At 45.6% G+C, this 144,179-nt stretch overlaps 3 protein-coding genes and 2 pseudogenes across 5 annotated transcripts in view; 4 read left to right on the forward strand and 1 right to left on the reverse strand.

The window, feature by feature from the left end:
* The first annotated feature begins 21,060 nt into the window (after window positions 1-21,060).
* Window positions 21,061-46,683, forward strand: LOC310816119 (equilibrative nucleobase transporter 1-like; annotated as a pseudogene). The gene is made up of 12 exons: window positions 21,061-21,247; window positions 21,349-21,478; window positions 23,498-23,544; window positions 23,674-23,750; window positions 24,218-24,309; window positions 24,433-24,572; window positions 26,132-26,250; window positions 27,019-27,162; window positions 27,294-27,401; window positions 27,596-27,782; window positions 27,897-28,032; window positions 46,675-46,683. The product of its transcript is annotated as an equilibrative nucleobase transporter 1-like (transcript).
* A 509-nt stretch (window positions 46,684-47,192) lies between these two features.
* Window positions 47,193-61,004, forward strand: LOC310816441 (equilibrative nucleobase transporter 1-like; the record flags this gene model as incomplete). The annotated part of the gene is made up of 12 exons (XM_083686644.1): window positions 47,193-47,379; window positions 47,461-47,590; window positions 49,054-49,100; window positions 49,232-49,308; window positions 49,745-49,837; window positions 49,983-50,122; window positions 51,495-51,613; window positions 52,687-52,830; window positions 53,040-53,147; window positions 53,446-53,632; window positions 59,165-59,288; window positions 59,488-61,004. The coding sequence occupies 12 exons, from the start codon at window positions 47,193-47,195 to the stop codon at window positions 59,608-59,610; spliced, it is 1,479 nt and encodes a 492-aa protein (XP_083542770.1). The 3' UTR covers window positions 59,611-61,004.
* An 11,127-nt stretch (window positions 61,005-72,131) lies between these two features.
* LOC310816120 (equilibrative nucleobase transporter 1-like) overlaps window positions 72,132-144,179 on the reverse strand; it is a gene marked incomplete at its 5' end in the record, with an annotated part of 214,539 nt that continues 142,491 nt past the window's right edge. The window contains one exon of the mRNA XM_083686125.1: window positions 72,132-73,717. Within this exon, the coding sequence (XP_083542251.1) occupies window positions 73,445-73,717 (273 nt within the window). The 3' untranslated portion in view covers window positions 72,132-73,444. The remainder of the gene's footprint in view (window positions 73,718-144,179) is intronic.
* On the forward strand, window positions 82,483-83,851 carry LOC310816581 (equilibrative nucleobase transporter 1-like; annotated as a pseudogene). Its single transcript has 4 exons — window positions 82,483-82,739; window positions 82,899-83,007; window positions 83,243-83,536; window positions 83,729-83,851. The product of its transcript is annotated as an equilibrative nucleobase transporter 1-like (transcript).
* On the forward strand, window positions 86,504-95,182 carry LOC310816583 (equilibrative nucleobase transporter 1-like). The gene is made up of 12 exons (XM_083686835.1): window positions 86,504-86,717; window positions 86,803-86,932; window positions 87,807-87,853; window positions 87,985-88,061; window positions 88,469-88,561; window positions 88,707-88,846; window positions 90,196-90,314; window positions 91,471-91,614; window positions 91,824-91,931; window positions 92,237-92,423; window positions 92,988-93,111; window positions 93,311-95,182. Exons 1-12 carry the CDS (start codon window positions 86,531-86,533, stop codon window positions 93,431-93,433), a joined length of 1,479 nt encoding a protein of 492 aa, XP_083542961.1. The 5' UTR covers window positions 86,504-86,530; the 3' UTR covers window positions 93,434-95,182.

Here is a 144,179-nt window from a genome sequence, read left to right on the forward strand (position 1 = left end):
GAGGTGGAAGAGCGGAGCGATCGTGCAGGGGTTTGGGGGCTAACCATTGCTTGCAAGTAGGGAGGGGATGTTCCCTTTGCCACTCGGTAGGCGAGCACCAGGGTTTTGAATCTGATGCGAGCTGCAACCGGGAGCCAGTGGAGGGTGCGGATGAGGGGCGTGACATGGGAGAATTTGGGGAGATTGAACACCAGTTGAGCGGCAGCGTTCTGGATGATCTGCAGAGGCCTGATGGCGGAGTCGGGGAGTCCGGCCAAGAGTGTGTTGCAGTAGTCAAGGCGAGAGATTACAAGTGCTTGGACAACAGTTGTGCTGCTTCTCTGGTGAGGAATGGACGTATCCTTCTGATGTTGTAGAGGAAGAATCTACAGGAGCGTGCTGTCGCTGTGATGTTTGCCACACAGGATAAGTGGTTGTCAAGGATCATCCCAAGGTTCTTGGCTGTATGGGAGGAGGTCACAGTAGAGTTCTCTTCTGTGATGGAGAAGTCTTGGAGAAGGCAGGCTTTCCCAGGGAGGAAGAACAGCTCAGTCTTCTCAAGGTTGAGCTTGAGGTGGTGGGCTGATATCCACGGAGAAATGTCTGCAAGACATGCCGAGACACGTGTTGCCACCTGTGAGTCAGAAGGGGGGAAAGAGCGACTGACTGACGACGGACCATTAATGCCCTGTCGCGACCACCAGGGTCTTGAATCTGATTTGAGCTGGTACTGGGAGCCAGTGAAGGATCCAGTGTTTTGATCACGAGTTGTGCTGCTTCTCTCATGAGGAATGGCCGTATCCTCTGACAGTTGAAGAGGAAGTATATATAGGAGCAGGCCATTGCTGTGATGTTGGCTGCACAGAACAGTTAGCTCCAGGATCACCCCAAGATTCTTGGCTGTCTGGGGGGGGGGCACAGTGGAGGTCTCAACAGTGATGGAAAGGTTTTGGAGTGGGCAGGCTTTCTCATGGAGGAAGAGTAGCTCCATCTAGGAAGAGCAGCTCTGTCTTTTGATCTGGGAATATTACTTGTGTAATACAACTATTAATGTTGTATGTTTTATCAAAGTTGATTTGACCAGTCTCTGTCTCTCTCTCTTTCTCTCAGAGCGTAGTTTCCGGAACAGTTTTCTGTCCAAGTTCTACATGTTTCACATGGTGTGGCTGTCTGTCATGCAGCTGCGACACTATCGGCACACTCAACCACATGCTACAGCGACTGACCGAGGGCGGACCATCCCTGGGTAACCATACATACACACACACACACACACACACACACACACACACACACACACACACACAACGCAAAATGAGTGTTGGCTCTGTTTGTCCCTCCAGTGAGCCTGTACATCAATGCGTTTGCAGTGACCCAGCTGTGTGGGGTGCTGTTCGCTGTTTGAATGGCCTGATCATGGACCGACATAAGGGCATGGCCAGGGCCCCAGGTACCAACCATACACCTACAGTACAACCACTAAAACCCTACACAACACACACACACGCACGCGCACACGCACACACAAGCACAGGCTTCAGAAAGTATTCTGACCCCTTCACTTTTTCCACATTTTGTTGTGTTATAGACTCAATTTAAAATGGATTAAAACATGTTTTGCCATCAATCCACACACAATACCCCATAATGACAAAGTGAAAACATAGTCCCTGTGTGTAAATATTACACAGTTGTAGTACACTGCTTATGAAAAATAATCCCTTTACAATTGATACAGTTCCAATACAAATAGTAAAGTTTCAATAAATGTCATTTTACATGTTACGGTGTAAGGCATGAATGCTGCAACCTGCAATACCTGAAGCAAGTTGTCTTCTACGGTACGGCCACTAGGGAACAGACATGCATTGTCATTTTGGATGACATTTCAGAATCAGGGTGGAAGGCATGTACAGTTCTTTGTACACTGTTATTTTTCAACACACAACCTGAAAAGCTGTACAGTTGTGCTAAACAAGATGTGTGTGATGATTTATTATCTGACTGTTGGTTTGGCCATGGCTCGATTTAACACAGGTGCAGTGCAGATCCTCACTGTAGGATCATTCCTATAATCAAGCAGGAAGGAAGTGTCCATCTGACATCTTTCCTACCTAGAAAGTGATGGATTGTATATGTGATGAAATATACAATATAGGCAGTTGTCTCGCCTGTACTGCTTGGTGGGTGGAGTAGTGGTAAGTGGCAGGACAATGAGCAGGTCAAGTGCCATCAGGTGCACTGAAACATTCTGACCTTGAAAACAGCGATAATATTTCAGATACACCCCCTAGTGTCAGTGCCGACATTTGCAGTAAGACTGTATTACACCGCAAACAGCAGCCAACAGCATGAGGAAGCTTTAGCACTCATGGGTCTGTAAACGGGGTTGTTCCCACTCGGATTAAAATCTGCTATTATTATGACCAGAGCTGGCCTTGCAGGCAGTGATGGTGTCCTAGGTTTTAGTCCTCTGGGCTGCCAGGCCACGACAGTGCAGGTAGACGTTGACAGGATGGATGAAGGCCAGCAGACTGAGAAGGACCAGGGCTATGTTCAACTTCAGGGTGAGAGTATTCCTTTGATCAGGATGAAGCAGGGGTACTGCAGCAGGGACACGACTGCAGACAGGGCCATCATCAAGCCGTAGAGCTTACCAAAGTGACAGCCAGGGAAACTAAACAGAGAGAGAGAGAGAAAGATGGGACACAGGTTAGAGGGAGGTCATTGATCTACAGTGCAAAGGTATGAACCAGGTGTGACGGTCTATCCTGTTGAACCATGTATGTGTTTGCAAACAGCTGGTGTGTATAATATGAGTGTTAACTGAGTGTACATAGTGTGTATTGTAGATGTGTGTGAATAATATGATTTTTCCATTTTCATTTTCATTTCCTTCTTGAATATAAAGTGTATGTTTTTATTGTGATGTCTGCACATATCTCCGTACTTACATGATCATAATACATATTCAACTTTTCATCATTCAACGTAAACTGTGTGTGTGTATGTGTGTGTGTGGGTAAGGTGTGTGGGGTAGAACCCAAGTGCAGAGAGGAAACCAAACGAGGGGATGCAGTTAAAAGGCAAAACCACTTTACTTTCATAATCCACAGAGTAGACTGGAACAGGCTCAGGAAAATAACAAACAAAAGGGCTTAAGTAAAACAACTAGAGCATTAGCGAACTTGTTCCGATGACATGACATCGAGGACCATGAGAGATAAACCATAAACTAGAATCAAGCTATCACACTGGGAGTTACAAAACACACAACTTAAATAGGAAGGTCATGTGGCCTGGGGTAGTCCAGTGGTCTAGCACCATGGCCTACTGCGCACACATATGCCCATGTTAGCATGGGTTAGAATCCAGCCCATGCCCTGCTAACATACCCTCTCCTTACTTTCCTGTCTATCTCCACTATCTCTATCCAATGAAAAATATGAGTGGGACTGCCCCACAAAATAAAATAAAATAGGACGGTCATAATGAAAATAATAGTAAGAGAGTTGGTCACTGCTACCCCCTAGTGTCCATATGGAACTGTGTGTGACTTATGCGATGCTGATGAAAGCGTTGTTGCCTCCGTAGAGGAAGGAGTGGTCGATGACCTGCAATGTGAAGGTGAGATACTGCATGGGGAGGATGGGCGTGGCGGCACAGATGGAGAACAGGATACACTGCAGCGCTGTCAGAGACAGAGAGAGCACCAACGACTGCAGGTCTGCCTCCCACTCGGTCTCTCCTGCACACACAGATAGGATTAGCATTAGAGAACACAACGATGGACATTTCCTTCCTGTCCCCAGCACATGGTTTGGTGTGCGTATGTGAAGTGGTTTGGGGTGTGGTGTGTTGGGTTTTAGTGGTTGTACTGTAAGTGGATTGCTGGTACCTGAGGCCCTGGGCTTGCCCTTGTGTCGGTCCATGATTGGGCTGTTCCAGGAGGCACACAGCTGGGTCACTGCAAACGCATTGGTGTACATGCTCACTGGAGGGACAAACAGAGCCAATGAGGATAGACTCCAGCTGAGCAAAACTACGATGTAGGGAACCGGGAGCTGCTGGCAGTGTACGCGGCCTTGGTGGAATGGAGACACTGGCTCGAGGGGGCCCAGCAGCTGTTTGTGGTTTGGCCGACCACAAGAATCTCATGTACATCCGGTCGACCAAGAGACGTCAGGCACGCTGGACCCTCTTCTTCACCCGCTTCAATTTCACTATCTCCTACAGACGTGGCTCCAGCAACACCAAGGCTGAGGCACTCTCCCAACTGGCACCGGAGGAGATGGCCCCGTCAATGCCAGGCACCATCCTTCCTCCCACCCGGGTGGTTGGCATCATCACCTGGGCCATTGACTCCGTGGTCAGAGCGGCCCAGTGCACCCACCCCGGACCAGGACGTGGACCCCCCGGTCGTCTCTTCATTCCCACATCAGCCCGATCCTGAATCCTGGAGTTGGGTCACGTCAGGCCACCCGGGAATCGGCCGGACCCTCTCTTTCATCCACCGGCGATTCTGGTGGCCCGCCATGGAGGCAGACACCAGGGAGTATGTCACCGCCTGCACCATCTGTGCCTGGAGTAAGGCCTCTCACCAGCCCCCTGCCGGACTACTGCAGCCCCTTTCCATCCCTAGCCGTCCTTGGACTCACATCGCCTTGGATTTTGTCACCGGTCTACCCACCTCCCAGGGTAACACAGTTGTGCTCACCATCGTAGACTGGTTCACTTCATTGCCCTCCCTAAGCTCCCCTCCTCCGCTGAAACTGCCGACCTGGTACTCCACGTTGTCCGTCTCCATGGCATTCCCCAGGACATCATTTCTGACCGTGGTCCCCAATTCACTTCCCGGGTGTGGCAGGCCTTCTGTAAGGGCATTGGGGCCACAGTCAGCCTCTCCTCCGGGTACCCCCCCCCAGACCAACGGCCAGGTGGAGCCAACCAGTGCCTGGAATCGGTCCTCCATTGTGTCTCCTCCAGCCATCCCTCCACCTGGAGCCGACACCTACCCTGGGTGGAGTACGCCCACAACACCATGGCCAGCAACGCCACGGGCATGTCTCCGTTCCAGGGTTCCCTGGGATACCAAACCCCCCATGTTCCCCAGCCAGGAGGCAGAGGTGGCAGTTCCGTCCACCAAGATGCACCTCCGTTGGTGCCGGCGGGTCTGGAGGGCCCCTCGAAAACCACATAGCGGCCAACCCGCAAGCGCAGACCCGCCCCGACCTACCACCCTGGGCAGCGAGTTCGGCTGCAGGCTAAGGACTTCCATCTCCCCACAACCTCCCAGAAGCTCGCCCCCCGCTACTCCCCATCGACCAGATTATCAAACCCTCCGCAGTACGTCTTACCCTCCACGCATACAGGACTATTAATCCTGTCTTCCATGTGTCCCAGCTCAAGCCTGTGTCTCCAGCCCCCTGTCTCCCCCTGTCTCTCCCTCCTCTGCCCCAAGTGCTAGACAACGGCGAACCCATGTGGACTGTGAGGGAGGTCCTGGTGGTCCGCCGTAGGGGTCACGGTTTCCAGTACCTCGTCGACTTGGAGGGCTACGGGCCTGAGGATCGAGACTGGGTCCGGCCTCCTACTTCACGGACCCCTCCTTGTTGGCCGACTTCTATCGGGCCCACCCAGACGCTCCAGGACAGTTGCCCGGTGTCTCCTGTAGGGAGGATGTTATGGTTCCCCCTCCTAACCAACCCTCTGGCACTACCTCGAGGCCGTGGCAGTCATCACTGGAACGTCTTCCTCCCAGTCGACAGCGCAGCTGGACCCGATTCCCAATCAACACACCTGCAACCCATCCCCAATCAATGCCCTACTTAAACCCTACCTGAGCTTCAGTCCAGTGTCAGAATGTACTGTGACCATACGGTAACTTTTGTGTATCTTCGCAACTACGCTTCAGCCCTCCAGTGATTCCTAGTGCTCCTTGTGTCTGTCTCCTTGTCGTTGTCTTACCCCCTTGTCTCCTGTGTTTCTCCTGCAGTCCTGACCCCTTGGATCCCGCCCTCCCATGGACCTAGCCCCTTCGTCTCCTCGACCCTCTACCCCTGTCCCACGGATCTAGCCCCCTCCCAGTTCCCTCGGCTCCTTCCCCTCCCCTCACCTGATACTGGACATCCCCCTCCCGACCCTGGACCAGCCCTCTACTACTCTCTGGATTACCCTTACTCTCCCCCTTCCCTTATCCCTTATTATTATTACTATTATTAAATACGCCTTTGGGCTAACCATTATTCTCCGCTCTCTGTGCCGTCATTGGTTCCACCCAAACGTCTCTGTGTAACAATTTGAGCCCAATTTGAGCTCTTGGCCAATTTTCAAAATTGACAATATCGTGCGCTTTGATGCGTTTGTATATCATCAGTCTGAGGAATAGATAACCATGATGGCACGAGAAACACACACGCAATTGCAAACACACACACACACACACACACACACAGACACACAGACACACACAGACACACACTTCTCTGCTTGTCTCTCAGACTGCAGTGGGCAGGATCAACAGTTCTCCCTCATATTCACCATCGCCAACAATTTCCTGCTGCTGCCCAACGGCTTCAGGCTGATGAGAATGTGTGTCTGACACAACCTTTTTTATACAGTGTTGTTTCGAAAGATACCCTTGTGTGGCAGTTATTGCATGCAAAGGATTGTCCACCAAAAATGCACAGTTGACAGACGCTGTACAGAGCAACACCAGAGGATAGGAGCGGAGAAAGAGTGAGCATACCAAGAAGTGACTAGAGAGAGAAAACCAGTGCCTCCCACGCACCTCCCCCTCCGCCAAATTAAATAGGCTAATCTATATTTCGGGACACTTGCTTCACCCTGCCTTGCTTCAGCCGACGCAAAGTTAAATGGTTAATAATCAGTCTTTGTCAGTGGGAGTTCATGCTTGATTCTTACTAGTTATAACTGTAGTAGTTGTCCATAGTGACCAGAGATAAAGAGCGAGAAGGCAGGGAGAAGAAAAAAGGGGGACAGCAACACCAGAGGATAGGAATGGAGAGAGAGAGTGAACATGCCAAAGAGAGACTAGATTTAGGAACAGAGAGAGAAAACCCACAGAACCTCGACACACCTCCCCCAAATGAAATAATCAGGTCTTGCTTCAGCCTGTGTGAGTCGTGGCATGAGTGGAGAATTAGGATTGATGAGCAGCATAGCAACAAAAAGTAGACAGAGAGAGAATTCAAAGTTTGGAATCTCAGAGGGTAGTACAGGAATGACTTTGAAAGGAGGTTGGGACATGCAGCAGTGAGAACATGCTTCAATGTTCGCGACCACAATAACCAAACAGCTCTACACATAGGCGTCGAGTTCCATTCATCATTGGGGGTAGAAATGGGCAATTTTTCAATAGGTTTAAATTTCATAAGACAGAGCAGCCTATCAATACTGTATACCTCGGCTACAGTGAGAATAAACTGAGGCAGCTAGATGGTTTGCCCAACGCGCCTGCATGCGCAGTCAGACCTTCCCTTTTCTGCACAATATGATAAAAGTGCAGTTGAAAAGAAGCTTGGCCTGCTAAAAGCTTAACTCACCATGATGATTAGTTAGGCAATTCTCTTTAGATATAGCCTACTCAAGAAGCGCCAATCCATGCACATGACAATTACTATTTTTGTGTCAGTGTGCTTCACCATTGCACTCATGCTGTGGGAACTCCAAGGTAATCAATGCATTAATGTTCCAGCACATGGAAACAGGCCAACTATATCTCGCCAGTGTTAGTGGGCTAATCAAAGCACAGTTATATCACAGGCTTTCCTTTGACAGACCAGATCTTTTTTCTCAACAGTTCAATTGCGTTGATTGTTGATTTGTCACAGCCTAATATTGTATTGTTGTTGTCTGGTTGTTTTAACTTCCTCTACAGATCACTGTACACCACTGGTACCTTGTTAGTAGTCTTCTCCAGTGCAAGTAAAAACCTTCCCTTATCTTCAATACTGTTATAATGTTAACCATGATGGCACGAGAAACACACACGCAAATGCAAACACACACATACTCACTTACACACACACACACACACACACACACACACACACGCACACACACACACACAAGGTAAACTGCTCCCTCTCTTCCTGTAGGTTGGAAACCTGTTTTGCTCCCATCGCTCCACCATCATCACTCTGTACAATGGAGCCTTCGACTCCTCTTCTGCCCTCTTCTTCATCATCAAGGTAAGAGTAAGACACGCACACGCACACGCACACACACAATCACACTATTTCACTCACATATTGTATTGATCTCTCAGACATTTCTATTATTTTTCATGACCTCAGATGATGATGATGATAATTCCACTCCTGTCTCTTCCTTCCTTTAGTTGCTGTTTGAGGCTGGGGTTTCTCTACGAGCATCCTTTCTCTTCTTGTCCGCATATGCCGTCATACACTTGGTCAGGACCTTCCTACTGTTTCCCAAGAAGCACATCCCTTACCCCCTCCCTGAGGGCTACACATATGGGTAAGCAGATCGCACAATGCCCTGAGGGCTGTCTCCCGGGTAGCTCAGTACAGAACTCCCGACCAACCATCTGATAACAGTTGTGGATCCTCAGCCTGAGGGGTCTTACCCTGTCAGATGCTGACTGGTCCTATGTAGGTTGGTGTCGATTAGATTCACTCCGCTGTTAACGGTCTACATCCCATAGTTCCCCCCATATCTTCCCCTACCCACCTCAGCTGAACTGAAAAATCACCCCAAACCTAAAAACTGTACACCGAAGTGGGTAGTCTCTATGGTTAACGACCGCTCTAAACTTATATGAGTGCCAGTTGGTGTGGTTGCGGATAAAGGGTTTATCGGTAAGGATAATTTACCCAAAGGAGGTAATAAGAGGTCAGATATAACCCTTCAGATCCTAAGATGTATTATGCACAGTAGTCTATAATATTTTATGTTACCAGGAGGAGGTAAAAGGCTTATGAGGGATGGAATGACTAAAAATATAAAAATAAGAAATAATACAAAAAAATAAAATAATTATAAAAAATAAAAATTAAGAATTAAAATTGTGAACTGTTCCTTTAAATGCAGGTTAAATTATTTAATGATGGCTTAAAACATTACAGCATTACAGGCAGAGTGATTATATGGTAAAATGCTAGTATTCAAAAATGATAAAAATTTGAAAAGAATAAAACCTATCAGTCTGTCCCTTCTCTGCCTGTGAAATTTAGAGAAGTCCCAGTTTCACTTGTACAGGGCGAAGCCGGTTCCTCAATCCGCCAGAGCTGTTGTTATACAAACAAAAAGGTCCGCCAAGGTCCTCCGTTGCATAGAATTCGATCTAGTTCTCAGTGAAGCATATGTAACCAGCAGAACCGCTGCCATATGAGGTTTGTCCTCTTGTGAGTGCCGTAGCCCAAGTTCCCTCTGACACGCCCCTCAGCTAGCCAGTCAGCGGCTAATCATCTATTAGCGGCAAAGCCACTCTATAAAACAAGCTCACAAGTAGGCTATTGGACATTCCTGGGTTCTGTATACGTTGCAGCTCTTATCTGTTTTCACAGCGCTCGTCAGTCAAAAGGTATGTGCCATTGCCTCCTCTGTTACGCTGTACCACTGCATATGTTTAACGTTCTGTCTAAATGCTAAATTGTGGGCTACAGGCGTTCTACTGTCACCAGACGCTTCCGAGTAGTCGGCTACGTTAGCACTACTGAAGGTATTTACATCTACATTTGTATTACTGGTTGGTTAACATCAGGCTGCCTTGTTCAGAGGTTTCTGCGTACATTTAATAGCATGTCTTAACGTAGGTCTCGGGTGAAAAGACGCTCAGCGACCGTACTGTAGTGTTGCCTTGGAGACAGTCAACAAAGGTAACCTTATCCATACAAATGTTGTCTGTTAACTATGGAATTGGTATTCTGTCTTAAGCTGAAGCACGGCCTTTTGGTTATTGAACAGCTCTTGTGAGCTTACCATGTCATTAGCCTGTTATTTAAGTGTATAGTAGGATAATGCCTAGTGCACCTTGTAATTAATATTGTTAATTATGTTCATGCTGTGTATTCATGTATGGCTCACTCTGTCTGTTTGTGTCCTCAGGTAGCAGTTGCCACTGCTGTTTTGCCTACCCTAAGTTTACGATGTAATAGTAGCTTTTGCCCCTTTTGGTTTTGTTTCTTTCTCTGGTTGTTTAGTTTTGTATTATCTGAATCGGCCGTCTACCTAGTTGCCTCTTTTTGGCTCCCTCCCCCACGGCATTGAGATACATGGGGTATTGGCTGTCCCGGTAGTCTGCTGCATTTAAGACAACTAACGTCCAGCTTTCCTTGTCCCTTCTCCCTTCCAGAGCTAGTGAAGCTGTTCATGGGACAGGTCGCCGGAGTCAAGTCTTCCCCCTGCACTGCGCACCGTGTTTTTTGTAGTGGTAATCTGCACTTATTCACCATATCTGTGATCACCTACATTTTGCAGTGTCTTGTGCCTGTGTGTGTGTGTTTGTGTGGATAGGCACTGGAAACGAGAGCACGAGTGGTGTCATCTACTTCTCATGGACAGGTAACCGCCCCTTCCCCAACAGCTCTACTATATCTTTGCTGTGTTGTAACAGTTACCTACCTGGTGGCAGCCATTACCCCCCCCTCTCTTAGCTAAGGCATAACTAAACAAATGACAGAGTGGCCTTTTACTGTTATTTATAAATAAATCTTGTTTATTTTTATAATTGAGATCACGTCTCTGTCCTTACTTTGTTTCGTATCTGTGTGGGAACCCGCTTGTCTCAAGCAAGGTGTGTAACAGCTTACCTCTGTAATATCCTGGTGGGAAAGGCCCCAGGTGGCGTTGTCGTGCACTCTAGAGCCAAGACCTTATAAACTACCAGTTGGTCACATTTTGGCGTTGTCGGCAGGATAGTAAACAGAGACGTGAATTTCATTTATTTATTTCCTTGTTTTTTTGTTATCTTTATTTTGACGGGCAATAAGCTTCATAGGTATTCAAGGCAAAACAGCAGTTGGCATGTCGTGGGACCAAGAGGAGTCACCTGAAAGGCTGTTGTGCTTCCGGGACATGTTCGGAAGTAACTGACATTGTTCTGTTTCAGCTATGTCTGAAGAGCTGGAGCAACTGAGAGAGCAGGTCCGTCAGCTCCAAGCAGACAAGGAGCGCCTACTGCAACGGGCCAACCCGGATGATGCCCCTAACCCTGTACCTTTACCGGTAGAACGATTGGTGTATCTGCCTAGGGAACGGAAATGTCCTGTTTTTAGGGGGAGGGCAGGTATTGCTATTGATGAATGGGTAAATGAGGTAGATGCTTGTGTGCGTGCTAGACACTTGGGTTCGCTTGACAAAGCCTATTTTATGTTTGATCACTTGGATGGGGAGGCTAGGGATGAGATACGATATAGGCCAAGGGCTGACAGGGAAGACCCAGAGAAAATTATAACTATTCTCATGGAGATCTATGGATGCTCAAAATCTTATGTGGCCTTGCAGGAGACTTTTTTTTTCTAGAAAACAGCTAGATGGGGAGTCCCTACAGGAGTTTTCCCATGCCCTTTTCTCCTTAATGGACAAAATTAAGCAAGTTTCTCCTGAGTCAGTACCCCATTCTGATAAGCTCATGCGTGACCAGTTCTCAGAACATGTTATTGATTCTGATCTCCGCAGAGAGTTGAAGAGGCTTGCTCGTCAGACTCCAGGTCTGTCCATGTTGGAGGTGCGTGCCGCAGCCATCCGGTGGGAGCGCGAAAGTAGGCCCAGTGACTTCACCCGAGGTAGGAGCTATTCAGTCCCCTCCCTCTGTGCCATGCAAGGTTCAAGGACCCAGCCCAATATTCCCTCCTCCCCAGCTAGCTCAGAAATGGCAGAGTTGCGTACCATGTTGTTAAAGCAGCAAGAACAGATTAATCAGTTAACTGGCGCCTTATCCACTCTACAGGGGCCAGCGCACCAAGTGAGGCCCCGACACCCCTCCCCTGTTATTTGCAGGCGATGCCAGAAACCAGGTCACTATGCCAGGGAATGTAACAATGAGCGATTTGTTCCGGCACCGAACACTGCGCCCCCGTCCCAAGCTCAGGCTAGCTCATTTGCCATTTCCCAGGTGGCGGAAACTCCCTCCAGCGTGCAGAGCCACACGTTGGGAGGGGACCTGAATGGCTCTCAGGATGAGAACCCAGCCAGTCATACTGTAACCTCCCTTGTTGCACAGTGCCCTAAGGTAGCTGTCAGAGTAGGAGGAGTTGTTGTTAATTGTCTGCTGGACACAGGGTCCATGGTATCCACGATTGTGGAAAGTTTCTTTTTCCAGAATTTTAAAGATAAACTCCAACATTGTCATTGGTTGCAGCTTCGCGCTGCAAATGGGTTAGACATACCCTACACAGGTTATGCTGAGTTTACAGTTGAAGTATTGGGTAAGATAATCCCTCAGCGTGGTTGGCTCGTGGTCAAAGATCCCCCAGGTCAGGCTTCACCCCCCGTAGTGCCTGGTGTGCTAGGGATGAATATAATTCGCGAGTGTTATGAGGAACTATTTGGACAGCATGGTCCATCACTGTTCGACCTCCCACCGGTGGTTCATGCATCTCCCCCCTGGCGGCACGCTTTACAGCACTGCCACCAAGTCCAGCTCAGGTCGCCTCGAGCTAAAACAGGGGTCGCCAAAGTTAGAGGCCGCAGGCCTATCCACATACCTGGAGGTACTGTGAAGTTGGTAGCTGCTACCTGCTCCTCCCACTTTTGTAATGCCCCTGCTGTTCTGCTCGAGCCAGCTAGCAATTCATTACCTGAGGGTCTTCTTGTCTCACCTGCCCTAATTCATGTGGAGCGAGGTACAGCCTTTATCCCTGTTGTCAATGTGGGGTTCACCCGTGCCACACTCTACCCCCGCAGTACAATAGGTTTGTTGGTCCATGCTGCGGTTGAGGGTCTTCCAGCAGGGATTTCTGAGCTCCCCCGGGAGTCTGACACTGTTACAGCCACCGTTCAGGCCCATACTGGGCAGGTTAGCTCTGTAAAACAGCACATTCAGGCCCTTGATCTATCAGTGTTGGCAGAGTCCGAGCAAGAACGAGTAAGGGAATTTTTGCTTAAACACGAGTCTGTTTTCTCTGCGTTTGAGGGTGACCTTGGTCGCACTAACCTTATATCACATGACATCCCGTTGCTTGATGAGAAGCCTGTTAGGCAGAGATACAGGCGCCTACCCCCCTCTGATTATGAGGCAGTGAAGGCCCACTTGCGACAGCTATTAGACGGCCAAATCATCCGGGAGAGTAGTAGCCCCTATGCCTCTCCCATTGTCCTAGTAAGAAAGAAGGATGGCAGCCTTCGCATGTGTGTCGATTACAGACAGCTCAATAGCAAGACTCGGAAGGATGCCTTCCCCCTTCCCCGCATCGAGGAGTCCTTGGATGCACTGTCTGGAGCTCAGTGGTTCTCCACGCTAGATCTAGCTAGCGGTTACAACCAGGTACCTGTAAGCGACCAAGACCGCCCAAAGACTGCCTTCTGCACGCCCTTTGGGCTGTTTGAGTTCAACCGTATGCCCTTTGGGCTGTGTAACGCTCCAGGTACCTTCCAAAGGTTGATGGAAAGAATGTTTGGGGCGCAACACTGTCAGTCCCTTCTACTGTACTTAGATGACATTATTGTGTTTTCTTCCAATGTGGATGATCAGATAAAGCGTCTGGACCTGGTGTTGACCCGCCTCCAGAAAGAAGGGCTGAAGGCCAAGCTGGAGAAATGCTGCTTCTTCAGGAAGGAAGTTCAGTACCTTGGTCACCTTGTCTCCCGTGAAGGGGTGTCCACAGATCCAGCCAAAGTGTCTGCCGTGGCCAACTGGCCCCATCCCGCCAACGTCTCAGAACTGCGGTCCTTCCTGGGGTTTGCTGGTTACTATAGACGATTTGTGGAGGGGTTCTCTAAACTAGCTGCCCCGTTGCACCGCCTGGTTGCTGAACAAGTCGGAACTAGGACACGGAAGGGCCAAGGCACACGACTGGAGGGGGCTTGGTCGGATGGTTGTGAGACCAGTTTTCAGGAGCTGAAGAGGAGATTGGTGAGTGCACCCACCCTTGCATTTGCTAACTTTAATCTCCCTTTTCTGCTTGAGGTGGACGCCAGTCATACTGGTCTTGGAGCGGTGTTGTCCCAGGAACAGGAGGGCAAGGTCCGACCAATTGCCTACGCCAGTCGAAGTCTCAACCCGGCGGAAAGGAACTACAGCTCCATGAAGTTGGAATTTCTCGGGATGAAATGGGCAATGACTGAGAAGTTCCGGGAATACCTGTGGGGCCAGCACTGCACTGTCTGGACCGATAATAATCCCCTGAGTCACTTGCAGACAGCCAAGCTGGGCGCTACTGAGCAACGATGGGTAGCCGAACTGTCGGCGTTCAACTACATTATCAGGTATCGGCCCGGCCGCTCCAACAAAAACGCGGATTCCCTGTCCAGGCAGCCTCCGATAGAGGTTCAAGGACCTAGCATAGGTCCAGCTGTGGTAGGAACCGCCATACCTGTGCCAGTGCAGCAAGCTGCCAGGATGCAAGAACAGCTCCAGGTAACCCAAACAGCCATTGTTGTCTTTCCCTCCCGTGACCCTGATGACCTGAGGATGCTTCAAGAGGCAGACCCTACCATTGGTGCCTTCCTTCCTTTCTGGCGGGCCCAGAAGCCACCGAGCTCAACCATTCGGGAAGGATTGTCGGGACCAACCCGGGTGCTGTTACGACAGTGGGACCGGATAGTGGGAACCACCGGTCTAATCTACCGCCGGATGCACAGGCCTGATGGGGGTGAAGAAATTCTTCAACTCCTATTGCCAGCATGTCTTCGGGATGAAGTCCTGCAGCAGCTCCATAATGATCACGGCCATCAGGGCATTGAACGTACCACAGAGCTAGTACGGCAGAGGTGTTATTGGCCCGGGATGGGAGCAGACATTAAGCAATGGTGTCAGAACTGTGCACGGTGTACCCTTGCAAAATCCTCCCAGCCCAAGCGCCATGCACCTATGGGACATCTTCTGGCCTCCCGTCCAAATCAGATACTGGCTGTGGATTTTACCTTCTTAGAGCCTGCGACGGATGGTAGGGAGCAGGTCCTGGTTATGACTGACGTGTTTTCTAAATTCACACAGGCAGTGCCCACTCGAGACCAGAAGGCAACGACTGTGGCTAGCGTGCTTGTCCGGGAGTGGTTCTTTCGGTTTGGCGTCCCCGCTCGCCTCCACTCTGACCAGGGCCGCAGCTTTGAAAATGCTATTGTCCACCAGCTGTGCAATCTGTATGGAATTCAGAAGACCCGAACGACGCCCTACCACCCACAGGGCAATGGCCAGTGCGAGCGGTTTAACCGCACAATGCATGACCTGTTACGCTCTTTGCCGAGGGAGCAGAAGAGCCGCTGGCCTGAGTACTTACCCCAGTTGGTGTTTAGTTACAACACAACTATGCATCAGTCAACAGGTGAGTCACCGTACTACTTGATGTTTGGTCAAGAACCACAGTTACCTGTTGATTTTCTTCTAGGCAGGGTACGAGAGCCAGAAGATGGACGGGTGAACGAATGGGTGCAAGAACACCAGCGGCGCCTCGACGTGGCCTTTCACAATGCCAGGGAACGCTTGCAAGCAGCTGCCTTAAAGAGGAAAGAACGGCATGACCAGGGGGCCCAGAGTGACATATGGCCAGAAGGACAGCTCGTCTATTTGAGAGATTGCACCGTGAGGGGGCGCACGAAGATCCAGGATGCCTGGAGTCCCATTGTACATCAAGTGGTCCGTGCACCCGCCCCTGGTGGGGTTGTCTACTCTGTTGCGCCGGTGCATGATCTCAACAAGATTTGACAAGTACATCAGACCATGTTGAAGCCTGCTCGCCCTGACCTAGGCCCAGAGCCCCCCTCCATTCCATCGGAACCGCAGGCTGCCGTGAGTGAATCTACGGAAGATGACGATCATGGCCAGTGGGTCCTTGTTCACCCCCCCCGAGGTCAGGCACGGCCGGTCCAGGTGCCGGTTGCCCCTCGTCCTGGACGTCCGGATACATCCAGACCCCAAGTGGAGGTGGCTCTTCCTGGCCCACCTGCCCCCCCTGCTCCGCCGGGCCCGCCTCTAGTTTCCCCCAATGGGGTCGACCAGGTTACCAGTCCAGTAGCTCCACGAAGGACTGCCCGGGCCACAGCGGGGACACACATGAACCCTCATCATCTCCCAGCATCAGTGGTGAGTAGGGCAGATGGGGCTATTAACTCCCGGGTGGTTGGCTCTAATAATAGGGTGACCGTAGTTTTCCGACCCTGGTGTTAAAAGTTGACCCTGTGTTTTGTTTTTCGTTTTTGGGGGCATTTTCTTTTACTTTATCTGCGGGACGCCGATAACAAATGGGGGGGAAGAATGTAACCAGCAGAACCGCTGCCATATGAGGTTTGTCCTCTTGTGAGTGCCGTAGCCCAAGTTCCCTCTGACACGCCCCTCAGCTAGCCAGTCAGCGGCTAATCATCTATTAGCGGCAAAGCCACTCTATAAAACAAGCTCACAAGTAGGCTATTGGACATTCCTGGGTTCTGTATACGTTGCAGCTCTTATCTGTTTTCACAGCGCTCGTCAGTCAAAAGGTATGTGCCATTGCCTCCTCTGTTACGCTGTACCACTGCATATGTTTAACGTTCTGTCTAAATGCTAAATTGTGGGCTACAGGCGTTCTACTGTCACCAGACGCTTCCGAGTAGTCGGCTACGTTAGCACTACTGAAGGTATTTACATCTACATTTGTATTACTGGTTGGTTAACATCAGGCTGCCTTGTTCAGAGGTTTCTGCGTACATTTAATAGCATGTCTTAACGTAGGTCTCGGGTGAAAAGACGCTCAGCGACCGTACTGTAGTGTTGCCTTGGAGACAGTCAACAAAGGTAACCTTATCCATACAAATGTTGTCTGTTAACTATGGAATTGGTATTCTGTCTTAAGCTGAAGCACGGCCTTTTGGTTATTGAACAGCTCTTGTGAGCTTACCATGTCATTAGCCTGTTATTTAAGTGTATAGTAGGATAATGCCTAGTGCACCTTGTAATTAATATTGTTAATTATGTTCATGCTGTGTATTCATGTATGGCTCACTCTGTCTGTTTGTGTCCTCAGGTAGCAGTTGCCACTGCTGTTTTGCCTACCCTAAGTTTACGATGTAATAGTAGCTTTTGCCCCTTTTGGTTTTGTTTCTTTCTCTGGTTGTTTAGTTTTGTATTATCTGAATCGGCCGTCTACCTAGTTGCCTCTTTTTGGCTCCCTCCCCCACGGCATTGAGATACATGGGGTATTGGCTGTCCCGGTAGTCTGCTGCATTTAAGACAACATCTAACGTCCAGCTTTCCTTGTCCCTTCTCCCTTCCAGAGCTAGTGAAGCTGTTCATGGGACAGGTCGCCGGAGTCAAGTCTTCCCCCTGCACTGCGCACCGTGTTTTTTGTAGTGGTAATCTGCACTTATTCACCATATCTGTGATCACCTACATTTTGCAGTGTCTTGTGCCTGTGTGTGTGTGTTTGTGTGGATAGGCACTGGAAACGAGAGCACGAGTGGTGTCATCTACTTCTCATGGACAGGTAACCGCCCCTTCCCCAACAGCTCTACTATATCTTTGCTGTGTTGTAACAGTTACCTACCTGGTGGCAGCCATTACCCCCCCCTCTCTTAGCTAAGGCATAACTAAACAAATGACAGAGTGGCCTTTTACTGTTATTTATAAATAAATCTTGTTTATTTTTATAATTGAGATCACGTCTCTGTCCTTACTTTGTTTCGTATCTGTGTGGGAACCCGCTTGTCTCAAGCAAGGTGTGTAACAGCTTACCTCTGTAATATCCTGGTGGGAAAGGCCCCAGGTGGCGTTGTCGTGCACTCTAGAGCCAAGACCTTATAAACTACCAGTTGGTCACACATAGAATTCGATCTAGTTCATTACATCACCCTGAGTTCGCATTCATGCTTGGGCATGTCCTAAGGGCACCTGTTGTTATGTCTACTAGACATACTTATCACTCTCCTGCTCATACTGGACTCAAGGCCACTTCTTATTGTGGACTTGCAATTCTTTTCTATTTTCGTAACATAAAAATCTAGGCCTTTCTCAAAGTTAACATCTAGTACATATGGTATACAATTATCATTAGCCCACATGAATTATACAGTAAAACATTAATATGGTGGCCTACTTCAGCAATCATTTCTGAGTAAGAATTATACAGTCAAACATTAATATGGTTTGGTTGCCTACTTCAGTATCAGTTTAACCGTTATCACTACGAGGTCCAACTAGATATGTTGACCTGGAGTCATACACTACCCTTATAATTTCTCTTATTCAGTTTTGCCTTGTGCACATATTTGAACTCCTTTATCAGTTACACACATTTGAATCAACTTATCATTAATCAGTTACACACATTTGAATCAACTTATCATTCATAAGCAGTTATGCAGTTGCACCTATTTGAAGGATAGTTCAAAGATAAAATGTGTTTTAGGAACATCTGCAGCCGTGGTGTCACTCGTCAGGTTGGGCCCCCAGCTGCTAAGCTTTTTCTCTTTCTAGCAGTGTCATGGTGATTCACCAAGGTTGCTCTCAAATCTCGGGCCAATCCTGCTGTGCTTAACTGGGTAACGTTGGGAATGGTGTTTAGGCCGGGAAAAGGCCATACTAATCTCGCCCTCGGCGACAGGGCCCATCTGATCTCCCTCTCTGACCTGAATGAGTTCAAGTTTTCACCTCAACCCTAGCAGGTTTACTGGTTCCCTGGGGGCAGAACATTACATGTATGGTAGAAGTGCTTACTGCCCCAGTCCATTGTTCCCTAGGGGCAGAGAGTAAAATCACAAAAGGTGGAAAAAAGTCCTTACTGCCCCAAAGGCAGAACTCAGAAGGGTAGATAGCCCATGGTTCCCCGGGAACAGAAAACTACAATCACCATGTTTCCCTGAGGGAAGACAACATCAAAAGTAGCTAGCTAGATTACGCACCAGATAACTAACTATACACCTTAGTGTTAACTTTTTTGTCTGGATAGTTAGCTAACAACTCATCAAATAATTTGCCAGGAAGGTAGGTCAATCGAGGTGAGATTCTGGGATCCAAGATAAGACCAAAACACACAAATCAGATACAGGAGGAATTATGGTACCATCTGTACAGATGGTTTGCTTGATTGACATTGCCTTTGTCATGGTCTGCCACAAGCATGACAGTAGCACCTTCCTCCTCTCCCTCCTCCCCTCCAGCATTTGTGGGAATCTCCACTTGAACAACCTGTTTGTAGTACAACTCCCGACTTGGTGGACATTGTTGTAGTGAAGAATACACACTAGTGTATATACTAGCCTGCTTCTCTGAGCATATTGAATGTTGATGAGAGTCCAGTCTATTTCCATCTACAGACCTTACTGACGGTGGAGAGGAAGAACCCCAGTCATACCTGACATTTATACATAGATCCTAATCTAACATCATAAAGATGAATTCTGATATCTCTCTGTGTTCTTGTTAGTATGGTTGATGTCTCTCTCATCATGATCTCTTCATAAAGATCAGCTTTCACAATATCTGATGTTTCTCCAAATATGAAGTGATGTTACTGGAACTAATGACATATTTGCTTTCATGGTCGATTGGTTTCTCTCATACTGTGTTTTTTCCCTTACATTCACTGATATGAGAGTGCTAGGTAGGTGGAAGCAGTTTGTGAAGTAGTTTGACACATACTGTATGCTATAGGCATATTTACTTCAAGAAACCAACCAACACATGTCATCCCATAAGGACTCCTACAGGCCTACAGACAGTGAATAGGATCTGATGTGGCTTCTGTAATGCCTTGCATTACAGTACAAAATCACTTCACTTGTGGCCTAGAGGGAGGAGAACCCAACTGAGGAAGGCATTTGTCCACATTTGAACTTGACTAATCACATGAATGCAAAGTGTTTCTTCAAAAGGAGGAGCTTCAGAACCCTCACACAGGTGAGAAGCAGCAAAGAGAGGGGGAGGTACATGGGGGGTTTTGAGGGAGGGACTGGTTGGGAGAATAACCAATGACTATGCGCCGCTCGCTTTGGACGATGCTCCTGTTCAGGGAATGAAGGCCATGTAAGGCCAATAAATTTGATCAATGATCATACTAATCAACAGGTCTGTCTAGTCACCATATGGGTACAATGAATAAGGGGCCTCACTCCCAGTTTCAGGTCACCACACCTTTGGGGTCTCTTGTACAACATGTGTGTCTCAAACATGTAGTTGTTGAACTGCCTTTCATTACCTGGTATACTCGGTGTACCGTACAACACTATTATGGACAATAGACTTGTTACTTGACAAACCGCTTTTGGAACTGCAAGACATTTTCTTTCACGGGTGAAATTCTTACAGCCAGCGTTGGGGGAATGATAAACCAGACTCACGAGTCTCACAGAGTGATGAGACTCGTGAGATTGGTAAGACATCAACAGAACCAGAGGCAGAAGATAACAGGTGCCACATTGAGACCTGTGTCTGGATTTCTGTTGCAGATGCATTCAGGAGAGATAGGAGTGTGTAGGGGTGGGGAGACAGGGTGGAAGGAAGGGCTACTGTATAAAGAATGAGCGAGAAAGTCAGAGGGAGAGAGGAGAACTTGTTTGTAAGAGTGGCTGGGGGCCATTCTTCTGAACTGTGAGTACTGTCGGTTGGCTATTTGTTTCCATGCAAATAAATGTTGCAAATGGGGTAGTTTGTGTGCAATATTGGTTTGTGTTTAGTTTCTTTATGATGAAATGACAAATTTTGATTTGTTTGTACTTTCTATTATCTATTTGCACAACTATTTGCATGTTCCTGAGTGCCATGGGCAGTTATTAATCAACTCAGAAAGGCAATGTTTGTCATTAAATCATCACATTCAGGAAAGACTCTTTGAGATCTGAAGACACTTCAGAGGAGGAGAAAGAGGAGGTGATTCCACAAGGAAAGCTTTAAGAGATCAATCTAAAGGAAGAGTGACGTCTAGGCGCTGTGTGTGTGTGTGTGTGTGTGTGTGTGTGGAAGGGGGCATGCTGGGGTGTGAGGGTGGGGTAGGGGTGCGGCGCTGGCTGACCCTAGCCACGGGGCTGCTGGAATGCCTATGTTTTGCGGGAGCCGTGTTCGGCTGGCCCTCCCTGGTGTTCGTCCTGAAGACGGAGGGCTATTTCAGCTACCTGTGTGTGAACGCCACAGGGGTGAACAGCACACAGGTCCTAGGTCAGTGACCTCACCACACACACACACACACTCACTGACTCACTGACTCACTCACTCACTCACTCACTCTGTCATTCATAACACAAAACTCTTTCTCTCAGACTGCAGTGGGCAGGATGAACAGTTCTCCCTCATCTTCACCATCGCCACCTTCCTGAACAACTTCCTGCTGCTGCCCAACGGCTTCATCTTTGACCACTTTGGCACCACGGTGGCCAGGCTGATGGCAATGTGAGTCTGACACAACCTTGTTCATAAAGACCTAATCACGCTTGTTTATCTAGTGACCATTGTGTTAATAACTAAAAAGTTTAACAAGTTGACAGTTTTCAATAACTCCCTGAGACGCAAAACATGTCCTGGTACAATTTTTATGATGCCTGCAGTCACAACACTGGTATGACTAAAGTTACGCATTGTCTCATCCTTGATTGATGGAATCATCTTAGTTTCCTTAAAATGCTGTGAGGAATTTGTTTTGACCTATTCATACTGTACAGATCATTTGCTTGATTTGTTATCTCAAGCATCCTTTATCTGATGGAGACTTCAGGCAAGTTTTTTTTACAATGCCTTTAAGGAGTTTGTTTTGGCCTAATCTCGGATCCCAGAATCTCATCTCTTGGTTGACTTCGATTGATCTACCTAGCTGGCAAACTATTTGATAACTTCCAAAAGTCCAAAAGCCTGTCCAAAGCCTCTTTCAAAGAAAATACAAGATTTAGAGAGAGAAAACCAGTGTCCCCCACGCACCTCCCCCTCCGGCAAATGAAATAGGCTAATCTATATTTCGGAACACTTGCTTCATCCTGCCTTGCTTCAGCCTATGCAAAGTTAAAAGGTTAAGAATCAGTCTTTGTCAGTGGGAGTTCATTCTTGATTCTTACTAGTTCTAACTGTAGTAGTTGTCCATAGTGACCATAGATAAAGAGAGAGAAGGCAGGGAGAAAAAAAGGAGATAAAGGAGAAATTTGTTCTGGCCTAATCATGGTACCATCAGATGATTTGCTTGATTTGTCATGGTCTGCCATAAGTATGACAGTAGCACTTTCCTCCTCCACCTCCTCCCCTCCAGCATTTGTGAGAATCTCCACATGAACAGCCTGTTCGTAGACCGACTCCTGACTTGGTGGACATTGTTGTCGTAAAGAATACACACTAGTGTGGCCTTACAAAGAGTACATTTATGTACATATTGGTTTCACCATTGAGAAAGAATGGTTAAGAATCAGTCGTTGTCAGTGGGAGTTCGTGCTTGATTCTTACTAGTATAACTGTAGTAGTTGTCCATAGTGACCAGAGATAAAGAGAAAGGCAGGGAGAAGAAAAAAGGGGGACAGCAACACCAGAGGATAGGAATGGAGAGAGAGTGAACATGCCAAAGAGAGACTAGATTTAGGAACAGAGAGAGAAAAACAGTGCTACCCACAGAACCCTGACACACCTCCCCCTCCCCCAAATGAAATAATCAGGTCTTGTTTCAGCCTGTGTGAGTCGTGGCATGAGTGGAGAATGACAGCTGATGAGCAGCATATCAACAGAAAGTAGACAGAGAGAGAATTCAAAGTTTGGAATCTCAGAGGGTGGTACAGGAATGACTTTGATAGGAGGCTGGGACATGCAGCAGTGAGAACATGCTTCAATGTTAGCGACCACAATAACCAAACAGCTCTACACGCCGAGTTCCATTCAACATTGGGGGGGCAGAAACTGGCAATTTTTCAATAGGTCTAAATTTCATAAGACAGAGCAGCCTGTCAATACTGTATACCTCGGCTACAGTGAGAATAAACTAAGGCAGCTAGATGGTTTGCCCAACGTGCGTGCATGCGCAGTCAGACCTTCCCTTTTCTGCACAATATGATAAAAGTGCAGTTGAAAAGACGCTAGGCCTGCTAAAAGCTTAACTCACCACAATGATTAGTTAGGCAATTCTCTTTAGATATAGCCTACTCAAGAAGTGCCAATCCATGCACATGACAATTACTATTATTGTGTCAGTGTGCTTCACCATTGCACTCATGCTGTGGGAACTCCAAGGTAATCAATGCATTAATGTTCCAGCACATGGAAACGGGCCAACTATATCTCACCAATGTTGGTGGGCTAATCAAAGCACAGTTATATCACAGGCTTTTTTTTGACAGACACTTATCTCTTTACTCAACAGTTCACAATTGCGTTGATTGTTGATTCGTCACAGCCTAATATTGTATTGTTGTTGTCTGGTTGTTTTAACTTCCTCTACAGATCACTGTACACCACCGGTACCTTGTTAGTAGCCTTCTCCAGTTCAAGTAAAAACCTTCCCTTATCTTCAATACTGTTTAGTATGTACCCCAATGTTTTGGGGTCATGATGATGACGTAACATGCTCAGACCATGGAGTTTTAAAATGTACTAAAGCTTTCTGCTTTGTCTGTCAGCTCTGTCTGCCCTCCTCTTCCCAGCCCTCTCCTTCATTGCGCTCGGCGGCGTCTTGCTTCTGGTTTCCAACATGCAGGTAGGCCCAGTCGCCACTGAACCCAGGGTGTTACCATAGCTACCCACAAGATGTTCTTTATGAGGTTCTATCATGATCTCTGTCTCTTACATAAACACAGTCCTCAGGCTAGAGAGCTTCTTTCCTCAAACAAAGATCAGTATGTTGATTGAATCATTACTAAGAACTATCAGAGTGCAAACAGATACACAAGCGTAATCTGAGGTTTGAGCCCAATTTGTGCTCTTGGCCAATTTTGGCAATATGGTGCGCAAATCCCTCTGGAGATGGACAACGCTTTTATGCGTTTGTATGTCATCAGTCTGAGGCATAGATAACCATGATGGCACGAGAAACACACATGCAAATGCAAACACAAGCGCACACACACTCACTTACATACACTCACTTACACACACACACACACACACACACACACACACACACACACACACACACACGGTAAACTGCTCCGTCTCCTCCTATAGGTTGGAAACCTGTTTTGCTCCTACGCTCCACCGTCATCACTCTTTTTAATGGAGCCTACGACTTCTCTACTGCCCTCTTCTTCATCATCAAGGTAAGAGTAAGATACACACACACACACACACACATTGTATTGCTCTCTCAGACATTTCTATTATTTTTCATGACGTCAGATGATGATGATAATAAGGAGTGGCCTGTCTCTTCCTTCCTTTAGTTGCTGTTTGAGGCTGGGGTTTCTCTACGAGCATCCTTTCTCGTCTTGTCCGCGTATGCCGTCATACACTTGGTCAGGACCTTCCTACTGTTACCAAAGAAGCACATCCCTTACCCCCTCCCTGAGGGCTACACATATGGGTAAGCAGATCCCTCAATGCCCTGAGGGCACATCCGATCTCCCTCTCTGACCCTAAGCAGCCTGACACTCCTGTGACAATTTCTTGCTAGTTAATATGAATATGGATTATTTTTATTTATTTTTTAAATATGTTTTTAGGGTATTTCTGCTTCATTGGGATAGAGACAGTAGAGATTGACAGGAAGGATGGGTGAGAGAGAGGAAGGATGACATGCAAGATAGGTCGATGGTCGGAATCGAACCAGGAACCTTGCGATTATGTCAAGATTCAAGATTCAAGATTCTTTATTTGTCACGTGCATACAAGTATACAGTGAAATGCAAAAGTGACAGTGCCACAGAGTAGTGCAACAATACAATAAGTTTTAAAATAGAATAAAATAAAATAGAAGTACTAAAAAATATACAGTATGGACAGTATAAACAGTATAAACAATATGAACAGTATAAGCAGTAAGCAATATGAACAGCAGATGGATGATTATGTGTGTGCATATGTGTTATGATGTCAGTGAGTGTGTGAGTGACTTGAGGGGGGCACTGGTGGGGTCATCGTTGATGATTCTGATGGCGTGGGGGAAGAAACTCAGCCTTAGCCTCTCTGTTTTTGCTGCATGACAGCGGAGGCGTTTGCCTGACCGCAGCGGCTTGAACAGTCCGTTATGTGGTATGCGCATTAGTGTGCTACGCCACTAAGCACCCCAAATGTGGATTCTGCATACTATTTTCAATGTGGAACGAATGCATTTCATGTTCCCCGGGGACAGAACACTACAATCACCATGTTTCCCTGAGGGAAGATGACATCAAAAGTAGCTAGCTAGACTACCCACCAGATAACTAACTATAGACCTTAGTGTTAACTTTTTTGTCTAGATAGTGAGCTAACAACTCACGAAAAATGTTGCCAGCAAGGTAGGTCAATCGAGGTGAGATTCTGGGATCCAAGATTAGGCCAAAACAAACAAATCAGATAAAGGAGGAATTTGTTTGTGGTACAGGCATAATCGCCCTATTTAAGGGTACCAAAAGTAATGGAACAAATGTATCAAATGTAACTTTAACATGTTTTATTTTCAGCCCCTACCCCCTTTTCCCTCAAGAGGTTTGTCTGCCTCTTGCCAGGCCCCCAAAACTCCCTAGTTGCTATGGCAGTAGTTTTGGGTAATTGTTTTACTGTATGATGTAGAGCCATATACAAACATGCATACAGTACATATAATTAACTATGTCAACGTAACCTTTAAGCATGCTGCAGCCTGCCTGCCTGGCTGCCTGGGAGTGCCTTCTCCCACATGCAATTGCAATGTCATGATAAAAAAATATTTTTATTATGTATGTAATTTCTTTATGTAACGATTCTGTGTTTGTAAAGAGTAAGACAATTTTAATGAGAAGAGGAATGTTACAGCACACAAATGTCACAAGTTGTCTCTGAACGCAATGGCTTGTGCATTTCTAAGATAATCTAAAGGCCTAATAATATATTTTTTTCCTATTGCGCCAACATTTTGTTGCGACCGAATGAACTTTGAGTTTCATGTTGTTCCTTTGACAGGATGAAATGTGGACAGATGGAGACCGTCAGCCCAGAGCCAGCAGCAACCAATGGCAGCATGCAGGACAATGCTGTGACCGAGATCACACATTTTATCAACGAGAACACAAAAAAGGAAGGTGTGTGTGTGAATTTATATAATTTCAATTATTATTATTGGCAAAGTTGCACAGCTAGCTGTTTACATTTAAGATCTTTTATTTTAAGTCAGTTCGTACACACTCTTACATTATCCAACCGCATAAACAGAGAAGAGCCGGGACTGAGCTGGGTGATCACTAGGTCCTCGTAGAGATGGCAGTGCCAAGCGGCCAGCAGAGGTGGAAAAACTGAGAGATTGTGCTAGGGTTTGGGGACTGACCATTGTTTGCAGATAGGGAGGTACTATCCCCTTTACTGCCCTCGAGGCGAGCACCAGGGTTTTGAATCTAATGCGAGCTCCTACTGGGAGCCAGTGAAGGGTGCGGAGCAGGGGGTGACATGGGAGAATGAGATTTTGGGAGATTGAACACTGAGCTGCAGAGGTCTGATGGCGGGAGATTGAACGTACATTCTGGCGGAGGCAGGATCTAGCCATCGCTGAGATGCTAGCCACACAGGACAGTTGGTTGTCCAGGATCACCCCAAGATTCTTGGTTGTCTGGGAGGGGGGGCATAGTGGAGTTCTCAACAGTGATGGAAAAGTCTTGGAGTGAGCAGGCTTTCCCAGGGAGGAAGAGCAGTTCTGTCTAGGAAGAGCAGCTCCAGGTGTTCATCTGAGAATATTAGCTGTAGTATGTGCTGTTGTATGTGTTATCAAAGTTGATTTGACACTAAGCTACCAGTAACCTTTACCATTCACATACTACAGTGCCATAACCATTAATTTCTCTCTCTTTTTCTCTCAGACCGTAGTTTCCGGGATTGCTTTCTGTCCAAGTTCTACATGTTTCACCTGATCTGGCTGTCTGTGATGCAGCTGCGACACTACCTGTTCATAAGCACAATCAACCCCATGCTACAGCGACTTACCGAGGATGAAACATCCCTGGGTAACCACACACACATACACACACACACACACAGTGTCGTATTTAGATTCGCCTTTCTTCTATTGACTCTAGTTGACTTTTTATTCCCTTTTTTCTTACCCTGTCCTCATTGGCTCTGTTTGTCCCTCCAGTGAGCACGTACATCAATGCGTTTGCAGTGACCCAGCTGTGTGGGGTGCTGTTTGCCCCTTTGAATGGCCTCATCATGGACCGACACAAGGGCAAGGCCAGGGCCCCAGGTACCAACCATACACCTAGCGTACAACCACTAAAACCCAACACAACACACACACCAAACAACTTCACACACATACACACAAAACCACTTCACACACATACACCAAACCGTGTGTGTGTGTGTGTGTGTGTGTGTGTGTGTGTGTGTGTGTGTGTGTGCGTGCGTTCGTGCGTGTGTGTTTGTGTGTGTGTGCAGGAGAGAGTGAGCGGGAGGCAGACCTGCGGTCCTCTGTGCTCTCTCTGTCTCTGACGGCGCTGCAGTGCGTCCTGTTCTCCATCTGTGCCGCCACGCCCGTCCTCCCTGTGCAGTACCTCACCTTCATACTGCAGGTCATCAACCGCTCCTTCCTCTATGGAGGCAACGCCGCCTTCTTCAGTATCGCGTAAGTTACACACACACACACACACACACACACAAACACACAAACACACAAACACACACACCTCACGTTGAATTGATGTAATGTTAATATCTGACAAGCACTTCTGGACATTAGATCGATCTCTACTTGCCACAACTTTGACCCACCTCATCTAGATCCAGCTGTACTGCTGGCCTCCGGCTCACTTGGAATTCTGCCCGGCAAGCGACGTCGACGCAAACAACAGAGGGGGTGTCGAGCCAGGATTCTAGTTAGGCTGAGATGCTGTGTGAACTGTCCCTCCCAAGCCCCCCCCCCCTCAGCTAAACTAACATTACCTCAATTGTGTTACTCAATCATACAGTAATACAATAACCCAAAACATACTGCCATGGCAACTGCTGTACACTGGTTTTCAGGACAAAAGAGTGGAAAGTTCTTGACTGTCCAAGTCATTCTTCAGATTTAAATCCAATTTCACATGCATTTGAATTCAACATTTTAGGTGAAAAGACCTCAAAACAAACAACAACTGAAGATGCCTACAGTACAGGCCTGGCAGAGCATCACCAGAGAACACACCCAGTGTCTGGTGGGGTCAAAGAGTCGCAGGGTCAAAGAGTCACTTTTGTTCCATGGATGTACCTGTGTTTCCCTGTGACTACTTAGGTAAAGTTACGTTTGATTTTGGCAACTCTGAGTCCATAGACTCAGTCAGCAGGCAATTTATGATTAGTAATAAAACATGTATTGATTTAACATAATGGAGAGTACATGTTTCAGTAAAGAAGCTGAACACAAAATTGTTAGCATGATAACTCAAGAGGGTTACAAACACTGTACACAAATTTACAATTATCGAGTGTCATCAACACACTGAATGGCTAATGGAAAATGTAACTATAAATAAACTGATGTTTACATATGTGTGGGGGGACATGCAGCGTTCGGCCTGTAGAGGGAGCTACAGGACCGTGGCCAGGGTGACGGAGGCGAGGTTTTGTTGCGTAGCTGTTGAGAATGAAGCCTCGCTAACCAAAGGGTTTAAGATGTGTGTGCCTCGGCTGGCGGGGAGAGAGGACGACTAAAAAGTCGCCGAGCGTTTTGAAGGGCTGGAAAGCCAGAGACTCTAAAATAATAAAATCTTAATAAACGGGACCATTCCCTCAACACCACACTGCGTCCGCCTCTGTGTACACAAGGATCTCGTTACAATATGTTAATGTTGGATGTTCCTCTCTTGAAATTGACACATTTGCCAGAGATAAACCAGATTTAATTGTTGAATCTTTGCATTATGTCAGAGGTTGCATTTCAGCAAAATACAGTTTGAGCAGAGACACTGCCTGCCCAAAGCCTGCTTCTCTGAGCATATTGAATGTTGATGAGAGTCCAGTCTATTTCCATCTACAGACCTGACTGACGGTGGAGAGGAAGAACCCCAGTCGTACCTGACATTTATACATAGATCCTAATCTAACATCATAAAGATGAATTCTGATATCTCTCTGTGTTCTTGTTAGTATGGTTGATGTCTCTCTCATCATGATCTCTTCATAAAGATAGATCAGCTTTCACAATATCTGATGTTTCTCCAAATATGAAGTGATGTTACTGTAACTAATTACATATTTGCTTTCATGGTCGATTGGGTTTCTGTCATACTGTGTTTTTTCCCTTACATTCACTGATATGAGAGCGCTAGGTAGGTGGAAGCAGTTTGTGAAGTAGTTTGACACATACTGTATGCTATAGGCATATTTACTTCAAGAAACCAACCAACACATGTCATCCCATAAGGACTCCTACAGGCCTACAGACAGTGAATAGGATCTGATGTGGCTTCTGCTCAACTCATCAGTAATACATTGACTTTGTACCCAGGCCATCATGCCTTGCATTACACTACAAAATCACTTCACTTGTGGCCTAGAGGGAGGAGAACCCAACTGAGGTAGGCATTTGTCATCATTTGAACTTGACAAATCACATGAGTGCAAAGTGTTTCTTCAAAAGGACGAGTGTGGGGGGACATGCAGCGTTCGGCCTGTAGAGGGAGCTACAGGACCGTGGCCGGGGTTGTGTCGGCGAGACTTTGTTGCACACCTGCTGCAAATGAAGTCTCGTCGGCGAATGTTTAAGATGTGTGTGCTTCTGCCATTTCAGTAGCGAAGCTAGGAGAAGGCGAGGTGAGCTGGGAACGGCGGCACGACACAGAAGTAGAGACTTATCGAGGAGGCTGGAAAGCCCAAGCAGTGTTGATCTTTTTGTTTTGTAATAAACGGGAGCGATTCCCTACCCGCGACCTTGCGTCTGCCTCTGTGTACAAACGGACTTTACCACATTTGGCGCCCAACGTGGGGCACAGAGGGAAGGCGGAATGGAGGCGCTAACAGCGGCGATGTCGAGGATAGCGCTTGTCCTCGAGCAGCAGACGGCCCTGCAGCAGACCCAGCAGGTAACGCTGGAGGAACTAACGGCGGCGAGGATCGCGGACAGTGCCCTCCTCCAGGACTTCACCAGGGTCGGCGGGCCGGCGCCGGGGACCGGAGCGGCACCAGGTCCCCCCAAGGTCCAGCTACAGAAGATGGGGGACCTGGACGACCCAGAGGCGTTCCTCGCGGTGTTCGAGGGGACGGCAAGGATCTCGGGGTGGCCGGACCGAGAGTGGGCCTACCATCTGCTGCCCCTCCTGTCAGGGGAGGCGCAGCTCGCGGCCCACAGTTTGCCGGCGGCCGCCCAACGGGATTACACGTCCCTGGCCCGGGCGATTCGGGACCGCCTGGGCCTGACACCGGAGGAACACCGACGCCGGTTTCGGGCCATGACAATGGAGGAGGGGTGCCGGCCCTTCACCTACGCCCAGCGGCTCGGGGACAGCGCATGGCGGTGGCTGGACCCCGAGAACAACTCGGCGGTGGAGGTCGGGAACCGGGTGGTAATGGAGCAGTTCCTCGCGGGGCTCCCGTCCCGTACCGCCGCCTGGGTCCAGTACCACCGCCCCCAGGACCTCAAGACCGCCGTGGGACTGGCCGAGGACCATCTCTCTCGCGGGGGCCACAACGACCAACCCCGGCCCCGCGGCGGGGGGGGGGGGGGCGACGCCCAGGAGGAGCCGAGGGAGCAGAAGGAGAGAGGCCGGCGCCCGCCCCAAGGTCGAGATGGCAGGGGCGCACCTATCCAGAACCGACCCCGGCCCCACAGGGAGCACCTCGAGCGACAGGGGGGGTGTGTTGGCGGTGCGGACGGCCGGGCCACGTGCAGGCCGAGTGTCAGGCGATGGACGTGGGGACAGGTCGTCCGCATCGGCGACATACCGGGCCCTCCCCCCGGACCAGGAGCGGCGTATCGTATTCCGGTAAGGATACAACATGATACGCACCAGGCATTCTTGGATTCGGGCTGCATGCAGTCCATGATCCAGGAGCGCCTGGTTCGGCCGGGGGCATTGTTGAAGGCATCGAGGGTGCGGGTGAGGTGTGTGCATGGGGACATTCACGAATATCCGGTGGTCGCTATCGAAATTCATTTTGAGGGGAAAAACCATAGTGTACAGGCAGCGGTTAGCCCACGCTTCACGCATCCCCTGATTCTAGGTGTGGATTGGGAGGGGTTTCCTCAAGCGGTAAAGAGGGCTACCGGGATGCGTGCACGACAGCTAGGGAGGTGTGTGGCGTGTAATGTGCTCTGTGCCGAGGCGGCGCCTCGCGACACTGCCGGGGAGCCGGAGCCGGCGGGGGCGCCTCACCCCGAGACTTCCCCGCCGAACTATCCGCTGCTAGGCGACTTCCCCCTCGAGCAGTCTCGTGACGAGACCCTAAGATCAGCCTTTGACCAAGTGATAGCAATTGATGGTACTTTGATACGGCCAGACACGGTGCGCGCCCACCCCTATTTTGCGATTATCAGCGACAGGTTATATCGAGTAAGTCGTGACTCACATAGTCAGGAGGAAGTAACCCAGTTGTTGGTTCCCCGCAGCCGCCGCAAAATGGTCTTCCAGGCGGCTCATTTCAACCCCATGGCGGGCCATCTAGGGTATGACAAAACACTGCACCGTATAATGGCTCGATTTTATTGGCCGGGGATTCGGGCAGAGGTGCGTAGGTGGTGCGCTTCCTGTCGGGAATGTCAGTTAGTAAATCCCCCGGCCATTCCACGGGCCCCCTTGCGGCCCTTACCATTGGTCGAGAACCCGTTCGACCGCATTGCGATGGATATTATCGGGCCATTTGACCGAAGCACACAGGGTTATCGATTTATGTTGGACTTGATAGATTACGCCACCCGATACCCCGAGGCAATACCTCTGCGCAATATCTCTGCCAGTAGTGTAGCGCAAGCATTGTTTCAAGTCATCTCCCGCGTGGGAATCCCGAAAGAGATTCTCACCGATCAGGGCACTAATTTTATGTCACGCACCCTCAAGGAACTGTATGGCTTGTTGAACATCAAGGCGATTCGAACCAGTGTTTACCACCCGGCCACTGACGGCCTTTGTGAGCGGTTCAATCGGACCTTGAAGTCAATGATCCGGAAGTTTGTCCACGAGGATAGTCGGAATTTGCATAAATGGCTAGATCCCCTGTTGTTTGCGGTGCGGGAAGTTCCCCAAGCTTCCACTGGGTTTTCCCCGTTTGAATTACTCTACGGGCGTAAGCCCCGGGGTGTCCTAGACCTGCTTAAAGAAAATTGGGAGGAAGGGTCTAGCGACAGTAAGAGTGAGATCCAGTACGTCCTCGACTTGTGCACAAAGCTCCACGCCCTAGGGGCTATCTCACGTGAGCATTTGCTGCAAGCCCAGGAGCGTCAGAAACGCCTGTATGACAGGGGGACTACCCTACGAGAGTTTACACCGGGAGACAAGGTGCTCGTACTGTTACCCACCTCCAGCACGAAATTACTCGCGAAGTGGCAAGGGCCGTTTGTGGTCACACGTCGCATGGGGGACGTGGATTATGAGGTTGTACGCTCGGACCGGGGGGATAGCTTGCAGGTGTATCATGTCAATCTCCTAAAAAAATTGAACGACGTGGTCACGGTTGCTCTGGCTACTGTAATTCCGGAGAGAGAGGAGTTCGGTCCGGAAGTCCCAAAATCGAAAATTAGCACTCCGGTCGATATTGATAACCATCTCTCTGCTAGCCAGGCCGCGGACGTTGCAGATTTGCAGCTTAAGTTCGCGGACGTGTTCTCTCCCCTGCCCGGTCGGACTACGCTCATCGACCACCATATAGAAACGCAGCCGGGTTTAACGGTGCGCACGCGTCCCTATAGGTTGCCGGTGCACAAATGAAACGTTGTGTGCACGGAGTTGGAAGCCATGCTGGAGCTGGGTGTGGTCGAGGAGTCCCGCAGTGATTGGTGTAGCCCCATCGTGCTTGTCAACAAGCCAGATGGGGCTATACGGTTCTGTGTGGATTATAGACGGGTTAATGCGGTCTCCAAGTTCGATGCATATCCGATGCCCCGGGTCGACGAGCTCTTGGACCGGCTTGGTACGGCCAGGTACTTCACGACATTGGATTGCACGAAGGGATACTGGCAGATTCCACTCTCGCCGGTGTCCCGGGAGAAAACGGCATTCTCCACTCCGCTCGGGTTATTCCAGTTCACCGTGCTCCCTTTCGGGTTGTTCGGAGCCCCAGCCACTTTTCAGCGCCTCATGGACCGTATTCTGCAGCCGCACTCTGCCTATGCTGCGGCCTACCTAGACGACATTGTCATTCGGGCGGAGGGAGATCCGGTATCTGGGGTACCACTTGGGACGGGCGGAGGTGCGACCGCAGATTGAAAAGACTGCGGCCATCGCCGCCTCTCCCCGGCCCAAGACAAAGAAGGAGGTGAGGGCCTTCCTGGGGCTGGCGGGATATTACCGGCAGTTCGTACCAGGGTTTTCAGAGCTGGCCAGTCCCTTGACGGACCTCACCCGGAAGGGTGCCCCGGATCCGGTCCAATGGTCGGGCCAGTGCCAGGGGTTGTTCGAGGCCCTTAAGGGGGCTCTTTGTGGAGAAACGGTCCTGTATGCGCCTGATTTTAACCTCCCTTTCTCCCTACAGACGGACGCGTCGGATAGAGGGCTGGGAGCAGTACTGACCCAGCGCGTGGAGGGGGCCGACCGGCCGGTGCTGTACCTGAGCCGCAAGCTGTCGGAGAGGGAGGGCCGGTACAGCACCGTGGAGAAGGAGTGCCTGGCCATCAAGTGGGCGGTCGGCACTCTCCGCTACTACCTGCTGGGTCGCGCCTTCACCCTCTATTCCGACCATGCCCCCCTCCAGTGACTCCACCGCATGAAGGCTGTAAACGCGAGGATCACCCGGTGGTACCTCGCGTTGCAGCCCTTCAACTTTTCCGTCGTGCACAGACCGGGGGCGCAGATGGTCGTGGCAGACTTCCTCTCCCGTGCGGGGGGGGGGGGAGTAGGTCGTCGGCCGTCGGGTCCCCGGCCTGTGTCGGGCGGTGGGGGTATGTGGGGGGACATGCAGCGTTCGGCCTGTAGAGGGAGCTACAGGACCGTGGCCGGGGTTGTGTCGGCGAGACTTTGTTGCACACCTGCTGCAAATGAAGTCTCGTCGGCGAATGTTTAAGATGTGTGTGCTTCTGCCATTTCAGGAGCGAAGCTAGGAGAAGGCGAGGTGAGCTGGGAACGGCGGCACGACACAGAAGTAGAGACTTATCGAGGAGGCTGGAAAGCCCAAGCCGAGAGAGAGACACGTATCGACGAGGCTGGAAAGCCCAAGCAGTGTTGATCTTTTTGTTTTGTAATAAACGGGAGCGATTCCCTACCCGCGACCTTGCGTCTGCCTCTGTGTACAAACGGACTTTACCACAACGAGCTTCAGAACCCTCACACAGGTGGGAAGCAGCAAAGAGAGGGGGAGTGTTATGGAAAATACATTCATAGAACTATTTTCAGGTTATACACTTTTATATGACTGATACAACTTGTGTAACTACTGTGATGACATTTTCTCTTGCCACTCCTCTAAAGTTCTATAGCCATTGTTCTGAGAAGCACTGTATGATTTACCATATGAACAGCGGTGATCTCTGAGGGAGTGGTAGGAGAGAGCAATAGTGGGGGGATAGGCGCATCCTGTCGATAGGTGTGAAATGTTGAACGGCGATTAATCAATAAGAAAGTCTCCCCATTGTTCGTTCTCTCCTGCCCTTTCTCACGTAAGCACAAGGCCATCAGCCGATAGCCTTGTAGGCGCCTGGCAATATGTTCAAACTGTATAAAAGACAAACCTGATCATTGTCTCTTTAGACTTGTGCTGAACGAACCCCGGTTCTACGCTGGGCTGCTGTTACGCTCTTGTCTCTTGTTTGCAAGCAATAAATACCGGACTCAGATATTGTGGCGACTCAGGACTTGTTTCTTGATTCTTACCTCCGAAGAGCTAAAGTACAGAGTGGTAAATCCTAGACTTCCACCACAATTTGGGGGCTCGATCCGGGATCGCCTGCCCTGACTTCGTCGTCTCTCTGCCAAGAAGGTCAACTCGTATACGGTCAGGATATATTCCTGGAGCTGAAATCCTCCTTTTGAAAGTTCAGAATGCAAAGGTTGAGAGAAAAGGCGCCTGAAAGGAGAGAGACGGCGTTTTCAGACACGGCGAGTCCAGAAAGACATTGAACTCGGAAGAGGTAAGACCACAATATTTGTAAAAAAAAAAAATCCTAGGTCTCGTGGCCTAGGTGCTAGCTATTGGGTTGAAGTCCCGCACGTTTAAAGTCCGTGTAAAGATTAGGTTGTAGTCCCGCACGTTTAAAGTCCGTGTAAAGATTAGGTTGTAGTCCCGCACGTTTAAAGTCCGTGTAAAGATTAGGTTGTAGTCCCGCACGTTTAAAGTCCGTGTAAAGATTAGGTTGTAGTCCCGCACGTTTAAAGTCCGTGTAAAGATTAGGTTGTAGTCCCACACGTTTAAAAGTCCGTGTAAAGATTAGTTTAAAAAGTCCGTGTAAAGATTAGTTTAAAGTCCGGATGAATTCTATTTAGGTCTGCAGTTTGTTGTTTGTGTGTGTTTCTGTTTTTAATCTAGATAAACTTGTTGCTAAGAGCCGACGGGCTGATTGACACTTCGAGAAGTGGTGTCGAGGACACTCAACGTGTGGAAGGCACACACATATGAATATATACATATATTTTCTATTATAATTTTTGGTATACCTAATAGTTAGAATTTGTATGAAACGCGTAAAGACCGGTGTGGAGACACGTGAATAAAAGGTAAGGAACTCACCTATTGTCGTTGACGACACTTAACCTTTTTGAAATACCTGTAAAAGTTGCTACACTAGTTGATAATGGGGAAAGCGGCCTGTAAAGCCAACCCGCTGCCGTCGAGCACGGAGGGATGCGCTAAGATAATGACTTGAAAAATATGGTCGATGGACATGCGAACAATTGCCTATGTGGGAGATTTTGGGTTTTCCATTGAACGGTAGCTTTAGCCAGAGACAGATTAGCATACTGGGAGATAGGCTTGGAAATCATGCTGCTGGTAAGGTAAAGCAAGTTGAATTCAAGAAGGTAAAGCCAGTTGAATCAGGAAAGGAACCACAAGTTGAGTCAGATAGGCCAGGGCTTTCTAACCAGTGTCCTATAGTATTCTTGTCCGAACAGGTTGATGCGGATCTCGACTGCTCCTCTGTCCGTCCTCCACCCTACAGACCCCTGACAGCACCACGGGAACGATCATCATAGGCACCCGAGACAGATGGGGTGTTTCCGCTGCCTAGCGGAAGACCACTGGGTGAGAAACTGTCCCGAGCGAGCGGGAAACGAAGAGAGACGGAGCCTTAAACAAGGAATTACGGTCAACAATCCGAGGGGAACGGAGCGGGAAGGATAGTGACGGTCAGAGGAGGCGGGAGAGGTCCCATCAACGGCGGTACCCGGTGAGATAAAACCAATCAAAATTTATCTTTGGGTAATGCACCACTAAATCATTTTTACGGATAGAACTTGCCGTAATTGCACAGAAATTGTTGGCGGAAGCCGAGCTAAGAATTAGAAATTGTATGTTCACGGATAAAGATAATTTTCATTGTATAGCTAAGGTCTCGGAAATTCAGGATGAGTGTTGGAAACGTTTGGTTCACAGAGAAGCCATAGATGATATTTACACTAGCTTTTTAGGCATTATTGGAAAAAGGCATTATTGTTCCATGTCCTGACAGCCGTTTGTCGTACTCTCATGTTCCCCGTAAAAGAGGCCAAACAGGAAGGCCAACCACAAACCTGGCGCTTTGTTCGGGATCTTAAAAAGGTTAATGAAGCAGTCCAAGCGCGCGCCCCTATTGTTACGGATCCATATACTAATTACACATATACGAAGTAATGCTACATATTTCTCAGTGGTCGACCTAGCTAATGCGTTCTTTAGTATTCCTGTACATAAGGATTCCCAGTTCTGGTTCGCATTTCGCTTTAAGGATAAGTGATATGATATGATATATATATAGATAGGTAGGGATAGATAGATAGATAAGTAGGTTGATTGATTGATTGATTGCTTTATAGATAGATACATGGGCTAGAGCCCCTAGGGGCTACGTTGAAAACCCAGCAGTATTTGGGCAGCTATAAGAGATAACTTTAGTATCTATTCAGTAAGAATTTGGTGTTGAAAGGGGGTAGGCACCCTTAACATATTTGACAGAACAGAGCCACAAGGCAAGCTTGCAGAGAATACTATTTGTAAAGGTTGTTGTTGTTGCTGCCGTTATTGTTGTTGTTGTTGTTTGTTTTTGGGCCATAAGCTCACCAAAGAGGGCAAAAGCCAGTGTACAAACAGAATAGACACATTTACTAAAATACCTAAGATAATTACTAAGAAACACCTGTTATTTTTTTGTTCTGGGTTGGCCTAAAATGATAACCCATGTTTACCAAATGTTTATTTTATTTTTATGAAGTGTTGTCACATGGAGAAGATCATGTGTCAAAAGGGGGGATGACGGATATTGTAAATAAGCATTATTCACGGAATTTGGCATAGTGTAGAAAGAGGGCAAATGGTTCCCCAATCAAGCCATCCTCCCCCTGATGGCCCATTTGATCACGTTATGATGAACTTTGTTGTTTTGTTGAGTTAAACCCCTGCGAGGGAAAGAAATATTGTTTAGTTTTATGGGCATGTTTTCTGTGAAGAAGTCGGACTGAACTGGGTTAAAGCCTTTCCATTGATCCTCACAGCTAGGCGAGGGAGGCCTAGGGCAAAGAACGGCCTGTCTCCTCATGGGATCCTGACGGGTAGACCAATGACTCTATGCTAACATGCTGTGCTAACTTGACCAGAGTTTACAGAGGCATCCACAGAACCGTGAAGGAGGCACTCCGCACACCACTAGGGGGACCCCTCCACGACATCCAGCAAGGGAAGTGGGTGCTGATCAAGAACTGCAGGAGAAACAACACTGGAGCAGGCTAAGGCGGTTGGGGCTTTTCCAGGTACATCTCGTCACGCAGTCTGCAGAGAGAGGCACGTGGGTACATGCCACACACCAGCGAGACACACACCAGCGAGGCACCATCACCAGCGAGACCAGCCATCAGCGGGCAGACCGGGAGTGACCCAGCGAAACCAGACGTCAGCAGGCAGACCAGCGAGACCAGCCATCAGCGGGCAGACCAGGAGCGACCCAGCGAGACTAGACGTCAGCGGCCAGCCCCGGAGAGGAGTAGTAAGGCCAGAGACAAGGACAACACTGAGCCACCGCAGGGCTCCAACAAGAATCACGTGCTAGCAACCTCTGATTCCAACATAATTGAAACACCATGAAGCCGCCGAGACAATTGCGGCCTACGGAGTGGAGTTCCGAAGGGGTGAGGAGGGTGATCGGATGTTTTCTGATTGCTGCCACTATTGTTGGAGGAGCCGAGCCTGGAGGAGAGGCTCCGACACATGCGAGCAGAGACAATCTGGCATTAAGAATAATGGTGGATTACGCTAGACAAGGTAACATGACGGATTGTTGGATCTGCCAACACATCCCTGCCTCCTCACGATCCCCAACATTGACACCCGTCCCCTTCACCAAAGTGGACTGGGAAACTCATAACTGGACGGGACTTGCTTCACAGCTGACTGTAAATGACAATGACTGCTATACACCGAAGCAATTGTTGGCCCCGGTCACAGAGCAGGTTGATGCCCTAACTGATTTTGTCATAATGACCGTCAACTCTGAGTATAGACCTAACGGAGTAAATATCTCTAAGCTACTCCGTATAACCTACAAAAGAAGAATGTTCACTAACGGGGAAAACACTAAGATACAGATGACTCTGGTTCAAACCAACTGTACCGGAGCTAACTCCCCTCTATACCCAGCCAACTGTTCCCCAACGGCATACGCCCCGACCATACGAGTAGATGCGGTCGTGGGAAAACTCCTTGGCCTAGCTATTACCGCCTACACTCGATGACGGTGCATATGCATAACTGCGCGCAGCCGGTAGTCACAAGACCACTGAAACCACGAAACTGTTCAGTGCCACGATCCCCAGTGGCTGTATACGAGCTACATAAGGTGCCATACTGTTTCTCTACTAAGACAAGAGGCCAAGTTTATCTGGGAAAGAGTGATTGTCAGGATAATGCAGAAAACCAAACCCAATTCGACCTCACCGCAGCTAACCCACTGCCAGAGCAAGTGTACTTAGTCTGTGGTTCAAAAGCTTACAGTTGTGTACCAAAGAATGCAGGTGGAACTTGCTATTTGGCATATTTGATGCCCTTAATCAGGCGTGCAGATGACAGGGAAATGGCAACACTGTATCGCCCTTCGTACATACACAAGAGAGCACTGTCTTTTGGCCAAAGATTTCTGAGTGTCCTAGTCCCTAGTTATGGCACATACACATCCCAGGCAGAAATAGAAGCACTCTCCCAGGTGCTAGAAAAACACATGAACCTTACCACAGTGGCTATTTCGGCAGTAGCAAAGGAACTAGATGAGACTAGAACGACGGCCCTGCAAAACAGAATGGCTCTGGACATGATTTTGGCTTCCCAAGGGGGAGTCTGCCACATTATTGGTACCGAATGTTGTACATACATCACAGATGCCACTAGCCCGGTAAAGGATTTGGTAGAGGGAACACACAGAGGTATAGAGATGCTCCACCAAACCCATGGCTTTGATGTTTTCACCTCAATGGGTCAAGTGCTCGGACCATGGGGGGCCTCTATAGCTAAGTTGCTGGTTACCATATGTGCAATTATCGCTTTCTTGATGACCTGTTGTATGGTGATGTCGGTGGTTTGCAAGGCATGTACAAGGAGGGCGGCCACCCACATGATGACAACCAACATGGTGCTCGAACGAATGGAGACAGGGGATGACGTTTCTAACCTGGATCCCTTTCCCGGGTTTAACTTATTTGATGAGGAGGATATGAGAACCTCCGTCCAGTGAAATATGATATTTAGGCTGAAGTGTTGTTAACATTCAAGGAATTAAATGTTAAAAGGAGGGATTGTTATGGAAAATACATTCATAGAACTATTTTCAGGTTATACACTTTCATATGACTGATACAACTTGTGTAACTACTGTGATGACATTTTCTCTTGCCACTCCTCTAAAGTTCTATAGCCATTGTTCTGAGAAGCACTGTATGATTTACCATATGAACAGCGGTGATCTCTGAGGGAGTGGTAGGAGAGAGCAATAGTGGGGGGATAGGCGCATCCTGTCGATAGGTGTGAAATGTTGAACGGCGATTAATCAATAAGAAAGTCTCCCCATTGTTCGTTCTCTCCTGCCCTTTCTCACGTAAGCACAAGGCCATCAGCCGATAGCCTTGTAGGCGCCTGGCAATATGTTCAAACTGTATAAAAGACAAACCTGATCATTGTCTCTTTAGACTTGTGCTGAACGAACCCCGGTTCTACGCTGGGCTGCTGTTACGCTCTTGTCTCTTGTTTGCAAGCAATAAATACCGGACTCAGATATTGTGGCGACTCAGGACTTGTTTCTTGATTCTTACCTCCGAAGAGCTAAAGTACAGAGTGGTAAATCCTAGACTTCCACCACAATTTGGGGGCTCGATCCGGGATCGCCTGCCCTGACTTCGTCGTCTCTCTGCCAAGAAGGTCAACTCGTATACGGTCAGGATATATTCCTGGAGCTGAAATCCTCCTTTTGAAAGTTCAGAACGCAAAGGTTGAGAGAAAAGGCGCCTGAAAGGAGAGAGACGGCGTTTTCAGACACGGCGAGTCCAGAAAGACATTGAACTCGGAAGAGGTAAGACCACAATATTTGTAAAAAAAAAAAATCCTAGGTCTCGTGGCCTAGGTGCTAGCTATTGGGTTGAAGTCCCGCACGTTTAAAGTCCGTGTAAAGATTAGGTTGTAGTCCCGCACGTTTAAAGTCCGTGTAAAGATTAGGTTGTAGTCCCGCACGTTTAAAGTCCGTGTAAAGATTAGGTTGTAGTCCCGCACGTTTAAAGTCCGTGTAAAGATTAGGTTGTAGTCCCGCACGTTTAAAGTCCGTGTAAAGATTAGGTTGTAGTCCCACACGTTTAAAAGTCCGTGTAAAGATTAGTTTAAAAAGTCCGTGTAAAGATTAGTTTAAAGTCCGGATGAATTCTATTTAGGTCTGCAGTTTGTTGTTTGTGTGTGTTTCTGTTTTTAATCTAGATAAACTTGTTGCTAAGAGCCGACGGGCTGATTGACACTTCGAGAAGTGGTGTCGAGGACACTCAACGTGTGGAAGGCACACACATATGAATATATACATATATTTTCTATTATAATTTTTGGTATACCTAATAGTTAGAATTTGTATGAAACGCGTAAAGACCGGTGTGGAGACACGTGAATAAAAGGTAAGGAACTCACCTATTGTCGTTGACGACACTTAACCTTTTTGAAATACCTGTAAAAGTTGCTACACTAGTTGATAATGGGGAAAGCGGCCTGTAAAGCCAACCCGCTGCCGTCGAGCACGGAGGGATGCGCTAAGATAATGACTTGAAAAATATGGTCGATGGACATGCGAACAATTGCCTATGTGGGAGATTTTGGGTTTTCCATTGAACGGTAGCTTTAGCCAGAGACAGATTAGCATACTGGGAGATAGGCTTGGAAATCATGCTGCTGGTAAGGTAAAGCAAGTTGAATTCAAGAAGGTAAAGCCAGTTGAATCAGGAAAGGAACCACAAGTTGAGTCAGATAGGCCAGGGCTTTCTAACCAGTGTCCTATAGTATTCTTGTCCGAACAGGTTGATGCGGATCTCGACTGCTCCTCTGTCCGTCCTCCACCCTACAGACCCCTGACAGCACCACGGGAACGATCATCATAGGCACCCGAGACAGATGGGGTGTTTCCGCTGCCTAGCGGAAGACCACTGGGTGAGAAACTGTCCCGAGCGAGCGGGAAACGAAGAGAGACGGAGCCTTAAACAAGGAATTACGGTCAACAATCCGAGGGGAACGGAGCGGGAAGGATAGTGACGGTCAGAGGAGGCGGGAGAGGTCCCATCAACGGCGGTACCCGGTGAGATAAAACCAATCAAAATTTATCTTTGGGTAATGCACCACTAAATCATTTTTACGGATAGAACTTGCCGTAATTGCACAGAAATTGTTGGCGGAAGCCGAGCTAAGAATTAGAAATTGTATGTTCACGGATAAAGATAATTTTCATTGTATAGCTAAGGTCTCGGAAATTCAGGATGAGTGTTGGAAACGTTTGGTTCACAGAGAAGCCATAGATGATATTTACACTAGCTTTTTAGGCATTATTGGAAAAAGGCATTATTGTTCCATGTCCTGACAGCCGTTTGTCGTACTCTCATGTTCCCCGTAAAAGAGGCCAAACAGGAAGGCCAACCACAAACCTGGCGCTTTGTTCGGGATCTTAAAAAGGTTAATGAAGCAGTCCAAGCGCGCGCCCCTATTGTTACGGATCCATATACTAATTACACATATACGAAGTAATGCTACATATTTCTCAGTGGTCGACCTAGCTAATGCGTTCTTTAGTATTCCTGTACATAAGGATTCCCAGTTCTGGTTCGCATTTCGCTTTAAGGATAAGTGATATGATATGATATATATATAGATAGGTAGGGATAGATAGATAGATAAGTAGGTTGATTGATTGATTGATTGCTTTATAGATAGATACATGGGCTAGAGCCCCTAGGGGCTACGTTGAAAACCCAGCAGTATTTGGGCAGCTATAAGAGATAACTTTAGTATCTATTCAGTAAGAATTTGGTGTTGAAAGGGGGTAGGCACCCTTAACATATTTGACAGAACAGAGCCACAAGGCAAGCTTGCAGAGAATACTATTTGTAAAGGTTGTTGTTGTTGCTGCCGTTATTGTTGTTGTTGTTGTTTGTTTTTGGGCCATAAGCTCACCAAAGAGGGCAAAAGCCAGTGTACAAACAGAATAGACACATTTACTAAAATACCTAAGATAATTACTAAGAAACACCTGTTATTTTTTTGTTCTGGGTTGGCCTAAAATGATAACCCATGTTTACCAAATGTTTATTTTATTTTTATGAAGTGTTGTCACATGGAGAAGATCATGTGTCAAAAGGGGGGATGACGGATATTGTAAATAAGCATTATTCACGGAATTTGGCATAGTGTAGAAAGAGGGCAAATGGTTCCCCAATCAAGCCATCCTCCCCCTGATGGCCCATTTGATCACGTTATGATGAACTTTGTTGTTTTGTTGAGTTAAACCCCTGCGAGGGAAAGAAATATTGTTTAGTTTTATGGGCATGTTTTCTGTGAAGAAGTCGGACTGAACTGGGTTAAAGCCTTTCCATTGATCCTCACAGCTAGGCGAGGGAGGCCTAGGGCAAAGAACGGCCTGTCTCCTCATGGGATCCTGACGGGTAGACCAATGACTCTATGCTAACATGCTGTGCTAACTTGACCAGAGTTTACAGAGGCATCCACAGAACCGTGAAGGAGGCACTCCGCACACCACTAGGGGGACCCCTCCACGACATCCAGCAAGGGAAGTGGGTGCTGATCAAGAACTGCAGGAGAAACAACACTGGAGCAGGCTAAGGCGGTTGGGGCTTTTCCAGGTACATCTCGTCACGCAGTCTGCAGAGAGAGGCACGTGGGTACATGCCACACACCAGCGAGACACACACCAGCGAGGCACCATCACCAGCGAGACCAGCCATCAGCGGGCAGACCGGGAGTGACCCAGCGAAACCAGACGTCAGCAGGCAGACCAGCGAGACCAGCCATCAGCGGGCAGACCAGGAGCGACCCAGCGAGACTAGACGTCAGCGGCCAGCCCCGGAGAGGAGTAGTAAGGCCAGAGACAAGGACAACACTGAGCCACCGCAGGGCTCCAACAAGAATCACGTGCTAGCAACCTCTGATTCCAACATAATTGAAACACCATGAAGCCGCCGAGACAATTGCGGCCTACGGAGTGGAGTTCCGAAGGGGTGAGGAGGGTGATCGGATGTTTTCTGATTGCTGCCACTATTGTTGGAGGAGCCGAGCCTGGAGGAGAGGCTCCGACACATGCGAGCAGAGACAATCTGGCATTAAGAATAATGGTGGATTACGCTAGACAAGGTAACATGACGGATTGTTGGATCTGCCAACACATCCCTGCCTCCTCACGATCCCCAACATTGACACCCGTCCCCTTCACCAAAGTGGACTGGGAAACTCATAACTGGACGGGACTTGCTTCACAGCTGACTGTAAATGACAATGACTGCTATACACCGAAGCAATTGTTGGCCCCGGTCACAGAGCAGGTTGATGCCCTAACTGATTTTGTCATAATGACCGTCAACTCTGAGTATAGACCTAACGGAGTAAATATCTCTAAGCTACTCCGTATAACCTACAAAAGAAGAATGTTCACTAACGGGGAAAACACTAAGATACAGATGACTCTGGTTCAAACCAACTGTACCGGAGCTAACTCCCCTCTATACCCAGCCAACTGTTCCCCAACGGCATACGCCCCGACCATACGAGTAGATGCGGTCGTGGGAAAACTCCTTGGCCTAGCTATTACCGCCTACACTCGATGACGGTGCATATGCATAACTGCGCGCAGCCGGTAGTCACAAGACCACTGAAACCACGAAACTGTTCAGTGCCACGATCCCCAGTGGCTGTATACGAGCTACATAAGGTGCCATACTGTTTCTCTACTAAGACAAGAGGCCAAGTTTATCTGGGAAAGAGTGATTGTCAGGATAATGCAGAAAACCAAACCCAATTCGACCTCACCGCAGCTAACCCACTGCCAGAGCAAGTGTACTTAGTCTGTGGTTCAAAAGCTTACAGTTGTGTACCAAAGAATGCAGGTGGAACTTGCTATTTGGCATATTTGATGCCCTTAATCAGGCGTGCAGATGACAGGGAAATGGCAACACTGTATCGCCCTTCGTACATACACAAGAGAGCACTGTCTTTTGGCCAAAGATTTCTGAGTGTCCTAGTCCCTAGTTATGGCACATACACATCCCAGGCAGAAATAGAAGCACTCTCCCAGGTGCTAGAAAAACACATGAACCTTACCACAGTGGCTATTTCGGCAGTAGCAAAGGAACTAGATGAGACTAGAACGACGGCCCTGCAAAACAGAATGGCTCTGGACATGATTTTGGCTTCCCAAGGGGGAGTCTGCCACATTATTGGTACCGAATGTTGTACATACATCACAGATGCCACTAGCCCGGTAAAGGATTTGGTAGAGGGAACACACAGAGGTATAGAGATGCTCCACCAAACCCATGGCTTTGATGTTTTCACCTCAATGGGTCAAGTGCTCGGACCATGGGGGGCCTCTATAGCTAAGTTGCTGGTTACCATATGTGCAATTATCGCTTTCTTGATGACCTGTTGTATGGTGATGTCGGTGGTTTGCAAGGCATGTACAAGGAGGGCGGCCACCCACATGATGACAACCAACATGGTGCTCGAACGAATGGAGACAGGGGATGACGTTTCTAACCTGGATCCCTTTCCCGGGTTTAACTTATTTGATGAGGAGGATATGAGAACCTCCGTCCAGTGAAATATGATATTTAGGCTGAAGTGTTGTTAACATTCAAGGAATTAAATGTTAAAAGGAGGGATTGTTATGGAAAATACATTCATAGAACTATTTTCAGGTTATACACTTTCATATGACTGATACAACTTGTGTAACTACTGTGATGACATTTTCTCTTGCCACTCCTCTAAAGTTCTATAGCCATTGTTCTGAGAAGCACTGTATGATTTACCATATGAACAGCGGTGATCTCTGAGGGAGTGGTAGGAGAGAGCAATAGTGGGGGGATAGGCGCATCCTGTCGATAGGTGTGAAATGTTGAACGGCGATTAATCAATAAGAAAGTCTCCCCATTGTTCGTTCTCTCCTGCCCTTTCTCACGTAAGCACAAGGCCATCAGCCGATAGCCTTGTAGGCGCCTGGCAATATGTTCAAACTGTATAAAAGACAAACCTGATCATTGTCTCTTTAGACTTGTGCTGAACGAACCCCGGTTCTACGCTGGGCTGCTGTTACGCTCTTGTCTCTTGTTTACAAGCAATAAATACCGGACTCAGATATTGTGGCGACTCAGGACTTGTTTCTTGATTCTTACCTCCGAAGAGCTAAAGTACAGAGTGGTAAATCCTAGACTTCCACCACAGGAGGTACATGGGGGGTTTTGAGGGAGGGACTGGTTGGGAGAATAACCAATGACTATGCGCCGCTTGCTTTGGACGGTGCTCCTGTTCAGGGAATGAAGGCCATGTAAGGCCAATAAATTTGATCAATGATCATACTAATCAACAGGTTTGTCTCGTCATCATATGGATACAATGAATAAGGGGCCTCACTCCCAGTTTCAGGTCACCACACCTTTGGGGTCTCTTGTATAAAATATGTGTCTCTCAAACAGGTTTCGTGAGATTGGTAAGACTGCAGATGCATTCAGGAGATAGGAGTGTGTAGGGGTGGGGCGAATGGGTGGAAGGAAGGGCTACAGTCTAAAGAATGAGCGAGAAAGTCAGAGGGAGGAAGACTTGTTTGTAAGAGTGGCAGGAGGAGATTCTTCTGAACTGTGAGTAGTCGGCTGGCTGTTTGTTTCCATGCAAATAAATGTTGCAAATGGGGTAGTTTGTGTGCAATATTGGTTTGTGTGTAGTTTCTTTATGATGAAATGACAAATGTTGATTTGTTTGTACTTTCTATTATGTATTTGCACAACTATTTGCATGTTCCTGAGTGCCATGGGCAGTTATTAATCAACTCAGAAAGGCAATGTTTGTCATTAAATCATTACATTCAGGAAAGACTCTTTGAGATCTGAAGACACTTCAGAGGAAGAGAAAGAGGAGGTGATTCCACAAGGAAAGCTTTAGGAGATTAAGCTAAAGGAAGAGTGACATCTAGGCGCTGTGTGTGTGTGGGGGGGGCATGCTGGTGTGTGAGGGCGGGGTAGGGGTGCGGCGCTGGCTGACCCTAGCCACGGGGCTGCTGGAATGCCTATGTTTTGCGGGAGCCCTGTTCGGCTGGGCCTCCCTGGTGTTCGTCCTGAAGACGGAGGGCTATTTCAGCTACCTGTGTGTGAACGCCACAGGGGTCAACAGCACACAGGTCCTAGGTCAGTGACCTCACCACACACCCACACTCACTGACTCACTCACTCACTCTGTCATTCATAACAAAAAACTCTTTCTCTCAGACTGCAGTGGGCAGGATGAACAGTTCTCCCTCATCTTCACCATCGCCACATTCCTGAACAACTTCCTGCTGCTGCCCAGCGGCTTCATCTTTGACCACTTTGGCACCACGGTGCTCAGGCTGATGGCAATGTGAGTCTGACACAACTTTGTTCATAAAGACCTAATCAAGCTTGTTTATCTAGTGACCATTGTGTTAATAACTAAAAAGTTTAATAAGTTGACAGTTTTCAATATCTCCCTGAGACAACATGTCCTGGTGCAATTTTTATGAAGCCTGCAGTCACAACACTAGTATGACTAAAGTTACGCATTGTCTCCTGCTTGATTGATGGAATCATCTCATGGAGACGTCAGGTTTTGTTAAAATGCTGTGAGGAATTTGTTTTGACCTATTCATACCATCTGTACAGATGATTTGCTTGATTTGTTGTCTCAAGCATCCTTTATCTGATGGAGACTTCAGGCAACTTTTGTTAGAATGCCATTAAGGAGTTTGTTTTGGCCTAATCTCGGATCCCATAATCTCATCTCTTGGTTGACTTCGACAGAGAGAGAATTCAAAGTTTGGATTCTCAGAGGGTAGTACAGGAATGACTTAGAAAGGAGTTTGGGACATGCAGCAGCAAGAACATGCTTCAATGTTCGCGACCACAATAACCAAACAGCTCTACACATAGGCGCCGAGTTCCATTCATCATTGGGGGTGGCAGAAACGGGCAGTTTTTCAATAGGTCTACATTTCATAAGACAGAGCAGCCTATCAATACTGTATACCTCGGCTACAGTGAGAATAAACTGAGGCAGCTAGATGGTTTCCCCAACGCGCCTGCATGCTCAGTCAGACCTTCCCTTTTCTGCACAATATGATAAAAGTGAAGTTGAAAAGACGCGTGGCCTGCTAAAAGCTTAACTCACCACGATGATTAGTTAGGCAATTCTCTAAAGATAGCTTACTCAAGAAGCGCCAATCCATGCACATGACAATTACTATTATTGTGTCAGTGTGCTTCGCCATTGCACTCAGCGCACGCTGTGGGAACTCCAAGGTAATCAATGCATGTCACGCCTGAGGTTGCTGTCTGGTGACTCTGGCGCCCACCTCTGGCTATACGGGTCAGTGGCCTCCCAATCGACCCTGAATCGTCACACCTGTGTGTTCTGTCCCCTGTTTGTATATCTAGCCTGTGTGTTCCCCATGTCTTTGTCTGAGATTCTCCCTGTCTGCTTCACCAGTCTCAGTGATGATCCCGTCCTCCGTATTATTCCACTTGTTAAGTGTGTACCTTTTTTTAACGGAGCTCGTTTTGCCGTTTGGTCCCCGTGTTTGTTTGTACCCCATTCCCCACTTATCTCTCCGCACTTGGGTCCACCACACTACCACCCACCCTAACAATGCATTAATGTTCCAGCACATGGAAACGGGCCAACTATATCTCACCAGTGTTAGTGGGCTAATCAAAGCACAGTTATATCACAGGCTTTCCTTTGACAGACCAGATCTCTTTTCTCAACAGTTCAATTGCGTTGATTGTTGATTTGTCACAGCCTAATATTGTATTGTTGTTGTCTGGTTGTTTTAACTTCCTCAACAGATCACTGTACACCACTGGTAACTTGTTAGTAGCCTTCTCCAGTGCAAGTAAAAACCTTCCCTTATCTTCAATACTGTTTAGTATGTACCCCAACGTTTTGAGATCATGATGATGACGTAACATGGTCAGACACCATGGAGTTTTAAAATGTACTAAAGCTTTCTGCTTTGTCTGTCAGCTCTGTCTGCCCTTCTCTACCCGGCACTCTCCTTCATTGCGGTCGGTGGCGTCTTGCTTCTGGTCTCCAACATACAGGTAGGCCCAGTCGCCACTGAACCCAGGGTGTTACCATAGCTACCCCCAAGGTGTTCTTTATGAGGTTCTATCATGATCTCTGTCTCCTACATAAACATAGGCTGGAGAGCTACATAAACATAGGCTAGAGTCCTCAGGTTAGAGAGCTTATTTCCTCAAACAAAGATCAATATGTTGGTCGAATTACTACTAAGAACTATCAAAGTGCAAACGTAATCTGAGGTTTGAGCCCAATTTGTGCTCTAGGCCAATTTTCAAAATTCACAATATTGTGCGCAAACACCTCTGGAGATGGAGAACGCTTTGATACGTTTGTATGTCATCAGTCTGAGGAATAGATAACCATGATGGCACGAGAAACACACACGCAAATGCAAACACACACATACTCACTTACACACACACACGAGGTAAACTGCTCGCTCTCTTCCTGTAGGTTGGAAACCTGTTTTGCTCCCATCGCTCCACCATCATCACTCTGTACAATGGAGCCTTCGACTCCTCTTCTGCCCTCTTCTTCATCATCAAGGTAAGAGTAAGACACACACACATGCACACGCACAATCACACTATTTCACTCACATATTGTATTGATCTCTCAGACATTTCTATTATTTTTCATGACCTCAGATGATGATAATAATAATTCCACTCCTGTCTCTTCCTTCCTTTAGTTGCTGTTTGAGGCTGGGGTTTCTCTCCGAGCATCCTTTCTCTTCTTGTCCGCGTATGCCGTCATACACTTGGTCAGGACCTTCCTACTGTTACCCAAGAAGCACATCCCTTACCCCCTACCTGAGGGCTACACATATGGGTAAGCAGATCCCACAATGCCTTGAGGGCCCATCTGATCTCCCTCTCTGACCTGAATGAGTTCAAATTTTTACCTCAACCATAGTAGGTTTACTGGTTCCCTGGGGGCAGAACATTACATGTATGGTAGAAGTGCTTACTGCCCCAGTCCATTGTTCCCTAGGGGCAGAGAGTAAAATCACAAAAGGTGGAAAAAAGTACTTACTGCCCAAAAGGCAGAACTCAGAAGGGTAGATAGCCCATGGTTCCCCGGGGACAGAAAACTACAATCACAATGTTTCCCTGAGGGAAGACGACATCAAAAGTAGCTAGCTAGATTACCCACCAGATAACTAACTATACACCTTAGTGTTAACTTTTTTGTCTGGATAGTTAGCTAACAACTCATCAAATAATTTGCCACCAAGGTAGTTCAATCGAGGGTGAGATTCTGGGATCCAAGACTAGGCCAAAACAAACAAATCAGATAAAGGAGGAATTTGTTTTCGCCTAATCATGGTACCATCTGTACAGATGATTTGCTTGATTGATATTGCCTTTGTCATGGTCTGCCACAAGCATGACAGTAGCACCTTCCTCGTCCACCTCCTCTCCTCCAGCATTTGTGGGAATCTCCACTTGAACAACCTGGGCGTAGACCGACTCCCGACTTGGTGGACATTGTTGTCATGAAGAATACACACTAGTGTGGCCTTACCAAGAGTAAATTTGTGTACATATTGGTTTCACCATTGAGAAATTACACCACTTTATATGCATAATCCCCCTATTTCACGGTCAGTGACCTCGCCAAACAGACACACACACATACATACACAGACACTTCTCTGCTTGTCTCTCAGACTGCAGTGGGCAGTAAACAGTTCTCCCTCATTTTCATCATCGCCAATAACTTCCTGCTTCTGCCCAATGGCTTCAGGCTGATGGGAATGTGAGTGACACAACATTGTTTATATAGTGTTGTTTAGAAAGATACCGTTTTGTGGCAGTTATTGCATGCAAAGGATTGTCCACCAAAAATGCACAGTTGACAGTCGCTGTACAGAGGATAGGACCGGAGAAAGAGTGAACATACCAAGAAGAGACTCGATTTAGAGAGAGAAAAACATTGCCCCCAACGCACCTCCCCCTCCCCCAAATGAAATAGGCTAATCTATATTTCGGGACACTTGCTTCACCCTGCCTTGCTTCAGCCTACGCAAAGTTAAATGGTTAAGAATTAGTCTTTGTCAGTGGGAGTTCATGCTTGATTCTTACTAGTTATAACTGTAGTAGTTGGCCATAGTGACCAGAGATAAAGAGAGAGAAGCCAGGGAGAAAAAAGGAATGGAGAGAGAGAATAAAGTTTGAGTTTCATGTTGTTCCTTTGACAGGATGAACTGTGGACAGAGGGGGACCGTCAGCCCAGAGCCGGCAGCAGCCAATGGCAGCATGCAGGATGATGCTGTGACCGAGGTCACACCCAATAACAACAGGAAAACAGAAAATGAAGGTGTGTTTGTGGATTTACCTCAATATAAATTGGATGATTATTGATTAGCAAAGTTGCACAAATAGCTGTTTACATTTATTTAAATGGAACAATTACTATGAGGTTAAAGTAGAGATTCAGTTCTGATATGATGGTATTTGTGTACATATTGGTTTCACCATTCAGACATTTTTAACACTTTTTATGCATAGTGCTCTTTTAGGGTACCCAAAAGTAATGGAATAATTGGTGTTTCTGTTAAATCAGTTCCGTCACATCATTCGTGCAGGCATAAGAGAGCTGTCAATGTGTAGTATAGATTCTAGGCTTTGAATTTGCGTATGGAGTTTGCTATTGGTGTCTGTCACCAAAGAGGTGTCAATGAAAGTCAAGGAAGCCATTATTAAGCTGAAAAATCAGACATAGCCAAAATCGTAGGCTTGCCAAAATCAACAGTTGGGAACATCATTAAAAAGAAACGCACTGGTGAGCTCAGCTATCACAAACGGGCGGGCAAGGAAGACTTCCACAATGGATGAAAAAAGCCAACATAACTGTCCCACAGATCAGAAACACTCTCCAGGAGGTAGGCGTGAATGTATCAGAAACTACCATCTGCATAATACATCACCAGCCGAACTACAGACGCTTCACTGAAGGGTGAAAACAATTAGTTAACCTCAAAAAGGATGGCCAGGTTGAGTTTGCTAAAAAGCCTGCAGAGGTCTGGAAAAAAGTATTGAGGACAGATAACATTAATATTATCTTGGTGTGAGTGATTGCAAGGGGAAAGTTTGGAGAAAAAAGAATCTGCCCAAGATTTACAGCAAAAATATTCATCTGTGAAATATGGTGCTCGGCTACAGAGCGGTAAAGGTAACAGCCCCTCCTTATCAGCAAACACTGGTCAGTCCCCAAACCCCAGCCTGATCAATCCATTCTTCAACCTCTGCTGACCGCTTGGCACCTCCATCTCTACGAGGCTAGGAAATCTCGACTTTAACGTCAGTAATTGTTTGATATCACTGTAGAGCCGTGTGTGTGTTTCAGTCGTTACCCAGTCGTTTCTCTCTCTCTCTCTCTCTCTCTCTCAGAGCGTAGTTTCCGGGATTGTGTCCTGTCCAAGTTTTTCATGTTTCACCTGGTCTGGCTGTCTGTCATGCAGCTACGACACTTCCTGTTCATCGGCACACTCAACCCCTTGCTACAGCTACTGACCGAGGGCAAACCCTCCCTGGGTAACCACCCCACACACACACACACGACACACGGCATATGACACGACACACAAACTGACTGTTTTCCTCCAAGATGCTGGGTAATATTGTTCAGAGAAGGACCTCAGGATCTAACTGTGCCATATTTAGATTTACCTTTATTTGCTTTACTCCAGTTGAGTTTTTCCCTTTTTTCAAACCCCGTCCTCATTTGCTCTGTTTTTCCCCAGTAAGCACGTACATCAATGCGTTTGCAGTGACCCAGCTGTGTGGGGTGCTTTTTGCCCCTTTGAATGGCCTCATCATGGACCGACACAAGGGCAAGTCCAGGGCCCCAGGTACCAACCATACACCTACAACACAACACAACACAACAACACAACACACACACACACACACACACACCAAGCCTCACCCTCCGAATCATAAGCACTATCCAAACTCTCACCATACACCAGATCTAAGAAGCAGGCTGTCGTTTGAGTATTGTTGCATTCTCTGACTCTGTTATTTATCTGTGTGTGGACAGGCGATGGAATGGAGGAAATCGACAGGTTATGTACTGTGACGTTAATCCTATCTGTGTGTGTGTCTGTGTGTGCGTGCGTGCGTGCGTGCGTGTTTGTGTGTGTGCAGGAGAGAGCGAGCGGGAGGCAGACCTGCGGTCATCGGTGCTCTCTCTGTCTCTGACGGCGCTGCAGTGCGTCCTGTTCTCCATCTGTGCCGCCACGCCCGTCCTCCCTGTGCAGTACCTCACCTTCATACTGCAGGTCATCAACCGCTCCTTCCTGTACGGAGGCAACGCTGCGTTCATCAGCATTGCGTAAGTCACACACACACACACACACACACACACACACACACACACACACACACACACACACACACACACACACACACACACACACACACACACTGCTTACTTACTGCTGCTTATGGTAGTCCATCGTGGCCAATGATTGACTACTGTTTGTGGGTCCATTGATGACTGTATAGTCCAATGTGGGATGCACACTATCTGCCACAGGCAGGGCATATGAAGGCCTGACCCACTGGGGCAGGTGTGTTAGGATTGGTGGTGAGGTGAACCCAAGTGTGGATGAATACTCAGACGGAAGACCTAGTAGAAAATAAAGAATGTCTTTAATGAGAGGGTTGGCACAAGGCACAAAAACATATACTGGAATAAAGGGTAAAATAAAGGTGGAGAAAACCAGGCTCCATCAACAAAGGTACACACTTAATAAGTGGACTAAGAAATAATAATAATGGTATAGGGCAACGGGGTACCAATCTGATACAGACTGGCAGACAGGGTACTCACAGACAGGCAGAGAGAATCTCAGACAAAGACATTGGGAACACATAGGCTATATATAACAAACACAGGACAGGACAAACAGGTGATAGCAATCCTGATGATTAGGAGAGCACTGGCACCGGACCGCCAGAGGGGGGCACCAGAGTCACCAGACAGCAACCTCAGGCGTGACACAGATGCAGCCATGGACATCTTTCTTCTCTGCCTCCTTGCGAGGTAGTGTTTGGCTTCTCTCCTCTGCTAGCTGTACTCCTTGGTGGCAGGGTGGAGTGATCTGCAGCAGCAGCCTCCAGGGTGGTAGGGTTCATACCGCAATTCTTTAGGGAAGTCTTCAGTTGGTCCTTCAGCCGCTTTTTCTGACCACCTGCGGAGCGACGGCCCAGTTGTAACTGTCCGTATAAGAACTTCTGTAGCAGACGGTCAACTGGCATCCGGATGGCATTGAAGTGACCGTTAAACTCAAGTCTTAGATTGCCAGATGGAATGTAGAATAGTTAGTATAGAAGTTTGATTTAAATCCTATATTGCAAACGTTGACTTAGAGGCTCCCTACTGATAGTCTCGCCAAATGTAATGAACACTTTACAGATGGATTACTCTGTTAAGTGTTGTGGCCACCAACGAGAGCACCACACTAGAAGTTTGATTTAAATCCAAAAGAGCAAACGATGACTCCCTACTTGCTAGTCTCGCCAAATGTAATGAACACAAACGAGTTATAGATGGATTACTCTTTTAAGTGTTGTGGCCACCAACGAGAGCACCACACTAGACTCTTTGAATGTCAGATTAGTCGGGAATCAATTATACAAATAACCAGTTAATAACCAGTCTACTTGCATGTTATATGTCGAGAGTAACTCTCCTAATCATGAGATTTTAATTGACGAAATTACAACGCCTCACACGCCAAAACAGACACCTTAACCATATTTGTGAGTTGAACATCATTGAAAGATATATCTAGGGATAACCGGGCCAAAATCATTCAAAGCGACGTGCTAGCAGATTATCCTAGCATACAGTTTTCACCATAGCACTCTCAGACAAATGAGAGAAGCGTGATCATCAATTCAGAGGATTTATTTAGACAAGGGAAATATAAGCTATTTAGCTTTGTTCAAGTCATACAATCAAAAGTGTGAACATAACATCTAAAACATACCATCGTAGTCGAAGTTTCTGGGAATGTAATTGATTGAAAATAAGATTGTCTAATAAGACTATACATGCTAACTCACATAGGAGATCGGACAAGTCTCCTCGAAGTGAGATTCTGGAAACAATTTATGCCATCCCTAGACCAAGTGGGATTTCTACCAAGAATGGATCTTTCATCAAGACAGCCAGAGTCAAGAGTCAAGCCTCTTCTCAAGAAACCAATTCTTGACCCGTCTGCTGTCCATAACTACAGACCAGTATCCCTTCTCTCCTTCTTATCTAAAACCCTTGAACGTGCTGTCTCTAACCAACTGTCTAACTACCTCCTTCAGAACAACCTCCTTGACCTTCACCAATCCGGCTTTAAGGCTGGGCACTCTACTGAGACTGCTCTCCTTGCTGTCACGGAGGCCCTCCACTCTGCTCGAGCTTCCTCCCTCTCCTCTGTTCTCATTCTTCTGGACCTGTCCGCTGCATTCGACACAGTAAACCACCCGATCCTTCTCTCCACCCTCTCAGAATTGGGCATCTCTGGCTCTGCACTCTCCTGGTTTGCATCATACCTGTCCGATCACTCTTACCAGGTGTCCTCTCCACGAGCCCACACCACTGGGGTCCCCCGGGGCTCTGTCCTAGGGCCCTTACTGTTCTTGCCCTTACTTGGCTCGGTAATTTCCTCACACGGTTTCTCCTACCACAGCTACGCAGATGACACTCAACTCTTTCTCTCATTGCCCCCTTCTGACTCACAGTTGGCAACATGTGTCTCTGTGTGTCTTACAGACATTTCTGCTTGGATGTCAGCCCACCACCTCAAGCTCAACCTTAACACGACTGAGCTGCTCTTCCTCCCAGGGAAAGCCTGCCCTCTCCAAGACTTCTCCATCACAGTAGATAACTCTAGCAGCTCACATTAGACCCAAGACCCTGGTGCTTGCGTACCGGGCGGCAAAGAGAACAGCCCCTCCCTACACGCAAGCAATGGTCAGCCCCCAAACCCCTGCCCAATCACTCTGCTCTTCCACCTCGGCTGGCCGCCTGGCACTGCTGCCTCTACGTGGATGCAGGAGCCGCACTACTCTGTAACGTCTTTTCACTGTCCTGGCGCCCCGCTGGTGGAATGAGCTTCTCACTGCTGTCATGACTGCAGAGTCACTACCAATCTTCCACCGTAGATTGAAGACCCATGTCTTCAGGCTACATCTTAACGGTCCCTCCTAAAGACCTCTTCACCCCCACTACCCTCCTGTACAAGTTTCTCACCTGTTAATAAAAAAAACAATAAAAAAAACATTCCTTCTTCTAGCATTGTGACTGCCTATGGCCCCTGGTCTGAGCCTTACTTTATCTTATGATGACTGATGGATAGATGATTCACTTACTTAAACAAATGTATTTCTTGTGAGTCGCTTTGGATAAAGGCGTCTGATAAATGCCATAACTGTAAAATGTAAATGTTATCAAATAGGGGACACCTTCTGGCAAGTTATATCAACAATAGCATTCATTTCATAAACAGTGTTTTCCACAGGACTTCAGCTGGATCCGTAGCTAGTGGTGGAGAAACCATTTACATTCCAATTCCAATTGTAATGAGCTGATTGACCATTTGGCTGTGGAACGTTATTAAAGATACACATCAAAATACTGGAAAGAAACATCACACAAGAATGCAAATGACATCAAAATACTATTCATAAAACACACGTTAAAATAAGATCAAATATGACTATAAACCCATCTATGAAACATTCAAATATCAAAATACAGAAAAAGGGGTGTAACGATTTGATCGCAGACAGGATGTCTGCTAGGTGTGCTGATTCGTCTATGACACAATAAACCCAAAACACTTGTAAAGTGATCACAGTTGATCAAGGCATTCCCTTTAGCTCACAAACACAGAGAGAAATTCCACATTTAAACACAATATGTAAATAGAATATAATGGTCACCATTTTAGCCAAGGACTGTCATCATATTTTCAGACCAGTTTACTTATCAGCCTGTTTTCAAATCCATCTACAGCATGACCGAGCCATCTGAGTTGGTGGTGGGTGACGGTCGCCTCTATGCTCGTACAGGTGGATTTCTGTAGGGTCTCTGAGTGTGACACATGGTCCTGCTAGGTCAGTTTCCGAATGCGCTGGAGGCATTTCATGTGAAAGGACTCAAGCTGTTTCAGGTGGCGGCTATAGACTGTCCAAGTTGCACATCCATACAAAAGTGTGGATATGCATACTGCCTGGTAGACTGCAACTTTGGTGTGTAGGTGCAAGTTGTGGTTGTTGAAGACCTTTTTCCTCAGCCACCAAAAGGATGATGTTTGATCCTGTTCTGCACATCCTGGTCAATGCAGTCTGCAGTCTTCTGAAAGGATGCTTCCAGTGTACTTGAAGTGTATTACAATGGCAAGTAGGGAATCTGAGATGGAGAACGTGAGTGGCTTCTGCGGGGGATCCGATGACCAATGGCATAGGACCTCTGTTTTAGGAATGTTGACAGAGAGCCCCATTCTGCTGTATGCTCTTCTGTTGAATGTGCCACAAGAGCGCAATTGTCCGCAGACTGCAACTCGAGTATGCGTACAGACTGAAGCTTTGTTGCTGCTTGGAGCCTCCTGATGTTGAAGAGGCTCCCATCCAACCCAGGGTTGTCCAGGGTTAACCCGCTCTCATCTTCCATGTCCTGGTGCAACAGTGTTGTAACACACAGGAGGAAGATGTTGAAGAGGATTGGTGCAAGAACACAGCCTTGCCTCACACCAGAGCCTACTCCAGATGGGTCAGATTCTTGTCCACCTACTGTTACCCTGGCCATCTTCACATCGTGGAACTGTCGCAGGATGTTGACAAATTTCCTCGGGCAGCTATACTGAAGTAGGACCTTCCAAAGGAGATCACGGTGTACTGTGTCGCTTTAGAGAGGTCCACAAAGGCCATGAGCAGATTTAGCTTTTGTTCACAGCACTTTTCCTGCAGTTGGCGTGTGGTGAAAATCATATCCACAATGCTCTTGTTCTTCCGGAAGTCACACTGGGATTCTGGATGCAGGTCTTCAGTGATGATGGTAATGAGTCTGCGGAGCATGATTTTCGCGAGGACTTTGCCTGCAACTGAGAGCTGTGGCAACAGCCTGTGCTGTTGCCGCAGATGGATGCTACCCTCGCCTTTGTCTTCCTGGACTTACCCACAAGGCAGTGGAACAGTGGTTGGCCGATGCCAGCCCTGCACATCGCATCTCCTGGGACCACTGCAGCTCAGAGATCCCCTGCCAAGTTAGCCTGGGGCTGTGAGGATACTCATTTACTGTGTGTGGCCCCAAGGATGCCTGGCAGGAGTCTTGGTGAAGGAGAGCCTGTGTACTGGCAAAGGAAAACTTACACACAAAGCTGCTTCCTGGTTCACCACAAGGGCTAGCCAGCGGCAGCAAGCTATGAACGAGAGGACAACTGCACTAGACGCATTACAACACCCTGTGTGCCTGACACACACACACACACACACACACACAGTTCACGTTGAAATGATGAAAAGTTCAATATGTTATTGTGTAAAAGTTCAAAGTTGTTATTGTGGAAGTGGGGAGATCACACAATACAAACACTATATTCAAGGATGAAAGTGGGAAAATCCTATTATTCACACACATGTACACTACACACAATGTACACACAGTTAACATTCACATCATACACACCAGATGTTTGCAAACATATACATGTTTCAACAGGATAGACCATCACACCTGGTTCATACCTTTGCACTGGAGGTCAATTAAATTATCTCTCCCTTCTTCTCTCTTGTCTTCCTCCCCACTCTCCTGTAACCCTTTGCCCCCCCCCCCTCTCTCTCTTTCTCTCTCTCTGTTTAGTTTCCCTGCCTGTCACTTTGGTAAGCTCTACGGCTTGATGTTCGCCCTGTCTGCATTCGTGGCCCTGCTGCAGTACCCCTTCTTCATCCTGACCGAAGGAATACTGGGAGGGGACCCGCTATACGTGAGTGAAGCTACCTGTTACTATCACTAGAGCACTACCTTGATTAGAGCTCCCAGTAACATTTACCATTCACACCAGAGACAGCATCAACTTGGCCATCACTAGTAAGTAGAGAGAGCGGTAGTAGTAAACCTATATTTTCTGTCTCTCTGTTTCCACTGCTCCTTCCCTCCATCTCTCTCTATCTCTCTGCCTGCAGCTGAACATAGCCCTGGCCCTTCTCACTCTGCTGGCCTTCATCCATCCTGTCAACGTCTACCTGCACTGTCGTGGCCTGGCCGCCCTGAGGACTATACCCCAGGAAGCCATAACCGCCTCCTAGCCCAGCTCTAAAAAGGGAACACACACTTACACAGCCATCTCAGCATCACTGAGCTGCCTCCTTTCTATGTGTTGTTTGGATAATAGCTGATTTTAATCAGAGTGGGTACAATCTTACACCTCTTTTGGCTAAATCCAAAGCTGAATAAGTTCTGTGTAGAGGCCTTTCATTTCATTCAGAGAACACACTTTCACATACAAACATACTTTCTCCCCAGACCCTGAAATTGCAGTGTTATGCTAGTCTCGTTATAATTGTCACGCCTTTGTTTGTAAATCGGACACGATCAAGAAAAAGATTACCCTCCCCCATCAGTTCAACTCCTGGCGAGAAAGGCAGAGTCAGATATTTTTAGTGATGAAAAGGACACTATTGAGAGGCTGTGTTGGTAAAAATGACAACCGTTATTAACAATGAATTTGGCCACATCTCTCTTCAATGTCTTCCACTGCAGAAGCATGTCTTTTTTTCCATATAGCCCACTGGAAATGAACATTTTTACAATAGCGGACATGTACAGTATTCCCCTTTCGCTCATTCCATATTGCCGCAAATACAAACAGCCTTTTGGACTTAATACATGAGGCTCTCAAAATGCTAATTAATACAAATGCAATATGCACAAATCATCAATATAAGTTGCACGGTTCAACCAACTGCAGCCATGTATGTTCTCCAAACTATGGGGAAAGCCAATGAACATGGCGTTATTTCTATCACCTGGATAACTATCATTCATATTCCCCAGGTTGATCGTTAGGTTTCGGCTATTTACATACCCATCCATGACCCTCAATATTTCCCACTCTACACCCATCATGAGGTTGCTACACCCGAGGCAATAAATTAAAGTTTATAATGCAAGTGCACAGGAGGAAAGTAACATTGAAGTAATCAAGGTGACAGTGACACATTCCGTAACCTCCTGCACACTCTTGCATCCCCCTCCGGTTCTCTCACAAGAGAACACGAAAAAATTACCCTCAGGAAAAGATTACCCTCCCCCATCAATATTACATCAGCCTTACTTTGACTAAAGTGTGTAAATAGTGAGATTTGTATTGCTTGGATCTCTTTTGTAATGACACAGGTCTGGTTGATACAGTTGAGACTATCACCAGTAGGCAAAATCTTGATGTTATGTAATCTTGCTTTGTACACACATTTTTAATCATAATGCCATTGCTTATTTGAGAGGTGCCGTCAATCTTCCATGAAAGAACGGAATTTGTTAAATGAAGAACTGAAGAAGTGCGATCATTAGAATTGGTTTTCTCCAGTGGCTAGATGAATTGTCACACTTTTGTTAAATATGAATGTCAAATACGCTACAATCCGCCCACCTCCCCCCCATAATAATTGTGCGTATGCCTTCTGTACAACCTTAAATAAACACTTTTCTGCATCTTTATTTCTGCATCAGTTCTATCTTTATCAACATGTCATACACAATACACAATAAACTCACAGCAGGCCTTGTCCTTTAGATGTATTTTAGATTACCCTTAAATGTGCCGGGGGCATCAAGCCACCTGTTTTATGCTGATTTTCTCCTACTGTTTAATGTCTCAGTTTTTCAGTTTACAACAGACTCTAATCTTGTGTTGTCCTCTTTAAGTTTATCTGTCTGAGCCCCTAAAAAATAGACTCCAGTTTCTGAATTCGTCATTGTATTTATTGTTTATATTGCTTTGTATTGTTGTGTTGTGAAGCACCTTGTGACATTTGTCTACGTAACAATTTGTCTATGAGTAACAATTTCAAATAATTTCATTCACTGACTTGAATGAGTTGAAGTTTTTACTTCAACCCTAGTTGGTTTACTGGTTCCCTGGCGGCAGACATTACATGCATGGTAGAAATGCTTACTGCCCCAGTTCATTGTTCCTTAGGGGCAGAGTGTAAAATCACAAAAGATAAGTCCTTACTGCCCCAAAGGCAGAATTCAGAAGGGTAGATAGCCCAAGGTTCCCTGGGGACAGAACACTACAATCACCATGTTTCCCTGAGGGAAGATGACATAAAAAGTAACTAGCTAGATAACCCACCAGATACCTAACTATACACCTTAGTGTTAACTTTTTTGTCTGGCTAGTTAGCAAACAACTTAGCAAATAGGTTGCCAACAAGGTAGGTCAATCGAGGTCAATCAAGAGATAAGACTCTGGGATCCATGATTAGGCCAAAACAAACAAATCAGATAAAGGATGCTTGAGAAAAATAAATTAAGCAAATCACCTGTACCATGATTAAAAATTGTGTGAACACAGCCCTGAGCTAAATGTAAAATGAGTGGAGAATGACAGCTGATGAGCAGCATAGCAACAGAAAGAAGACAGAGAGAGAATTCATAGTTTGGAATCTCAGAGGATGGTACAGGAATGACTTTGAAAGGAGGCAGGAACGTGCAGCAGTAAGGTCATCTTTCAAGACGAGTTCCACGGTATGGCACATTATTTGACTCTCTAACAGGGCAGGTAGTTCAAAAAGGCAGGCAGATAATCCGAAAAGGTGTCGGCAAAAAGGCAAAGGCAAGTCAAAAGCACACTCAGAGATCAAAAACCAGGAATACTTTTCACAAGGAAATGCTGGGACGTATGCCACAAAAGTACAAAGATAAACTGGCACAGAGACATTGGGACGTATGCCACAAAGATAAACTGACACAGAGACAGAGGAACACACAGACTAAATACACAAGGAAGGATGATGAGGAACAGGTGAGGCCAATTAGGGCAGAGTAGACATTCACACAGGCAGGAAACACACAAGGGCAGGTGGTGAAGTGTCTGAAATGAGAGACAAGGTGAGTAACACAAAAATAAACTGGAAACAATAAATGGATAACATGAAACAACAACAAACATAACCTAAGAAACAGGACGAGACATTACACCCCAAGTATTTCACCATTTCTCACCAAGTTTCTCATTTTAATATTGTAGGTCGAATTAGCTGTGTGAGTCCAGCGTCATTGTATATCAGTCATGCAGCACACACAGCTACATATACAGAGAACCAAGCCATTGAAATTTCAATCAAAAGCATTATGATGCGTTTATACGAGTCTCTGTCTCTCTGGATTATCACTGGAGATGCTTCTCCTGGTTTTAGATCAAAGCCCAGATTGTTTAAAAGGATGCTCCACCTTTGGCCCTGATGTCGACTGTAATAGGTTAGCCCAAACTGTTTTTCGTTACATATTTTGCTGAGATACTGAGTAGTCCCATTTGGGACCCCTTTGGCACAGAGTAGATGCAGCACAACAGCATGTAGATGCAGATGCAGCATGTCTAGTCAGAAAATATATTTAGTTTCTCTCTTCACTGTAAACCCCCAGGCATTGCTAACACAGATATATTGAGTTATATTGATATATCCTACACTTTTGGAATAATTCTTTATGTGGTACTGACACAACCATTCAAGTGGGAAGTGAGGTGTCCTTAACTTTTTAAGTTAAATTACCAACTTTTAAGTAAATGTAGCATATTGCTTTTGAGTGACAATATGCATTTATTTATCTATTTAGTACTCCTAACAAAACAAAGTTTGTAAATTAAGCATTACTTTGCTAGTAGTTCTAATTTAAAATCAATCACAGTATAATACAACTAGATTTTTTGAGTAGTATCAACTCAAATCATTCAACATAATTGTATTGTATAACAGATTTTTAAGTAATTGTAAACTTAATGCACTTTTTGTGTGTTAGACTTAAAAATATGTTACTGATTATTTGTGTTACAGTTCATGAAATTCATCTTTCAAAAGAAGCATATTGTTTAGATTTTCAGAATAGAAATGCCTACAAATTCAAACTTTTCAGATCAAAGGTGGCTACCATTACACTGTAAAACATGACTCAGGGGATTAGTAAAGATAACTCTCAAAAGTCTATGATTTTGACAAAGAAAATTGAAGTTTAAATCTTTGCATAAATAATATTTCTTTTTAGTACATGCATCTACTAATAAATATGATGTTTCATTTACTTACAGTACCAGTCAAAAGTTTGGACACAAACTTGCCAAGAGTGTGCAAAGCTGTCATCAAAGCAAAAGGTGTCTACTTTGAAAATCTAAAATCTAAAACATATTCTGGTTTGTTTAACACTTTTTTGTTTAATTCCATATCGGTTCCTTCATAGTTTTGATATCTTCAATATTAATCTACAATGTAGAAAATAAGAAAAACCATTGAATGAGAAGGTGTGTCCAAACTTTTGACTGGTACTGTATGTGTACAGTGTTTGTAACCCTTTTGAGTTTTCATGCTTCCAGTTTTTAATCCCGCTCCTGTACTGTTAAATCAATACATGTTATTTACATACTTTCTTTTCAAAGTATTCAGTCATTTCGGTGAGGTAAAACCTTGAGTTGTTGCACTGGAGTTGTGATTATATGCTATAATCACTGTGTATTACAGTCATAGTACACTGTTTATGAGAAATAATCTTTACAATTAATACAGTTCCAATGCAAATAGTAAAGTTTCAATAAATTTCATTTTCCATGTTACAGAGGGGATAAACTTGTAACGAGGGCAACACACTAGACTTTGAATATCAATTTGAGCTCGGAATCAAATAACTAGTTTGAGTAAGAGTCATCACCTGACATGCTGTATGTCAGAAATATCCTTCCCAATTATGAGATACGATTCGAAATTGCAGAAATCTCAAGGCTAGTTCTAGCAGTATATCCGAGCAGATAGCATTCTCGGATAATAATTGAGCGTCGTACCATCAATTCAGGAGATGTATTTCGACAAGAAATTCATGGAAGCAATCCAGCTTAATTCAGTCATACAATCAAAACTGTGAACATACTAAATATGAACATACCGTAAAAGGCAAACAGATGTCATCTGTAACACAGCTCTTTCCTTGAGTTGTTCTCAAAGGTAGGCTACTTATTGATACAGAACCACTGGAACAGGGATGTAACAATTAAAGCTTGGCTATTAAACACGTGTTACTTGAAGCAACTCAACTATAAAATCAGTTGCTGTATTAAGACAACACTCGCCCAGTGACTCACTACCATGAGAGAGATGAATGGAACGTGAGATCAAGTCATGACGTGTTTTCACGCTAGCCTTGTGGTGCACTGGACAGCACAAAACCTGCATAAGAAGCACGCTACTTAATTTCAACTCCTGTGAAAGGGTCAAGGCTAGGAATATAACAAGCAGCAATACATTATGCTATTCCAGCAACAGATACAATCTGATCGACATAAAAGAAAATGAATATTTGTTCAAGAGACAATTAACCAATCATTAGATAATAGATTGTAAGCATTAATGCAAAACTTTTCAATTAAGCAATCATTTCGGCATCTTTCTCTTGCTGCTTTACCCAACTAAGCTTTTCGTGACCAAAGTTATCGAGTTGTAGTTTCAATTCCTGAATGCTCTCCTTATAGGATTTTTTGCTTAGCAGTAATGCTTTTAGCACATCATATGCATTGTTTTCCACAGAGGCTTGTTCAGTAATCAGCAGACTCATCGTATTAAGATCCTCCTATAGTATTTTGACATCTTGCTCCTTGGCAAGATTCTTCTGTTGGTGTCTGTTAAGCAGATAAGCAATGACGTGTAGAATTAGCTTTTTCTCTGACTTGCTCCTATGAACACAAATTGTTTGCCAACAGTCAAGGATTTAATTCTCTGATGAATTAGCTGTAAGAAGCTTCTTGTCTTTTTTGTTCAATTTCAGCAATGTAGTTTTAACAATCACATTAGCACATAACTCAGTCAATTCATGCACGTCTTTATTTCTTGCCATTATATTCATTCCACGTGGTGAGTGATTACCTTAAACTATCAAAGCACGGTTTATATCAGTCTGGCTTAGTTTATAATGCTATTCAATGCAGAGTTTTGCTCACAAACAATGCGATTATAATACCCGAGCCATGGACCAATACAACAAAATACATGAATTAATTTAAAGATTAAGAAGATTGCTCACCATAACTAAGAAAAAAACAACTGTCCCACAGATCAGGAACACTCCCATCTACCATCCGCCGAATACATCACCAGCCAAACTACAGACGCTTCACTGCAAGGTGCAAACCACTAGTTATCCTCAAAAAGGATGCTCAGTTTACAGTTTGCTAAAAAGTACCTAAAAAGCCTGCAGAGGTCTGGAAAAAGGTCTTGTGGACAGATCAGATGAATATTATCATGGACCAGAGTGATTGGAAGAGGAAAGTTTGGATAAAAAAGAATCTCCCCAAGGTTGACAGCATCTCATCTGTGAATCATGGTGCTCATCTACATAGCAGTAAAAAGAACAGCCCTTCTCTATCTGCAAATGGTGGTCAGTCCCCAAACCCCGTCCCGCTCACTCCGTTCTTCAACCTCTGCTGGCCACTTGGCACCATCTCTCAAGGACGTAGTGGTCACTCTGCTCAGTCATGGCTCTTCTCTGTCTTGGAGCCCCAATGGTGGAATGAGCTTCCCGCCACTGTCAGGAGGCAGAATCACTTCCTATCTTCAGGCGTAGACTAAAGATATATCTCTTTAGGGTACATCTAGGTTCCTCCTCCTCAGACGCCCACCTTACCAGAACTTGGAAAAAAACAAAGAAACCAAAAAAGACTTCATGATATGACAATGACAAAACATATTGTTATAGCAACTAGGGGGGAGTTTTTCAAGACCAAACAGTGGAAAGGTCTTGACTGGCCAAGTCAATCTTCAGATTTTATATCCAATTGAGCATTTAATTTCCTAATGATGATAAGATTTTATGCAAAAAAACCTCAAATGAAACAACAACTGAAGATGGCTGCAGTACAGGCCTGGCAGAGCATCACCAGAGAAGATACCCGGTGCCCAATGGGTTGCACACATCAGGCAGTTATTGCATGCAAAGGATTGTCCACCAAATACTAAACATGAAACAAACAAACAAAAAATACTAAACATTTGATAAATCTGTCCCATTACTTTTAGGTACCAGGGGGGGGGGGGCTATGGGGGACTATGCATAAAACAAGGTGTAATTTCTGAATGGTGAAACCAATATGTACAAAATACCATCAAATTGAAGCTGAGAATCTCGACATTAACCTCATGGTAATTGTTTGTTTTCAATGTCGAGCCAAAAGAAGAAAAAATGCTTCACTTTCCTATTACTTACACAGGGCACTATCTATCTATCAATCTATCTATCGATCTAGAGTGACACTTTTATCCAGAACAACTTACAAGTACATCACAGTCATCGTAAGCAAAACCTTCCATAAGAATAGGTGCCACCGGCAGTCACAGTTCTAGAGAAAGGAAGAAAACAAGTTGGGTTTTTTTTATGCAAAAGTTCAGGTGCTGTACAAGTGGGTATGTTTGGGAAGTGTTAGGAGGTGTAGTGGTCTGGGGAGGAGGAGCCCAGGTGTAGTCTAAAGAGACATAGGTCTTTAGTCCTGACAGTGGTGGGAAGCCTGTTCCACCAGTGGGGCGCAAAGACAAAGAAGAGCCGCAACTGCGTTGAATGACCATTAAGTCCTTGTAGAGATTGCGGTGCCAAACAGCAGAGGTGGAAGAATGGAGTGATCGTGCTGGGGTTTGGGATTGACCATTGCTTGCAGATAGGGAAGGGCTGTCCCCTACATTTACATTCACGGCATTTAGCAGACGCCTTTATCCAAAGCGACTTACAACAAATACATTTCTGAGTCATCTATCCCAGTGTTTCTCAACCTTTTTTCAGTCCCTTTGCATGAATGGAAAATCTCAAGGAACCCCAATATATATATATTTTATTTTTTTTAATGTTGATTATCATTAGAATACACACACTGTCTCTGACGAACAACTACTCTTACACGCACGCATACACACACACACTATTCTCGCAGGAATGGATGACAGACACACACGTAGCTCCTGGTCCACAGCTCTCAGGCGCTCTCTGTACGTCCGCTACGTTCCACGGTAAAGTCCGATGTTTCCATTGAAATGGTTTTGGGTTCTTTGTTTTGTTAGGAACACTGGGATATTTCATTTTTATTTCGTTTTTATTCGTCTGGGAACGTTGTCTTTTTTCGCCTCAAACAGTGGACGTCTCCCGCGTATTCTCTTTGATCGTGTCAGAGCGGGCGCGGTTTTGAATAATTCCAAAGCCGCGCTCATACGTCCGCTACGTTCCACGGTAAAGTCCGATCGTTTCCATTGAAATAGTTTTGGGTTCTTTGTTTTGTTAGGAACACTGGGATATTTCATTTTTATTTAGTTTTTATTCCTCTGGGAACCCTGTCTTTTTTCGCCTCAAACAGTGGACCTCTCCCGCGTATTCTCTTTGATCGTGTTAGAGCGGGCGCTGTTTTGAATAATTCCAAATCCGCGCTCATACGTCCGCTACTTCCAAGGTAAACTCTGATCGTTTCCATTGAAATGGTTTTGGGTTCCTTGTTTTGTGAGGAACTCATTTTTATTCATTTTTCCGCTGGGAACCCTGTCTTTTTTCGCCTCAAACAGTGGATCTCTCCCGCGTATTCTCTTTGATCGTGTTAGAGCGGGCGCTGTTTTGAATAATTCCAAAGCCGCGCTCATACGTCCGCTACTTCCACGGTAAAGTCCGATCGTTTCCATTGAAATGGTTTTGGGTTCGTTGTTTTGTTAGGAACACTGGGATATTTCATTTTTATTTCGTTTTTATTCCTCTGGGAACCCTGTCTTTTTTCGCCTCAAACAGTGGATCTCTCCCGCGTATTCTCTTTGATCGTGTTAGACCGGGCGCTGTTTTGAATAATTCCAAAGCCGCGTCCACTACGTTCCAAGGTAAACTCCGATCGTTTCCATTGAAATGGTTTTGGGTTCCTTGTTTTGTGAGGACCTCATTTATATTTATTATTCCTCAGGGAACCCTGTCTTTTTTCTCCTCAAATAGTGGACCTCTCCCGCGTATTCTCTTTGATCATGTTAGAGCGGGCGCTGTGTTGAATAATTCCAAAGCCGCGTTCATGCGTCCGCTGGGATATTTCATTTTTATTTCGTTTTTATTCCTCTGGGAACCTTGTCTTTTTTCGCCTCAAACAGTGGACCTCTCCCGCGTATTCTCTTTGATCGTGTTAGAGCGGGCGCTGTTTTGAATAATTCCAAAGCCGCGCTCATACGTCCGCTACGTTCCACGGTAAAGTCCGATCGTTTCCATTGAAATGGTTTTGGGTTCCTTGTTTTGTGAGGAACTCATTTTTATTCATTTTTCCGCTGGGAACCCTGTCTTTTTTCGCCTCAAACAGTGGACCTCTCCCGCGTATTTTCGCCTCAAACAGTGGACCTCTCCCGCGACTTTAACGGTCGCGCCTTTATGAAATTAACTATGTCCACTGCCCTGTCCAGTACATCTGAAAGATATTTCGGTAAAGTCTTGGCAACCAGTGCCTCCCTGTGAAGGAAACAATGCGTTGTGCGAACATTTTGGTTTTGCGCTCTGATCCTGCTGATGAAACCTTTGACATTGCCGGTCATCGCAGCAGTGCCATCGGTGCAGACACTGATACAATTTTTCCAACTTAGACCTCTCTGTTCAAGGTACTCTGTTGTGACACGGTATATTTCCTCTCCCGTTGTTTTGTGCGGCAAACACTTGCAAAATAAACAATTCTCACGAATTTCTCCTCCATCAATAAATCTCACAAATCCCAAAAGTTGTGCGTGGCCACTCACGTCTGTTGATTCATCAACTTGAGGAGAGAATTTCCCATATAGCCTTATTTTCTCTAAGACCACGTCTTCTATGTCTGCCGACATGTCATTTATACGCCTTCCAATGGTAGAGTTCGAAAGTGTTACCTTTGCGATCTCTTTAGCTGCTTGTGGGCCTATCATTTTGTTTACAATAGCCATGCAGGCTGGCATTATTACTGATTTGGCAATGGTGTGAGGCTTTTTAGCCTTAGCTATTATTTCGGCTACCAGATAGCTAGCCTCCAGTGCATTGTTTGAGACTTTCGCACACTTGAACATCACCTGCTCCTGTCGGCTGTGTTCGCTTTTCAAACGAACAAAGTATTCCCTACTTTGGTTGGCATGTGATGGGTGATTGGTTGTCAGATGTCTTTTCAACTTGCTGGGTACCATTGCCTGGTTGGACAATTTCATACCACATAACAGGCACAGGGGGAGAGGACATGACAGCTCTCCAGTGAAGATGAATCCAAACGTGAGGTAATTGTCATCATACTGTCGTTTCTTCATCTTGCTGGAGGTGCCTACCTCCTTCACTGACTGAGCACACGGTGACGATGTTGAGGGCTCAGATTCAGATATATCAGACTGTGGAGCTTTTCTTTTCAAAAACTTGTCCATGCTGCTGGCTAATTAACCGCTACACAACGCTATGACAACTCATCCGATATCGCGCGCTGTAAATAAAAGTATTTGCCTACGTCATGCAGCCTACTTTCCAAACACTGATTGCAGCGTCGGTAGGCTACTAGAAAATTAATCCGAACTATTTTCTCTGATGTGTGCCTCGATTTACTTAACTGTATGATACAGCTAAAAGAAAGATTCCAAAATGATGCATTCATTTATTTCAATTTCACTATATTAGCCTAGTGTCAGCCACGTTTCTGCGGCACCCCTAAGGATGCCAGACGGCACCCCTGTTGAGAAACACTGATCTATCCAACAGTCATCATAAGACAAAGTAATCAATGCTCACACCAGGGGCCATTGGCAGTCGTAATGCCAGAAGCCAAGTATTATTATTATTTTTTTATTAACAGAAGAGAACTTGTACAGAGGGGAAGTGGGGGTGAAGAGGTCTCAAGGGTTGGGGTTAGGGTTAGTACAGGGGGGGTAGTGGGGGTGAAGAGGTCTTTAGGAGGGACTGTTAAGATGTAGCCTGAAGAGATGGGATTTCAATCTACGGCGGAAGATCGGTACTGACTCTGCAGTCCTGACAGTGGTGGGAAGCTCATTCCACCAGCAGGGCGCCAGGACAGTGAAAAGCCGTGACCGAGTGGCACGGCCGCTGCATCCACGTAGAGGCGGCGATGCAAGGCTGGCAGCCGAGGTGGAAGAGCGGAGTGATCGTGCAGGGGTTTGGGGACTAACCATTGCTTGCAAGTAGGGAGGGGGTGTTCCCTTTGCCACTCGGTAGGCGAGCACCAGGGTTTTGAATCTGATGCGAGCTGCAACCGGGAGCCAGTGGAGGGTGCGGAAGAGGGGCGTGACATGGGAGAATTTGGGGAGATTGAACACCAGTTGAACGGCAGCGTTCTGGATGATCTGCAGAGGCCTGATGGCGGAGTCGGGGAGTCCGGCCAAGAGTGCGTTGCAGTAGTCAAGGTGAGAGATTACAAGTGTTTGGACAACAGTTGTGCTGCTTCTCTGGTGAGGAATGGACGTATCCTTCTGATGTTGTAGAGGAAGAATCTACAGGAGCGTGCTGTCGCTGTGATGTTTGCCACACAGGATAAGTGGTTGTCAAGGATCATCCCAAGGTTCTTGGCTGTATGGGAGGAGGTCACAGTAGAGTTCTCTTCTGTGATGGAGAAGTCTTGGAGAAGGCAGGCTTTCCCAGGGAGGAAGAGCAGCTCAGTCTTGTCAAGGTTGAGCTTGAGGTGGTGGGCTGATATCCACGGAGAAATGTCTGCAAGACATGCCGAGACACGTGTTGCCACCTGTGAGTCAGAAGGGGGGAAAGAGCGACTGACCGACGGCGGACCTTTAATGCCCTGTCGCGACCACCAGGGTCTTGAATCTGATTTGAGCTGGTACTGGGAGCCAGTGAAGGATCCAGTGTTTTGATCACGAGTTGTGCTGCTTCTCTCATGAGGAATGGCCGTATCCTCTGACAGTTGAAGAGGAAGTATATATAGGAGCAGGCCATTGCTGTGATGTTGGCTGCACAGAACAGTTAGCTCCAGGATCACCCCAAGATTCTTGGCTGTCTGGGGGGGGGGGCACAGTGGAGGTCTCAACAGTGATGGAAAGGTTTTGGAGTGGGCAGGCTTTCTCATGGAGGAAGAGTAGCTCCATCTAGGAAGAGCAGCTCTGTCTTTTGATCTGGGAATATTACTAATGTTGTATGTTTTATCAAAGTTGATTTGACCAGTCTCTGTCTCTCTCTCTTTCTCTCAGAGCGTAGTTTCCGGAACAGTTTTCTGTCCAAGTTCTACATGTTTCACATGGTCTGGCTGTCTGTCATGCAGCTGCGACACTATCGTCACACTCAACCGCATGCTACAGCGACTGACCGAGGGCGGACCATCCCTGGGTAACCACACACACACACACACACACACACACACACACTACGCACAATGAGTGTTGGCTCTGTTTGTCCCTCCAGTGAGCCTGTACATCAATGCGTTTGCAGGACCCAGCTGTGTGGGGTGCTGTTCGCCCCTTTGAATGGCCTGATCATGGACCGACATAAGGGCATGGCCAGGGCCCCAGGTACCAACCATACACCTACAGTACAACCACTAAAACCCTACACAACACACACACACGCACGCGCACACGCACACACACGCACAGGCTTCAGAAAGTATTCAGACCCCTTCACTTTTTCCACATTTTGTTGTGTTATAGACTCAATTTAAAATGGATTAAAACATGTTTTGCCATCAATCCACACACAATACCCCATAATGACAAAGTGAAAACACGTTTTTAGAAAGTTAATCATAATTTTCTTTTGATCCTGACAAACTCCCCAGTCCCTGCCGGTGACAAACATACCCATAACATGATGCAGCTACCACTGTTCTTCACACGATGGACGGTGTGGAAACAGCATTGCATGTGCTGGATTTCCACTAAATTTAATGCTTTGTAGTAAAACCAAATAAACAAATTTCCAGACACTTTATTTGGTGTATCACTTGAATTGTTGCAAACACAATTATGGATGTGAGATAGATTCTTTTTCAGATTAAGTTGTCCCATCGACTATGCTTTTTCCTTTTGAGTTATGCATACTATACTCTATGTACAAATAGTATACATAGTCTAATGCTATAGTCCCTGTGTGTAAATATTACACACAGGGACTATATACACATTGAAAAATAATCCCTTTACAATTGATACAGTTCCAATACAAATAGTAAAGTTTCAATAAATGTCATTTTACATGTTACGGTGTAAGGCATAAATGCTGCAACCTGCAATACCTGAAGCAAGTTGTCTTCTACGGTACGGCCACTAGGGGACAGACATGCATTGTCATTTTGGATGACATTTCAGAATCAGGGTGGAAGGCATGTACAGTTCTTTGTACACTGTTATTTTTCAACACACAACCTGAAAAGCTGTACAGTTGTGCTAAACAAGATGTGTGTGATGATTTATTATCTGACTGTTGGTTTGGCCATGGCTCGATTTAACACAGGTGCAGTGCAGATCCTCACTGTAGGATCATTCCTATAACCAAGCTGGAAGGAAGTGTCCATCTGACATCTTTCCTACCTACAAAGTGATGGATTGTAAATGTGATGAAATATACTATATAGGCAGTTGTCTCGCCTGTACTGCCTGATGGGTGGAGTAGTGGTAATAGGCTCAGGACAATGAGCAGGTCAAGTGCCATCAGGTGCACTGAAACATTCTGACCTTGAAAACAGCGATAATATTTCAGATACACCCCCTAGTGCCAGCGCCGCCATTGGCAGTAAGACTGTATTACACCGTTAAAATTGCCTTCGAGTTTTACAAGCCACTCCGGTATCCTATAATGACAAGCATGACTGTAGGGCTTCGGACAACAAGAGTCACAATGCACAGGTAGTTGATACAGCTTGGAGGACAATATTGAAGGGTTGACAGCTACAATACATAAGAGCCTGTAGGCACAGGAATACAGCTAGAGTACATGAAGTAGCAGACGATATGACCTGTCAGCTGCTGTGACAAACAGCAGCCAACAGCATGAGGAAGCTTTAGCACTCATGGGTCTGTAAATGGGGTTGTTCCCACTCGGATTAAAATCGCTATTATTATAACCAGAGCTGGCCTTGGAGGCAGTGATGGTGTCCTTGGTTTTAGCCCTCTGGGCTGCCAGGCCACGACAGTGCAGGTAGACGTTGACAGGATGGATGAAGGCCAGCAGACTGAGAAGGACCAGGGCTATGTTCAACTGCAGGGAGAGAGAGGGAGATGGAGGGAAGGAGGAGTAGAAAGAGAGAGAGGGAAACAATAGGGTTACAACTACCACTGTCTCTACTATCACTTTAGTGATGGCCAAGTTGATGCTCTCTCTGGTGTGAATGGTAAATGTTACTGGGAGCTCTAATCAAGGTAGTGCTCTAGTGATGGTAACAGGTAGCTTCACTCACGTATAGCGGGTCCCCTCCCAGTATTCCTTTGATCAGGATGAAGCAGGGGTACTGCAGTAGGGCCACAAATGCAGACAGGGCGAACATCAAGCCGTAGAGCTTACCAAAGTGACAGGCAGGGAAACTAAACAGAGAGAGAGAGAAAGATGGGACACAGGTGAGAGGGAGGTCATTGATCTACAGTGCAAAGGTATGAACCAGGTGTGACGGTCTATCCTGTTGAACCATGTATGTGTTTGCAAACAGCTGGTGTATATGATATGAGTGTTAACTGAGTGTACATATACGTACATATACATACGTAGTGTATATGTGTGTGAATCATATGATCTTTCCATTTTCATTTTCATTTCCTTCTTGAATATAAAGTGTATGTTTTTATTGTGATCTCTGCACATATCTCTCTACTCACATGATCATAATACATATTCAACTTTTCATCAAATCAACATAAACTGTGTGTGTGTGTGTGTGTGTGTGTGTGTGGGGGTAAGGTGTGTGGGGTAGGACCCAAGTGAGGGAATGCAGTTAAAAGGCAAAACCACTTTACTTTCATAATCCACAGAGTAGACAGGATCAGACTCAGGAAAATAATAAACAAAAGGGCTTAACTAAAACAACTAGAGCATTAGCGAACTTGTTCCTATGACATGACATCGAGGACCATGAGAGATAAACCATAAACTAGAATCAAGCTATCACACTGGGAGTTACAAAACACACAACTTAAATAGGAAGGTCATGTGGCCTGGGGTAGTCCAGTGGTCTAGCACCATGGCCTACTGCGCACACATATGCCCATGTTAGCATGGGCTAGAATCTGGCCCATGCCCTGCTAAAATACCCTCTCCTTACTTTCCTGTCTATCTCCACTGTCTCTATCCAATGAAAAATATGAGTGGGACTGCCCCACAAAAAATAAAATACGACGGTCATAATAGAAAATAATAGAACTGTTGTGCCTGAGTAAGAGAGTTGGTCACTGTGACCCCCTAGTGTCCATATGGAACTGTGTGTGAGTTATGCGATGCTGATGAAGGCGTTGTTGCCTCCGTAGAGGAAGGAGTGGTCGATGACCTGCAATATGAAGGTGAGATACTGCATGGGGAGGATGGGCGTGGCGGCACAGATGGAGAACAGGACGCACTGCAGCGCCGTCAGAGACAGAGAGAGCACCAACGACTGCAGGTCTGCCTCCCACTCGGTCTCTCCTGCACACACAGATAGGATTAGCATTAGAGAACACAACGATGGACATTTCCTTCCTGTCCCCAGCACATGGTTTGGTGTGCGTATGTGAAGTGGTTTGGGGTGTGTTGTGTTGGGTTTTAGTGGTTGTACTGTAAGTGGATTGCTGGTACCTGAGGCCCTGGGCTTGCCCTTGTGTCTGTCCACAAACAAAGCCAATGAGGATAGAAGAGAATAAAACTCAACTGGGGTAAAGTGAAGATAGGCAAATCTAAATATGGCAAAGTTAGATACTGAGGTACGTGTGGCCTTCTCTGAACAATATTACCCAGCAGCTCAGAGCAGAACACTCAGTTTGTGTATTGTGTATTGTGTGTGTGTGTGTGTGTGTGTGTGTGGTTACCCAGGGATGTTTTGTCCTTGATCAGTCGCTGTAGCATGGGGTTGAGTGTGCTTACGAACAGGTAGTAGTCTCGCATCTACATGACAGACAGCCAGACCATATGAAACATGAAGAACTTGGACAGGAAACAGTCCCTGAAACTACGCTCCAGTGATGGCTAGTGCTCCTTGTGTCTGTCTCCTCATCGTTGTCTTACCCCTTGCCAATGAATATGAACATCGTGTTCTCTAGGACTGAGGAGGAGCACCAACAGCACATCGTTTGGTCCTCCAGCGACTCCTGGAGAACAGACTCTTCATTAAGGCCGAGAAGTACCTATTCCATGCCGCCTCCGTGGAGTATCTTGGTCACATAGTCGAGAGGGTCCACCTTCGGGCGGACGGTAGAGTCGGTGGTGCAGTGGCCACAACAGTCGAACCGTCAGCAACTACGACCTTTCCTGGGCTTCGCGGGGTTCTACCGACGGTTCATCAGGGGATTCGGCCAGGTGACCGCCCCACTAACCGCCCTCACCTCCACGCTCCGCCCGTTCTCCTGGACCACGGAGGCGGAGGCCGACTTCTCGACCTTGAAGGATCTGTTCACAGCAGTCCCGGTGCTCATCCACGTGGATCCTTCCCATCAGTTCTTTGTGGAGGTGGATGTGTCCTCGGGACTGTCCTCTCCCAGATGTCGGCGGAGGGCCAGAAACTCCACCCCTGTGCATTTTTCTCGCAGCATCTGACTCCAGCTGAGCAAAACTACGATGTAGGGAACCGGGAGCTGCTGGCAGTGTACGCAGCATTGGTGGAATGGAGACACTGGCTCGAGGGGGCCCAGCAGCCGTTTGTGGTTTTGCCGACCACAAGAATCTCATGTACATCCGGTCGACAAAGAGACGCCAGGCACGCTGGACCCTCTTCTTCACCCGCTTCGAGTTCACTATCTCCTACAGACCTGGCTCCAGCAACACCAAGGCCGACGCACTCTCCCAACTGGCACCGGAGGAGATGGCCCCGTCAATGCCAGGCACCATCCTTCCTCCCACCCGGGTGGTTGGCATCGTCACCTGGGCCATTGACTCCGTGGTCAGAGCGGCCCAGCGCACCCACCCCGGACCAGGACGCGGACCCCCCAGTCGTCTCTTCATTCCCCCATCAGCCCGATCCTGAATCCTGGAGTTGGGTCACGTCAGGCCACCCGAGAGTCGGCCGGAACCTCTCTTTCATCCGCCGGCGATTCTGGTGGCCCGCCATGGAGGCAAACACCAGGGAGTATGTCACCACCTGCACCATCTGCGCCCGGAGTAAGGCCTCTCACCAGCTCCCTGCCGGACTACTGCAGCCCCTTCCCATCCCTAGCCGTCCTTGCACTCACATCGCCTTGGATTTTGTCACCGGTCTACCCACCTCCCAGGGTAACACAGTTGTGCTCACCATCGTAGACTGGTTCTCCAAGGCCGTCCACTTCATTGCCCTCCCTAAGCTCCCCTCCTCCGCTGAAACTGCCGACCTGGTACTCCACGTTGTCCGTCTCCATGGCATTCCCCAGGACATCATTTCTGACCGTGGTCCCCAATTCACTTCCCGGGTGTGGCAGGCCTTCTGTAAGGGCATTGGGGCCACAGTCAGCCTCTCCTCCGGGTACCACCCCCAGACCAACGGCCAGGTGGAGCCAACCAGTGCCTGGAATCGGTCCTCCATTGTGTCTCCTCCAGCCATCCCTCCACCTGGCGCCGACACCTACCCTGGGTGGAGTACGCCCACAACACCATGGCCAGTAACGCCACAGGCATGTCTCCGTTCCAGGGTTCCCTGGGATACCAACCCCCCATGTTCCCCTGCCAGGAGGCAGAGGTGGCAGTTCCGTCCACCAGGATGCCCCTCCATTGGTGCCGGCGGGTCTGGAGGGCCGCTCGGGCCACTTTGGAGAAAACCACAGAGCGGTCCAGGCGCAGCGCCAACCCGCAAGCGCAGACCCGCAAGCGCAGACCCGCAAGCGCAGATCCGCCCCGACCTACCACCCTGGGCAGCGAGTTCGGCTGCAGGCTAAGGACCTCCATCTCCCCACAACCTCCCAGAAGCTCGCCCCCCGCTACTCCCCATCGACCAGATTATCAAACCCTCCGTAGTACGTCTTACCCTCCACGCATACAGGACTATTAATCCTGTCTTCCACATGTCCCAGCTCTAGCCTGCAGTCTCCAGCCCCCTGTCTCCCCCTGTCTCTCCCTCCTCTGCCCCGAGTGCTAGACAACGGCGAACCCATGTGGACTGTGAGGGAGGTCCTGGTGGTCTGCCGTAGGGGTCACAGTTTCCAGTACCTCATCGACTTGGAGGGCTACGGGCCTGAGGATCGAGACTGGGTCCGGCCTCCTACTTCGCGTACCCCTCCTTATTGGCCGACTTCTATTGGGCCCACCCAGACGCTCCAGGACGGTTGCCCGGTGTCTCCTGTAGGGAGGATGTCTACTGTTATGGTTCCCCCTCCTAACCAACCCTCTGGCACCACCTCGAGGCCGTGGCGGTCATCAGTGGAACGTCTTCCTCCCAGTCGACAGCGCAGCTGGACCCGATCCCCAATCAACACACCTGCAACCCATCCCCAATCAACGCCCTACTTAAACCCTACCTGAGCTTCAGTCCAGCGTCAGAATGTACTGTGACCATACGGTAACTTTTGTGTATCTTCGCAACTACGCTTCAGCCTTCCAGTGATTCCTAGTGCTCCTTGTGTCTGTCTCCTTGTCGTTGTCTTACCCCCTTGTCTCCTGTGTTTCTCCTGCAGTCCTGACCCCTTGGATCCCGCCCTCCCATGGACCTAGCCCCTTCGTCTCCTCGACCCTCTACCCCTGTCCCACAGACCTAGCCCCCTCCCAGTTCCCTCGGCTCCTTCCCCTCCCCTCCCCTGATACTGGACATCCCCCTACCGACCCTGGACCGGCCCTCTACTACTCTCTGGATTACCCTTACTCTCCCCCTTCCCTTATCCCTTATTATTATTACTATTATTAAATACGCTTTTGGGCTAACCATTATTCTCCGCTCTCTGTGCCATCATTGGTTCCACCCAAACGTCTCTGTGTAACAGTTTGAGCCCAATTTGAGCTCTTTGCCAATTTTCAAAATTGACAATATCGTGCGCTTTGATGCGTTTGTATGTCATCAGTCTGAGGAATAGATAACCATGATGGCACGAGAAACACACACGCAATTGCAATCACACACTCACTTACACACACACACACACACACACACACACACACACACACACACACACAGACACAGACACACAGACACACACTTCTCTGCTTGTCTCTCAGACTGCAGTGGGCAGGATGAACAGTTCACCCTCATATTCACCATCGCCAACAATTTCCTGCTGCTGCCCAACGGCTTCAGGCTGATGAGAATGTGAGTCTGACACAACCTTGTTTATACAGTGTTGTTTAGAAAGATACCCTTGTGTGGCAGTTATTGCATGCAAAGGATTGTCCACCAAAAATGCACAGTTGACAGACGCTGTACAGAGCAACACCAGAGAATAGGAGCGGAGAAAGAGTGAGCATACCAAGAAGTGACTAGAGAGAGAAAACCAGTGCCTCCCACGCACCTCCCCCTCCGCCAAATGAAATAGGCTAATCTATATTTCGGGACACTTGCTTCACCCTGCCTTGCTTCAGCCGACGCAAAGTTAAATGGTTAAGAATCAGTCTTTGTCAGTGGGAGTTCATGCTTGATTCTTACTAGTTATAACTGTAGTAGTTGTCCATAGTGACCAGAGATAAAGAGAGAGAAGGCAGGGAGAAGAAAAAAGGGGGACAGCAACACCAGAGGATAGGAATGGAGAGAGAGAGTGAACATGCCAAAGAGAGACTAGATTTAGGAACAGAGAGAGAAAACCCACAGAACCTCGACACATCTCCCCCAAATGAAATAATCAGGTCTTGCTTCAGCCTGTGTGAGTCATGGCATGAGTGGAGAATGAGGATTGATGAGCAGCATAGCAACAAAAAGTAGACAGAGAGAGAATTCAAAGTTTGGAATCTCAGAGGGTAGTACAGGAATGACTTTGAAAGGAGGTTGGGACATGCAGCAGTGAGAACATGCTTCAATGTTCGCGACCACAATAATCAAACAGCTCTACACATAGGCGTCGAGTTCCATTCATCATTGGGGGGGTAGAAATGGGCAGTTTTTCAATAGGTTTAAATTTCATAAGACAGAGCAGCCTATCAATACTGTATACCTCGGCTACAGTGAGAATAAACTGAAGTAGCTAGATGGTTTGCCCAACGCGCCTGCATGTGCAGTCAGACCTTCCCTTTTCGGCACAATATGATAAAAGTGCAGTTGAAAAGAAGCTTGGCCTGTGTGGGGGGACATGCAGCGTTCGGCCTGTAGAGGGAGCTACAGGACCGTGGCCGGGGTTGTGTCGGCGAGACTTTTGTTGCACACCTGCTGCGAATTAAGTCTCGTCGGTGAATGTTTAAGATGTGTGTGCTTCTGCTATTTCGGTAGCTAGGCTGGAAACGGCGAGAAAGGCGAGGAGAGCGGAGAGCGGACTGTTCACACTTCTCCCCTCAGGCCGGAGGTACAGAAGTGTTAAATGCAGGACCACCAGACTGAAGAACTCCTTCTTTCCCACTGCCACCAGGCTCCTAAACAACCCATAGGAGATTAATATAACCTTACTACCTCATAACCAGTTTGCATAATTGCACTGCTACGTTTGCACTGTTTTATTATTATTATTGCTGCTATTTTATTTTATGGCTTAAATTTTGCTGTCTTGTACATTTGTTTAGTATATATTGTATATTCTTTTGTATATTTTACATTGGTTGGCATTCTGCGGACAGCAAAGCAAGAATTTCGTTGTACAGGGAAACATGTTTTCTACTGTGCATATGATAATAAACACTTTGAATCTTGAATCACACACACACACACACACACACACACACACACGAGGTAAACTGCTCCCTCTCTTCCTGTAGGTTGGAAACCTGTTTTGCTCCCATCGCTCCACCATCATCACTCTGTACAATGGCGCCTTCGACTCCTCTTCTGCCCTCTTCTTCATCATCAAGGTAAGAGTAAGACACACGCACACGCACACGCACACGCACACACACAATCACACTATTTCACTCACATATTGTATTGATCTCTCAGACATTTCTATTATTTTTCATGACCTCAGATGATGATGATGATAATTCCACTCCTGTCTCTTCCTTCCTTTAGTTGCTGTTTGAGGCTGGGGTTTCTCTACGAGCATCCTTTCTCTTCTTGTCCGCGTATGCCGTCATACACTTGGTCAGGACCTTCCTACTGTTTCCCAAGAAGCACATCCCTTACCCTGAGGGCTACACATATGGGTAAGCAGATCGCATAATGCCCTGAGGGGCCATCTGATCTCCCTCTCTGACCTGAATGAGTTCAAGTTTTTACCTCAACCCTAGCAGGTTTACTGGTTCCCTGGGGGCAGAACATTACATGTATGGTAGAAGTGCTTACTGCCCCAGTCCATTGTTCCCTAGGGGCAGAGAGTAAAATCACAAAAGGTGGAAAAAAGTCCTTACTGCCCCAAAGGCAGAACTCAGAAGGGTAGATAGCCCATGGTTCCCCGGGGACAGAAAACTACAATCACCATGTTTCCCTGAGGGAAGACAACATCAAAAGTAGCTAGCTAGATTACCCACCAGATAACTAACTATACACCTTAGTGTTAACTTTTTTGTCTGGATAGTTAGCTAACAACTCATCAAATAATTTGCCAGGAAGGTAGGTCAATCGAGGTGAGATTCTGGGATCCAAGATAAGACCAAAACAAACAAATCAGATACAGGAGGAATTATGGTACCATCTGTACAGATGGTTTGCTTGATTGACATTGCCTTTGTCATGGTCTGCCACAAGCATGACAGTAGCACCTTCCTCCTCTCCCTCCTCCCCTCCAGCATTTGTGGGAATCTCCACTTGAACAACCTGTTTGTAGTACAACTCCCGACTTGGTGGACATTGTTGTAGTGAAGAATACACACTAGTGTAGCGTTACCAAGAGTAAATTTGTGTACATATTGGTTTCACCATTGAGAAATTACAACACTTTTTATGCATAATTCCCCTATTTCAGGGTCAGTGACCTATATTTTTCCTATTGCGCCAACATTTTGGTGCGACCGAATGAACTTTGAGTTTCATGTTGTTCCTTTGACAGGATGAACTGTGGACAGATGGAGACCGTCAGCCCAGAGCCAGCAGCAGTCAATGGCAGCATGCAGGACAATGCTGTGACCGAGATCACACATTTTTTCAACGAGAACACAAAAAAGGAAGGCGTGTGTGTGGATTTATATAATTTCAATCATTATTACTGGCAAAGTTGCACAGCTAGCTGTTTACATTTAAAATCTTTCATTTTTTATTTTAAGTCAGTTCGCACACACTCTTACATTATCCATCCGCATAAACAGAGAAGAGCCGGGACTGAGCTGGGTGACCACTAGGTCCTTGTAGAGATGGCAGTGCCAAGCGGCCAGCAGAGGTGGAAAAACTGAGAGATTGTGCTAGGGTTTGGGGACTGACCATTGTTTGCAGATAGGGAGGTACTGTCCCCTTTACTGCCCTCGAGGCGAGCACCAGGGTTTTGAATCTAATGCGAGCTCCTACTGGGAGCCAGTGAAGGGTGCGGAGCAGGGGGTGACATGGGAGAATGAGATTTTGGGAGATTGAACACTGAGCTGCAGAGGTCTGATGGCGGGAGATTGAACGTACATTCTGGCGGAGGCAGGATCTAGCCATCGCTGAGATGTTAGCCACACAGGACAGTTGGTTGTCCAGGATCACCCCAAGATTCTTGGTTGTCTGGGAGGGGGGGCATAGTGGAGTTCTCAACAGTGATGGAAAAGTCTTGGAGTGAGCAGGCTTTCCCAGGGAGGAAGAGCAGTTCTGTCTAGGAAGAGCAGCTCCAGGTGTTCATCTGAGAATATTAGCAATGTTGTATGTGTTATCAAAGTTGATTTGACACTAAGCTACCAGTAACCTTTTCCATTCACATACTACAGTGCCATAACCATTACTTTCTCTCTCTTTTTCTCTCAGACCGTAGTTTCCGGGACTGTTTTCTGTCCAAGTTCTACATGTTTCACCTGATCTGGCTGTCTGTGATGCAGCTGCGACACTACCTGTTCATAGGCACAATCAACCCCATGCTACAGCGACTTACCGAGGATGAAACATCCCTGGGTAACCACACACACACACACACACACACACACACACACACACACACACACACACACACACAGTGTCGTATTTAGATTCGCCTTTCTTCTATTGACTCTAGTTGACTTTTTATTCCCTTTTTTCTTACCCTGTCCTCATTGGCTCTGTTTGTCCCTCCAGTGAGCACGTACATCAATGCGTTTTGCAGTGACCCAGCTGTGTGGGGTCCTGTTTGCCCCTTTGAATGGCCTGATCATGGACCGACACAAGGGCAAGGCCAGGGCCCCAGGTACCAACCATACACCTAGCGCACAACCACTAAAACCCAACACAACACACACACACCAAACAACTTCACACACATACACACAAAACCACTTCACACACATACACCAAACCGTGTGTGTGTTGGGGACAGGGGGTGTAAGGGAGGAAATGGCCATGATTGTGTTCTATAATGCTAATCCTGTGTGTGTGTGTATGTGTGTGTGTGTGTGTGCGTGCGTGTTTGTGTGTGTGTGCAGGAGAGAGCGAGCGGGAGGCAGACCTGCGGTCCTCTGTGCTCTCTCTGTCTCTGACGGCGCTGCAGTGCGTACTGTTCTCCATCTGTGCCGCCACGCACAATTTTGGACTTTCTGAATGGTGAAACAAATATGTACACAAATACCATTAAATAAAATCTCTCTGTCTGTAGTTTCCCTGGCTGTCACTTTGGTAAGCTCTTCGGCTTGATGTTGGCCCTGTCTGGATTTGTGGCCCTGCTGCAGTACCCCTGCTTCATCCTGATCAAAGGAATACTGGGAGGGAACCCACTATACGTGAGTGAAGCTGCCTGTTACCATCACTAGAGCACTACCTTGATTAGAGCTCCCAGTAACATTTACCATTCACACCAGAGAGAGCATCAACTTGGCCATCACTAAAGTAGAGAGAGTGGTCTTAGTGACCCTATATTTTCTGTCTCTCTCTTTCCTTCCTTCTTCCCTCCATCTCCCTCTCTCTCCCTGCAGTTAAACATAGCCCTGGTCCTTCTCAGTCTGCTAGCCTTCATCCATCCTGTCAACGTCTACCTGCACTGTCGTGGCCTGGCCGCCCAGAGGGCTAAAACTAAGGACGCTGTCACTGCCTTCTAGACCAGCTATGGTTATGATTATTGCTGTGAGAAATCCTCCTCCAGAGACTCTGCTTATTATTTTCCTTATCCTCCTATTTTTGTTGATTGATCCTACCTGTGTATGATTGCCCAACCAGTTTATAAGCCTACGTCTTGCCTTTGTTGTTGTTTAGTTGTGAACTTTTGTTCCATGGATGTACCTGTGTTTCCCTGTGACTACTTAGGTAAAGTTACGTTTGATTTTGGCAACTCTGAGTCCATAGACTCAGCAGTCAGCCGGCAATTTATGATTAGTAATAAAACATGTATTGATTTAACATAATGGAGAGTACATGTTTCAGTAAAGAAGCTGGACACAAAATTGTTAGCATGATAACTCAAGAGGGTTACAAACACTGTACACAAATTTACAATTATCGAGTGTCATCAACACACTGAATGGCTAATGGAAAATGTAACTATAAATAAACTGATGTTTACATATGTGTGGGGGGACATGCAGCGTTCGGCCTGTAGAGGGAGCTACAGGACCACGGTCCTGGGTGACGGACGGTCCAGGGTGACGGAGGCGAGGTTTTGTTGCGCAGCTGTTGCGAATGAAGCCTCGCTAACCAAAGGGTTTAAGATGTGTGTGCCTCGGCTGTCGGGGAGAGAGGACGACTAAAAAGTCGCCGAGCGTTTTGAAGGGCTGGAAAGCCAGAGACTCTAAAATAATAAAATCATAATAAACGGGACCATTCCCTCAACACCACACTGCGTCCGCCTCTGTGTACACAAGGATCTCTTTACAATATGTTAATGTTGGATGTTCCTCTTTTGAAATTGACACATTTGCCAGAGATAAACCAGATTTAATTGTTCAATCTTTGCATTATGTCAGAGGTTGCATTTCAGCAAAATACAGTTTGAGCAGAGACACTGCCTGCCCAAAGCCTGCTTCTCTGAGCATATTGAATGTTGATGAGAGTCCAGTCTATTTCCATCTACAGACCTGACTGATGGTGGAGAGGAAGAACCCCAGTCGTACCTGACATTTATACATAGATCCTAATCTAACATCATAAAGATGAATTCTGATATCTCTCTGTGTTCTTGTTAGTATGGTTGATGTCTCTCTCATCATGATCTCTTCATAAAGATCAGCTTTCACAATATCTGATGTTTCTCCAAATATGAAGTGATGTTACTGTAACTAATTACATATTTGCTTTCATGGTCGATTGGTTTCTGTCATACTGTGTTTTTTCCCTTACATTCACTGATATGAGAGCGCTAGGTAGATGGAAGCAGTTTGTGAAGTAGTTTGACACATACTGTGTGCTATAGGCATATATACTTCAAGAAACCAACCAACACATGTCATCCCATAAGGACTCCTACAGGTCTACAGACAGTGAATAGGATCTGATGTGGCTTCTGCTCAACTCATCAGTAAAACATTGACTTTGTACCCAGGCCATCATGCCTTGCATTACACTACAAAATCACTTCACTTGTGGCCTAGAGGGAGGAGAACCCAACTGAGGTAGGCATTTTTCATCATTTGAACTCGACAAATCACATGAATGCAAAGTGTTTCTTCAAAAGGAGGAGCTTCAGAACCCTCACACAGGTGGGAAGCAGCAAAGAGAGGGGGAGGTACATAGGGGGTTTTGAGGGAGGGACTGGTTGGGAGAATAACCAATGACTATGCGCCGCTTGCTTTGGACGGTGCTCCTGTTCAGGGAATGAAGGCCATGTAAGGCCAGTAAATTTGATCAATGATCATACTAATCAACAGGTTTGTCTCGTCATCATATGGGTACAATGAATAAGGGGCCTCACTCCCAGTTTCAGGTCACCACACCTTTGGGGTCTCTTGTATAAAATGTGTGTCTCTCAAACATGTAGTTGTTGTTGAACTGCCTTTCATTACCTGGTATACTCGGTGTACCGTACAATACTATTTTGGACAATAGACTTGGCCAATAGACTTGTTACTTGACAAACCGCTTTTGGAACTGCAAGACATTTTATTTCACGGGTGAAATTCTTACAGCCAGCATTGGGGGAATGATAATCCAGAGTCAACAAGTGAGTGATGAGACTCGTGAGATTGGTTTCGTAAGATTGGTAAGACATCAACAGAACCAGAGGCAGAAGATAACAGGTGCCACATTGAGACCTGTGTCTGGATTTCTGTTGCAGATGCATTCAGGAGAGATAGGAGTGTTTAGGGGTGGGGCGGAAGTGGGTGGAAGGAAGGGCTACAGTCTAAAGAATGAGCGAGAAAGTGAAAGAGAAAGAGGGAGGAGGACTTGTTTGTAAGATTGGCAGGAGGAGATTCTTTTGAACTGTGAGTAGTCGGCTGGCTGTTTGTTTCCATGCAAATAAATGTTGCAAATGGGGTAGTTTGTGTGCAATATTGTTTTGTGTGTAGTTACTTTATGATGAAATGACAAATGTTGATTTGTTTGTACTTTCTATTATGTATTTGCACAACTATTTGCATGTTCCTGAGTGCCATGGGCAGTTATTAATCAACTCAGAAAGGCAATGTTTGTCATTAAATCATCACATTCAGGAAAGACTCTTTGAGATCTGAAGACCCTTCAGAGGAAGAGAAAGAGGAGGTGATTCCACAAGGAAAGTTTTAGGAGATGAAGCTAAAGGAAGAGTGACATCTAGGCGCTGTGTGTGTGTGTGGGGGGGGGGGGGCATGCTGGGGTGTGAGGGCGGGGTAGGGGTGCGGCGCTGGCTGACCCTAGCCACGGGGCTGCTGGAATGCCTATGTTTTGCGGGAGCCGTGTTCGGCTGGGCCTCCCTGGTGTTCGTCCTGAAGACGGAGGGCTATTTCAGCTACCTGTGTGTGAACGCCACAGGGGTCAACAGCACACAGGTCCTAGGTCAGTGACCTCACCACACACCCACACTCACTGACTCACTCACTCACTCACTCTGTCATTCATAACACAAAACTCTGTCTCTCAGACTGCAGTGGGCAGGATGAACAGTTCTCCCTCATCTTCACCATCGCCACCTTCCTGAACAACTTCCTGCTGCTGCCCAACGGCTTCATCTTTGACCACTTTGGCACCACGGTGGCCAGGCTGATGGCAATGTGAGTCTGACACAATCTTGTTCATAAAGACCTAATCAAGCTTGTTTATCTAGTGACCATTGTGTTAATAACTAAAAAGTTTAACAAGTTGACAGTTTTCAATAACTCCCTGAGACAACATGTCCTGGTGCAATTTTTATGAAGCCTGCAGTCACAACACTGGTATGACTAAAGTTACACATTGTCTCCTCCTTGATTGATGGAATCATCTCATGGAGACGTCAAGTTTCGTTAAAATGCTGTGAGGAATTTGTTTTGACCTATTCATACCATCTGTACAGATGATTTGCTTGATTTGTTGTCTCAAGCATCCTTTATCTGATGGAGACTTCAGGCAAGTTTTGTGACAATGCCATTAAGGAGTTTGTTTTGGCCTAATCTCGGATCCCATAATCTCATCTCTTGGTTGACTTCGATTGATCTACCTTGCTGGCAAACTATTGGATAACTTCCAAAAGTCCAAAAGCCTGTCCAAAGCCTCTTTCAAAGAAAAGACTAGATTTAGAGAGAGAAAACCAGTGTCCCCCACGCACCTCCCCCTCCGCCAAATGAAATAGGCTAATCTATATTTCAGAACACTTTTGTGATTAAATACCCCTGTTTAGATGCACTTTACGCTGTTGTCTGAGTATCTCTCCGCACTTGGGTCCACCGCACTACCACCCACCCTAACAATGCATTAATGTTACAGCACATGGAAACGGGCCAACTATATCTCACCAGTGTTAGTGGGCTAATCAAAGCACAGTTATATCACAGGCTTTCCTTTGACAGACCAGATCTCTTTTCTCAACAGTTCAATTGCGTTGATTGTTGATTCGTCACAGCCTAATATTGTATTGTTGTTGTCTGGTTGTTTTAACTTCCTCTACAGATCACTGTACACCACCGGTAACTTGTTAGTAGCCTTCTCCAGTGCAAGTAAAAACCTTCTCTTATCTTCAATACTGTTTAGTATGTACCCCAACATTTTGAGGTCATGATGATGACGTAACATGGTCAGACACCATGGAGTTTTAAAATGTACTAAAGCTTTCTGCTTTGTCTGTCAGCTCTGTCTGCCCTTCTCTTCCCGGCACTCTCCTTCATTGCGGTCGGTGGCGTCTTGCTTCTGGTCTCCAACATACAGGTAGGCCCAGTCGCCACTGAACCCAGGGTGTTACCATAGCTACCCCCAAGGTGTTCTTTATGAGGTTCTATCATGATCTCCTACATAAACATAGGCTAGAGTCCTCAGGCTAGAGAGCTTATTTCCTCAAACAAAGATCAATATGTTGGTCGAATTACTACAAAGAACTATCAAAGTGCAAACGTAATCTGAGGTTTGAGCCCAATTTGTGCTCTTGGCCAATTTTCAAAATTCACAATATTGTGCGCAAACACCTCTGGAGATGGAGAACGCTTTGATACGTTTGTATGTCATCAGTCTGAGGAATAGATATCCATGATGGCACGAGAAACACACACGCAAATGCAAACACACACATACTCACTTACACACACACACGAGGTAAACTGCTCCCTCTCTTCCTGTAGGTTGGAAACCTGTTTTGCTCCCATCGCTCCACCATCATCACTCTGTACAATGGAGCCTTCGACTCCTCTTCTACCCTCTTCTTCATGATCAAGGTAAGAGTAAGACAGACACACATGCACACGCACGATCACACTATTTCACTCACAAATTGTATTGATCTCTCAGACATTTCTATTATTTTTCATGACCTCAGATGATGATGATAATAATTCCACTCCTGTCTCTTCCTTCCTTTAGTTGCTGTTTGAGGCTGGGGTTTCTCTCCGAGCATCCTTTCTCTTCTTGTCCGCGTATGCCGTCATACACTTGGTCAGGACCTTCCTACTGTTACCCAAGAAGCACATCCCTTACCCCCTCCCTGAGGGCTACACATATGGGTAAGCAGATCCCACAATGCCTTGAGGGCCCATCTGATCTCCCTCTCTGACCTGAATGAGTTCAAGTTTTTACCTCAACCATAGCAGGTTTACTGGTTCCCTGGGGGCAGAACATTACATGTATGGTAGAAGTGCTTACTGCCCCAGTCCATTTTTCCCTAGGGGCAGAGAGTAAAATCACAAAAGGTGGAAAAAAGTACTTACTGCCCAAAAGGCAGATCTCAGAAGGGGAGATAGCCCATGTTTCCCCGGGGACAGAAAACTACAATCACAATGCTTCCCTGAGGGAAGACGACATCAAAAGTAGCTAGCTAGATTACCCACCAGATAACTAACTATACACCTTAGTGTTAACTTTTTTGTCTGGATAGTTAGCTAACAACTCATCAAATAATTTGCCACCAAGGTAGTTCAATCGAGGGTGAGATTCTGGGATCCAAGACTAGGCCAAAACAAACAAATCAGATAAAGGAGGAATTTGTTTTCGCCTAATCATGGTACCATCTGTACAGATGATTTGCTTGATTGATATTGCCTTTGTCATGGTCTGCCACAAGCATGACAGTAGCACCTTCCTCGTCCACCTCCTCTCCTCCAGCATTTGTGGGAATCTCCACTTGAACAACCTGGGCGTAGACCGACTCCCGACTTGGTGGACATTGTTGTCATGAAGAATACACACTAGTGTGGCCTTACCAAGAGTAAATTTGTGTACATATTGGTTTCATCATTGAGAAATTACAACACTTTTTATGCATAATCCCCCTATTTCACGGTCAGTGACCTCGCCAAACACACACACACACACACACACACACATACATACACAGACACTTCTCTGCTTGTCTCTCAGACTGCAGTGGGCAGTAAACAGTTCTCCCTCATATTCATCATCTGATGGGAATGTGAGTCTGACACAACATTGTTTATATAGTGTTGTTTAGAAAGATACCGTTTTGTGGCAGTTATTGCATGCAAAGGATTGTCCACCAAAAATGCACAGTTGACAGTCGCTGTACAGAGGATAGGACCGGAGAAAGAGTGAACATACTAAGAAGAGACTCGATTTAGAGAGAGAAAAACATTTCCCCCAACGCACCTCCCCCTCCCCCAAATGAAATAGGCTAATCTATATTTCGGGACACTTGCTTCACCCTGCCTTGCTTCAGCCTACGCAAAGTTAAATGGTTAAGAATCAGTCTTTGTCAGTGGGAGTTCATGCTTGATTCTTACTAGTTATAACTGTAGTAGTTGTCCATAGTGACCAGAGATAAAGAGAGAGAAGGCAGGGAGAAAAAAGGAATGGAGAGAGAGAATGAAGTTTGAGTTTCATGTTGTTCCTTTGACAGGATGAACTGTGGACAGAGGGGGACCGTCAGCCCAGAGCCGGCAGCAGCCAATGGCAGCATGCAGGATGATGCTGTGACCGAGGTCACACCCAATAACAACAGGAAAACAGAAAATGAAGGTGTGTTTGTGGATTTACCTCAATATAAATTGGATTATTATTGATTGGCAAAGTTGCACAGATAGCTGTTTACATTTATTTAAATGGAACAATTACTATGAGGTTGAAGTAGAGATTCAGTTCTGATTTGATGGTATTTGTGTACATATTGGTTTCACCATTCAGACATTTTTAACACTTTTTTATGCAGAGTGCTATTTTAGGGTACCCAAAAGTAATGGAATAATTGGTGTTTCTGTTAAATCAGATGTGTTACGTCACATCATTCGTGCAGGCATAAGAGAGCTGTCAATGTGTAGTATAGATTCTAGGCTTTGAATTTGCGTATGGAGTTTGCTATTGGTGTCTGTCAACATGAGGACCAAAGAGGTGTCAATGAAAGTCAAGGAAGCCATTATTAGGCTGAAAAATCAGACATAGCCAAAATCGTAGGCTTGCCAAAATCAACAGTTGGGAACATCATTAAAAAGAAACGCACTGGTGAGCTCAGCTATCACAAACGGGCGGGCAAGGAAGACTTCCACAATGGATGACTGAATATTGCTCATAATTAAGAAAAAAGCCAACATAACTGTCCCACAGATCAGAAACACTCTCCAGGAGGTAGGCGTGAATGTATCAGAAACTACCATCTGCATTATACGTCACCAGCCGAACTACAGACGCTTCACTGAAGGGTGAAAACAATTAGTTAACCTCAAAAAGGATGGCCAGGTTGAGTTTGCTAAAAAGCCTGCAGAGGTCTGGAAAAAAGTATTGAGGACAGATAACATTAATATTATCTTGGTGTGAGTGATTGCAAGGGGAAAGTTTGGAGAAAAAAAGAATCTGCCCAAGATTTACAGCAAAAATATTCATCTGTGAAATATGGTGCTCGGCTACAGAGCGGTAAAGGTAACAGCCCCTACTTATCAGCAAACACTGGTCAGTCCCCAAACCCCAGCCTGATCAATCCATTCTTCAACCTCTGCTGACCGCTTGGCACCTCCATCTCTACGAGGCTAGGAAATCTCGACTTTAACGTCAGTAATTGTTTGATATCACTGTTGAGCTATGTGTGTGTTTCAGTCGTTACCCAGTCTTTTCTCGCTCTCTCTCTCTCTCTCTCTCTCTCTCTCTCTCTCTCTCTCTCTCTCTCTCTCTCTCTCTCTCTCAGAGCGTAGTTTCCGGGATTGTGTCCTGTCCAAGTTTTTCATGTTTCACCTGGTCTGGCTGTCTGTAATGCAGCTACGACACTACCTGTTCATCGGCACACTCAACCCCTTGCTACAGCTACTGACCGAGGGCAAACCCTCCCTGGGTAACCACCCCACACACACACACGACACACGGCATATGACACGACACACAAACTGACTGTTCTCCTCTAAGCTGCTGGGTAATATTGTTCAGAGAAGGACCTCAGGATCTAACTGTGCCATATTTAGATTTACCTTTATTTGCTTTACTCCAGTTGAGTTTTTCCCTTTTTTCAAACCCCGTCCTCATTGGCTCTGTTTTTCCCTCCAGTAAGCACGTACATCAATGCGTTTGCAGTGACCCAGCTGTGTGGGTTGCTTTTTGCCTCTTTGAATGGCCTCATCATGGACCGACACAAGGGCAAGTCCAGGGCCCCAGGTACCAACCATACACCTACAACACAACACAACACAACACAACACAACACAACACAACACAACACAACACAACACACACCAAGCCTCACCCTCCGAATCATTCGCACTATCCAAACTCTCACCATACACCAGATCTAAGAAGCAGGCTGTCGTTTGAGTATTGTTGCATTCTCTGACTCTGTTATTTATCTGTGTGTGGAAAGACGATGGAATGGAGGAAATCGACAGGTTATGTACTGTGACGTTAATCCTATCTGTGTGTGTGTGTGCGTGCGTGCGTGCGTGCGTGTTTGTGTGTGTGTGCAGGAGAGAGCGAGCGGGAGGCAGACCTGCGGTCATCGGTGCTCTCTCTGTCTCTGACGGCGCTGCAGTGCGTCCTGTTCTCCATCTGTGCCGCCACGCCCGTCCTCCCTGTGCAGTACCTCACCTTCATACTGCAGGTCATCAACCGCTCCTTCCTGTACGGAGGCAACGCTGCTTTCATCAGCATTGCGTAAGTCACACACACACACACACACACACACACACACACACACACACACACACAGCTTACTTACTGCTGCTAATGGTAGTCCATCGTGGCCAATGATTGACTACTGTTTGTGGGTCCGTTGATGACTGTATAGTCCAATGTGGGATGCACACTATCTGCCACAGGCAGGGCATATGAAGGCCTGACCCACTGGGGCAGGTGTGTTAGGATTGGTGGTGAGGTGAACCCAAGTGTGGATGAATACTCAGACGGAAGACCTAGTAGAAAATAAAGAATGTCTTTAATGAGAGGGTTGGCGCAAGGCACAAAAACATATACTGGAATAAAGGGTAAAATAAAGGTGGAGAAAACCAGGCTCCATCAACAAAGGTACACACTTAATAAGTGGACTAAGAAATAATAATAATGGTATAGGGCAACGGGGTAACAATCTGATACAGACTGGCAGACAGGTTACTCACAGACAGGCAGAGAGAATCTCCGACAAAGACATAGGGAACACACAGTTTTGTACACTACACACAATTGCCCCCCCATTCTCTCTCTTTCTCTCTCTCTGTTTAGTTTCCCTGCCTGTCACTTTGGTAAGCTCTACGGCTTGATGTTCGCCCTGTCTGCATTCGTGGCCCTGCTGCAGTACCCCTTCTTCATCCTGACCGAAGGAATACTGGGAGGGGACCCGCTATACGTGAGTGAAGCTACCTGTTACTATCACTAGAGCACTACCTTGATTAGAGCTCCCAGTAACATTTACCATTCACACCAGAGACAGCATCAACTTGGCCATCACTAGTAAGTAGAGAGAGCGGTAGTAGTAAACCTATATTTTCTGTCTCTCTGTTTCCACTCCTCCTTCCCTCCATCTCTCTCTATCTCTCTGCCTGCAGCTGAACATAGCCCTGGCCCTTCTCACTCTGCTGGCCTTCATCCATCCTGTCAACGTCTACCTGCACTGTCGTGGCCTGGCCGCCCTGAGGACTATACCCCAGGAAGCCATAACCGCCTCCTAGACCAGCTCCAAAAAGGGAACACACACTTACACAGCCATCTCAGCATCACTGAGCTGCCCCCTTTCTATGTGTTGTTTGGATAATAGCTGATTTTAATCAGAGTGGGTATAATCTTACACCTCTTTTGGCTAAATCCAAAGCTGAATAAGTTCTGTGTAGAGGCCTTTCATTTCATTCAGAGAACACACTTTCACATACAAACATACTTTCTCCCCAGACCCTGAAATTGCAGTGTTATGCTAGTCTCAGAAATTGTCACGCCTTTGTTTGTAAATCGGACACGATCAAGAAAAAGATTACCCTCCCCCATCAGTTCAACTCCTGGCGAGAAAGGCAGAGTCAGATATTTTTAGTGATGAAAAGGACACTATTGAGAGGCTGTGTTGGTAAAAATGACAACCGTTATTGACAATGAATTTGGCCACATCTCTCTTCAATGTCTTCCACTGCAGAAGCATGTCTTTTTTTCCATATAGCCCACTGGAAATGAACATTTTTACAATAGCGGACATGTACAGTATTCCCCTTTCGCTCATTCCATATTGCCGCAAATACAAACAGCCTTTTGGACTTAATACATGAGGCTCTCAAAATGCTAATTAATACAAATGCAATATGCACAAATCATCAATATAAGTTGCACGGTTCAACCAACTGCAGCCATGTATGTTCTCCAAACTATGGGGAAAGCCAATGAACATGGCGTTATTTCTATTACCTGGATAACTATCATTCATATTCCCCAGGTTGATCGTTAGGTTTCGGCTATTTACATACCCATCCATGACCCTCAATTTTTCCCACCCTACACCCATCATGAGGTTGCTACACCCGACGCAATAAATGAAAGTTTATTGTGCACAGGAGGAAAGTAACATTGAAGTAATCAAGGTGACAGTGACACATTCCGTAACCTCCTGCACACTCTTGCATCCCCCTCCGGTTCTCTCACAAGAGAACACGAAAAAATTATTAACCTCCCCCATCAATATTACATCAGCCTTACTTTGACTAAAGTGTGTAAATAGTGAGATTTGTATTGCTTGGATCTCTTTTGTAATGACACAGGTCTTACGGTTGAGAACAACTATCACAAGTAGGCTAAATCTTTTCATTTAAACATGGAGCAAATAAAATAATGTAATGTAATTTTGTTTTGTACACACATTTTTTAATCATAATGACATTGCTTATTTGAGAGGTGCCGTCAATCTTCCATGAAAGAACGGAATTTGTTAAATGAAGAACTGAAGAAGTGCGATCATTAGAATTGCTTTTCTCCAGTGGCTAGATAAATTGTCACACTTTTGTTATTGGGAAACAATTATGAATGCCAAATATGCTACAATCCGCCCACCTCCCCCCCATAATAATTGTGCGTATGCCTTCTGTACAACCTTAAATAAACACTTTTCTGCATCTTTATTTCTGCATCAGTTCGATCTTGAATCTTGAATCTTGAATCTTGAATCTCTTGAATCTTGAATCTTGAATAAACTCACAGCAGGCGCTGGCCTTGTCCTTTAGATGTATTTTAGATGTCCCTTAAATGTGCCGGGGGCATCAAGCCACCTGTTTTATGCTGATTTTCTCCTACTGTTTAATGTCTCAGTTTTTCAGTTTACAACAGACTCTAATCTTGTGTTGTCCTCTTTAAGTTTATCTGTCTGAGCCCCTAAAAAATAGACTTCAGCTCCTGAATTCGTCATTGTATTTATTGTTTATATTGCTTTGTATTGTTGTGTTGTGAAGCACCTTGTGACATTTGTCTACGTAACAATTTGTCTATGAGTAAAAATTTCTAATAATTTCATTCACTGACTTGAATGAGTTGAAGTTTTTACCTCAACCCTAGTTGGTTTACTGGTTCCCTTGAGGTAGACATTACATGTATGGTAGAAGTGCTTACTGCCCCAGGTCATTGTTCCCTAGGGGCGAGTGTAAAATCACAAAAGGTAAGTCCTTACTGCCCCAAAGGCAGAATTCAGAAGGGTAGATAGCCCAAGGTTCCCTGGTGACAGAACACTACAATCACCATGTTTCCCTGACATCAAAAATAACTAGCTAGATAACCTACCAGATAACTAACAATACACCTTAGTGTTAACTTTTTTGTCTGGCTAGTCAGCAACCAACTTATCAAATAGTTTGCCAGCAAGGTAGGTCAATCGAAGTCAATCGAGCAAATCATCTGTGCCATGATTACAAGTTGTGTGAACACAGCCCTGAGCTCCTTCCACCGACAGTGTCCAGATTCTAGCCTGTATCGAAGACCGGCTTATACATATGTGCCCTCTCTCCTGAAGGTGTAGGTTTGGCAACACACCTCAGGCAAACATGTCCTACAGTCACAACACAAGTATGACTAAAGTTATGCATTGTCTCATCTTTGATTGATGGAGACGTCTGCCAAGTTTTGTTAAAATGCTGTGAGGAATTTGTTTTGGCCTAATCATGGTATCATCTGTACAGATGATTTGCTTGATCAAGCATCCTTTATCTGATGGAGACTTGAGGCAAGTTTTGTTACAATGCCATTAAGGAGTTTGTTTTGACCTAATCTTGGATCCCAGAATCTCTTCTAATGTCTTGATTGACTTAGATTGATCTACCTAGCTGGAAAACTATTTGATAACTTCCAAGAGTCCAAAAGCCTGTCCAAAGCCTCTTTCAAAGAAAAATATGTTCAAAAGTGGGTTTAGAAATGACTTATTCACTAGGAGGCGGCTGGCTGGTGTAGTCATGGTCAGCCACAAGCATGACAGTAGCACCTTCATCCTCCACCTCCTCCCCTCCAGCATTTGTGGGAATCTCCACTCGAACAGCCTGTTTGTAGACCGACTCCAGACTTGGTGGACATTATTGTCGTGAAGAATACGCACCAGTGTGGCCTTACCAAGACAAATTTTATGTACATATTGGTGTCACCATTGAGAAATTACACCACTTTTTATGCATAATCTCCCTATTTCAACCTCACCACACACACAGACACACACACACACACACACACACACACACACACACACACACTTCCCTGCCTCTCAGACTGCAGTGGGCAGGATGAACAGTTCTCCCTCATCTTCACTATCGCCTCCTTCATGAACAACTTCCTGCTGCTGCCTAATGGCTTCAGGCTGATGGGAATGTAAGTCTGACACAACCTTGTTTATACAGTGTTGTTTAGAAAGATACCGTTGTGTGAACCAAAAAAAATGCACAGTTGCATTTTCTAGATCGAAATTTTATAGATTGTAGATCGCTCTACAGAGCAATGCCAGAGGATAGGACTGAAAAAAACAGTGAGCATACCAAGAAGAGACTAGATTTAGAGAGAGAAAACCAGTGCCCCGCACGCACCTCCCCCTCTGCCAAATGAAGTAGGCTAATCTATATTTCGGGACACTTGCTTCACCCTGCCTTGCTTCAGCCTACGCAAAGTTAAATGGTTAAGAATCAGTCTGTCAGTGGGAGTTCATGCTTGATTCTTACTAGTTATAACTGTAGTAGTTGTCCATAGTGACCAGAGATAAAGAGAGAGAAGGCAGGGAGACGATAAAGGGGGACAGCAACACCAGAGGATAGGAATGGAGAGAGAGAGTGAACATGCCAAAGAGAGACTAGATTTAGGAACAGAGAGAGAAAACCAGTGCCACCCACAGATCCCCCGACACACCTCCCCCTCCCCCAAATGAAAGAATCAGGTCTTGCTTCAGCCTGCGCAAGTCGTGGCACGAGTGGAGAATGACAGCTGATGAGCAGCATAGCAACAGAAAGCAGACAGAGAGAGAATTCAAAGTTAGGAATCTCAGAGGGTGGTACAGGAATGACTTTGAAAGTAGGCAGGAACATGCAGCAGTAAGGTCATCTTTCAAGACGTGTTCCACGGTACGGCACATTATTTGACTCTCTAACAGGGCTGCCAACGGGTGGCAGGAATATTAGGTTGACCAATGATGATTGATGTATATTTGTTAAGATAATTAGCATATTGTTTGGTTCCTTGATCCTTATTTGCCATGTTTAAATGTTTAAACTTGGTTGCTCTTATTTTGAAGAAATCCTAATTTACATGTACATTTACCGGAAGTAGGTGGGTGGAGTTCCACTATTAGAGCTTAGAGAACACACTTTGGGCCCCCTCCACCAGTACGATTAATACAATTATAAGCATGTTGACACACAACTGATCAGCCCGAACTATTGAAATAAATAAATAAATAATGATACAAATTATTTGTAGACCAAGTTATAAATACTCTGTCAGCACTATTATATTAGTTGGACATGCTTAATTAATACAACTTCACACAGCCGAATCATCGCTGTCATCATTTATTAATTTGAAATCTTCAGTTGGCCAAATCATAATAATCATTTCAATTTCAATGTCCTTTAACTTCATCATCATCTTAGGCATCCAAGTAATGGATTACTATCAAATGATGTCCTTTGCAAATTCATAGTTTATATCACATATCATAACAGTCTAACCATACCCCATAATTTTTAGCATCAGTGTCTTCATTGTCATAATTAACTATTTACATGTTATTATTATTGAGAATATACAAAATAATGCATGTACTGAATGTTTCTGTACTATACTATTTCTGTACTAGTGTTCGTGGTCAATTGTTGCGGCACTTCTGGATGGAACGCCCCGACGTCTAGTATGGTAAGGATAAGGTTGCCATGCTTGTTCTCAGTGGCTTGCTCGTGCTGATAGAGTGCGTTCCCACCCCTTGGCTGGCTCAGACGGTTCCATATGGCATAAGCGCTTTATAGAAATAAGAGGAATGCTTCTATCGCCTGGTTTGGGCTATAAAAAAATGACCATGCCAAGGAATGATTTTGTATATTTGAAGGAAATTGTAAAGTCACACAGGAATTGACTACATTTGGCCAAGAACAATATGACTGCCAGCGGAATTACAATGGGAATTGTCTTTTTGGGCAGAACTATAAGTGAAAACTAGAAAGAGTTCCAGAAGAAACTTTTTGGGCTTGTAAAATATTATTTTGGTAGTGGAAAAGTTTTAAAGATGTTTCAATTAAGAGAAAGATGTGCTGGGTAGTTCAAAGAAAGTGAGATATAGTCTTACTATTGTAGCGAATTAAGTTTAAGATGGTTTGTTCGGTTGGATGGATGAATGGTTGCTTTGTTCGATGGATTAATTGATAGATGAAAAAGGAGATACATTTTGAAATGTCCCCATTCAGTGCAAATGACCATAGGAATTCGTAGGATTTCAGGCAAATTCAAGTACAGCTCAAAAAGTATAAATGGTATGATTTTTTCAAGCAAGTCAAGTTACACAAGTCTCGGCACTCGGCATTTTTACATGAATACTTATGTAAAACACAGTAATTTACATCCATTCATGGTATATTTGGTATTTTTTCTGGTGTACATGCTAAGATATTTTTAATTTTGATTGGTATAGTTCATGAGATTTCTTTTAATTCCAACCCTCAGCTGCTCCCAGACCATCCCACCTCTCACCTCTTTCAATTGGCTGAAGTCCAAAAGCCTGTCCAAAGCCTCTTTCAAAGGAAACTGTGCCACTGAGCCTCCATATTGGCATCTTGAAGGAATATCACTCTCCCTGAAGAATGCACACTGGTTTGGTCTTACCAAGAATAAAATCTCATAACCGACTCAAACGCACAACACAGACACAAAAACTTAAATCCAATAGAATAGTCCTTTCAGAAAGGTTCAGTACACAGGTAGGCAGTCAATGGGTAGGCAAATAATCCAGAAAGGGGGTAGGCATAGCAGGGTTTGGTACACAGGTAGGCAGTTCAAAAAGGCAGGCAGATAATCCGAAAAGGTGTCGGCAAAAAGGCAAAGGCAAGCCAAAAGCACACTCAGAGATCAAAAACCAGGAATACTTTTCACGAGGAAATGCTGGGACGTACGCCACAAAGGTACAAAGATAAACTGGCACAGAGACATTGGGACGTATGCCACAAAGGCACAAAGAGAAACTGACACAGAGACAGAACACACAGACTAAATACACAAGGAAGGATGATGAGGAACAGGTTAAGCCAATCAGGGCAGAGGGCAGATTCACACAGGCAGGAAACACACAAGGGCAGATGGTGAAGTGTCTGAATTTGAGAGACAAGGTGAGTAACACAAAAATAAACAGGAAACAATAAATGAATAACATGAAACAAAGACAAACATAACCTAAGAAACAGGACGAGACGTTACACCCCAAGTATTTCACCATTTCTCACCAAGCTTCTCATTTTAATATTGTAGGTCGAATTAGCTGTGTGAGTCCAGCGTCATTGTATATCAGTCATGCAGCACACACAGCTACATATACAGAGAACCAAGCCATTGAGATTTCAATCAAAAGCATTATGATGCGTTTATACGAGTCTCTGTCTCTCTGGATTATCACTGGAGATGCTTCTCCTGGTTTTAGATCAAAGCCCAGATTGTTTAAAAGGATGCTCCACCTTTGGCCCCGATGTCGACTGTAATAGGTTAGCCCAAACTGTTTTTCATTACATATTTTGCTGAGATACTGAGTAGTCCCATTTGGGACCCCTTTGGCACAGAGTAGATGCAGCACAACAGCATGTAGATTCAGCATGTCCAGTCAGAAAATATATTTAGTTTCTCTCTACACTGTAAACCCCCAGGCATTGCTAACACAGATATATTGAGTTATATTGATATTTGAGCCTACTCAAAATCTTTATGTGGTACTGACACAACCATTCAAGTGGGAAGTGAGGTGTCCTTAACTTTTTAAGTTAAATTACCAACTTTTAAGTCAATGTAGCATATTGCTTTTGAGTGACAATATGTATTTATTTATCTATTTAGTACTCCTAACAAAACAAAGTTTGTAAATTAAGCATTACTTTGCTAGTAGTTCTAATTTAAAATCAATCACAGTATAATAGAACTAGATTTTTTGAGTAGTATCAACTCAAATCATTCAACATAACTGTGTTGTATAACAGATTTTTAAGTAATTGTAAACTTAATGCACTTTTTGTGTGTTAGACTTTAAAATATGTTACTGATTATTTGTGTTACAGTTCATGAAGTTCATCATTTAAAAGAAGCATATTGTTTAGATTTTCAGAATAGAAATGCCTACAAATTCAAACTTTTCAGATCAAAGGTTGCTACCATTACACTGTAAAACATGACTCAGGGGCTTAGTAAAGATAACTCCCAAAAGTCTATGATTTTGACAAAGAAAATTGAAGTTTAAAACTTTACATGAATAATATTTATTTTTAGTACAAGCATCTACTAATAAATATGATGTTTCATATACTTACAGTACCAGTCAAAAGTTTGGACACACCTTGCCAAGAGTGTGCAAAGCTGTCATCAAAGCAAAAGGTGGCTACTTTGAAGAATCTAAAATATAAAACATATTCTGGTTTGTTTAACACTTTTTTGTTTAATTCCATATCGGTTCCTTCATAGTTTTGATATCTTCAGTATTAATCTACAATGTAGAAAACAATAAAAATAAAGAAAAACCATTGAATGAGAAGGTGTGTCCAAACTTTTGACTGGTACTGTATGTGTACAGTGTTTGTAACCCTCTTGAGTTAACATGCTTACAGTTTTTAACCCAGCTCCTGTACTGTTAAATCAATACATGTTATTTACATACTTTATTTTCTCAGTATTCAGTAATTTCGGTGTAGTAAAACCTTGAGTTGTTGCACTGGAGTTGTGGATATACTCTGTCAAAACTAATGCTATAATCACTGTGTATTACAGTCATAGTACACTGTTTATGAGAAATAATCTTTACAATTAATACAGTTCCAATGCAAATAGTAAAGTTTCAATAAATGTAATTTTCCATGTTACAGAGGGGATAAACTTGTAACGAGGGCAACACACTAGACTTTGAATATCAATTTTAGCTCGGAATCAATTTTAGCTCGGAATCATCACCTGACAGGCTGTATGTCAGAAATATCCCTCCCAATTATGAGATAAGATTCTAATTGCAGAAATCTCAAGGCTACAAATGTCAACCAGTGATCCAAACCGTATTGTACGCTGATCCCTGAGTTTGCAACACAAACTAAATTATCATAAAGCCATTTCTAGGCTTCACCTGGTCATTAGGCATTCAAAGCATAGTTCTAGCAGTATATCCGAGCAGATAGCATTCTCGGATAATAGTTGAGCGTCGTACCATCAATTCAGGAGATGTATTTCGACAAGAAATTCATGTAAGCAATCCAGCTTAATTCAGTCATACAATAAAAACTGTGAACATACTAAATATGAACATACCGTAAAAGGCAAACGTTCTAAGAAAACATTCAATTAAGAATACGACAGTCGTAGGATGACAATACGTGCATCTCAACTTTAAACATTAACCCTCTCACATACCATCCCTAAGAGAGGGAATAAAGGACATGTCTTACAGACGTCATCTGTAACACAGCTCTTTCCTTGAGTTGTTCTCAAAGGTAGGCTACTTATTGATACAGAACCACTGGAACAGGGATGTAACAATTAAAGCTTGGCTATTAAACACGTATTACTTGAAGCAACTCAACTATAAAATCAGTTGCTGTATTAAGACAACACTCGCCCAGTGACTCGCTACCATGAGAGAGATGAATGGAATGTGAGATCAAGTCATGACGTGTTTTCATGCTAGCCTTGTGGTGCACTGGACAGCATAAAACCTGCATAAGATGCACGCTACTTCAATTCAACTCCCGTGAAAGGGTCAGTGGCTAGGAATATAACAAGCAGCAATACATTATGCTATTCCAGCAACAGATACAATCTGATTGACATAAAGGAAAATGAATATTTGCTCAAGAGACAATTAACCAATCACTAGATAATAGATTGTAAGCATTAATGCAAAATCTTGCAAAATACATTGATGTATATATATTGCAATACAGAAGGGAGACTATTGGGGCACTCACAGTAAACACTACGGTCATAACAGGACGGTGTTATACTATATCTGATGAGTGGCTTGTGGATAAAAAGAGTCTTCTTAAAACAAAGGATGGGGGAGGTCGTTCATTTCCTCAATCCCAACATTTTGACCAGTTGGCAATAGTCACAGTGGGTTACTTTACATTGAGAATATACACTCACTGAACACTTTATTAGGAACACTATACTAATACTGGGTATGGCCTCCCTTTGCTCTCAAAATAGCCTCAATTCATTGATTCCACAAGATGTTAGAAACATTCCTTTGAGATTCTGGTCCATGATGACATGATTGCATCATGCAATTCCTGCAGATTTTTCAGGTGCACTTTCAAGCTGTGAATCTCCCGTTCTACCACATTCCAAAGGTGTTCTATTGGATTCAGATCCAGTGACTGGGAAGGGCACTGAAGAACACTGAACTCATTGTCATGTTCATGAAACCAGTTTGAGACAACTTTTGCTTTGTGACATGATGCATTATCATGCTGGAAGTAGACATTAGAAGATGGGTAAATTGTGGCCATGAAGGGATGCACATGGTCAGCAACAATACTCAAATAGGCTGTGGCATTCAAGAGATGATTGATTGGTATTACTGGGCCCAACGTGTGCCAAGAAAACATTCCCCACACCATTACACCACCTCCACCATGAGAAGGTGTACAGGTGTTTCTAATCAAATGTTTGGTGAGTGTACATACACCATATGAGAAATATGGAGGAGGGTTGCCTCTTCCCAGATTCCAACATTGTGTCACAGTGACCCTGTCCCCAGTGACCCCTGTTTTACAATAACTACAATGTCTAACGTGGTGATTTGCTTTGATTGCGTCTACTGAGGCCTCCTGACAATGACCCATAGAAAACTCTGTTGTCTCTTGCCTGCATCGCTTGCCATTGTGGTAATTACAGAGACAAGCGTGTTAGTATTTTGAGAAACAGGGCATAAGAGTGTTTGAGGTGTGTTTCAGATTTACAAGAATACGCATCAGAAGTGCAGTTTGGGAGATGGGAGATGTCACTAATTCCACTTTCAGTGTCTGAAGCGTCACACTCTAGCGACTCATAACTGCATTGTTGCAAACGCTTAACATAACTTTTTAATTAAGCAATCATTTCGGCATCTTTCTCTTGCTGTTTTGCCCAACTAAGCTTTTCGTGACCAAAGTTATCGAGTTGTAGTTTCAATTCCTGAATGCTCTCCTTATAGGATTTTTTGCTTAGCAGTAATGCTTTTAGCACATCATATGCATTGTTTTCCACAGAGGCTTGTTCAGTAATCAGCAGACTCATCGTATTAAGATCCTCCTATAGTATGTTGACATTTCGCTCCTTGGCAAGATTCTTCTGTTGGTGTCTGTTAAGCAGATAACCAATCACGTGTAGAATTAGCTTTTTCTCTGACTTGCTCCTATGAACACAAATTGTTTGCCAACAATCAAGGATTTAATTCTCTGATGAATTGGCTGTAAGATGCTTCTTGTCTTTTTTTTTTCAATTTCAGCAATGTAGTTTTAACAATCACAGAAGCACATAACTCAGTCAATTCATGCACATCTTTATTTCTTGCCATTATATTCATTCCACGTGGTGAGTGATTACCTTAAACTATCAAAGCACGGTTTATATCAGTCTGGCTTAGTTTATAATGCTATTCAATGCAGAGTTTTGCTCACGAACAATGCGATTATAATACCCGCACCATGGACCAATACAACAAAATACATGAATTAATTTAAAGCAATTTCAACAATGTATTATGTTGGGGTCACCAAAACTGTAGGATCTAATACGGTGGTCGGTTACAATACGGAGGCTTGGCAAGAACACGCGGCTATATATTGTTAATAACAAAGCATATCTTAATTAAATTGCTTGGAGTCAGATTATTATTATTAACATTATGTGCAAATAATTGTTGAGTTTGTGCTGATTAGTGCAAGAATGGTCAACATTTGAATGATTCAAATGAGGCTTTAATAATACTGTAAACTTATACAATTATAACAAGGCAAATACTTAATAGAAACATTTTACATTGTAACCTCATTGGTAAATGATAGATATGGAGAGAGGTAGAGAGAGAGACAGAGACAGATAGGGAAATGAAGACAGACCACATGATCTGTTTGCTGTACTCACAGGACAACACCCAACACTCACAGGACAAAGAAGAGAGATAACTTATCCCCTTGCCTTTTGCTTTTATAGAATATAGTATTTAAATTAGGAGCTGTTTGCAAGGAGAACCAATGAGACCACATCTTATCAATTATATACTGATGACACCACCACATTGGCACCTTCCAGGGAACTTGTAAATAATTTGTCCCATTGGGGGAAGGAATTAATTTCTCCCCTTCAGTCTAGTTGACTATCATGTATCAGCACACCTACAACCCATCCCCAATCAGCACCCTACAAGAACCCTGCCCTGATATCACTCCAGTGCCAGATCGTACTCATGGTACTTACTCGTGACCTACAGACACTTCAGCCCTCCTGTGAAACCCCTGCGAATTCCTTGTGTCTTGTCTTCCTCCTTGTAACCTACCCTGTTCTCCTGTGCCCCATCCAGATACCTCGTCCTCCTTGGTTTCCCCTCGTCGACCCTTCCACGAACCTAGCCCCTTACCTGTTACTGGACCTCCCCGTCTGCTCGACCGCCTGCCTGTCTGACTACCCGTCTGCCTGCTCGACCCCTACCTGTCTGACTATCCATCTGCCTGCCCGACCCCTGCCTGTCTGACTACCCACTCTCCTGCTGACCCTGGACCAACCCTGGACTACTCTCTCCGGATTCTCCACTTGTCCCCATTCCCCTTTTCCTCATTATTATTTACTATTAAATACGCCTTCGGGCTTAAACCTACCCTCTCTGTGTGCCGTCATTTGGTTCCTCAGACTTTCTGTGCAACACATGGAGGACCTCCACAGTGGATGACCGAAGATTGCTCACCATAAGTAAGAAAAAAAACAACAACTGTCCCACAGATCAGGAACACTCCCATCTACCATCCGCCGAATTCGTCACCAGCCAACTACAGAAGCTTCACTGCAAGGTGCAAACCACTAGTTATCCTCAAAAAGGATGCTCAGTTTACAGTTTGCTAAAAAGTACCTAAAAAGCCTGCAGAGGTCTGGAAAAAGGTCTTGTGGATAGATAAGATGAATATTATCATGGACCAGAGTGATTGGAAGAGGAAAGTTTGGATAAAAAAGAATCTCCCCAAGTTTGACAGCATACCACCTCATCTGTGAATCATGGTGCTCACCTACATAGCGGTAAACAGAACAGCCCTTCTCTATCTGCAAACGGTGGTCAGTCCCCAAACCCCGTCCCGCTCACTACGTTCTTCAACCTCTGCTGGCCACTTGGCACCACCATCTCTCAAGGACGTAGTGGTCGCTCTGCTCAGTCACGGCTCTTCTCTGTCTTGGAGCCCCAATGGTGGAATGAGCTTCCCGCCACTGTCAGGAGGCAGAATCACTTCCTATCTTCAGGCGTAGACTAAAGACATATCTCTTTAGGGTACACCTAGGTTCCTCCTCCTCAGACGCCCACCTTACCAGAACTTGGAAAAAAACAAAGAAACCAAAAAAAACTTCATGATATGACAATGACAAAACATATTGTTATAACAACTAGGGGGGAGTTTTTCAAGACCAAACAGTGGAAAGGTCTTGACTGGCCAAGTCAATCTTCAGATTTTACATCCAATTGAGCATTTAATTTCCTAATGATAAGATTTTATGCAAAAAAACCTCAAATGAAACAACAACTGAAGATGGCTGCAGTACAGGCCTGGCAGAGCATCACCAGAGAAGATACCCGGTGCCTGATGGGGTCAATGGGTTGCAGACATCAGGCAGTTATTGCATGCAAAGGATTGTCCACCAAATACTAAACATGAAACAAACAAACAAAAAATATTAAACATTTGATAAATCTGTCCCATTACTTTTAGGTACTAGGGGGGGTCTATGGGGGACTATGCATAAAACAAGGTGTAATTTCTGAATGGTGAAACCAATATGTACAAAATACCATCAAATTGAAGCTGAGAATCTCGACATTAACCTCATGGTAATTGTTTGTTTTCAATGTCGAGCCAAAAGAAGAAAAAATGCTTCACTTTCCTATTACTTACACAGGGCACTATCTATCTATCAATCTATCTATCGATCTAGAGTGACACTTTTATCCAGAACAACTTACAAGTACATCACAGTCATCGTAAGCAAAACCTTCCATAAGAATAGGTGCCACCGGCAGTCACAGTTCTAGAGAAAGGAAGAAAACAAGTTGGGTTTTTTTTATGCAAAAGTTCAGGTGCTGTACAAGTGGGTATGTTTGGGAAGTGTTAGGAGGTGTAGTGGTCTGGGGAGGAGGAGCCCAGGTGTAGTCTAAAGAGACATAGGTCTTTAGTCCTGACAGTGGTGGGAAGCCTGTTCCACCAGTGGGGCGCAAAGACAAAGAAGAGCCGCAACTGCGTTGAATGACCATTAAGTCCTTGTAGAGATTGCGGTGCCAAACAGCAGAGGTGGAAGAATGGAGTGATCGTGCTGGGGTTTGGGATTGACCATTGCTTGCAGATAGGGAAGGGCTGTCCCCTACATTTACATTCACGGCATTTAGCAGACGCCATTATCCAAAATGACTTACAACAAATACATTTGTTTAAGTAAGTGAATTATCTATCCAACAGTCATCATACGACAAAGTAATCAATGCTCACACCAGGGGCCATTGGCAGTCGTAATGCCAGAAGCCAAGTATTATTATTTATTTTTTTTATTAACAGAAAATAACTTGTACAGAGGGGAAGTGGGGGTGAAGAGGTCTCAAGGGTTGGGGTTAGGGTTAGTCCAGGGGGGGTAGTTGGGGTGAAGAGGTCTTTAGGAGGGACTGTTAAGATGTAGCCTGAAGAGATGGAATTTCAATCTACGGCGGAAGATCGGTACTGACTCTGCAGTCCTGACAGTGGTGGGAAGCTCATTCCACCAGCAGGGCGCCAGGACAGTGAAAAGCCGTGACCGAGTGGCGCGGCCGCTGCATCCACGTAGAGGCGGCGGTGCAAGGCTGGCAGCCGAGGTGGAAGAGCGGCGTGATCGTGCAGGGGTTTGTGGGCTAACCATTGCTTGCAAGTAGGGAGGGGATGTTCCCTTTGCCACTCGGTAGGCGAGCACCAGGGTTTTGAATCTGATGCGAGCTGCAACCGGGAGCCAGTGGAGGGTGTGGATGAGGGGCGTGACATGGGAGAATTTGGGGAGATTGAACACCAGTCGAGCGGCAACGTTCTGGATGATCTGCAGAGGCCTGATGGCGGAGTCGGGGAGTCCGGCCAAGAGTGCGTTGCAGTAGTCAAGGCGAGAGATTACAAGTGTTTGGACCAACAGTTGTGCTGCTTCTCTGGTGAGGAATGGACGTATCCTTCTGATGTTGTAGAGGAAGAATCTACAGGAGCGTGCTGTCGCTGTGATGTTTGCCACACAGGATAAGTGGTTGTCAAGGATCATCCCAAGGTCCTTGGCTGTATGGGAGGAGGTCACAGTAGAGTTCTCTTCTTCTTCTTGCGGACCTTTAATGCCCTGTCGCGACCACCATGGTCTTGAATCTGATTTGAGCTGGTACTGGGAGCCAGTGAAGGATCAATTGTTTGGATCACGAGTTGTGCTGCTTCTCTCATGAGGAATGGCCGTATCCTCTGACAGTTGAAGAGGAAGTATATATAGGAGCAGGCCATTGCTGTGATGTTGGCTGCACAGAACAGATAGCTCCAGGATCACCCCAAGATTCTTGGCTGTCTGGGGGGGGGGCACAGTGGAGGTTTCAACAGTGATGGAAAAGTCTTGGAGTGGGCAGGCTTTCTCAGGGAGGAAGAGTAGCTCCATCTAGGAAGAGCAGCTCTGTCTTTTGATCTGGGAATATTACTAATGTTGTATGTTTTATCAAAGTCGATTTGACCAGTCTCTCTCTCTCTCTCTCTTTCTCTCAGAGCGTAGTTTCCGGAACAGTTTTCTGTCCAAGTTCTACATGTTTCACATGGTCTGGCTGTCTGTCATGCAGCTGCGACACTATCGGCACACTCAACCGCATGCTACAGCGACTGACGAGGGCGGACCATCCCTGGGTAACCACACACACATACACACACACACACACACACACACACACACACACACACACACACACACACACACTACACAAAATGAGTGTTGGCTCTGTTTGTCCCTCCAGTGAGCCTGTACATCAATGCGTTTGCGGTGACCCAGCTGTGTGGGGTGCTGTTCGCCCCTTTGAATGGCCTGATCATGGACCGACATAAGGGCATGGCCAGGGCCCCAGGTACCAACCATACACCTACAGTACAACCACTAAAACCCTACACAACACACACACACGCACGCGCACACGCACACACACGCACAGGCTTCAGAAAGTATTCAGACCCCTTCACTTTTTCCACATTTTGTTGTGTTACAGACTCAATTTAAAATGGATTAAAACATGTTTTGCCATCAATCCACACACAATACTCCATAATGACAAAGTGAAAACACGTTTTTAGAAAGTTAATCATAATTTTCTTTTGATCCTGACAAACTCCCCAGTCCCTGCTGGTGACAAACATACCCATAACATGATGCAGCTACCACTGTTCTTCACATGAGGGATGGTGTGGAAACAGCATTGCATGTGCTGGATTTCCACTAAATGTAATGCTTTGTAGTAAAACCAAATAAACAAATTTCCAGACACTTTATTTGGTGTATCACTTGAATTTGTTGTTGCAAACACAATTATGGATGTGAGATAGATTCTTTTTCAGATTAAGTTGTCCCATCGACTATGCTTTTTCTTTTTGAGTTATGCATACTATACTTTATGTACAAATAGTACACATAGTCTAATGTTATAGTCCCTGTGTGTAAATATTACACAGTTGTAGGACACTGCTTATGAAAAATAATCCCTTTACAATTGATACAGTTCCAATACAAATAGTAAAGTTTCAATAAATGTCATTTTACATGTTACGGTGTAAGGCATAAATGCTGCAACCTGCAATACCTGAAGCAAGTTGTCTTCTACGGTACGGCCATTAGAGGACAGACATGCATTGTCATTTTGAATGACATTTCAGAATCAGGGTGGAAGGCATGTACAGTTCTTTGTACACTGTTATTTTTGAACACACAACCTGAAAAGCCGTACAGTTGTGCTAAACAACATGTGTGATGATTTATTGTCTGACTGTTGGTTTGGCCATAGCTTGATTTAACACAGGTGCAATGCAGATCCTCACTGTAGGTCACCTATCATTCCTATAATCAAGCAGGAAGGAAGTGTCCATCTGACATCTTTCCTACCTAGAAAGTGATGGATTGTATATGTGATGAAATATACTATATAGGCAGTTGTCTCGCCTGTACTGCCTGGTGGGTGGAGTAGTGGTAATAGGCTCAGGACAATGAGCAGGTCAAGTGCCATCAGGTGCACTGAAACATTCTGACCTTGAAAACAGCGATAATATTTCAGATACACCCCCTAGTGCCAGCGCCGCCATTGGCAGTAAGACTGTATTACACCATTAAAATTGCCTTCGAGTTTTACAAGCCACTCCGGTATCCTATAATGACAAGCATGACTGTAGGGCTTCGGACAACAAGAGTCACAATGCACAGGTAGTTGATACAGCTTGGAGGACAATATTGAAGGGTTGACAGCTACAATACATAAGAGCCTGTAGGCACAGGAATACAGCTAAAGTACATGAAGTAGCAGACGATATGACCTGTCAGCTGCTGTGACAAACAGCAGCCAACAGCATGAGGAAGATTAGCACTCATGGGTCTTTAAACGGGGTTGTTCCCACTCGGATTAAAATCGCTATTATTATAACCAGAGCTGGCCTTGGAGGCAGTGATGGTGTCCTTGGTTTTAGCCCTCTGGGCTGCCAGGCCACGACAGTGCAGGTAGACGTTGACAGGATGGATGAAGGCCAGCAGACTGAGAAGGACCAGGGCTATGTTCAACTTCAGGGAGAGAGTATTCCTTTGATCAGGATGAAGCAGGGGTTCTGCAGCAGGGACACGACTGCAGACAGGGCCAACATCAAGCCGTAGAGCTTACCAAAGTGACAGCCAGGGAAATGAAACAGAGAGAGAGAGAGAAAGATGGGACACAGTTGAGAGGAGAGGAAGGTCATTGATCTACAGTGCAAAGGTATGAACCAGGTGTGACGGTCTATCCTGTTGAACCATGTATGTGTTTGCAAACAGCTGGTGTGTATGATATGATTGTTAACTGAGTGTACATAGTGTGTATTGTAGATGTGTGTAATATGATTTTTCCATTTTCATTTCCTTCTTGAATATAAAGTGTATGTTTTTATTGTGATATCTGCACATATCTCCGTACTTGCATGATCATAATACATATTCAACTTTTCATCATTCAACGTAAACTGTGTGTGTGTATGTGTGTGTGTGGGTAAGGTGTGTGGGGTAGAACCCAAGTGCAGAGAGGAAACCAAACGAGGGGATGCAGTTAAAAGGCAAAACCACTTTACTTTCATAATCCAGAGTAGACTGGAACAGGCTCAGGAAAATGACAAACAAAAGGGCTTAAGTAAAACAACTAGAGCATTAGCGAACTTGTTCCTATGACATGACACCGAGGACCATGAGAGTTAAACCATGAACAAGAATCAAGCTATCACACTGGGAGTTACAAAACACACACATTAAATAGGAAGGTCATGTTGCCTGGGGTAGTCCAGTGGTCTAGCACCATGGCCTACTGCGCACACATATGCCCATGTTAGCATGGGCTAGAATCCGGGCCATGCCCTGCTAACATACTCTCCTTACTTTCCTGTCTATCTCCACTATCTCTATCCAATGAAAAATATGAGTGGGACTGCCCCAGAAAATAAAATAAAATAGGACGGTCATAATGAAAATAATAGTAAGAGAGTTTGTCACTGCTACCCCCTAGTGTCCATATGGAACTGTGTGTGACTTATGCGATGCTGTTGAAAGCGTTGTTGCCTCCGTAGAGGAAGGAGTGGTCGATGACCTGCAATGTGAAGGTGAGATACTGCATGGGGAGGATGGGCGTGGCGGCACAGATGGAGAACAGGATACACTGCAGCGCCGTCAGAGACAGAGAGAGCACCAACGACTGCAGGTCTGCCTCCCACTCGGTCTCTCCTGCACACACAGATAGGATTAGCATTAGAGAACACAACGATGGACATTTCCTTCCTGTCCCCAGCACATGGTTTGGTGTGCGTATGTGAAGTGGTTTGGGGTGTGGTGTGTTGGGTTTTAGTGGTTGTACTGTAAGTGGATTGCTGGAACCTGAGGCCCTGGGCTTGCCCTTGTGTCGGTCCATGATTGGGCTGTTCCAGGAGGCACACAGCTGGGTCACTGCAAACACATTGGTGTACATGCTCACTTGAGGGACAAACAGAGCCAATGAGGATAGACTCCAGCTGAGCAAAACTACGATGTAGGGAACCGGGAGCTGCTGGCAGTGTACGCGGCCTTGGTGGAATGGAGACACTGGCTCGAGGGGGCCCAGCAGCTGTTTGTGGTTTGGCCGACCACAAGAATCTCATGTACATCCGGTCGACCAAGAGACGTCAGGCACGCTGGACCCTCTTCTTCACCCGCTTCAAGTTCACTATCTCCTACAGACGTGGCTCCAGCAACACCAAGGCTGAGGCACTCTCCCAACTGGCACCGGAGGAGATGGCCCCGTCAATGCCAGGCACCATCCTTCCTCCCACCCGGGTGGTTGGCATCATCACCTGGGCCATTGACTCCGTGGTCAGAGCGGCCCAGCGCACCCACCCCGGACCAGGACGCGGACCCCCCGGTCGTCTCTTCATTCCCCCATCAGCCCGATCCTGAATTCTGGAGTTGGGTCACGTCAGGCCACCCGGGAATCGGCCGGACCCTCTCTTTCATCCACCGGCGATTCTGGTGGCCCGCCATGGAGGCAGACACCAGGGAGTATGTCACCGCCTGCACCATCTGCGCCTGGAGTAAGGCCTCTCACCAGCCCCCTGCCGGACAACTCCATCCCCTTCCCATCCCTAGCCATCCTTGGTCTCACATCACCTTGGATTTTGTCACTGGTCTACCCTCATCCCAGGGTAACACAGTTACCATCGTACATTGGTTCTCCAAGGCCGTCCACTTCATTGCCCTCCCGAAGCTCCCCTCCTCCGCTGAAACTGCCGACCTGGTACTCCACGTTGTCCGTCTCCATGGCATTCCCCAGGACATCATTTCTGACCGTGGTCCCCAATTCACTTCCCGGGTGTGGCAGGCCTTCTGTAAGGGCATTGGGGCCACAGTCAGCCTCTCCTCCGGGTACCCCCCCCCCAGACCAACGGCCAGGTGGAGCCAACCAGTGCCTGGAATCGGTCCTCCATTGTGTCTCCTCCAGCCATCCCTCCACCTGGAGCCGACACCTACCCTGGGTGGAGTACGCCCACAACACCATGGCCAGCAACGCCACGGGCATGTCTCCATTCCAGGGTTCCCTGGGATACCAAACCCCCCATGTTCCCCAGCCAGGAGGCAGAGGTGGCAGTTCCGTCCACCAAGATGCACCTCCGTTGGTGCCGGCGGGTCTGGAGGGCCGCTCGAAAACCACAGAGCGGTCCAGGCGCAGCACCAACCCGCAAGCGCAGACCCGCCCCGACCTACCACCCTGGGCAGCGAGTTCGGCTGCAGGCTAAGGACTTCCATCTCCCCACAACCTCCCAGAAGCTCGCCCCCCGCTACTCCCCATCGACCAGATTATCAAACCCTCCGCAGTACGTCTTACCCTCCACGCATACAGGACTATTAATCCTGTCTTCCATGTGTCCCAGCTCAAGCCTGCAGTCTCCAGCCCCCTGTCTCCCCCTGTCTCTCCCTCCTCTGCCCCGAGTGCTAGACAACGGCGAACCCATGTGGACTGTGAGGGAGGTCCTGGTGGTCCGCCGTAGGGGTCACGGTTTCCAGTACCTCGTCGACTTGGAGGGCTACGGGCCTGAGGATCGAGACTGGGTCCGGCCTCCTACTTCGCGGACCCCTCCTTGTTGGCCGACTTCTATCGGGCCCACCCAGACGCTCCAGGACAGTTGCCCGGTGTCTCCTGTAGGGAGGATGTTATGGTTCCCCCTCCTAACCAACCCTCTGGCACCACCTCGAGGCCGTGGCGGTCATCACTGGAACGTCTTCCTCCCAGTCGACAGCGCAGCTGGACCCGATTCCCAATCAACACACCTGCAACCCATCCCCAATCAACGCCCTACTTATACCCTACCTGAGGTTCAGTCCAGTGTCAGAATGTACTGTGACCATACGGTAACTTTTGTGTATCTTCGCAACTACGCTTCACCCCTCCAGTGATTCCTAGTGCTCCTTGTGTCTGTCTCCTTGTCGTTGTCTTACCCCCTTGTCTCCTGTGTTTCTCCTGCAGTCCTGACCCCTTGGATCCCGCCCTCCCATGGACCTAGCCCCTTCGTCTCCTCGACCCTCTACCCCTGTCCCACGGACCTAGCCCCCTCCCAGTTCCCTCGGCTCCTTCCCCTCCCCTCCCCTGATACTGGACATCCCCCTACCGACCCTGGACCGGCCCTCTACTACTCTCTGGATTACCCTTACTCTCCCCCTTCCCTTATCCCTTATTATTATTACTATTATTAAATACGCCTTTGGGCTAACCATTATTCTCCGCTCTCTGTGCCGTCATTGGTTCCACCCAAATGTCTCTGTGTAACAATTTGAGCCCAATTTGAGCTCTTGGCCAATTTTCAAAATTGACAATATTGTGCGCTTTGATGCGTTTGTATGTCATCAGTCTGAGGAATAGATAACCATCATGGCACGAGAAACACACACGCAATTGCAAACACACACACACACACACACACACACACAGACACACACAGACACACACTTCTCTGCTTGTCTCTCAGACTGCAGTGGGCAGGATCAACAGTTCTCCCTCATATTCACCATCGCCAACAATTTCCTGCTGCTGCCCAACGGCTTCAGGCTGATGAGAATGTGTGTCTGACACAACCTTTTTTATACAGTGTTGTTTCGAAAGATACCCTTGTGTGGCAGTTATTGCATGCAAAGTATTGTCCACCAAAAATGCACAGTTGATAGACGCTGTACAGAGCAACACCAGAGGATAGGAGCGGAGAAATAGTGAGCATACCAAGAAGTGACTAGAGAGAGAAAACCAGTGCCCACCACGCACCTCCCCTTCCGCCAAATGAAATAGGCTAATCTATATTTCGGGACACTTGCTCCACCCTGCCTTGCTTCAGCCTACGCAAAGTTAAATGGTTAAGAATCAGTCTTTGTCAGTGGGAGTTCATGCTTGATTCTTACTAGTTATAACTGTAGTAGTTGTCCATAGTGACCAGAGATAAAGAGAGAGAAGGCAGGGAGACGAAAAAGGGGTAGAGCAACACCAGGGGATAGGAATGGAGAGAGAGAGTGAACATGCTGAGGAGAAACTAGATTTAAGAACAGAGAGAGAAAACCAGTGCCACCCACAGAACCCCCGACACACCTCCCCCTCCCCCAAATGAAATAATTAGGTCTAAAAAAAATGTTTTATGATGTATGTAATGCGATTCTGTGTTTGTAAAGAGTAAGACAATTTTAATGAGAAGAGGAATGTTACAGTATACAAATGTTACAAGTTGTCTCTGAATGCAATGGCTTGTGCATTTCTAAGATAATCTAAAAGCCTAATAATATATATTTTTCCTATTGCGCCAACATTTTGGTGCGACCGAATGAACTTTGAGTTTCATGTTGTTCCTTTGACAGGATGAACTGTGGACAGATGGAGACCGTCAGCCCAGAGCCAGCAGCAGTCAATGGCAGCATGCAGGACAATACTGTGACCGAGATCACACATTTTATCAACGAGAACACAAAAAAGGAAGGTGTGTGTGTGGATTCATATAATTTCGATCATTATTATTGGCAAAGTTGCACAGCTAGCTGTTGACATTTAAGATTTTTTATTTTTTATTTTAGTCAGTTCGTACACACTCTTACATTATCCATCCGCATAAACAGAGAAGAGCCGAGACTAAGCCGGGTGACCACTAGGTCCTCGTAGAGATGGCAGTGCCAAGCGGCCAGCAGAGGTGGAAAAACTGAGAGATTGTGCTAGGGTTTGGGGACTGACCATTGTTTGCAGATAGGGAGGTACTGTCCCCTTTACTGCCCTCGAGGTGAGCACCAGGGTTTTGAATCTAATGTGAGCTCCTACTGGGAGCCAGTGAAGGGTGCGGAGCAGGGGGTGACATGGGAGAATGAGATTTTGGGAGATTGAACACTGAGCTGCAGAGGTCTGATGGCGGGAGATTGAACGTACATTCTGGCGAGCCATCGCTGAGATGTTAACCACACAGGACAGTTGGTTGTCCAGGATCACCCCAAGATTCTTGGCTGTCTGGGAGGGGGGGCATAGTGGAGTTCTCAACAGTGATGGAAAAGTCTTGGAGTGAGCAGGCTTTCCCAGGGAGGAAGAGCAGTTCTGTCTAGGAAGAGCAGCTCCAGGTGTTGATCTGGGAATATTAGCAATGTTGTATGTGTTATCAAAGTTGATTTGACACTAAGCTACCAGTAACCTTTACCATTCACATACTACAGTGCCATAACAATTACTTTCTCTCTCTTTTTCTCTCAAACTGTAGTTTCCGGGACTGTTTTCTGTCCAAGTTTTACATGTTTCACCTGATCTGGCTGTCTGTGATGCAGCTCCGACACTACCTGTTCGTAGGCACAATCAACCCCATGCTACAGCAACTTACCGAGGATGAAACATCCCTGGGTAACCACACACACACACACACAGTGTCGTATTTAGATTCGCCTTTCTTCTATTGACTCGAGTTGACTTTTTATTCCCTATGATTGATGATTCGTCACAGCCTAATATTGTATTGTTGTTGTCTGGTTGTTTTAACTTCCTCTACAGATCACTATACACCACTGGTAACTTGTTAGTAGCCTTCTCCAGTGCAAGTAAAAACCTTCCCTTACCTTCAATACTGTTTAGTATGTACCCCAACATTTTGAGGTCATGATGATGACGTAACATGGTCAGACACCATGGAGTTTTAAAATGTACTAAAGCTTTCTGCTTTGTCTGTCAGCTCTGTCTGCCCTTCTCTTCCGGGCACTCTCCTTCATTGCGGTCGGTGGCGCCTTGCTTCTGGTCTCCAACATACAGGTAGGTCCAGTCGCCACTGAACCCAGGGTGTTACCATAGCTACCCCCAAGGTGTTCTTTATGAGGTTTTATCTTGATCTCTGTCTCCTACATAAACATAGGCTGGAGTGCTACATAAACATAGGCTTGAGTCCTCAGGCTAGAGAGCTTATTTCCTCAAACAAAGATCAATATGTTGGTCGAATTACTACTAAGAACTATCAAAGTGCAAACGTAATCTGAGGTTTGAGCCCAATTTGTGCTCTAGGCCAATTTTCAAAACTCACAATATTGTGCGCAAACACCTCTGGAGATGGAGAACGCTTTGATACGTTTGTATGTCATCAGTCTGAGGAATAGATAACCATGATGGCACGAGAAACACACACGCAAATGCAATCACACACATACTCACTTACACACACACACACACGGTAAACTGCTCTCTCTCTTCCTGTAGGTTGGAAACCTGTTTTGCTCCCATCGCTTCACCATCATCACTCTGTACAATGGAGCCTTCGACTCCTCTTCTGCCCTCTTCTTCATCATCAAGGTAAGAGTAAGACACACACACATGCACACGCACAATCACACTATTTCACTCACATATTGTATTGATCTCTCAGACATTTCTAATATTTTTCATGACCTCAGATGATGATGATAATAATTCCACTCCTGTCTCTTCCTTCCTTTAGTTGCTGTTTGAGGCTGGGGTTTCTCTCTGAGCATCCTTTCTCTTCTTGTCCGCGTATGCCGTCATACACTTGGTCAGGACCTTCCTACTGTTACCCAAGAAGCACATCCCTTACCCCCTCCCTGAGGGCTACACATATGGGTAAGCAGATCCCACAATGCCTTGAAGGCCCATCTAATCTCCCTCTCTGACCTGAATGAGTTCAGGTTTTTACCTCAACCACAGTAGGTTTACTGGTTCCATGGGGGCAGAACATTACATGTATGGTAGAAGTGCTTACTGCCCCAGTCCATTGTTCCCTAGGAGTAGAGAGTAAAATCACAAAAGGTGGAAAAAAGTACTTACTGCCCCAACGGCAGAACTCAGAAGGGTAGATAGCCCATGTTTCCCCGGGGACAGAAAACTACAATCACCGTTTCCCTGAGTGAAGACGACATCAAAAGTAGCTAGCTAGATTACCCACCAGATAACTAACTATACACCTTAGTGTTAACTTTTTTGTCTGGATAGTTAGCTAACAACTCATCAAATAATTTGCCACCAAGGTAGGTCAATCGAGGGTGAGATTCTGGGATCCAAGACTAGGCCAAAACAAACAAATCAGATAAAGGAGGAATTTGTTTTGGCCTAATCATGGTACCATCTGTACAGATGATTGGCTTGATTGATATTGCCTTTGTCATGGTCTGCCATAAGCATGACAGTAGCACCTTCCTCCTCCACCTCCTCTCCTCCAGCATTTGTGGGAATCTCCACTTGAACAACCTAGGCGTAGACCGACTCCCGACTTGGTGTACATTGTTGTCATGAAGAATACACACTACTGTGGCCTTACCAAGAGTAAATTTGTGTACATATTGGTTTCACCATTGAGAAATTTCACCACTTTTTATGCATAATCCCCCTATTTCACAGTCAGTGACCTCGCCAAACACACACACAGACACTTCTCTTCTTGTCTCTCAGACTGCAGTGGGCAGGATAAACAGTTCTCCCTCATATTCATCATCGCCAACAACTTCCTGCTTCTGCCCAACAGCTTCAGGCTGATGGGAATGTGAGTGACACAACATTGTTTATATAGTGTTGTTTAGAAAGATACCGTTTTGTGGCAGTTATTGCATGCAAAGGATTGTCCACCAAAAATGCACAGTTGACAGTCGCTGTACAGAGGATAGGACCGGAGAAAGAGTGAACATACCAAGAAGAGACTCGATTTAGAGAGAAAAACATTGCCCCCAACGTACCTCCCCCTCCCCCAAATGAAAAATGCTAATCTATATTTCGGGACACTTGCTTCACCCTGCCTTGCTTCAGCCTACGCAAAGTTAAATGGTTAAGAATCAGTCTTTGTCAGTGGGAGTTCATGCTTGATTCTTACTAGTTATAACTGTAGTAGTTGTCCATAGTGACCAGAGATAAAGAGAGAGAAGGCAGGGAGAAAAAAGGAATGGAGAGAGAGAATGAAGTTTGAGTTTCATGTTGTTCCTTTGACAGGATGAACTGTGGACAGAGGGGGACCGTCAGCCCAGAGCCGGCAGCAGCCAATGGCAGCATGCAGGATGATGCTGTGACCGAGGTCATACCCGTTAACAACAGGAACACAGAAAATGAAGGTGTGTTTGTGGATTTACTTCAATATAAATTGGATGATTATTGATTGGCAAAGTCGCACAGATAGCTGTTTACATTTATTTAAATGGAACAATTACTATGAGGTTGAAGTAGAGATTCAGTTCTGATTTGATGGTATTTGTGTACATATTGGTTTCACCATTCAGACATTTTTAACACTTTTTATGCATAGTGCTATTTTAGGGTACCCAAAAGTAATGGAATAATTGGTGTTTCTGTTAAATCAGGTGTGTTCCGTCACATCATTCGTGCAGGCATAAAAGAGCTGTCAATGTGTAGTATAGATTCTAGGCTTTGAATTTGCGTATGGAGTTTGCTATTGGTGTCTGTCAACATGAGGACCAAAGAGGTGTCAATGAAAGTCAAGGAAGCCATTATTAGGCTGAAAAATCAGACATAGCCAAAATCGTAGGCTTGCCAAAATCAACAGTTGGGAACATCATTAAAAAGAAACGCACTGGTGAGCTCAGCTATCACAAACGGGCGGGCAAGGAAGACTTCCACAATGGATGACTGAATATTGCTCATAATTAAGAAAAAAGCCAACATAACTGTCCCACAGATCAGAAACACTCTCCAGGAGGTAGGCGTGAATGTATCAGAAACTACCATCTGCATAATATGTCACCAGCCGAACTACAGACGCTTCACTGAAGGGTGAAAACAATTAGTTAACCTCAAAAAGGATTGGCCAGGTTGAGTTTGCTAAAAAGCCTGCAGAGGTCTGGAAAAAAGTATTGAGGACAGATAACATTAATATTAATCTTGGTGTGAGCGATTGCAAGGGGAAAGTTTGTAGAAAAAAGAATCTGCCCAAGATGTACGGTAAAAATATTCATCTGTGAAATATGGTGCTCGGCTACAGAGCGGTAAAGGTAACAGCCCCTCCTTATCAGCAAACACTGGTCAGTCCCCAAACCCCAGCCTGATCAATCCATTCTTCAACCTCTGCTGACCGCTTGGCACCTCCATCTCTGTGTGTTTCAGTCGTTACCCAGTCGTTTCTCTCTCTCTCTCTCTCTCTCTCTCTCAGAGCGTAGTTTCCGGGATTGTGTCCTGTCCAAGTTTTTCATGTTTCACCTGGTCTGGCTGTCTGTCATGCAGCTACGACACCACCTGTTCATCGGCACACTCAACCCCTTGATACAGCTACTGACCGAGGGCAAACCCTCCCTGGGTAACCACCCCACACACACACACACACGGCATATGACACGACACACAAACTGACTGTTCTCCTCCAAGCTGCTGGGTAATATTGTTCAGAGAAGGACCTCAGGATCTAACTGTGCCATATTCAGATTTACCTTTATTTGCTTTACTCCAGTTGAGTTTTTCCCTTTTTTTCAAACCCCGTCCTCATTGGCTCTGTTTTTCCCTCCAGTAAGCACGTACACCAATATGTTTGCAGTGACCCAGCTGTGTGGGGTGCTTTTTGCCCCTTTGAATGGCCTCATCATGGACCGACACAAGGGCAAGTCCAGGGCCCCAGGTACCAACCATACACCTACAACACAACACAACACAACAACACAACACACACACCAAGCCTCACCCTCCGAACCATAAGCACTATCCAAACTCTCACCATACAACAGATCTAAGAAGCAGGCTGTCGTTTGAGTATTGTTGCATTCTCTGACTCTGTTATTTATCTGTGTGTGGACAGGCGATGGAATGGAGGAAATCGACAGGTCATGTACTGTGACGTTAATCCTATCTGTGTGTGTGTGCAGGAGAGAGTGAGCGGGGGGCAGACCTGCGTTCGTCTGTGCTCTCTTTGTCTATGACGGCGCTGCAGTGCGTCCTGTTCTCTATCTGTGCCGCCACGCCCGTCCTCCCTGTGCACTACCTCACCTTCGTACTGCAGGTCATCAACCGCTCCTTCCTGTACGGAGGCCACACTGCGTTCATCAGCATTGCGTAAGTCACACACACACACACACTGCTGCTTATGTTAGTCCATCGTGGCCAATGATTGACTACTGTTTGTGGGTCCGTTGATTACTGTTTAGTCCAATGTGGGATGCACACTATCTGCCACAGGCAGGGCATATGAAGGCCTGACCCACTGGGGCAGGTGTGTTAGGATTGGTGGTGAGGTGAACCCAAGTGTGGATGAATACTCAGACGGAAGACCTAGTAGAAAATAAAGAATGTCTTTAATGAGAGGGTTGGTGCAAGGCACAAATACATATACTGGAATAAGGGGTAAAATAAAGGTGGAGAAAACCAGGCTCCATCAACTAACTTAATAATAATCATTTAATATGTATACACTTAATAAGTGGACTAAGAAATAATAATAACAGTATAGGGCAACAATCTGATACAGATTGGGAGACAGGGTACTCACAGACAGAGAGAATCTCCGACAAAGACATAGGGAACACACAGGCTATATATAACAAACACAGGACAGGACAAACAGGTGATAGCAATCCTGATGATTGGGAGAGCACTGGCACCGGACTGCCAGAGGGGGGCACCAAAGTCACCAGACAGCAACCTCCTCTCTCTTGTCACTCTTTCTCTCTCTCTGTTTAGTTTCCCTGCCTGTCACTTTGGTAAGCTCTACGGCTTGATGTTAGCCCTGTCTGCATTCGTGGACCTGATGCAGTACCCCTGCTTCATCCTGATCAATGGAATACTGGGAGGGGACCCGCTATACGTGAGTGAAGCTACCTGTTACCATCACTAGAGCACTACCTTGATTAGAGTTCCCAGTAACATTTACCATTCACACCAGAGACAGCATCAACTTGGCCATCACTAGTAAGTAGAGAGAGCGGTAGAAGTGACCCTATATTTTCTGTCTCTCTGTTTCCACCCCTCTATCTCTCTCTATCTCTCTGCCTGCAGCTGAACATAGCCCTGGCCCTTCTCACTCTGCTGGCCTTCATCCATCCTGTCAACGTCTCCCTGCACTGTCGTGGCCTGGCCGCCCTGAGGACTATACCCCAGGAAGCCATAACCGCCTCCTAGACCAGCTCCAAAAAGGGAACACACACTTACACAGCCATCTCAGCATCACTGAGCTGCCTCCTTTCTATGTGTTGTTTGGATAATAACTGATTTTAATCATAGTGGGTACAATCTTACACCTCTTTTGGCTAAATCCAAAGCTGAATAAGTTCTGTGTAGAGGCCTTTCATTTCATTCAGAGAACACACTTTCACATACAAACATACTTTCTCCCCAGACCCTGAAATTGCAGTCTTATGCTAGTCTTAGAAATTGTCACGCCTTTGTTTGTAAATCGGACACAATCAAGAAAAAGATTACCCTCCCCCATCAGTTCAACTCCTGGTGAGAAAGGCAGAGTCAGATATTTTTAGTGATGAAAAGCACACTATTAAGAGGCTGTGTTGGTAAAAATGACAACCGTTATTGACAATGAATTTGGCCACATCTCTCTTCAATGTCTTCCACCGCAGAGGTATGTCTTTTTTTCCATATAGCCAACTGGAAATGAACATTTTTACAATAGCGGACATGTACAGTATTCCCCTTTCGCTCATTCCATATTGCCGCAAATACAAACAGCCTTTTGGACTTGCAATGACTACTTAATACATGAGGCTCTCAAAATGCTAATTAATACAAATGCAATATACGCAAATCATCAATATAAGTTGCACGGTTCAACCAGTTGCAGCCATGTATGTTCTCCAAACTATGGAGAAAGCCAATGAACATGGCGTTATTTCTATTACCTGGACAACTATCATTCATATTCCCCAGGTTGATCGTTCGGCTATTTACATACCCACCCATGACCCTCAATTTTTCCCACCCAACACCCATCATGAGGTTGCTACACCCGAGGCAATAAATGAAAGTTTATAATGCAAGTGCACAGGAGGAAAGTAACATTGAAGTAATCAAGGTGACAGTGACACATTCCGTAACCTCCTGCACACTCTTGCATCCCCCACCGATTCTCTCACAAGTGAACACGAAAAAATTACCCTCAGGAAAAGATTACCCTCCCCCATCAATATTACATCAGCCTTACTTTGACTAAAGTCTGTAAATAGTGAGATTTGTATTGCTTGGATCTCTTTTGTAATGACACAGGTCTGGTTGATGCAGTTGAGAACAACTATCACCAGACTTAATCTTGATTTTCATTTAAACATGGAGCAAATAAAATAATGTAATATAATCTTGTTTTGTACACACATTTTTCATCATAATGCCATTGCTTATTTGAGAGGTGCTGTCAATCTTCCATGAAAGAACGGAATTTGTTAAATGAAGAACTGAAGAAGTGTAATCATTAGAATTGGATTTCTCCAGTGGCTAGATAAATTGTCACACTTTTGTTAATGGGAAACAATTATGAATGCCAAATACGCTACAATCCGCCCACCTTCCCCCCCATAATAATTGTGCGTATGCCTTCTGTACAACCTTAAATAAACACTTTTCTGCATCTTTATTTTTGCATCAGTTCTATCTTTATCAACATGTCATACACAATCGACAATAAACTCACAGCAGGCGCTGGCCTTGTCCTTTAGATGTATTTTAGATGTCCCTTAAATGTGCCGGGGGCATCAAGCCATCTGTTTTATGCTGATTTTCTCCTACTGTTTAATGTCTCAGTTTTTTCAGTTTACAACAGACTCTAATCTTGTGTTGTCCTCTTTAATTTTATCTATCTGAGCCCCTAAAAAATAGACTCCAGTTCCTGAATTCGTCATTGTATTTATTGTTTATATTGCTTTGTATTGTTTTGTTGTGAAGCACCTTGTGACATTTGTCTATGAGTTACAATTTCAAATAATTTCATTCACTGACTTGAATGAGTTGAAGTTTTTACTTCAACCCTAGTTGGTTTACTGGTTCCCTGGCGGCAGACATTACATGTATGGTAGAAGTGCTTACTGCCCCAGTTCATTGTTCCTTAGGGGCGAGTGTAAAATCACAAAAGATAAGTCCTTACTGCCCCAAAGGCAGAATTCAGAAGGGTAGATAGCCCAAGGTTCCCTGGGGACAGAACACTAGTGATGGCAATTTGACAATGAAGCTTCGATACGTGCTTCAAACACTGAACAACAATTCCATCGAAGCACTGCTTCAAAGCTTGCTTTGGTGCGAAAAAAATCATGTGACATATGACGTCCGAAGCAGCAACTGCTTCGTTGCCTGAATGAATCACCTGACTGGTTCGCGGTCCAATCAGGTGATTCACTGGCACTGCCTCGTCTCGATTCTGACAGGTGATAGGTTGCGACAGTTTTGAATTTGAGTGCCTCAACACTTTATAACCGCTCTAAACAATGCACAATTTGTGGATTGTCGTAGTAGGTGCATTGTTGCTGTTGAGTTGTTGGTATTGCGTTTGTATTCTCTGAGTGTTCTTCTTGTAATCTTTGAGTGTTCCCCATCCCACATAATCACCCCCTGCCATAGTTACACAAACACACCCAACCTATGCCATATTTTCCCCAGCACTCTCTCCTCAATAACACAATACACACATTCATCAATCTTTATTTGTAAATAGAACATGATATTCAGTGTTAGTGTGTGTGTGCATCAAAGAATTTCATCAAAGCAAAGATACTGTATCAACGGCGGGGTAGAGCAGCTTGCCTTAAGCGGGTATCGAACTCGCAATCTTTCGCTTACGAACCGGCCGCGCTAGCCACAACACCAAGAGAGGTAACTCCCTTGGCGGAGTTGCTAACGGGCCTTTCACAGGGTCGTTACAATACTTTAAATCCAAGGGTAATCAAAGCAAAGATGCTTCAGAACAAAAGATCTTTTCTACTAAAGTAAAGTAGTTTCTCCAACACTGCTCATTGAGGTGTGTGTGTGTGTTCGTGCGTGCGTGCGTGCGTGCGTGCGTGTAATTAAAAGCCTCCTGTCCACCAACTAGCCTGCCTAATTTGACTGCAGCCCTGCACTTCGCCAGGAGAGGTCACTGTAACTGAAGCTTCGAGTAATGAACCCATTTTCGAAATAATTGGCTCAAGTGGTTCAGTGCTTCACAAAAGCTTCATTTGCCCATCACTACAATCACCATGTTTCCCTGAGGGAAGACGACATAAAAAGTAACTAGCTAGATAACCCACCAGATACCTAACTATACACCTTAGTGTTAACTTTTTTGTCTGGCTAGTTAGCAAACAACTTAGCAAATAGGTTGCCAACAAGGTAGGTCAATCGAGGTCAATCAAGAGATAAGACTCTGGGATCCATGATTAGGCCAAAACAAACAAATCAGATAAAGGATGCTTGAGAAAAATAAATTAAGCAAATCACCTGTACCATGATTACAAATTGTGTGAACACAGCCCTGAGCTAAATGTAAAATGAGTGGAGAATGACAGCTGATGAGCAGCATAGCAACAGAAAGCAGACAGAGAGAGAATTCATAGTTAGGAATCTCAGAGGGTGGTACAGGAATGACTTTGAAAGGAGGCAGGAACGTGCAGCAGTAAGGTCATCTTTCAAGACGAGTTCCACAGTATGGCACATTATTTGACTCTCTAACAGGGCAGGTAGTTCAAAAAGGCAGGCAGATAATCCGAAAAGGTGTCTGCATAAAGGCAAAGGCAAGTCAAAAGCACATTCAGAGATCAAAAACCAGGAATACTTTTCACAAGGAAATGCTGGGACGTATGCTACAAAAGTACAAAGATAAACTGGCACAGAGACATTGGGACGTATGCCACAAAGGTACAAAGATAAACTGACACAGAGACAGAGGAACACACAGACTAAATACACAAGGAAGGATGATGAGGAACAGGTGAGGCCAATTAGGGCAGAGTAGACATTCACACAGGCAGGAAACACACACAGGCAGGTGGTGAAGTGTCTGCCGTCTTAAATGAGAGACAAGGTGAGTAACACAAAAATAAACAGGAAACAATAAATGAATAACATGAAACAACGACAAACATAACCTAAGAAACAGTATTTCAACATTTCTCACCAAGCTTCTCATTTTAATATTGTAGGTCGAATTAGCTGTGTGAGTCCAGCGTCATTGTATATCAGTCATGCAGCACACACAGCTACATATACAGAGAACCAAGCCATTGAAATTTCAATCAAAAGCATTATGATGCGTTAATATGAGTCTCTGTCTCTCTGGATTATCACTGGAGATGCTTCTCCTGGTTTTAGATCAAAGCCCAGATTGTTTAAAAGGATGCTCCACCTTTGGCCCCGATGTCGACTGTAATAGGTTAGCCCAAACTGTTTTTCATTACATATTTTGCTGAGATACTGAGTAGTCCCATTTGGGACCCCTTTGGCACAGAGTAGATGCAGCACAACAGCATGTAGATGCAGATGCAGCATGTCTAGTCAGAAAATATATTTAGTTTCTCTCTTCACTGTAAACCCCCAGGCATTGCTAACACAGATATATTGAGTTATATTGATATATCCTACACTTTTGGAATAATTCTTTATGTGGTACTGACACAACCATTCAAGTGGGAAGTGAGGTGTCCTTAACTTTTTAAGTTAAATTACCAACTTTTAAGTAAATGTAGCATATTGCTTTTGAGTGACAATATGTATTTATTTATCTATTTAGTACTCCTAACAAAACAAAGTTTGTAAATTAAGCATTACTTTGCTAGTAGTTCTAATTTAAAATCAATCACAGTATAATACAACTAGATTTTTTGAGTAGTATCAACTCAAATCATTCAACATAATTGTATTGTATAACAGATTTTTAAGTAATTGTAAACTTAATGCACTTTTTGTGTGTTAGACTTAAAAATATGTTACTGATTATTTGTGTTACAGTTCATGAAATTCATCTTTCAAAAGAAGCATATTGTTTAGATTTTCAGAATAGAAATGCCTACAAATTCAAACTTTTCAGATCAAAGGTTGCTACCATTACACTGTAAAACATGACTCAGGGTCTTAGTAAAGATAACTCCCAAAAGTCTATGATTTTGACAAAGAAAATTGAAGTTTAAATCTTTACATAAATAATATTTATTTTTAGTACATGCATCTACTAATAAATATGATGTTTCATTTACTTACAGTACCAGTCAAAAGTTTGGACACACCTTGCCAAGAGTGTGCAAAGCTGTCATCAAAGCAAAAGGTGGCTACTTTGAAGAATCTAAAATATAAAACATATTCTGGTTTGTTTAACACTTTTTTGTTTAATTCCATATCGGTTCCTTCATAGTTTTGATATCTTCAATATTAATCTACAATGTAGAAAACAAGAAAAACCATTGAATGAGAAGGTGTGTCCAAACTTTTGACTGGTACTGTATGTGTACAGTGTTTGTAACCCTCTTGAGTTATCATGCTTCCAGTTTTTAATCCAGCTCCTGTACTGTTAAATCAATACATTTTATTTACATACTTTCTTTTCTCAGTATTCAGTCATTTCGGTGAGGTAAAACCTTGAGTTGTTGCACTGGAGTTGTGCATATATGCTATAATCACTGTGTATTACAGTCATAGTACACTGTTTATGAGAAATAATCTTTACAATTAATACAGTTCCAATGCAAATAGTAAAGTTTCAATAAATGTCATTTTCCATGTTACAGAGGGCATAAACTTGCAACGAGGGCAACACACTAGACTTTGAATATCAATTTGAGCTCGGAATCAAATAACTAGTTTGAGTAAGAGTCATCACCTGACATGCTGTATGTCAGAAATATCCCTCCCAATTACGAGATACGATTCTAATTGCAGAAACCTCAAGGCTACAAATGTCAACCAGTGATCCAAACCGTATTGTACGCTGATCCCTGAGTTTGCAACACAAACTAAATGATCATAAAGCCATTTCTAGGCTTCACCTGGTCATTAGGCATTCAAAGCATAGTTCTAGCAGTATATCCGAGCAGATAGCATTCTCGGATAATAGTTGAGCGTCGTACCATCAATTCAGGAGATGTATTTTGACAAGAAATTCATGTAAGCAATCCAGCTTAATTCAGTCATACAATCAAAACTGTGAACATACTAAATATGAACATACTTTAAAAGGCAAACATTCTAAGAAAGCATTCAATTAAGAATACAAAAGTCGTAGGATGACAATACGTACATCTCAACTTTAAACATTAACCCTCTCACATACCATCCCTAAGAGAAGGAATAAAGGACATGTCTTACAGACGTCATCTGTAACACAGCCCTTTCCTTGAGTTGTTCTCAAAGGTAGGCTACTTATTGATACAGAACCACTGGAATAGGGATGTAACAATTAAAGCTTGGCTATTAAACACGTATTACTTGAAGCAACTCAACTATAAAATCAGTTGCTGTATTAAGACAACACTCGCCCAGTGACTTGCTACCATGAGAGAGATGAATGGAATGTGAGATTAAGTCATGACGTGTTTTCATGCTAGCCTTGTGGTGCACTGGACAGCACAAAACCTGCATAAAAAGCACGCTACTTCATTTCAACTCCTGTGAAAGGGTCAAGGCTAGGAATATAACAAGCAGCAATACATTATGCTATTCCAGCAACAGATACAATCTGATTGATATAAAGGATAATGAATATTTGCTCAAGAGACAATTAACCAATCATTAGATAATAGATTGTAAGCATTAATGCAAAACTTTTCAATTAAGCAATCATTTCGGCATCTTTCTCTTGCTGCTTTACCCAACTAAGCTTTTCGTGACCAAAGTTATCGAGTTGTAGTTTCAATTCCTGAATGCTCTCCTTCTAGGATTTTTTGCTTAGCAGTAATGCTTTTAGCACATCATATGCATTGTTTTCCACAGAGGCTTGTTCAGTAATCAGCAGACTCATCGTATTAAGATCCTCCTATAGTATGTTGACATCTTGCTCCTTGGCAAGATTCTTCTGTTGGTGTCTGTTAAGCAGATAACCAATCACGTGTAGAATGAGCATTTTCTCTGACTTGCTCCTATGAACACAAATTGTTTGCCAACAGTCAAGGATTTCATTCTCTGATGAATTAGCTGTAAGAAGCTTCTTGTCTTTTTTGTTCAATTTCAGCAATGTAGTTTTAACAATCACAGAAGCACATAAAAGTCAATTCATGCACGTCTTTATTTCTTGCCATTATATTCATTCCACGTGGTGAGTGATTACCTTAAACTATCAAAGCACGGTTTATATCAGTCTGGCTTAGTTTATAATGCTATTCAATGCAGAGTTTTGCTCACCAACAATGAGATTATAATACCCGAGCCATGGACCAATACAACAAAATACATGAATTAATTTAAAGATTAAGAAGATTGCTCACCATAAGTAAGAAAAAAAACAACTGTCCCACAGATCAGGAACACTCCCATCTACCATCCGCCGAATACGTCACCAGCCAAACTACAGACGCTTCACTGCAAGGTGCAAACCACTAGTTATCCTCAAAAAGGATGCTCAGTTTACAGTTTGCTAAAAAGTACCTAAAAAGCCTGCAGAGGTCTGGAAAAAGGTCTTGTGGACAGATCAGATTAATATTATCATGGACCAGAGTGATTGGACGAGGAAAGTTTGGATAAAAAAGAATCTCCCCAAGGTTGACAGCATACCTCCTCATCTGTGAATCATGGTGCTCATCTACATAGCGGTAAAAAGAACAGCCCTTCTCTATCTGCAAATGGTGGTCAGTCCCCAAACCCCATCCCGCTCACTCCGTTCTTCAACCTCTGCTGGCCACTTGGCACCATCTCTCAAGGACGTAGTGGTCGCTCTGCTCAGTCATGGCTCTTCTCTGTCTATCTTCAGGCGTAGACTAAAGACACATCTCTTTAGAGTACACCTAGGTTCCTCCTCCTCAGACGCCCACCTTACCAGAACTTGGAAATAAACAAAGAAACCAAAAAACACTTCATGATATGACAATGACAAAACATATTGTTATAGCAACTAGGGGGGAGTTTTTCAAGACCAAACAGTGGAAAGGTCTTGACTGGCCAAGTCAATCTTCAGATTTTACATCCTATTGAGCATTTAATTTCCTAATGATAAGATTGTATGCAAAAATACCTCAAATGAAACAACAACTGAAGATGGCTGCAGTACAGGCCTGGCAGAGCATCACCAGAGAAGATACCCGGTGCCTGATGGGGTCAATGGGTTGCAGACATCAGGCAGTTATTGAATGCAAAGGATTGTCCACCAAATACTAAACATGAAACAAACAAACAAAAAATACTAAACATTTGATAAATCTGTCAAATTACTTTTAGGTACTCTGAAATAGGGGGACTATGCATAAAACAAGGTGTTATTTCAGAATGGTGAAACCAATATGTACAAAATACCATCAAATTAAAGCTGAGAATCTCGACATTAACCTCATGGTAATTGTTTGTTTTCAATGTAGAGCCAAAAGAAGAAAAAATGCTTCACTTTCCCATTACTTACACAGGGCACTATCTATCTATCAATCTATCAATCTATCTATCTATCTATCTATCTATCTATCTATGTATTGATCTAGAGCAGCGTTTCCCAACCGCTGTGCCGCGGCACACTAGTGTGCCGTGAGAGATTGTTGGGTGTGCCGTGAGAAATTATCCAATTTCACTTTTTTTTTATTAACATTTATTAATTATTATCTGCAAATAATATGCCATTGTCGAGTGTCTGTGCTGTAATATAGTGACTGGCAGAGTAATGTAATATTCGTCCGGGTGGCAGCAGGTAGCTAATTGCCTCGTTCCTTCTTAGAGACAAGAGAATTAGTGACGCATGCGACAGGTCGTGGTGACAGTGATGGAGAAGTTTTTAAAAAGGAAAAATGTAAACTCCGAACTGGGCCCTGGACAAGATTCTGACCCAGGTGAAGTACCAGGCCCCAGTATGAGTGGTGGTAAAAAGAAAGCAAAGACGGTGAGCTCGAGGCAATACAGCGAAAGCTATCTTTCGTTCGGATTTACTTTCACCGGGGTCGCTTCAAAACAAGCCGATGGACTATTTTGTTCGCCTGCGTGAAAACACAGAGAAACAGGCAACTTTTATGAGAAAAACCACAAAGGTAAATGAGAAAGCCCTCAAAGCTAGTTACCTAGTTGCTGAACTCGTAGCAAAAAAAAGTCCCACTCTGTGGCAGAGACATTAATACTACCTGCCTGCAAAGCCATTGTCAACGAGATGCTCGGCCCTGACGCGGTTAAAGACACAGCTAAAGTCCCGCTCTCAGATACACAATTGCCAGGCGTGTTGATGACGTGTACAGACATCGAAAGTCATGTTTTGGGAAAGATACGCATCAGTAGGAAATTTGCGTTGCAACTTGATGAGTCTACGGATATTAGTGGACATTCTCAGCTCTTGGCCAATGTGGTTTTGTGGATGGAGATGCCATTAGAGACTAATATTGTAATTATATATACTGTATCAGGCTACAGAGTGTCATTTTGTAACATTTTTGGTTGGTGGTGTGCCGCAAGATTCTTCCAATGTAAAAAATGTGCCGTGGCTCAAAAAAGGTTGAAAAACACTGATCTAGAGTGACACTTTTATCCAGAACAACTTACAAGTACATCACAGTCATCGTAAGAAAAACCTTCCATAAGAATAAGTGCCACCGGCAGTCACAGTTCTAGAGAAAGGAAGAAAACAAGTTGGTGTTTTTTTATGCAAAGGTTCAGGTGCTGTACAAGTGGGTATGTTTGGGAAGTGTTAGGAGGTGTAGAGGTCTGAGGAGGAGGAGCCCAGGTGTAGTCTAAAGAGACATAGGTCTTTAGTCCTGACAGTGGTGGGAAGCCTGTTCCACCAGTGGGGCGCAAAGACAAAGAGGAGCCGCAACTGCATTGAATGACCATTAAGTCCTTGTAGAGATTGCGGTGCCAACCAGCAGAGGTGGAAGAATGCAGTCATCGTGCTGAGGTTTGGGATTGACCATTGCTTGCAGATAGAGAAGGGCTGTCCCCTACATTTACATTTACGGCATTTAGCAGACGCCTTTATCCAAAGCGACTCACAACAAATACATTTGTTTAAGTAAGTGAATCATCTATCCAACAGTCATCATAAGACAAAGTAATCAATGCTCACACCTGGGCCATTGGCAGTCGTAATGCCAGAAGCCAATTATTATTTTATTTTTTTTATTAACAGAAGAGAACTTGTACAGGGGGGAAGTGGGGGTGAAGAGGTCTCAAGGGTTGGGGTTAGGGTTAGTACAGGGGGGGTAGTGGGGGTGAAGAGGTCTTTAGGAGGGACTGTTAAGATGTAGCCTGAAGAGATGGGTTTTCAATCTACGGCGGAAGATTGGTACTGACTCTGCAGTCCTGACAGTGGTGGGAAGCTCATTCCAACAGCAGGGCGCCAGGACAGTGAAAAGCTGTGACCGAGTGGCGTGGCTGCTGCATCCATGTAGAGGCGGCGGTGCAAGGCTGGCAGCCGAGGTGGAAGAGCGGAGTGATCGTGTAGGGGTTTGGGGGCCAACCATTGCTTGCAAGTAGGGAGGGGCTGTTCCCTTTGCCACCCGGTAGGCGAGCACCAGGGTTTTGAATCTGATGCGAGCTGGAACCGGGAGCCCGTGGAGGTTGCGGATGAGGGGCGTGACATGGGAGAATTTGGGGAGATTGAACACCAGTCGAGCGGCAGCGTTCTGGATGATCTGCAGAGTCAGGGAGTCCGGCCAGGAGTGCGTTGCAGTAGTCAAGACCAGAGATTACAAGTGTTTGGACCAAAAGTTGTGTGGCTTCTCTGGTGAGGAATGGACGTATCCTTCTGATGTTGTAGAGGAAGAATCTACAGGAGCGTGCTGTCGCTGTGATGTTCGCCACACAGGATAAGTGGTTGTCAAGGATCATCCCAAGGTTCTTGGCTGTATGGGAGGAGGTCACAGTAGAGTTTTCTTCTGTGATGGAGAAGTCTTGGAGAGGGCAGGCTTTCCATGGGAGGAAGAGCAGCTCAGTCTTGTCAAGGTTGAGCTTGAGGTGGTGGGCTGACATCCACGCAGAAATGTCTGCAAGACATGCCGAGACACGTGTTGCCACCTGTGAGTCAGAAGGGGGGAAAGAGCGACTGACCGATGGCGGACCGTTACTGCCCTGTCGCGACCACCAGGGTCTTGAATCTGATTTGAGCTGGAACTGGGAGGCAGTGAAGGATCCAGTGTTTGGATCATGAGTTGTGCTGCTTCTCTCATGAGGAATGGCTGTATCCTCTGATAGTTGAAGAGGAAGTATAAACAGTGGGGGAAATAATTATTTGATCCCCTGCTGATTTTGTTAGTTTGCCCGATTACAAAGAAATGAGCGGTCTATAATTTTTATGGTACTTTTATTTTAACAAATAGACACAGAATATTTAAAAAAAAAGTCCAGAAAAAGATATTATATAAAGTTATAAATTCATTTGCATTTGTTCGAAGGAAATAAGTATTTGATCCCCAAGCAAAATGTGACTTAGTACTTGGTGGAGTCTCTCTTTAGACTACACCTGGGATCCTTGTGCTCAATCAACTAGAGTAGAAGAACAAAACAACAACTGCTGAGGGATGGGGCTGGAGAAATGTTACCACTCTCAAACTCATAGACTTTGGATGCAAGGACTGACCATCCATGAGTTCAAAACGCATGGAAAGTCCTAGTCATATGACTTTGTCGGAAATAATTCCATTAATCCCTGGGTTCAAGGAGGCTCTGTACAAGGTCAAGCGGCCCGGCTAGCTCAGTCGGTAGAGCATGAGACTCTTAATCTCAGGGTCGTGGGATCGAGCCCCACGTTGGGCGAAGGTTTTCTCCAAGCAAACTTGACTCTGCAAACTCCCGTCAACCTCAGATCCCTCTTGAAAATTCGGCCAACTTTCAGTCACTGCAAACACCTGACCACCATCCATGCGGTGGAAGGTGCGCGGGCCTTCAAGCCATGACTTCAGTCCAAAGAATATATTTGAGAACTATTTGATTGTCTCTCTGAAGGGAAGGAAGCCTTGGAATCTTTTCAAGTGGAATCTGCGGTGCTTTAATGAAAAACAACATTTTTAAATGCTTTGAAGACTTTCTGTAGGCGCTGTGGCTTAGCTGGTGAAAGCGCCTGTCTTGTAAACAGGAGACCCTGGGTTCAAATCCCAGCAGTGCCTGCTTTACGACAGACGCATGGTTTGATCATTTGCGTGCTTCGCATTGTCGGCCAAAGTCAAACAGAAGGTCACCAATTGGTTCTTGCCCTTGTTAATACCAGTGAGGTTCTTGCCCTTGTTAATACCATGCCTTACGTATGAGGTACGCCGACAATGTAAACAGTCCATGGCCGTGACTCAACGTTCATACTGCAAGCTGTTTTGTTGGAATATAAATATGCAGGACGCTGCATACATTGTTATGAAACAGTAAGACTTAAATCGCATGCAGTACATTAAATTTCTAGGATCAACTTTTGGTAATCAGAAGGCTGTATTAATAATCTGTCAAGGCCCATAAGAGGGTCATTTTCTCAAAATGTAGCGATTTAGCGAAAAGATGTGCTCCAGGTGAGGCTCGAACTCACAACCTCGGCATCTCTTTGCTACATACTGTTGTGTAAGTACCTCGCGCTAACCGATTGCGCCACAGGAGCCTTTTGTTTGGAAGGTCCTAATCATATAACTTTGTTGGAAATGATTCCAATAATACCCGGTCTCAAGGAGGCTCTGTACAGTATCAAGTGGCCCGGCTAGCTCAGTCGGTAGAGCATGAGACTCTTAATCTCAGGGTCGTGGGTTCGAGCCCCACGTTGGGCGAAGGTTTTCGCCAAGCAAACTTGACTCTGCAAACTGCCACAGGAGTCTCTTGCATGGAAAGTCCTAGTCATATGACTTTGTCGGAAATAATTCCATTAATCCCTGGGTTCAAGGAGGCTCTGTACAAGGTCAAGCGGCCCGGCTAGCTCAGTCGGTAGAGCATGAGACTCTTAATCTCAGGGTCGTGGGTTCGAGCCCCACGTTGGGCGAAGGTTTTCTCCAAGCAAACTTGACTCTGCAAACTCCCGTCAACCTCAGATCCCTCTTGAAAATTCGGCCAACTTTCAGTCACTGCAAACACCTGACCACCATCCATGCGGTGGAAGGTGCGCGGGCCTTCAAGCCATGACTTCAGTCCAAAGAATATATTTGAGAACTATTTGATTGTCTCTCTGAAGGGAAGGAAGATTTGGAATCTTTTCAAGTGGAATCTGCGGTGCTTTAATGAAAAACAACATTTTTAAATGCTTTGAAGACTTTCTGTAGGCGCTGTGGCTTAGCTGGTGAAAGCGCCTGTCTTGTAAACAGGAGACCCTGGGTTCAAATCCCAGCAGTGCCTGCTTTACGACAGACGCATGGTTTGATCATTTGCGTGCTTCGCATTGTCGGCCAAAGTCAAACAGAAGGTCACCAATTGGTTCTTGCCCTTGTTAATACCAGTGAGGTTCTTGCCCTTGTTAATACCATGCCTTACGTATGAGGTACGCCGACAATGTAAACAGTCCATGGCCGTGACTCAACGTTCATACTGCAAGCTGTTTTGTTGGAATATAAATATGCAGGACGCTGCATACATTGTTATGAAACAGTAAGACTTAAATCGCATGCAGTACATTAACTTTCTAGGATCAACTTTTGGTAATCAGAAGGCTGTATTAATAATCTGTCAAGGCCCATAAGAGGGTCATTTTCTCAAAATGTAGCGGTTTAGCAAAAAGATGTGCTCCAGGTGAGGCTCGAACTCACAACCTCGGCATCGCTCTGCTACATACTGTTGTATAAGTACCGCGCGCTAACCGATTGCGCCACAGGAGCCTTTTGTTTGGAAGGTCCTAATCATATAACTTTGTTGGAAATGATTCCAATAATACCCGGTCTCAAGGAGGCTCTGTACAGTATCAAGTGGCCCGGCTAGCTCAGTCGGTAGAGCATGAGACTCTTAATCTCAGGGTCGTGGGTTCGAGCCCCACGTTGGGCGAAGGTTTTCTCTAAGCAAACTTGACTCTGCAAACTCCCGTCAACCTCAGATCCCTCTTGAAAATTCGGCCAACTTTCAGTCACTGCAAACACCTGACCACCATCCATGCGGTGGAAGGTGCGCGGGCCTTCAAGCCATGACTTCAGTCCAAAGAATATATTTGAGAACTATTTGATTGTCTCTCTGAAGGGAAGGAAGCCTTGGAATCTTTTCAAGTGGAATCTGCGGTGCTTTAATGAAAAACAACATTTTTAAATGCTTTGAAGACTTTCTGTAGGCGCTGTGGCTTAGCTGGTGAAAGCGCCTCTCTTGTAAACAGGAGACCCTGGGTTCAAATCCCAGCAGTGCCTGCTTTACGACAGACGCATGGTTTGATCATTTGCGTGCTTCGCATTGTCGGCCAAAGTCAAACAGAAGGTCACCAATTGGTTCTTGCCCTTGTTAATACCAGTGAGGTTCTTGCTCTTGTTAATACCATGCCTTACGTATGAGGTACGCCGACAATGTAAACAGTCCATGGCCGTGACTCAACGTTCATACTGCAAGCTGTTTTGTTGGAATATAAATATGCAGGACGCTGCATACATTGTTATGAAACAGTAAGACTTAAATCGCATGCAGTACATTAACTTTCTAGGATCAACTTTTGGTAATCAGAAGGCTGTATTAATAATCTGTCAAGGCCCATAAGAGGGTCATTTTCTCAAAATGTAGCAGTTTAGCGAAAAGATGCGCTCCAGGTGAGGCTCGAACTCACAACCTCGGCATCGCTCTGCTACATACCATTGTATAAGTACCGCGCGCTAACCGACTTTCTGTAGGCGCTGTGGCTTAGCTGGTGAAAGCGCCTGTCTTGTAAACAGGAGACCCTGGGTTCAAATCCCAGCAGTGCCTGCTTTACGACAGACGCATGGTTTGATCATTTGCGTGCTTCGCATTGTCGGCCAAAGTAAAACAGAAGGTCACCAATTGGTTCTTGCCCTTGTTAATACCAGGGAGGTTCTTGCCCTTGTTAATACCATGCCTTACGTATGAGGTACGCCGACAATGTAAACAGTCCATGGCCGTGACTCAACCTTCATACTGCAAGCTGTTTTGTTGGAATATAAATATGCAGGACGCTGCATACATTGTTATGAAACAGTAAGACTTAAATCGCATGCAGTACATTAACTTTCTAGGATCAACTTTTGGTAATCAGAAGGCTGTATTAATAATCTGTCAAGGCCCATAAGAGGGTCATTTTCTCAAAATGTAGCGGTTTAGCGAAAAGATGTGCTCCAGGTGAGGCTCGAACTCACAACCTCGGCATCGCTCTGCTACATACTGTTGTATAAGTACCGCGCGCTAACCGATTGCGCCACAGGAGCCTTTTGTTTGGAAGGTCCTAATCATATAACTTTGTTGGAAATGATTCCAATAATACCCGGTCTCAAGGAGGCTCTGTACAGTATCAAGTGGCCCGGCTAACTCAGTCGGTAGAGCATGAGACTCTTAATCTCAGGGTCGTGTGTTTGAGCCCCACGTTGGGCGAAGGTTTTCGCCAAGCAAACTTGACTCTGCAAACTGCCACAGGAGTCTCTTGCATGGAAAGTCCTAGTCATATGCCTTTGTCGGAAATAATTCCATTAATCCCTGGGTTCAAGGAGGCTCTGTACAAGGTCAAGCGGCCCGGCTAGCTCAGTCGGTAGAGCATGAGACTCTTAATCTCAGGGTCGTGGGTTCGAGCCCCACGTTGGCGAAGGTTTTCTCCAAGCAAACTCCCGTCAACCTCAGATCCCTCTTGAAAATTCGGCCAACTTTCAGTCACTGCAAACACCTGACCACCATCCATGCGGTGGAAGGTGCGCGGGCCTTCAAGCCATGACTTCAGTCCAAAGAATATATTTGAGAACTATTTGATTGTCTCTCTGAAGGGAAGGAAGCCTTGGAATCTTTTCAAGTGGAATCTGCGGTGCTTTAATGAAAAACAACATTTTTAAATGCTTTGAAGACTTTCTGTAGGCGCTGTGGCTTAGCTGGTGAAAGCGCCTGTCTTGTAAACAGGAGACCCTGGGTTCAAATCCCAGCAGTGCCTGCTTTACGACAGACGCATGGTTTGATCATTTGCGTGCTTCGCATTGTCGGCCAAAGTCACCAATTGGTTCTTGCCCTTGTTAATACCAGTGAGGTTCTTGCCCTTGTTAATACCCTGCCTTACGTATGAGGTACGCCGACAATGTAAACAGTCCATGGCCGTGACTCAACGTTCATACTGCAAGCTGTTTTGTTGGAATATAAATATGCAGGACGCTGCATACATTGTTATGAAACAGTAAGACTTAAATCGCATGCAGTACATTAACTTTCTAGGATCAACTTTTGGTAATCAGAAGGCTGTATTAATAATCTGTCAAGGCCCATAAGAGGGTCATTTTCTCAAAATGTAGCGGTTTAGCGAAAAGATGTGCTCCAGGTGAGGCTCGAACTCACAACCTCGGCATTGCTCTGCTACATACTGTTGTATAAGTACCGCGCGCTAACCGATTGCGCCACAGGAGCCTTTTGTTTGGAAAGTCCTAATCATATAACTTTGTTGGAAATGATTCCAATAATACCCGGTCTCAAGGAGGCTCTGTACAGTATCAAGTGGCCCGGCTAGCTCAGTCGGTAGAGCATGAGACTCTTAATCTCAGGGTTGTGGGTTCGAGCCCCACGTTGGGTGCTGTTTTCGCCAAGCAAACTTGACTCTGCAAACTGCCACAGGAGTCTCTTGCATGGAAAGTCCTAGTCATATGACTTTGTCGGAAATAATTCCATTCATCCCTGGGTTCAAGGAGGCTCTGTACAAGCTCAAGCGGCCCGGCTACTTCAGTCGGTAGAGCATGAGATTCTTAATCTCAGGGTCGTGGGTTCGAGCCCCACGTTGGGCGAAGGTTTTCTCCAAGCAAACTTGACTCTGCAAACTCCCGTCAACCTCAGATCCCTCTTGAAAATTCGGCCAACTTTCAGTCACTGCAAACACCTGACCACCATCCATGCGGTGGAAGGTGCGCGGGCCTTCAAGCCATGACTTCAGTCCAAAGAATATATTTGAGAACTATTTGATTGTCTCTCTGAAGGGAAGGAAGATTTGGAATCTTTTCAAGTGGAATCTGCGGTGCTTTAATGAAAAACAACATTTTTAAATGCTTTGAAGACTTTCTGTAGGCGCTGTGGCTTAGCTGGTGAAAGCGCCTGTCTTGTAAACAGGAGACCCTGGGTTCAAATCCCAGCAGTGCCTGCTTTACGACAGACGCATGGTTTGATCATTTGCGTGCTTCGCATTGTCGGCCAAAGTCACCAATTGGTTCTTGCCCTTGTTAATACCAGTGAGGTTCTTGCCCTTGTTAATACCCTGCCTTACGTATGAGGTACGCCGACAATGTAAACAGTCCATGGCCGTGACTCAACGTTCATACTGCAAGCTGTTTTGTTGGAATATAAATATGCAGGACGCTGCATACATTGTTATGAAACAGTAAGACTTAAATCGCATGCAGTACATTAACTTTCTAGGATCAACTTTTGGTAATCAGAAGGCTGTATTAATAATCTGTCAAGGCCCATAAGAGGGTCATTTTCTCAAAATGTAGCGGTTTAGCGAAAAGATGTGCTCCAGGTGAGGCTCGAACTCACAACCTCGGCATTGCTCTGCTACATACTGTTGTATAAGTACCGCGCGCTAACCGATTGCGCCACAGGAGCCTTTTGTTTGGAAGGTCCTAATCATATAACTTTGTTGGAAATGATTCCAATAATACCCGGTCTCAAGGAGGCTCTGTACAGTATCAAGTGGCCCGGCTAGCTCAGTCGGTAGAGCATGAGACTCTTAATCTCAGGGTTGTGGGTTCGAGCCCCACGTTGGGTGCTGTTTTCGCCAAGCAAACTTGACTCTGCAAACTGCCACAGGAGTCTCTTGCATGGAAAGTCCTAGTCATATGACTTTGTCGGAAATAATTCCATTCATCCCTGGGTTCAAGGAGGCTCTGTACAAGCTCAAGCGGCCCGGCTACTTCAGTCGGTAGAGCATGAGATTCTTAATCTCAGGGTCGTGGGTTCGAGCCCCACGTTGGGCGAAGGTTTTCTCCAAGCAAACTTGACTCTGCAAACTCCCGTCAACCTCAGATCCCTCTTGAAAATTCGGCCAACTTTCAGTCACTGCAAACACCTGACCACCATCCATGCGGTGGAAGGTGCGCGGGCCTTCAAGCCATGACTTCAGTCCAAAGAATATATTTGAGAACTATTTGATTGTCTCTCTGAAGGGAAGGAAGATTTGGAATCTTTTCAAGTGGAATCTGCGGTGCTTTAATGAAAAACAACATTTTTAAATGCTTTGAAGACTTTCTGTAGGCGCTGTGGCTTAGCTGGTGAAAGCGCCTGTCTTGTAAACAGGAGACCCTGGGTTCAAATCCCAGCAGTGCCTGCTTTACGACAGACGCATGGTTTGATCATTTGCGTGCTTCGCATTGTCGGCCAAAGTCACCAATTGGTTCTTGCCCTTGTTAATACCAGTGAGGTTCTTGCCCTTGTTAATACCCTGCCTTACGTATGAGGTACGCCGACAATGTAAACAGTCCATGGCCGTGACTCAACGTTCATACTGCAAGCTGTTTTGTTGGAATATAAATATGCAGGACGCTGCATACATTGTTATGAAACAGTAAGACTTAAATCGCATGCAGTACATTAACTTTCTAGGATCAACTTTTGGTAATCAGAAGGCTGTATTAATAATCTGTCAAGGCCCATAAGAGGGTCATTTTCTCAAAATGTAGCGGTTTTGCGAAAAGATGTGCTCCAGGTGAGGCTCGAACTCACAACCTCGGCATTGCTCTGCTACATACTGTTGTATAAGTACCGCGCGCTAACCGATTGCGCCACAGGAGCCTTTTGTTTGGAAGGTCCTAATCATATAACTTTGTTGGAAATGATTCCAATAATACCCGGTCTCAAGGAGGCTCTGTACAGTATCAAGTGGCCCGGCTAGCTCAGTCGGTAGAGCATGAGACTCTTAATCTCAGGGTTGTGGGTTCGAGCCCCACGTTGGGTGCTGTTTTCGCCAAGCAAACTTGACTCTGCAAACTGCCACAGGAGTCTCTTGCATGGAAAGTCCTAGTCATATGACTTTGTCGGAAATAATTCCATTCATCCCTGGGTTCAAGGAGGCTCTGTACAAGGTCAAGCGGCCCGGCTACTTCAGTCGGTAGAGCATGAGATTCTTAATCTCAGGGTCGTGGGTTCGAGCCCCACGTTGGGCGAAGGTTTTCTCCAAGCAAACTTGACTCTGCAAACTCCCGTCAACCTCAGATCCCTCTTGAAAATTCGGCCAACTTTCAGTCACTGCAAACACCTGACCACCATCCATGCGGTGGAAGGTGCGCGGGCCTTCAAGCCATGACTTCAGTCCAAAGAATATATTTGAGAACTATTTGATTGTCTCTCTGAAGGGAAGGAAGCCTTGGAATCTTTTCAAGTGGAATCTGCGGTGCTTTAATGAAAAACAACATTTTTAAATGCTTTGAAGACTTTCTGTAGGCGCTGTGGCTTAGCTGGTGAAAGCGCCTGTCTTGTAAACAGGAGACCCTGGGTTCAAATCCCAGCAGTGCCTGCTTTACGACAGACGCATGGTTTGATCATTTGCGTGCTTCGCATTGTCGGCCAAAGTCACCAATTGGTTCTTGTCCTTGTTAATACCAGTGAGGTTCTTGCCCTTGTTAATACCCTGCCTTACGTATGAGGTACGCCGACAATGTAAACAGTCCATGGCCGTGACTCAACGTTCATACTGCAAGCTGTTTTGTTGGAATATAAATATGCAGGACGCTGCTTACATTGTTATGAAACAGTAAGACTTAAATCGCATGCAGTACATTAACTTTCTAGGATCAACTTTTGGTAATCAGAAGGCTGTATTAATAATCTGTCAAGGCCCATAAGAGGGTCATTTTCTCAAAATGTAGCGGTTTAGCGAAAAGATGTGCTCCAGGTGAGGCTCGAACTCACAACCTCGGCATCGCTCTGTTACATACTGTTGTATAAGTACCGCGCGCTAACCGATTGCGCCACAGGAGCCTTTTGTTTGGAAGGTCCTAATCATATAACTTTGTTGGAAATGATTCCAATAATACCCGGTCTCAAGGAGGCTCTGTACAGTATCAAGTGGCCCGGCTAGCTCAGTCGGTAGAGCATGAGACTCTTAATCTCAGGGTCGTGGGTTCGAGCCCCACGTTGGGTGCTGTTTTCGCCAAGCAAACTTGACTCTGCAAACTGCCACAGGAGTCTCTTGCATGGAAAGTCCTAGTCATATGACTTTGTCGGAAATAATTCCATTCATCCCTGGGTTCAAGGAGGCTCTGTACAAGGTCAAGCGGCCCGGCTACTTCAGTCGGTAGAGCATGAGACTCTTAATCTCAGGGTTGTGGGTTCGAGCCCCACGTTGGGCGAAGGTTTTCTCCAAGCAAACTTGACTCTGCAAACTCCCGTCAACCTCAGATCCCTCTTGAAAATTCGGCCAACTTTCAGTCACTGCAAACACCTGACCACCATCCATGCGGTGGAAGGTGCGCGGGCCTTCAAGCCATGACTTCAGTCCAAAGAATATATTTGAGAACTATTTGATTGTCTCTCTGAAGGGAAGGAAGCCTTGGAATCTTTTCAAGTGGAATCTGCGGTGCTTTAATGAAAAACAACATTTTTAAATGCTTTGAAGACTTTCTGTAGGCGCTGTGGCTTAGCTGGTGAAAGCGCCTGTCTTGTAAACAGGAGACCCTGGGTTCAAATCCCAGCAGTGCCTGCTTTACGACAGACGCATGGTTTGATCATTTGCGTGCTTCGCATTGTCGGCCAAAGTCAAACAGAAGGTCACCAATTGGTTCTTGTCCTTGTTAATACCAGTGAGGTTCTTGCCCTTGTTAATACCATGCCTTACGTATGAGGTACGCCGACAATGTAAACAGTCCATGGCCGTGACTCAACGTTCATACTGCAAGCTGTTTTGTTGGAATATAAATATGCAGGACGCTGCATACATTGTTATGAAACAGTAAGACTTAAATCGCATGCAGTACATTAACTTTCTAGGATCAACTTTTGGTAATCAGAAGGCTGTATTAATAATCTGTCAAGGCCCATAAGAGGGTCATTTTCTCAAAATGTAGCGGTTTAGCGAAAAGATGTGCTCCAGGTGAGGCTCGAACTCACAACCTCGGCATCGCTCTGCTACATACTGTTGTATAAGTACCGCGCGCTAACCGATTGCGCCACAGGAGCCTTTTGTTTGGAAGGTCCTAATCATATAACTTTGTTGGAAATTATTCCAATAATACCCGGTCTCAAGGAGGCTCTGTACAGTATCAAGTGGCCTGGCTAGCTCAGTCGGTAGAGCATGAGACTCTTAATCTCAGGGTCGTGGGTTCGAGCCCCACGTTGGGTGAAGGTTTTCGCCAAGCAAACTTGACTCTGCAAACTGCCACAGGAGTCTCTTGCATGGAAAGTCCTAGTCATATGACTTTGTCGGAAAGAATTCCATTCATCCCTGGGTTCAAGGAGGCTCTGTACAAGGTCAAGCGGCCCGGCTAGCTCAGTCGGTAGAGCATGAGACTCTTAATCTCAGGGTCGTGGGTTCGAGCCCCACGTTGGCCGAAGGTTTTCTCCAAGCAAACTTGACTCTGCAAACTCCCGTCAACCTCAGATCCCTCTTGAAAATTCGGCCAACTTTCAGTCACTGCAAACACCTGACCACCATCCATGCGGTGGAAGGTGCGCGGGCCTTCAAGCCATGACTTCAGTCCAAAGAATATATTTGAGAACTATTTGATTGTCTCTCTGAAGGGAAGGAAGCCTTGGAATCTTTTCAAGTGGAATCTGCGGTGCTTTAATGAAAAACAACATTTTTAAATGCTTTGAAGACTTTCTGTAGGCGCTGTGGCTTAGCTGGTGAAAGCGCCTGTCTTGTAAACAGGAGACCCTGGGTTCAAATCCCAGCAGTGCCTGCTTTACGACAGACGCATGGTTTGATCATTTGCGTGCTTCGCATTGTCGGCCAAAGTCAAACAGAAGGTCACCAATTGGTTCTTGCCCTTGTTAATACCAGTGAGGTTCTTGCCCTTGTTAATACCATGCCTTACGTATGAGGTACGCCGACAATGTAAACAGTCCATGGCCGTGACTCAACGTTCATACTGCAAGCTGTTTTGTTGGAATATAAATATGCAGGACGCTGCATACATTGTTATGAAACAGTAAGACTTAAATCGCATGCAGTACATTAACTTTCTAGG

This window comes from Argentina silus (genome assembly GCF_951799395.1).
Source record: "Argentina silus genome assembly, chromosome: 15".
Taxonomy (NCBI): domain Eukaryota; kingdom Metazoa; phylum Chordata; class Actinopteri; order Argentiniformes; family Argentinidae; genus Argentina; species Argentina silus.

Bases quoted from the DNA above. Each gene is read 5' to 3' on its own strand.
- LOC310816583 (XM_083686835.1), top strand. From the start codon at position 86,531: ATGCTGGGGTGTGAGGGCGGGGTAGGGGTGCGGCGCTGGCTGACCCTA. The intron at 88,562-88,706 runs GTAAGAGTAAGA...TCCTTCCTTTAG, and splicing joins CCCTCTTCTTCATGATCAAG to TTGCTGTTTGAGGCTGGGGT. The intron at 93,112-93,310 runs GTGAGTGAAGCT...CTCTGCCTGCAG, and splicing joins TGGGAGGGGACCCGCTATAC to CTGAACATAGCCCTGGCCCT.